General features: G+C 33.4%; 4 protein-coding genes across 7 annotated transcripts in view; all 4 read right to left on the minus strand.

Moving 5' to 3' along the window:
* The window catches only part of LOC110101637 (endo-1,3;1,4-beta-D-glucanase-like), an 11,720-nt gene extending 3,772 nt beyond the window's left edge, over window positions 1–7,948 (minus strand). Inside the window, exons 1-5 of the mRNA XM_020829620.2 lie at window positions 7,727–7,948; window positions 5,375–5,396; window positions 4,823–4,943; window positions 2,852–2,942; window positions 2,141–2,230 (exon numbers count right to left, since the gene is read on the minus strand). Coding sequence (XP_020685279.1) covers window positions 2,141–2,230; window positions 2,852–2,942; window positions 4,823–4,943; window positions 5,375–5,396; window positions 7,727–7,877 — 475 coding nt within the window. The 5' untranslated portion in view covers window positions 7,878–7,948. The remainder of the gene's footprint in view (window positions 1–2,140; window positions 2,231–2,851; window positions 2,943–4,822; window positions 4,944–5,374; window positions 5,397–7,726) is intronic.
* Window positions 7,949–16,779: 8,831 nt separating this feature from the next.
* On the minus strand, window positions 16,780–82,322 carry LOC110101626 (structural maintenance of chromosomes protein 5). The gene is made up of 28 exons (XM_028697611.1): window positions 81,816–82,322; window positions 79,910–80,063; window positions 79,669–79,742; window positions 69,282–69,431; window positions 69,014–69,118; window positions 60,943–61,088; window positions 58,478–58,589; window positions 58,250–58,405; window positions 50,075–50,196; window positions 49,855–49,999; window positions 49,701–49,766; window positions 39,390–39,518; window positions 39,198–39,296; window positions 38,911–39,076; window positions 38,650–38,795; window positions 38,478–38,541; window positions 38,272–38,396; window positions 38,055–38,132; window positions 34,739–34,882; window positions 30,886–31,002; window positions 30,705–30,782; window positions 26,535–26,634; window positions 26,402–26,456; window positions 18,492–18,540; window positions 18,331–18,418; window positions 18,154–18,226; window positions 17,824–17,927; window positions 16,780–17,245 (listed from the first exon to the last, which is right to left on the minus strand). The coding sequence occupies exons 1-28, from the start codon at window positions 82,047–82,049 to the stop codon at window positions 17,199–17,201; spliced, it is 3,126 nt and encodes a 1,041-aa protein (XP_028553444.1). The 5' UTR covers window positions 82,050–82,322; the 3' UTR covers window positions 16,780–17,198.
* An 8,656-nt stretch (window positions 82,323–90,978) lies between these two features.
* On the minus strand, window positions 90,979–117,983 carry LOC110101624 (mitochondrial Rho GTPase 1). 3 transcript variants are annotated; one of them, XM_020829598.2, is made up of 15 exons: window positions 117,596–117,983; window positions 117,392–117,524; window positions 117,170–117,316; window positions 116,326–116,502; window positions 115,982–116,233; window positions 114,179–114,247; window positions 110,830–110,885; window positions 106,298–106,379; window positions 102,374–102,585; window positions 102,197–102,266; window positions 98,801–98,913; window positions 94,947–95,097; window positions 92,760–92,946; window positions 91,567–91,643; window positions 90,979–91,302 (listed from the first exon to the last, which is right to left on the minus strand). In XM_020829598.2, the coding sequence occupies exons 1-14, from the start codon at window positions 117,808–117,810 to the stop codon at window positions 91,570–91,572; spliced, it is 1,938 nt and encodes a 645-aa protein (XP_020685257.1). In that variant the 5' UTR covers window positions 117,811–117,983; the 3' UTR covers window positions 90,979–91,302; window positions 91,567–91,569. The 3 variants fall into 3 exon arrangements, with proteins under 3 accessions (XP_020685257.1, XP_020685256.1, XP_020685255.1); XM_020829597.2 differs by having other exon boundaries at window positions 90,979–91,311; XM_020829596.2 differs by having other exon boundaries at window positions 90,979–91,643.
* A 3,323-nt stretch (window positions 117,984–121,306) lies between these two features.
* LOC110101625 lies at window positions 121,307–139,814 on the minus strand. Of its 2 annotated transcripts, none has more exons than XM_020829600.2 (10): window positions 139,118–139,814; window positions 138,759–138,830; window positions 135,075–135,303; window positions 134,912–134,967; window positions 129,896–130,363; window positions 129,758–129,814; window positions 128,568–128,723; window positions 123,427–123,637; window positions 122,978–123,322; window positions 121,307–121,880 (listed from the first exon to the last, which is right to left on the minus strand). In XM_020829600.2, the coding sequence occupies exons 1-10, from the start codon at window positions 139,688–139,690 to the stop codon at window positions 121,765–121,767; spliced, it is 2,283 nt and encodes a 760-aa protein (XP_020685259.1). In that variant the 5' UTR covers window positions 139,691–139,814; the 3' UTR covers window positions 121,307–121,764. The 2 variants fall into 2 exon arrangements, with proteins under 2 accessions (XP_020685259.1, XP_020685258.1); XM_020829599.2 differs by having other exon boundaries at window positions 134,912–134,962; window positions 135,052–135,303.
* Window positions 139,815–144,179: the final 4,365 nt, after the last annotated feature.

The following is a 144,179-nucleotide window of genomic DNA, read 5'->3' on the forward strand; positions in this document are numbered from 1 at the left end:
TGTTGATAAGCAATTCTATCCACAATTGCATGACTTCAAAATAGAAAAACACCACATAAAACCTACATTGTCCTAGCCTTGAAACCTATCATACTCACGAAATCCTATGATAGTGAATGTGTATCCATTTTCAAAACAGCATTAAAAATTTGTATAATTGTGGTTTAAAATCACAAGAACCTGATTTATTCTGTCTTATTGCTCATTTTGATTCACAACTGTACAAATATTTGCCTACGTCATTAAAATTTATTGCTAGACAACTGCTTTAAGGCCTCAACTTATTTTTTTTCATACAAAACATTCATCAATTCATCAGGCTCCTGACTACGTTAAGCATCGTTTAGAGAAAAGTGATCACTTGCACCATATTCTATGATAATATCATGCCTCCAAAATTTGTGCCACTAGATCAATTCAAATACATTTGGGAAATTGTAGAAGATTAGCTAACTACAATTGGAAACTTAACAATAAGAAATAATGATAAATTTTAATATCCAAAAACATGGAGGACATGAAGAATCAATTTCAACTCTTAAAAATTATAAATTAAGCCCCACTTGCTACACACGTGCATTAAAACTTACGTTCTTGCTATTGATACTAATAGTGATGAAAATATTGAAAGAAGACTACTAGTGCAAAGACACCAACCTAAAACTGATTATTTAATACCCAAAAATATCAAACAATAATATTAAAAATTCATCCAAAATTTTATACCCCATTTTTTGTACATCTTAAAAATGACCAAAATTATTTTATAAAATTCTACATTTTATTCCGATCCTTTCGATATATATAAGTATATATACATATATAAGTATTGTTGCCTTCATAAAATTTATTTAATAATTTAATTATATTAATATCTTTAATAATATATTCATCTTATGATAATTTTAATGTTTACCAAACTATTGTCCTATAGCAATTTGGCAATTCCACTTTAACCGACATGCCAAACACAAAAATAACAATAAAAAAATCCTAAAACCAACTCTTCTCTTCCTCACTCTCTCCCTCTAGACCAAACCGCACTTGCCCCCTCTCCTAGACCATCACACAAGATCTCTCCCTCTCCTCTCGCTCTCCATTTCCCTCTTACCTCTCAGTCGAACACACACGACGACGCTCGCCTCTTCCGACACAGCACTGTCTAGTCAGCCGCCATCTCTAATCTCCAACTGCCACTGCTGTCGAGCCCTCTTCACCTCTTTTCCTTCAACCTCTAGCCATAATTTTTTACATGTACATTACGTGTACTGAAAAAAGACGTAGATTAGTTATTAATGGTGATATTATTATGAATGTCATTTCCATTCATACACTCACTAAGACTAACCATAAGCTTGAGTCACATCCTAATCTCTTACTACTAGATGGGTTAACAACACCCTATTGCCTATAACTACTGCATGCTTAATTCCCATCGAGTTTGATAGTTATAAAGATAAGATATAATGTGAGGTCCTACCCATGGACATTAATAATATTCTCTTATGCATCATAGTTCTATGACATATATGTAATACACTATGATTGAGATAACAACTATATTTTCAAACAGGACGAGAAGACCATAAGCTATTGGAAAAATATCCCAAATCTATAAGATATGCCAAGCCAAACGAAAACTGTAAAACTGTAACTCATTGTGATTGGTAGCTGCCTTTGACATCCCATCTGCCAAGTCTACCTTGCCCATCTTCTAACTATAGGATTCACACTGAATAGATTTGATTTATAGGAATTAAAAAAAAAAAAGATTTTTCTGATAACGTTTCAAAATAATAGTTGAAAATTTTTATTGAGTTCTTATCTTTTTCCACTTAAATATTTAAACTAACTAAAGGATTTTGCACCCTTCTAAAACAATTGTTTCAGGTAATCCATGCATTTAACTACTTTATTAATATATAATTTTTTTATATGTTGATGATACGCATCATCAATTTTATAACATAGAATGAAATAAGACATTTCAGCTACAAAGATGGGATTACGTTTATATATTTCGGCGTATACAATAGTTATTATTATGATAAAATTGCTTTGACATGCCGACATCTAAAAGGTTTCAATTTATGCGCATTTAAAATAAAGGAGTAAGTGGAATTTGGAACATGTCCAATACCTTTGGTATCATCTACCGTAACTAATGATGGATGTAGCATCACTGCAGCTTTAATCTCATCGGCCTTGGCTAGTTCTGCAACTACCTTAGCTGCACCATGCATCAAGCTCACCATTAGTAAGTTCAAGCAACTATCCGAAAAAGTGGGTTGTATAAACAAACAAAAATCGATAGATATTCAATGACAAAGGTACAAAGGAAATGTTAAAGCTAGGCCTATGTAGGTTTGATCTTCAACATAATATAAGATCAAATTTTATCAGATTAGACATCAATAAAATGAGTTTTTATGTTGGTTACTGGTTTTAAGAATATGAAATCTAGGCTAAAAAGTTGTTGGATTAGTTAAATCATTTTTAGGTTGGATATTTCTTAATATATTTATGGTTGATGAAATCACATTTTTTTAATATCATATATTGAAAAGTTTTAATGATCACAACTGTCCATCCTGATTAGTTGTTTAAGCAACTAATGTCTGCTGGATCAATTAAAAAAATTACATATTAAAAAGTCCAGTGGTAAAGTTATGTAGATACTCTAAAGTAGCAAGAATCACAGGAGAAAGGATAATCAGAATCACATGAACAAATATCTGATCATGAGTTCGTTTCTTTTTTTTGGGAGAAAAAATCAGGGCTGGCTGACCCAGAAGTGATCCTTTTACGATTAGGTATGAAAATAATCTTCAAATCCAAGTAATAGCCATACCTCCCCAGCAAAATCCAGCAGCCCCAACTGCAGAGAAACCTTTGCTTTTCAAAGCTGCAATTACAGGCTTAGCGTCCTCAAACCCTTTGTCCTACAAAAGTATATTGTATTGTAGGCTTACTATGAAAAAAATAAAAATAAATAAATAAAAGTAGCGACACAAAATAGTGGATTGTATACATGGTATATTAAAATACTTACAAGGCATTCTTAAATCAAAATTACAACGAGGAGAAGCCTGTTTACGTTTTCAATGCAAATTGCCAACTAGAAAGAGAATGACGTTAACTTCTAAAACTTGCTAATCAGCATAAAACATATTTTAGGGATCTATACGAAAATTGAGGGGCATGAACATCCTATCTTATATGAGAAATCGCATACAGCGTGATGCAAACATGTGGCAATGCATCGCTGTTCTTGTCTTCTCAGGGCAAATAAAGTTCAAGATTTGATTTCCAATAATGGCCCCTCTGTCCAACACATCTACCAACTTCATATCTCAAATTGATATCACTAGGTTGTATGAACCCACTTAAGTAAAAAGAAGTTGGCTCTTAAACATTGAGTTGCATTTTGATATAATGATTAGAATTTAATTAAGAAACTCCAATGTTAAGCATGCTCATGCGAGAGCAATCCTAGGATGGGTGACCTTCTGAGAAGTTACACCAACGGGATAAAACCGTGAGGCCATTAGGGCAATATCTTGAAAGTTAAGAGTTTAGGTTGTTACAAATAATATCAAAGTGATACACCAGCCAAAAGATAGGAATTAAATGTCATACAAGACAAAATGTTATGCCATGAAACTAACTCTTGAATGTAATATGAGACAAAGTACTACATGGCGGCAGACACCACTTGAATCTGTGGGGGCCGCCTATAGAATTCTATCTGCTTGTTGGATGATTTTGAGAAAAAAATATTGAGAAAAATCTCAGTTACTTAAGTGGGGGAGATTATGAAACCCTTAAGAAGAAATAATTTAAACTCTTAAATATCGAGGTGCCTTTTTGTGTAATGGTTGAAATTTCATTAAGAAACTTCAAAGTTGAGCGTGCTCATATGGAAGAAATTCTGAGATGAGTGACCTCCTGAGAAGTTACACTAATGGGATAAACCCATGAGGCCATGAAGCTAAAGCGGACAATATTTCGATAGTTAAAATTTAAGAGTTTGGGCCATTGCAGGTTGGGTGCTTATTGTTAAAATTGAAAAAAAAAAATGAATCAGCCACTATCAACTCAGAAATCTAACAAGTTTTTCCAGAAGATGCAACCTTTCAACTTATCCCCAATTCCACATACAAGACAACCCGAGAATTTTACTTCTGGCCCAAGAATTTGACACTATTATTTGAGTTTTGATGAAAGTGATAAAGCTAGGTCAGGAGGTGATTTGTAAACTTGAAAAAATGTGATTGGACACCATCCACTATGGAATATAGCAAGTTATTAAAGAAGATGTGAACTTCGGCTTAGCCCGTAAAAGTCCAACAGAGAATTTCACTTCTAACAACCAAAAGTGAAACTTTTTATAAAAACCTTTTTATAAAAACCCCAACGCCCTATGTGTAAATATTGCCTCATTAAGCACCACAAGTGTCATCTAATATTCCATAAATACAAATTTTAGCGTAGGAAAAAATAAAATTAGAAAAGTAATCTATATTTGTTGAGTGTTGAAAGTTTATTTAGCTATTTCTTAGAATATTATACCCCTTCATTTCATCTTATTATAACAGAGAAGCACTCTAGTGAATAAGATAAAAAGAACTTTCCTCTCCAACAACAATAAACTAAAATCTCAAGTTTGTCTACGAACGATTGTATACACTAGCACAAAAAAGATTTTTAAAGCAAATAAAAATGCATTTAAGTGGTGTTGAACAGATTACAGGTCAACAATTGACAACTGGCCAAAGCAATTATAGGTTACAAATTAGTATAGAGGAGAAGAAAAGCATACCGTGCCATGACTTCCTATCCAGGTTGTTATAGGTAACTTTTCTGGAAGATATGGATCCCCATAAAAAAAATCAGGTACCACCACAAAGAATCCAGCAGCTGCAGTTTTATCCGCAAGCTTCCTTGGACATTTAAAAAGATAATAACAAGGTGTGAGGAAATATATATATATATATATATATATATATATATATATATACACTGTTCTTCCGTTTTTGTACCAAACACATGGAAACATTTAATAATTTTACACACAAACTTTTTAATAATTTGAAGAATTGCATGTTTATGACTTATTGAATGGTATTTCTCAGTTTTATTGTGCCAGCAACATCAAAAACAGAAGCAGATTTCCAAAATATAGAAAGCAAGCAAATAAGGGTGACATAATAATAATATAATAAAAAAAATAATAATAATTATGATTATAATTATAATAATTATTATTATTTACAGTCTTCATAATTGGAAGGGATGTTGATTGTCATGAAGTTTCCGCTGAGCTAAATTGCTGTATACTAGAATATAAAAACATTCAAGTGGTCCACCATACCGCAAGTTCGGGGCTTCATATCCTGAAAGAAAAATTATAGCAATATAAGAACCAGGCAAGGAAGATCATGCCTTAGAATAAAGATTTAAATGATAATTTTCCTACGAGCAGCCCAAAAATGATCAACATGAAATAGAAAAGATCAGAGCCAAGTATTGGAAAGAACAATAAGAACTAATCCACATGGAGTTTAAAGGATTAAAGGCGCAGCCTTCCAAGCAAAGAAGCACTCAAACTAATATCTCAAAGGAGCAAAGACATGATTGATCACAGAAAAAGTAAAACACCTACCGCGTGCCAAGTGTCCCAGAAATACCCCACCAACACCAAGAATCTTAGTCCATTAAAAAAAAAAAAAAAAAACTGGATAAAGAGCTGCAGAGCTCGCGAAAAATACCCGAGATGACAAGAATTGCATCGTTGGAATCCCAGGAGCCAACAATGCAGGGCTAAAGGGTTAAAGAAACAGAGTTAATGAACAAAATTAATTAACTACCCAGCATGAGTCAAAAAAGTAAGTGTCTCAAAATGGATTTTCAGTTCCAACCTGAAAATAACCTGCTATCATTTGATCCCGACTGAAACCCAACCCAATTAAGGAAGCACGTTACAAACCCAGATCCGAACCTCACCCGATTCAAACTAGAGTCTACCCGACACGACCCTCTGATATGGTTGGAGCACACACAACAAGCAGAACAGCGGACGATCACTCGCAGGGGCGGGGGAGCAAGAGAGCACTAGCAAGGTGGATGAGCAAGCGCAAGCAGGAGTAGATGATTGAGCGCGTGCAGAGGCGAGCATGAGCTAGAGGCGACTGCAAGGCGACCCACACGCAAGACCAGGTCGATTCCGGGTTGCTTTTGGATTTTCGGGTTGACCCGAACCTGATCCAAAATAGCAATCGGGTCATAATATGGAACCCGACCTATTTTTCAAACGGGTTGACCTGAACACATAATTCTCAGACCAGGTTCGAGTCAAGTTTTTGGGTCATGTCAAATATTGATACCCCTAAAAAAGTGCTAAAGCTCCTTCTAATGGAGTATTGTTGGGAAAAAATTGAGTTAGTATATTATAATCAAAGTTTTTATGAGAATAAGTATCAAAATTATTAAATTTAAGATAAACAATAATACAAAAAAAGTAATAAATATTTATATTATATTCATCATAAAATAAATCCATAATTTTGAGACAAGGATCAAAATTTATTAGAATATCATATCAAAATTTAATATTACTCTTAAGATAAAAATTAGTAATTTTTTCTTACTATTATTCAGATCAAATCAAAATCTTTAATAGAAGCCATCCTAATTGGTTCTAAAAATTTGGTTCAATTAATATTATAATTTTGATTTTCTTTGTTTTTAATTATTTATTTAATTTTTATCTTTTAAAACTTGATCAAATATATATTATACATATAATATTTACTAATTAAATACCGTTTCATTATTATTAACAGTGGTGTTCTGTTGCAAACTTGCTTGGGCTGTAACTGCGATTCTCACTGGCCATAATAAAATATACGCATGAATTTGTTATGTAATTGCAGCAAATTGATTTAGACCATTTAGATAAAAAAATATTTTGATTTCAGTTCGATCAAACAATAGTTCAATTTTGTTTGATTTGCCTTAGAAATAAGTTTGTTGGTTCACTTTCTGATTTTAGAATCAAATCCAAATGATTAAGCTATTCTGTAAATTGAACCGATTAACGGACTTCTACAGCTCCTGGCGAACGAACAATAACTCAAGGTTGAAGATTTTTGTGCTCATTTTGTTTTGAATTGTACTTTTGTATGAAAAGATACACATAGTGACATTCTTCCTTCTCATTTTTAATTATGTTTGTAATTTTATTTTATTTTGATATAATTATACAAAATGAAAGTTTCAAAGAACAAACAAGCAATCAAACGAACTTTTAGGGGAGTACTAAAATTTATTTGACTTGATAATTATTAAGTTCCATAAAACTCTGAGAAATTGCTTAGCTTTTCATACCAGAATTTAGAGATATAAAACATTTAAATTCAGATACAGCAAATCTCTTAAATCCGTTAAATTGTCCTACATCCAGAATTTAACAAAACCTGCGAAATCCTAAACAGGGCATAAAGATGGATTAAGAAGCTGTAGTGCTTAGATAACAGAAAAAAAAAAGAAGTATTTGACAAATTATAGCTAAAATTTTGATTAATTCTATTCGAAACTGCATACCAAATCACCACTTCAAAAGAGCCAGTCCGAGAAAAACAAAACACAAACTGCATGCGAGGTATTCGACAAAATACCCCAAAGAGACCCGAAGCAATCCTGGGCAAAAAGCTACAGGACTCACCAAAAACATCTGAGATTAGAAGGACCGCAGCCTTAGAATCAGAGGAACCGGCTATGTAGGTCTTGAGGCCTCCGAAGCTGTCCAGCACATTGCCATCGCCGGAAGAGGAGCTCAAAGCCGGCGGATTTTCGCAGCACTGTGAACCAGCCATATCGCTTTCAAAAAGCTTTATCCCCAGAAGACTACCGGTACCGATTAATGGAATGAGAAAGATTGAAGTAGACTAGGGATTTATAAAATTTAGTGACGGATGCACCTTCCCAAGAAAATGGGAAAATTTGGATTTAGTGAAAGGGCAGTTTTGTTTCTTGAAAAAATACTGAATGAATTAGTTAAGAGGTTGTCTAGGTGTAAAATAAATGTAAGATGCTTTTTTTTATGCTTGATTTTAACTAAAATGAATCTAATGTAGGCTTCGTTTCGGATGATTTTTTTATTATTTCTTAAAATTATTTTTTGTTAAAAAAATTGTACTAAAAAGTTACTTTAATAAACAATAAAAAAGCCGTCTTAAATGAAACTTTAGTAGTAGTTGTTTATGATACATCTAGCAGGGATGTGCAGTGCGCCTATGATTGACAGTTGCAGGTGGCGGGCAATGATCGGTGGCTATCGATGGCATCCAACAATAATAATGACGGGTGAGGGACGACAACGGCAACAAGATTATACCATTAAATTAAAGGTTTAATTTTAAATATATCAACATTTTATAATGCATCTCTTTTTCATTCAACCAAAGTACAAAATTTTTACAAGCAAACTAAAGAGAAATAGATGGAGAAATGGACAAAAGAAATTAGTAAATCCTATCACTATGGATTTAGTAAATCCTGCTAAAGTTAAATTTCCAGTTGATATGATCATTGGTAGCATAAGCGAATAAAAAACTGCCGTGTAGTTTTGGAGCTTTCCAGGAATTCTAATATTGAATTTGTATGTTAATTTTAATTACTTCTAAATTAATTATATTTTTTATTTTTTATATAATCTCTTACCCCTCTTAAAAAAAAAGAAGAAATTAGTCATAATATTTTTATTAAATTTTTAATTATGATGGATATGTTTTAAAATAGATGTAATATAAATTTTTGATATATATTGTACTTATTTTATTTCATAGTAGATAAAAGTGCTTTTGAGTTATTCTAACCAATTTTTCTATCAACATACCATAATATAATTTTTTACAAAGAAAAGCAAATAAAAATAATATATATAATATTTGCAAGAAATTTAATAAATATTGGGATATTTCTTGTCATGCAAATTTTGTTGACACTAATCTTAAAACACTCTAATTTTTATTATGCTATTTTAGATCATTTTAATATTATATCCAAATCACATACACAAAGAAAAGAAAAGTTGAGAGGACCTCATAGTAGAACATGGAATCCTGAGAAAAAATAGAATCACAAAATCAGACATAATTAAAATGATTCCACTAATGCTTATTATAAGTACAGAAAAAGCGTTTCCTTGTAGTTAGAGGTGTACTTGATACAAATTGTAGAAGATGGCTTCCAATATGAAAGCAAAATTCCGAGTTGGAGGTACTTTAAGAGATCCATTTGTAGTATGCTCGTTCATTCTCCTTACAAGCTAGAGGGAAGGCCAATGATTAGTAGATGAGCTTAAGCCGTGGTGTTAACATCAAGCATTGTGGTTGATGGTGATGATGAATGACGACCATGTTAGTGACATCAAGCATCGGAGCTGATGTCGACATTAATACTAGCCTTAATGTTGATGGCATATATCAACTTTGATGGTGATTACAAGCTTCAACATTGTTGGTGACAATAGGATAATGACCATTTTGGTGTCGATCGACATCAAAGTTGATAGAAAATGGTGTTGGTGTAAACGGTGTGCATTAGCCGTATGTGGCCATTGATGTTATTGGTGATGGTGGATAAAGAAGTTGGTAGGTGTCAATGTTAATGTTAATGACATGTATCGACCTTATTGACGATAATGTGTATATCAACTTGCATCTGCTTTGTTTCCAATGATAAGCATCGATGTTGTTGAATTCGTGATAGTGGTAGGCAAAACCAACATGCATTATTATTGGTGTTGATGGCAGCCATCGACCTTATTAGTGATGGTGAGTATCAACGTTGTCAGCGAAGATGGGTGATAAAATTGGCGGGCATTATAGTTTGCATTGATCGTGTAATGCTCCAAGATCAAAATTTGAAAAAATTATCAAATTTAAAATTTTAATTAATCTACAAAACCTACTAATCTCATTTCAGTTAATAGAAACCAGCACAAGAACCTATAAATTATTTTTTTAAAGTTGCAAATTTCATTTATTTCTCAAAATTCATATACAATTGTCAGATGTTTAATCAGTACAACATTTTATTTTTACATACTCATAACTACAAAAGAAAAAAAAACACTGAAAATAAAATAAACCTGAAAATCTTGATTTACCTCATTCCACTAGATCCTAACCTACTCCTGAAAACATATAAAATTACTGAGTGAGCAAATGGCTCAGTAGGTTTTCAGAATATATGACTGCAATCAATGTACGATAACAAAAAATAACATGGATGTAATCATTCAATCCATATCAGTATAGACGTGTACCTATAAGATCATGGAGCAGTCAATATAAATAATGTCATTTCATATGAACAATAAAAATGATTTAATGAACAACCCAAAATTTAAAACTTAGTCAATTTTTTTTTTTTTTTTTTTAAATATGAAATATTTAACATCTAAATAAAGCTTAGGTGGCTGTTATTAATTTTTTAATATTTAAATTTATTAAATAAAATAAATTATTTTAAAAAATATTAATTTTTATTCTAGTCGGCTCGACTCCTCCATTCAATCGTGACGTAATCGGAAAGGAAAGGCAGAAAAGGGGAGAGGAAGAGGAAAGAGAGGAAGCTCTGCAAGGCCTTTCTATTTGTCACTTTTATTGTAAAGATTGTTCTAATCGTTATAAGTAACTATCCTCTTACTTATGTATTCAATGGTTTTGATTATGTGGATTTTATCTCTCATAAATCTATCAAATATATTATCTTCTAATTTCGTAAGCTTTCATCGTGTAACTTTTGATATGTTATAGATTTAATCATTATAAATTATATGACATGATTTTATTACATTTTCATTGGTTAACTTTGTTTATATAAATATTTCTATGGAAATAAAAGGAAAAAGTATATCCTCTTTTGAATATCTGAATACTGTTATCGATACTTTGACTATATTGACACTGGTCACTATTACTGATGATTTCTGATATGTTTATTAATACTGATAGACTGTATTGATATTGTGATTAACACTAATATTATTTTCTATTACTGATAGTGTAACTGATGGTATAATATACTAAGATAAATTGATAAAGATAACTAGTACATTTAATGGATAATGATGTAATATATATTTTCTTATGTTGATTTAAAGCATAATGTTTCTCTTTTATTTTGCATTGATTTTAGTTGTATAATTTTAGTTATTTGTTAGGCTATTCACTCATTAGATTGTTTTACATGATTTCATGTAAAGATAAGTAACTTGTTAATTGAGGCTTTACTATAATGTGTTTTAGTTTTCTTTTGACTATTCTAGTATATGCATATTCTTTTTTATCTTATGAAGTTATTGTATATATTATTTTGGACTCTACTAACATCATGTAAATATGAGCTATAGTTATATGAATTATGATTTTTTGTTATTTATTAGTTTTCTTTATTGCCTCTGATCAACTTTGAATGTTTATTAATTTGGGTTATAAATGAATAGAATGAGATTGAAAAGATAATGGTACGAAAAGGAAAAAGCATAAAAGAAATTCTTTCACTTTAGATCCCGGAGCATAACATTTAAAGTAATGTAATTTAAACTCAATGATTAGAAACCATATAAAGGATCAATAAATTTTATCATTCCTATATACATGAGTTTCAAAATAGTTTATATAAGTCTTTATATGTATGCCATAAATAGTCTATACATGTATATGTTCCTATCATATGCAATATTTCAGGTATCAATCTTATCAATATTATTAGCCTTATTTGTAATGTCGTTATGTATGTTTGTCATATATAATGAGCATCATGTATGTCATATAGTTCATCTAAATCATTTGTCATTATATTGAACTTATCAGTCATATCACGTGTTTGTATCAATCATGTCCTGTATCGTATACATGACATATCATATCATATAACTTATGTAATGTATTATATATATTAATGCAACATGCATATATAAATAATATAAATAAGATATGACATCCAACTACATATGGTGTTTTCCTTGTATCCAGTACTGTAGGCCAACCCTATAAAAATCAATCTTAATCATATTAGTCATGTTATCAGAAATTAATCTTATTTCACATATCACAAGTCAGGTAGCTTTCATGTAAGAAGTTGCCAGTTCTTGTATGTTAGCAAATCATATCAGTCAATCTTCTTATGTCTACCTATTCAAATCACTTAGGATTACACAACAAATTTTATTTAAAAGAAAGTTTATCGACCCGCCCTCTTATACGGGACAATATGTCTCTCAGCCAATCTAAATCAATCAATTATTTTCAACCAGCCTTTTTTGCATTTACACACATTTCATATTATATAGATCATAATAACAAATATTATATACATCCAATCTAATTATCATTATCCTCATTAAGATGGTTGTAATATGCCGAACAATATATGTTTGACTAAATGAACAATAAAAGTATGCATATCATGTATTGAATGTCCAAATGCAATATACTAACTCCTGATTATTTTAGTCTTGATATTATACAACTCATTTCAATTAAAATGTCATATAAACAAAAACATCCAATGAAATTTTAATATTAATAAGTTAAAATACTCAAGATAGTTATATCTATCGCATACCAAAAGTTATATGACAGAAAATCACTAAAATAAGATATATTATATTTTCATTAATTTTAGGAGGGAGAAAAATAAGAAATCATACAAATAGAGATAGGTTTAACATTATCTACAACGATCAAAACACTATTCTCAAAAAATGAAAGGCATGCATATATGATTTCAGTGACGGTAGACGATAAAAATGGTGAGAGTTGATATACAAGTTAATCACATGCATCAACCTTATTAGCGATGACAGAAGTTAACATTTGTGTCGATGGAAAAAAATCATTGAGTCAAGGTGGTATTAGGGAGTGCACCAGTCAAAGGTTTGTTAAGAGGGAGGGAGGTGAAATACAAAATCCTTAATAAATACTCGATGAGGAAGTAGGGATAAATCAATTTATGAGAAATAGTGAGAAAGAGAGGACATAAAATTTTTTAGAGCACTTTGGTTAGGTGATGGTTGACCTCATTTTCAGTTGAGGTCATTCAAACCTTAAATCTCTGAACATATCATCTTGCCTTTGGTTTAATGACTAGCCTAGATGCCTTAGATCTAGTCATTGAACTCCAAACTCTCCAAATTCAAACACTTTTCAATCATTTCAAAACTCTGATTTATATTCAATTTGCCTAGTGGACTGCACTTTGCATCTGTTAAATATAAAATTGTATACTATTTATTGTGTTAAAATTTAATGAAAATGCGATGTTTTAATAATGTTTGTGCAAAAAATATTTAGGAGAATGTAAACATTTATAAGTATTAAATGAGTATTGCACCACCCACAAACTCAGTGTCGTTACATTTCAATTAACAATGCCCCAACGCCTAATTCGAACATTGCAGTGCCGATTGCTCTGGAATTTTAAGGAGATCAATGCCCGCGGCAAAGCCAAGGTTAGCATTGTAGTGCATCACAATGCCGATGTTTCAGAAATCAACATGCCAACACTGAAGCTAGGGCTAAAGGCCATATAGCCTTAAGGACATGGTGTTTGTAAGATCTTTTATCAATTTGAAGATTATTCACTCAAAATCAATTGAATTTAACTTTTGTTTTTGACTCGATATAGATATTCATCTATGATATCTCCTGTAAGCTGATTAAAATTTTATTTTTTATTTGGCAGAGACTTCTCTAATAATAGCCAATCACATGATTATTATTATTTATTATCATTTTTTTCTATGTGGAAAAATCCGGCTGCATGCTACACATCACCCATAAATAGTACAGGAAACTACCGGAGTTAAGGATTTATATGGGACGACAATAGTTTTTTATAAAGCTGATTGTAAATTGCCGTGGAGTTATTAACACTTATAAAAGATGTTGTAAAAAATAATTTTCTAGTATAAATTTTTTTTGAAAGCGGTGAAAAAATAATGGCAAAAAAAAAATTGTAATCATCATTTGAAAAGAAAAGTAATAAATTTTTCCAAATGAAATCTAAATCTTTCAAAAATTGGCTAAGAATATTTTGACCAATTCTTTTATTTAAACAAGTCTTAAAGATAAAATATTAATTTTTATTAATTTTGATGTGTTATTTTATTCTAAAAATAAAGCTAACAATTTTAAAACTCATCTCGACATAAATAGATCATTTAATTTATTTGAAGAATAGGAAATATTAATCAGCAAATGAAATAATGTTAAGCAAAATGACAAATCTTCAAATTTTGACTTCGTTTAGGATAGTTTCCTTCCGGTCTTCTAAAATAATTTTTTAGTATAAAAAATTTTTGAATAATTTTTTTATATTAAAAAACTATTTTTAAAAATCATTAAAAAAACTATCCCAAACCAAACTTTCATTTCAATCAAAATTTTTAAAATTTTACTAAACCAATTAGCTTAAATATGTACAACTAAGGCTTCGTTTGGAACAATTTTCTTATTGCTTATTAAAGCTGCTTTTCAGAACAAAAAATTTAAATTTTGTATTAAAAAAATATTTTAAAAAACAGTAAAAAAGCCGCTCCAAAAGAAGCCTAAATTACTTATTAGTGAGGATGGCATAAGGTGAACAACTAGCAGTGGTGAAGTTAGGTCAATTGTATTTTGAGGTCTTAAATTTGAGTCATGGAAGCAGCATCTCCACAAGTATGTAATTTAATTCTCATCACTACATATACAATCATTGCCATCATCATCAATGTTTTCTCCTATATCACTGAATCTATACCCTTCAATTAGTTTTGCCTGCCAAAAGGCATATCAATAGAAAGAGACTTTGTCACCTTCATTATGAATGACAATTCACACACAATCTAAAAAGTAAAATAATTAGGCATGATACATAATTTTTTATGTTAAAAATCTTTAAAAAATAATAATTTAACCCAATTAAATAGCATTGGAAGGTTGCGAAAGACATTAAGGCTTCGTTTGGGACAGCAATCTTACTACTTATAACAAGAGATTATTCTGTGCGGAGTCCGAACACGTTTAAAGGTGAATTCAGACACGCTACATCACCCAATACACTATATACATTGGGTTACATGGTACATCAAAAATTATTCTCCAGACGCATCCGGATATCGCATGTAATAATTTTTCCATTATAACACTATAACTTAAAATTTTAAAAGTTATATAAGGACAATATTAATTAAATAAATATGAAATGAATTCATATCATTATAAATTTATTTCAGTTACTGATAGGATAAAAAAGTTAGAAAAAAGTGATATGATATTATTGGCTATTACATCGTAGTAGAATGTTTACCTTAAATTGTTTTTTTTTTTTAAGAACTCATTAGGATGGTTGGGATCATCCTCCTTTTAGATATGAAGACAACATGAGCTTAGGGACATTAGATGTATCATTACTAAGATTTCTTTTGGGACGGCTTTCTTACTGTTTCTTAAAACAACTTTCTAATAAAAAAATTAAAATTTTTGTATTAGAAATGAGAAAACCATCTCAAATGAAGCAATATATGTTCATAGAGGCCTTTAATGATACTGTCATAGAGCATATACAATAGAACTCCAAACGCTTGAATGCCGTCGCCTCGGAACTCCAGCCGAACGATAAAACATCCGCTATTTTCTTTCGGGTGAACAATGGGACGCCAATATTGGCCTTGCACTGTGCATCATCACTATTTTTCTGCCTTTATCGAACTTACCAAGGAACGCACGAAAGAAGAGAAAGACCGATACCTTCGCAAAATGGAGTTAGAGTGGAGATGAATCACGACACTTTTAAGTTTCACGGCATTTTGGAGTGAAAAATGCAATTTTCCGTTAGAGATTGTCTTAACAAGTGAAAGCAACACATCCTAAAAAAAAGTGAATGAAAAAGAATAAGAAGAACGTGGAGGGTCATCAAGGGTAACATAGATGATCCTCCTCCTGGGAATGAAAGAAATTACACCTTTAGGGTGATAATTAAGGCCCAGTTGAAAGGTCATTGAGGTAATTAAGCATAGCAACATATATCCTCATATTGTAGGTGAATTCGATATAATCTTAGAGCAACAAACAAAGCATCACCCAAAGATCATGGAGGCCATCAAGAATAGTTGGATTAATCTTTCTCATAGGGTTTAAGGCAATATGACCTTGAGGTGAAAGCATGACATAAGTATGAATAAATGAAATACATGCTAAGAACTTCATGTGGCAATGAGAACACTAAAACTCTCCTATAATCCTATTTAAATGATTTAGACATTGAGAGAATATTTTGTTCCTTATCAAAAAAATAAATTGTATTATTGTTTATTTCAATTAATAATAAATACACTAGATCATTCCCAATCTCGATTGTGGCGTAATCGAGATGATCATAGTAATCTAGTCATAGCCATAATTGGTCTATATTTAGATTTCATTTGGAACAACTTTTTTATTGCTTGTTAAGGTAACTTTCTAGTAAAAAAATAAAAGCTACTTTAAAAACCAGTAAGAAAGTCATCCAAAACGAATCCTTAATTGATAAACCAACAATACCATCATGCAAATATAACACCACAAATTCAACAGAGCTAACAAATAAAAATTCTAATGATCAAATCAATGAACAAGTTCCAAGAAAAATTCTTGGATCGAATTTAAGACCGTTGAATATAATTATAGAAAAAGCTGAACTCCAATAAAATTCAAAATTTTATCAAACAATCGAACACCTAAATGGAGAACATAGTTGAAATAATTAGATAACAAATGGGTATAATAATCTACTCTATAGACTTTATACAGTCTATCCAAGTAATTAATCTATTTTATGATACAATTGCGTTCAGCTTTATACAATGGAAAAAAGACTCAAACTGACTTCAAAATATTCCATAAAATTAGCAAGAGCAACTGCATTATAAATGCAATGCAAGAGCCATAATCATCATATAACTAACATAATTAACAAGATTAGAGATCTATTAAGACTAGCATATCTTTATATCAAGATCAAGAGGCATAGATTAGAAAAAAATAATAATTATGTGTACTGGTTGCTGAAAACATACATTATTCAGGCTAGAAATTGTGTCAGGATTTTATAACCTGCTTCGCTTGGCCATCATTAACTTCCAAGCTATCAAAATCTGCATCTTATACCGAGCCTACAACCTTTCTCCAGCATTCACCGCCGCTCCAAACTGCAAATTATGCGAATGTAAAACGTGATTAACATTTGAAACGAAAGAAGGGAAAATCAGTTTCTATTACTGTGCGAAATATTGATTTGGATATATAAAGTACTCTTTAATTGGAGAGATTATTCTGTGCGGACGCCGAACGCAGTTTATTGTTCGGACACCAATCAGAATGCACCACGTTAGTGGTACCGAGCAGTATCGAGCTGGGTACTGAGCAGGGGGCGATGTGGCGCATTCTGGTAGGTCTCTGAACGGCATTTGGCATCTGAATAGAATAATTTCACCTTTAATGGAGCCACATAAACTGTGGTTACGGGGATCAATAAAAAACCCCAGAAATTTGCCTTTTGGGAGAATTAAATGCAGACCACCAAAAATACGTCTATTCAAAAAAATACCACCTAAACAAAAGCTGAGTCAGTAAACTAATGTATTTGCAAAACATTGAGCATTTGATCAAATCTTGCGCATGAAATTTGGTAGTTTTATTCTGAATTTTGAATTTGGGTGGTAATTTCGTAAATAGAAACAGTTGGGTCGCATGAAATTTCTTTTTCGGATACTACAATATAAATTACCTTCAGATGGCCTCTCAATCCAAGGACCATTCATGATGTTCAGAATGCTGCAGGCATCACTGTACTCAAGATCAGGAAGCAATTTTGGTGTCAACAAGAAGCACCTGACAATGCAATACCAGAGTTTATCCCAAGGATACCGGAACTAAGGCTTCATTTGGGACGGCTTTCTTGTTGCTTCTTAAAGTGGTTTTTTAGTATAATAATTAAAATTTTTGTACTAGAAAGCTGCTTTAGAAAGCAGCAAGAAAGCCGTCTTAAACGAAGCCTAAATTTATTGGAATTAAAATATCTCATAGAGATGCTCGGTATCCAAAATGTATTTCTTACTGGGGTGTATTATGTAGACTGGCAGCTCTCACAAGTTGCTGAAACATTTTCCTTTCGTTTATAGGGTCCATTCCTTATTACAATTTAGTAGTAAATCATATTACATAGTGAATCCATTAGGCAGATGAAACAAAAGGAGCAACTTTTATTATTTTTTTATTAACATGAGAAAAATACCTTGATTAATTTCATCAACAACACGGAAAGGACAGTTTGTGATATCTTGTAGAGAAACAAGATAGAGAATAGTTGAAACCGAGCGTTCCTAGATATATCGAAAACTGGATCAAGTTACAGTTATATATGTTATCATGCCCAAAAAAAAAACTAAGGCTTACCCCTCCAGATTGATGATGTGCGCTCAAAACCTGGAGCTGCCCTGTTTGCCTGAGAAGAAACGCAGGTCCTAACTGAGTTTATTAAAGTAAGTCACAGGTCAAATAAAACGTTTCACAAAGAAGATCAACATGCTACAGCAGAAAAACAAACTAGAAAATAAAACTAAATTATAAGCAAACATTTAGCAGAAGGAACCTTCAAGTAAAATATAGTTTATTCTGATAAGCGTAGAAGTATAATGGAAGCAAACGCCGTATAATATTATAAATCCCCTTCATTATGGATTGGTTTAGGGAGTTTCATCAATTACAAAAGAGTTACAGCTTCCTTTATAGTGATACTAAATGGCTTGTTGAAGTTGGTATCCTTTAAAACATGGAATTACCACAATGAACAATCTAATGTCGGGTCGGATGGAAGAGTAGCAAAATATGATGGTATAGCCTATTAAATTTAAAATAAGATGAATACAACAAAACATGTCCTAAGAAGTATACTTATAATGATACTAAAATGCAATACATGACACATTATCGATATTTGTCCAACATCAATTTGGTTGGAGGAAGAATTTGAAAGTCTTCGTGGCGCCAAGATAGCGAAACACATCCCAAGATAGAAGAGAAGAAAATGCCATTATCCTATAAAGAAAGATGAAAGGGACAAACAACACCATCAATAGCACATCCGTGAAAGAATCCATTCAAAGAACCTCTTTAAACAATCAAGCATATCTGAAAAAAGGATCTTTATTCCAAATTAATCAAGTAAATGATATTATCTTTGGGCAATTTATTCTTGAAGTAGACTAGTTCTATTGGGTAAATCAAAGGTGATCCATATACCTTTGTCTATTTTTTGTATTTTCCTTCTCAAGACTAATGGCTAGGATTAAGAGTTAAGGGCCAGAGCTTTATAAGTATGTTTGATTTCGTAGTTAGGGTTTAATTCATCACAGAGTGGGTGAATAATGTCTAAGAATTTTCTTAGAGAAATTTGACTTTATACACATCATCATATTCAAAATTTGATCAAATATTGCTGGGGACATCAGATCTTGGAAGGTTTATCAGAGACGTGGCCGCCGATCTACGACCACAATTGAGTCATTGTATTTTTGATTTGTTTTATGTATTTTCTTATTCATTATGTCGTATTGTATTTGTTTTATTTAGTTTCCCGTTGTACCCTTTTATTAAGGGATGTCGTATGTAAGCCCTAGGAGCATTGTTGTCTTTTATGTTTTTGTCATTGTATGAGGCTATTTATAGCTCCCTTATTCTTCTTTGCAAGTTAATGATTGATTGATTAAAATATTTCTTCCCCTTGCATGAGTTCTTGTGAGAGCTTAAGAGATCGGAGAGAGATCCTGTTAGGCCGGTCCAGTTGGCCCAACCGGTCTGGGTCTTCTCCAGGCGGAAGCGGAACAGGGAGCCGGCGGAAGAAAGGAAGGGGCTTGGGGTGGGGTCCACTTGTAATTCAAATAAAGTTTAAGTATTTTTGGAGGGAGAATGAAGGGTAGAGATGTCCTTTTGCTTTAGTTTTGAATTAGATTGTATTAAGAGGGAGTTAACCTAGGTTTTAGTTTTTATCTTGATTTTGAATGTGATTTGGGAGATCTAGGTTTTCTTTTGGGCTCTAGGCTACGGCTAGAGATTTGGAGAGTTTTTCCTTCCTCTCGAATCGAAGGAAACTTGTATCTTTCTTGTCTTTTGCATCGACTAGTGAAATTCAATCGTTTGCTATTGTTTTTCCTATTTTTTCCTACGATTTCTCTCAGATTTTTCCACTGTTTGTGTTTGGTGGCTGTTTTCCCATAGAAAACAGCGGAATAGTTGCGATTTGGCTTAGATCCTATAGGAATCACTTGAAATACTCAAGTGGTACCTATCAGATCCCTAGGAGAGGGAGAAGTGCGCATCACCCACCAACCTAGACGAGTCGGGTTCGTGGTTTTAGCTTCTATCTTTTCTTCTTCCCTTCCCTACCTCCACCGTCCTTACCCCTCCATCATCGTTGCCCGACTTACACCACTACCCGAACCCCTCCTTTCCCCCCCACCACATTCCCTAAGCCACCCCCACCTAGCCGCCGACTCCCTTACCCGAACCCCAAGCAAGCCGCCGGCCACCCTCTAGCCTTACCCTCTCGTGGATTTATTTTCTATTCTAGATTGCCATAATTTTGGTTAGATTTTGAATTCAAATTCACCTAATTTGAAATTTAAAATATTTTCTAAAATTATAAAATCTATTTTATGAAAGTTTCCAAAATTAAATCCTTTTGAATTTCAAATTTGATTGGGATTTAATTAAACCTTTACTAATTCCTAAACCCAAATTAAGAAACCTCAAATCTCTCCCCTAAATCCCTCCTAGACTCCTGATGCCGCCAGCCACATAAATAAATCCCTTGGGATTTATTTCCAAATCTCCTAAGCCCACTCTTGGAAACCTTTCCTTATTCCTATTCACCTATTTGGCCGAATTTTCCTAAAGTCCACAACCCCTAATTTATTTCCAAAACCAAATATTTGATTTAGGAAATAAATCCCCCTCCCCATCTCTCTCATGCTGCCGCCTCCCTCTCTCTACCCGTCTCCTCTTTCTCTCTCCACTCCCTCTCTCTCACATTAATTCCCCTCCTCACTCTAGGGAAATTAATTCCCCCCTCCTAATTGTCTTCTCTCTTAATTTCAAAATCTGAAATTTATTTCAGATTTTTGAATTTAAACATCTCCTCCAACCAAAACCCTAACCCACGTGTGGCTCTCCCCTTTGGCCGGCCACACCTCTTCACACCACTTCAAGATAAAGGGAAACTTCTTTCTCTTCGACGGAGTTCAAGGTTCCTAGTAATCTTTGAAAGCAATCGTCATCTAGCATTCATGAATGGCCGATCCCGCTACTGACTACGGACTTGACTACGACGAGCACGGCTTTGTGCACATTCTCCATTCAACCTTCTTCGACGTCAACCCGAGGATCGACCATACGATTGAGGACTACATTGAGCGCATCTTGGATACCTTGGTTGAAGCTATTGAAGAACAACTTGAGATCGTCGAGTGGAGGATTGCCGCCGATCCTTGAGGGAGATTTTCTAATTTTCCCTTTTCTCGTATTTCTTAAGTCTAATCATTTCTTCTGATTTGATTGTAGTCACGAAGGACGCGCTCGCCCGATCCTGCTAAGCTTAATAAACGTAGGGATTTGAGTGCATTCATTTGTTTTATAATCTTATTGTTAGACTAGGGATTTTCGTTGAAAGCTACTACTTTGATATGATGTTATTTTCCTACGTTATTTTGATGATTCAAATATTTTGATGTGCAACTTAGCCTAAACGAAAGTGACTACTCTTACGTTTCGATTCGTCGTTTTATTTGCTAATAGGTTTCTTTGTTATTTCTCTAATCAATAAGTTGTGCAAGCTCTTAATAAATCATTTGCAAGCATCGTAGTCCTACATCAAATATGCTCGATTTTTGTTTTCTTAGAGAAATACATTTGAAAGTTTATTTCATACCAAAATATCCCTCATTAATTGGAGACTATTTATTTGAGGTTCGTTGCGAATGAAATTAGATTGAACTTATTTGTAATCGAACCTTAATTTGAGCCAGGTTCAAACTTCTTTGTACTTGAACCTTAGCTCCAATAAAAATTGATGTTTGAACAAGGTTCAAATATTGTTTGAATCATATTCAAATAATGTTTGAACAAGGTGTTTGAATCATACTCATGTGTTGACAAGCCATCCTAGGGACTTTTAGTAAGGACCTTTTCCGACACTAAATGCCCTCCAAGACTCGTACATAGGTGGTCCCACTAGTGACATTCAAATAAGCAGAGACCTTATCCACTCTCTTATAAAAAAAAAGCTCATACAATAATAAGCCTTCTTGAGAACTTTTAGTGAGAACCATGTCCAACAATAATAACCCTTTGGAAACTTCTGCATAGGTGAAAAGCTTGTTTGCTCACAAGCCATCCCAAGGGACGCTCTTCAAGAATTGCTTTTGGGAAATTTTAGTAAGAAACTTGTTCAATGCTAGATTAACTCTAGGGCTCAGTCATTGGTTAACCCTCCAAGAACTTTTGAATAGGTGGAGACCTTACATGTTCATCTGCCCTCTGGGGTTCGCGCTTTGGGAATGCTCTTAAGGACTTATGAAGAGCCAAAAAGCTTGTTTACTCGACCTCCTGAGCCTCCTCGGGAGTCACTCTTAGGAATTTTTTATAAGGACCTTGTCTAAGAAATGATGGGCCTCACATCTGAGGAGCCACTCCTAGAGCCTTTTGATGAGGGGCCTTGAGTGGGCGATGATGCCAAATATTATAGTTATTAGTCAATGAGAGAGGGAAAGGTTTACCTCAAATGATACTAAAGTATTGCACGTTAGAAGTCCTGTAGGAAAAAAAGAATTTTGATTGCCTTAGCTATGAATGATAATCTACACACAATCAAAGAATAAATAAAATGAGAAGGATATAGAAGAGCTTTACATGAAAAATTAAAAAAAGAAAAAAAATATGGGGCCTTACTGAATGATAGCTTCCACTAGTAGTAGTATGAGTTAACAAGAGTTTCCTCCATAAACTTTGTAACGAGGTTAATACAAAGCAGATGAGGTTAGGTTATTGCTAGTATCCTTGATGTTGGAGACATGGTAAAAATACATACCCAAACAATCCAACCTTGGGAGGCAAAGGTAGCATGATTTGAACGGATATATGAGTCAGCACTAAAAGGTCGAGGTAACAACTAAGGATGGCTGAGTCATTCAACTTTTAGAGGGGAAGGTGGCATGACCTAATGGCTGACAAAAAGGTACAAAAAAAGTTATGAAGGTGATTGATGACAGTCAATATAGTTCATATAATACCCAAAATTTTCAAAACAAATGTAAACATGAATTTTCTCTAAAAGTTAAATATGTTTTCATGAAATCATATTTTCAATTTTGGGCATTTTAAGATATACAAGTAATAGCCAAAACGAATTAGATTAATTGATCTTATCAATTAATTTTACTGTAGCTGTAAACAGTCAATTAACTACTATGCTTAATTAAATAGGCCACTACACTTAATTAACCCTACAGCTAACTAAATATAATTAATTAAATATTTAATGTAGCCTTTTGTTCCTCACTAGAGTTCCCACTAATCACGGCATGCATAGGTCTGATTGAGACCAACGGATGGGAGCAGCTGGGGAGGGTCAGTGGAGTGTTGTGGAGGATAAATTCAAGAAAGCTGTTAAGTGTGGAAATCAGTAAGGACAAAAGATAAAGGTTTTTGTATGGTTGAAATTTGTATTGCACTGAAATCATAGTGTGCTGAATTTAATTTCTAGAATTCAGAACATGTGCGGATTTGATTGCTGAAATCAGTGTAGTTATTGCTGAAATCATGGTTTGTGTGCTGAAATCAGTGAAGGAAGAGATCAAGGTTGCTGTTAAATTGCTGAAAACAGCAGCTAAAAACAGTAAGGAGAACAAATTCAGTTGGTTGTTGCTGAATTCGGGAAGGAGAAAAAAAAAATAGAGAAAAGAAGAGAAGGGAAGCAAGGGAAAGAAGTTAGGAGAGGAAAAGGAAAATTTGGGGTTGAATGAAAAAGAGTGTAACTGAGGTAATTTGTAAGATGTTTAATGCCTATTTTATTTTATTTAAAAGCATGTATAAATGACAAAATTTATAATTTAGGTTGTATACAAGAAGAAAAGAAGTCGGGGTACTTTAGGTGAACTAGTTTACCCGATTGTCCTGGAGAACGAGGTGAGATATTTAAACTATGGTATAGAAAATAATAACACTTATTATACTTGCAACCTCATATTTTATATGATTGTGAGCATTAATTCCAGTTTCATTGCACAAGTAAATGTGAAAGACTTGACAAGGTAAGCCCTAATATCTCAATTCTAAAAGTTGAGATTTCGGATCCAACCTTGAATGAGAAGCTGCCCTCAATTCTAAAAGTTGAGAATATGGACCCAACCTTAAATGAGGTAGTAAGTGTGCAAAAACCTATAGTCATCATATGACTTGCATAAACATATGAACAATAAACAGAACATAAAATGCTGTTTTGTACAGTTTATGCTTATTTCCCATTTTATTTCCAATTGATTACAAACATGTTACTTCTTATATATTGTTTGTATATTTCATTGAGCTCTAGCTCTTTAGTAGTTGTACTGCAAGAAAGAAAAATGAGTTAGTGGGTCATTAGGTAGGAAGGTTGATTGTCTTTTTTGTGTACATACATTTTGAGTGTACATAAAGATCAGAGTAGAATTTGTACATACATTTTTTAGTATGTAAATATTATTTGAAAGTTTAGTAAAACTTTGTATTTCTTTGATAAGGTGCATATGCTTCCAAGTGAAAAAATTGGTTGATGAATTGGTTAAATTGGAAAGTGCATCGTAATGGAATAGTATGAATAAGTTATTTCCTACTTACTTGATTTTGATAGGAGTATTTCAGAAAGAGTGTTAATAAGAAAAATGACTCTCTAGCTTCTCAATCTATGTTACACTCTAGGTTGATTGTAAGGGAAGTCAAAATGGGGTGTGACAGTTCACCCTTTAAGGGGTGAAGGTTACACCTTAAGATGATGGATGCCTCAATGCAGGAAATCCATGAATGTGACTGAGGAGTTGAGTGACCCTCCTTCGAGAGAAGGAGATGGAATGATTTGAAGGCAATAAGCAAACTAACACATGATGATTCTGGTGACCAGTAAAGATGGTCATGCAAGTACTCCCCTTGAAGGTGAAGGCATCGCCATATGGAGAAGGTAGATGAAGTGCAACTATAAGGTTGTAGAGGTTAATGAGGATGCTAGATCTTGAGGTAGGTGATCGCTTGAGTATTTCCCTGAGTCCCAAGCTCTCTTGGGCTTGAAAACTCTTACAGTTCCTTGACATCAGCTGTTCATAAGATTTTCTTTTAGCTCTCTGAACTTGTATGAGCTTGGAAAAAATCCAATAATTCTTTGACAACAACTCGTAAGATTTTCTTCTAGCTTTATGCTCTCACGGACTTGGAAAATCCTACAATTCATCAACAATGATTGTTCATTGATTTTCTCTTGGCCTCGGGCTCCCTTGTTTAGAAAAATCCTACAACATTGAATGCCCTAAATGAGCAAAATTAAGATCTCATTATGTATATTTTGAGAGAGTTATTTTGATCCTCATCTACATTATACCAAAATATAAATATTCCTAAATCTTATCAACAATAGACAAATCAAATCGTGCCCTAGCTTGGTTGAGAAGTGGTCGTAAAATCCTACCTTGTGGTTGCTTCTATCATGCTTAAGAACAACAAAAATCTACCAAGCAATAAAATAATTTGCATAAAAGCATAAGCTTAAGCCATAAGAGAGAGATTTATAATGAAATTTGGTTAAAAAGGATAAATGGCTCAAACTGAAGTAAACTGACCAACACAAACAATGACGCTTAGCATCATCATAGTCACAATCAGCATGTTCCAAACTTCTGGTGTTGAAATTTTCAAATTCATTGGTATGGTAAATTGTTGTCCTATAAGGATATTTCAATTCTAGAAACAAGCATTTTAAAACTTAAAAAAATATATAGTATGATATCCATTTCATTTCAAGTCCAAGAAGAATAGTTTATTTCAAGCAATATTTACATTAAATAAATAGTAAAGAACAACTCAAGCTAACTGCATGTTTAACTGCTAAAAACAAATTCAAACATCAGAAAATAATTTTTAGTCCTTCCAATACTATTTGCAGTCCTACAAAATTTATAGTTTAGAAGTATCACAAAGTAAAAACAGCCAAACAATTTCAACCATGTTTATAAAAATCTTAGTTAAAAATATCAACTGATCATCGTCTCTTCAGGTTGATAAGTTACCTGAATTTGACTTTAATAAGTATGCCGTACTTATCATAATCCACATCATGCTCATCTGTAACACCGCAAGGGAAGAAAGTATTACACTTCTTTAGTAAGCAAATTTCAAAGACAAGAGACTTCAATATTATACCCAAACAAACTTCTCCAGCAACTGCCATCTCTCGAAAATTGCGACTGAAAGTCTCATTAATCTTCCCAACAAGGTTTCGCAATGTTGGCAGCCACTGATCCTACATGATGCAGTATGTTAAGAGTATAGTAAAATAAAATAAACCTCCAACTGCGCCGCCCCCCTATAATGAAGTTTGGCTTTGTTCAGTTAATTTTTATGAATCTTTTGCTATCACTTTTTGAAGTGATGTAGGACTACATGTAATAGCAAATGTAAGCACTTGAAAATTTACACAAACAGGAATAGAGCTTTGCAATTAATCAACTTATTGTGTTTCTTAACAAAGTTTAAGCCAACGAGTTGGTGATTAAGCTCAAGCAATTAATTACACAGGAAAAAATTAGAACCATAAAAAAATCATAGCAAGTTATATCATGTGAATGTAGGGTTTTTCAAAAGGAATCCCTTATTTAACAAGGTGAATAGTCACTATGGGAATCCACTCACTTAAACTCTTATTTTGGGTTATGCAGATAGATCTTCATGATCAAATGATGCCAAGATTGATGGAGGATTAAAAGGTGCGAGGAAGGGAGAGAGTTTACCCAAAAAATAGGAGATAATGAGATAACAACGACGATGTGTGATCGCTTCTTAATGAAGGGCAGTAGTGCGAAGTCTTTTCTCGAATTCAAACAACAATATGGCACCTCCAGAGAGTTTGAGCAGCACTCTAATGTTTGGAGAAATTATGGAGGAATTTGAGGTGAAAGATGACTCAAGGAAGGAGGAAGTTATCTCCAACTTGGGGGTGAATAGTTATGGGGGAATAATTGGAAAACAAGAGAGGAAATAAGAGAAGGGAGAGGGCGGCTAGCATTGAATGAGGGGGATTTGATTTAGGAAATTTAGGAACTTGCCGAATGCAAATTATAAAATCATTTGACTTTGGGTCCTTGCTTGAGTGATGCGGCATATTTTTGGGAGCCCCGATATTTTTGAAGAGATAATAGAATGAGAAATCATTCATTTTTTTTTTTCAAGTGCTCATTCTTTGACTCTACAGAATCATTCATAAAATCATTTGACTTTGCATGGTTAATGCCGTAATTGGGGCCTTCTACTGTTAGTAGGTCAACAAGTTCCTTATAGAAGCTTGCATAAACTTGCGGTTGCCAGAAGTCTTCGATATCTATGTAAGGATAATAAGATGAAACATCTTTTCAACTGATCATACTTTAACTCTACAGAATCATTCAATTCTGCATATTTTATGACACAATCGAGGTATTTCTTTGATGATGTATCAGCGGGTTTTCTTCATACATCAAGTTACCTCTATGCCCTACCTTCACTATCGCAGTGTTTTGGAATTATCAATTGAAGGATTTAATTGTAATTGATCAACAAAACTACTAGCTCTGATAGAGTGAACACACTTTAATTCTTATAGGGGATCTTCCATACTTGCAGCACCTCAATCATCATTGCTAGAGGTATTGTATGTGTTTATGTCCACAGGAGATTCTCTGTACTTGCAACATCTCAATCATCGCTGCTTATAGGGATTGTATGTATTTGTCCACAGGGGATCTGTCGTACTCACTATGTACCAACTGTTATTATCCACAAATATGTTATCAACCGTCATTGCTTGTAGACAAATCAACGCACTTGATCATCTGCTCATTGTTGTTGACTACAAAAGCAGCCTGACGTTTGCTACATGTTGCATGTCATTATCCGTAGATAGGTCACTGTAACTTGATGAGCTTTCTAAAACTGTTTGCAGGTGTGTACATTCATAGCAGACTATTGGCACCAGTTTGCATATGAATCATCACTTCATAGGTTCCATGCTTGCATATTTATTACAATCATGCTAAATATACTTGCAGGAGAGCCACTGTACTTGCATCATATCGACCTTCATCATTCACGGGTGGTACTTGCATACTTGTTGGCAGTGGCAAGTTGAATGCAAACTGTTGGCATTGACTGCGAGGTATTGTCATATTCAGTGCCTGTCATCTTTCTGTGAGCTGTTGTATATGTTACAGGTCTTCTATTGTAGCTTGCAGGTGTCACCGCTTCAACCTGCAAGCTAATTATTGCTTGCATCGAGGTCTTCATCGATGCAAGTAGGAGACACCAATATATTCCACAGTCGGTTGTTGTCACTTGCAAGTACAGTGCATTTAATTGAGTAGGAACTGTTGTAGGAGTTTATTGCATCTATTGGCATCAATTGTTGTGTACCATATATTCAAGTGTGAATGATAGATCTTTGTTTTTTCTTCCACGTACATGATAGGCCTCTTGTTATTGCTCGCAGGCATCACTATTTCAAGTTGCAAGTTGACTGTTGCTTATATAGCAAATTCTTCATTGTTGCAAGTAAGTGTAAACTCTTTGGAACAGATTGGCGTTATTTGGACTTGATTGAATATCATCATTTATATGCATAAAAAGGAATTGTTGCATTCATATATTGGTTATCAGGTCATTGCATTCATCAACATCATTCATTGTGTATCTTGTCTTACATATTCACAGGTTCTGATGATTGACATTCATTTGTAATTATTGTAAACTGATCATCATTCACTGTTTATATGCATCGAGGCCCTGTTCGTCACGAGTCCCTTGCTTATGGTTTGATATTTATTTGAATAATCAAAATTATTATGTCATTTGTATCTTGATTATTATTGTGCATATTAGAATTTAGGTTTCTGTTCTCTGCATTCAATTCAAATCCCCTGGAACTAGGCCTTCCTAACACGCTAAGAACAACGTATATGATAGGTATCCGTAGACACCGCGGCCATCGTCTTCAATCCCGCCATGCTAAGAAAATCGTGTATGGGCATTCAGAGGTACCTATTTAAAAATGCACAATTGTTTCCTCGCTAACACTATGGCGCGTATGTGTATTAAAGTTATCCCCATCACACTAAGAAAAACGCGTATAGGTGGTTGACCAGCGCGTCACGCACACCGATGACAGGATTTCAAGTTCACAATATTATACATTGGCAGTCGACGAGGTGACGGTATCGACGATGTCGAGTACATAACGGTCTAGGCATATGTACATGTCGAATTTATAATTAATTACAAATTAATTATAATTAATTATATTCAACTTATAATTAAGTACTTTAAATTCATAAATAATTATAAATTGTACTTTTTTCCTTAAAAAAAGCTCTTAAACCGCTCCGTCCGAAGCCCGCGCCCGCGCCCATCCCGCCTGGTTCCGTCGCGTGAACACTCGGACCGGTCCAGGGTTGACCGGTCCAGCCGGTTCAAGTGCCGGCTTAACATTTAACTCTTTGTTTCAAGGGATTTGGCAGAAGAAGCACGCGGAAGGGAGGGAGACAGGTACCTTCGATCGAGCAAGCTCCTGATCGTTGTTGCTTCCGATCCAATAGGAGGGGACGTTGAAGGAGGTGAGATGTCGGCTAGGGCTTCAGCTAGGTTGAAGAAATCGATGCTTGCATGGGTTGGCAGGCACGGCTAGAGAAAAGGAGGTTGCGGCTGTTGGAGGTTTGACCGTGAGGTTGGAACTAGGGTTGTGGGTTGAGGGAAGGGAAGGAGTTGTTGAAGGAGGAGAGGAAGCTTGTGATCGAGTGCGGGAAGGAAGAAGAATGCTAGGGTTCATTTGTCGTTTTAACGACGCAAGCAAGAGATCGTGGGTGTATGACGGACAATCAAAGCGAGAACAACATCGACGTGCGTAGGGCATCTGAATCGTGAGATCAGCATGATTTGGGCGACATCCAAACAGGCATGCACGATTTCCTCTTTTTTTTTCTTTTGGTTATCATTTACGGGTCAAGAGTAAATCAAACCATAATTGAAGATTTATTCATTATTTCAATTAACAAATAGCAAATTATTACAATGAAGTGCTTTCTTTGGTTTAAGGAATGGGCAGGGGGGATTATGAGTAACTCTTAAAGATATAAAATCATAGGTGCTGCTAAAATTACTCAAAAGAAACCAGCAAGAAAAGGTGGAATGCAGTGAAACAACCAAATCGTACCAGGCAAACAAAGAATATCAAGTAGAAGTGCAATACTTTCATATTAGAAGATGAAAGTTCGATTTACACCACAAAGCTTCACTTAAATCTACCACTAAGAACAAAACAAATTCCAAATAGCTATAAGAAACCCTCACCCTTATAACACTTATTTCAGAGACACAACTGCTTAGGGCTTCTTCATCTGTTTCAAGTTTTGTTGCTATGCTATTTATCTGCATGAAAAATCAAAATTGTTTAAGCAAAACAGCCCTTGAAAAATCAAAATTGTTTAAGCAAAACAGCCCTCAACGTATGTAGAGTAAACATTCAATTTACCTTTTGTTGACGACTTTCATACTCCTGAAGAATGTTTTGGTTAAGGAATAAGATAGAATTTGCTTCAGAAATTCCATCTTGAATCGCAGCTTCCAGTTCCTCTACCGTAGCAGGCATCTAACAAAAACATGCATGACATGACACATAGTTTAGATCTAGTTCAAATAGTGTGATCATTTGTACGAATGTAAGGTTCCATCTTACCAAAAGAAATGCAGAATAAAAAATCATCACAATGAGATAAAAAAAAGTGGAAAACTTGCAATCATATAAGAAAAGAAAACTTCAATATGCAATATACAGTTAACTTCCATTTACACAAGCTGTTGGTAATATCTGTTTAGTGGATAGATGCAAACCACAGAATCATAACTCACATCCACAGTTGCCTTGTACTTCTTCAAACTTCTCAAATTAGTTTAATAGAGTATTACACACGGGAAAAAACCTTTGCCAAACTTTTCTTCCATAAAGATTTCACAATTCAATTCCTTCATCATTTTGCTAAAAGGAAAATTAACAAAAAAAAAAAAAAATCAATAAGGCAGTCATCCTAGTTCGTAAGAATTCCACAGCTTGTACTCCATCCCATCAGTTACGCAAAAGTCTCGTCTCGTCCATAAAAATCTATACAAAAAAAGACCTAAATATAAATCCTATGGCACTCAACGCCACTCCTGTCTCGGTCTCACAAGCCCGTCTCCATAACCCTTATGAACTCCTCTCTTCTCCATGCCTAGAAGATCACTCGACCAAGTCTCACAAACGCATGTGACCCCTGTCTCCCACATCTCAGTCTCACATCCAAGCACAGTCCTAGCTCCCTCAAGTGTTAACCCCACTTTCTTGCACAACCTGCCAACTAACATGAGAAGCATGATTCAGAGTGCACTTTTAACAAGCATGATAGGAAATATATATAACATCAACAACAACAACAACATCAAGCCTTTATCCCACTACATGGGGTCAGCTACACGAATCATTTTTCTTCATTGTGTCCTATTAAGAGTCAAATTCTAATTTAAATCTAATAAAGAATGGTCATTTCTAATATTTTCTAACCAAATCTTTTAAGTTCTACCTCTAACTTTCTTAATATAGGTCAAATCTAATACATCTATTTTTCTAATCGAGTCATCAGAATGCCACCATTTTATGTGACCAAATCATCTATGGAGACTTTCTCTAATCTTATCTTCCTCTGGAGCTACCTCCAACATTTTCACGTATATGCTCATTTCGTATCCTATTTCTAAGAGTAAAGCCACTCATCCACCTAAGCATGCTCATCTTTGCAACACTTAACTTGATATTATGTTTCTCTTTTAATCAAGGTTTAAAATTGCGTAAATAAGCCTCGAGAAATTTTTTGTCCGTGAGGCGAGGCGTAAGCCTCGAGGCGGTGTGAGGCGTAAGCCTCACGGACGCAGAATTGCGTAAATAAGAATTTAAGGGTTTTAGCAGGTAAATAATAGCAAGATTTTATCATACAATAAAAATATCTAAATGACATGTGAAATTAGTGAAAAGTAAAGAAAATAGATGCAATAAAATCATGTCCCAAAGTACAAAACCACAAAATATTAGTCTATCAAAACTCCCAAAGTACAAAGTACATATAAAATCCAATCATGTCCCATCACTAAATATGTCTTCAAGATAATCTTCTTATCCAATTATATCTATGAATGTCATATCTTCATCATCTTCAATGTGACTCACTTTTCTCTGCCATGTTCAATAAGAATGATCATTATGAGTGTTGAAAGCCGATTTCTTCTCTTTGTTTGCACTTGACTATATGTACTTCAGTTTCGCTCACACATAGAAGAAGAACAAGTGAGGCCCAAAACTCTAACAACAAAACTCTGTAACTCAGGGGTGGAATCACCGAATTGGATCCACCATTCAACTATTTTCAAGAAGAAAAATGATAATCAAAATATATTAAAGTGTTATACATTTACAAAAATAAGTATACCTGGAGACTGTTTGACAATAGTTGATTTTGCTGCTTGTAGATCAAAAAATCCCTCCTTATTCTGAAATAAAACAAGTTGTAAATATGAAAGCTCCCTAACGGTCTGGTCCGGTATTAGTCATTCCATGCAGTGATACAAGCCAAGCTTCACCTTCGGGTTTGAGGATTTCCTCTCTGAATATTGAAATTGAGGATTGAGATAATATGCCGCTGCATGTAGATGACGACGTAAGTGGACCTCCCACCAAGCATCAATGATATCTCAAATCTCTCTATAACTTGCCTCATCTCCTCCTAAGTAATGTGCAATCAACTCCTTCGCCTCATCCATAGCATTATAAATAAAACCCATAGCTGGTTTCTTCTTGGCATCCACTAAACGTAGAACTTGTACCAAGGATCTCGTGCTCAATATGGCATAGGTCACAGTAGCCAAAATTTATAGTGGAGGAAGAGCCCTTTCCTCATTCATGTTATCCGGAACATTCGCACAAGGTGCTACATTTTTATGTGAGCCAGATAAGTGTTCCTTCATGCGAGTTACTCCTCCCTCCACCACCTTATCACAAAATTGCTTAGGCAATGAGGTGATTTCGCCCAGAATTGCGCAGAGGCGCGCCTCTGATTGCCAATTTTAAACTATGCTTTTAATTAACCAAATTTGAAACTTATTGATTAATTGATCCCTAACTGTTGTTATAGCCTCGAGTTACTTATATTCTTTTAGCGCACATTAAATTTTCTGCCCAAACTAATGTTATTAGTCCTTTCTTACACCGATTATAATATGATGGCATACTTCTTGGGCATTGTAGCTCGCAAGATTATCATGCTGACAATTTTACAGGAAAGGGGAAGGACAAGGTTGAGCCTGATTAGTTCCAAGTTCACTTGTGTTTGAAGTTTACTTTTTCCTTTATAAGAAAGGCTTGGATAGAGGTCAGTGGCCATTAATAGAAAATGCTGTCTTTATCTGTAGCTGTTCTGTACATAGAAAATTTTTGGAAATAAAAATTTGGATCGCTTCCACCTTTACTTGATGTTTCAGAGTATGATGTCTTTTATAATACTTCACTTTGATGATCAGGAACTGTTTCGAAGTGTAATGGAAGAGTAAAAGTTTTCCTGTAGCCTCTATTGCAGCCTATATCGCCGGGTTGGAGTAGGATCAACTTGGGGTGGTGTGGGTGTCATAATTTAAAACCTAAGCACATATGGCATTGATATCATCATCAGCAATAAATGCAAATGCATGAAGAAAATCTGCAATGGAGGCATCAATCAAAGAAGTCACCAAAGCATGAGATAACAAAGGAGAAGCACCAACCAATCGGCTTTGATATAATAACCCAAGAGGCAAGAAGAAACAACCAACAAGAAGGGGCTTGCTGAACACAAACAGAAATCATTGAGAGTGCACATGACAACAGTTACGAGAAGGGATAAAGGATGCAAGGAAGATATCCGTCCAGGGAAAGATCAAGAGAAGCCAAAAAAACTTGAATGAGGAGATGGACCAGACAAATGCTTCATCCAACACGATGGCGTACTTATATTACATAAGTATGCTTGATAAAACAAGCTTTTGTTTCCTTATAACGCTAATCCTCATCATCATTACAACCATCTTATATTGTCTAAACAATATTCGTTGATCATTTATACTATGGATACATGATCTACCAATAGCACCTCAACTAAACAACATGAGAAGAAAAACCAAACAACATAGTCTAACTTACAGGTAAACTAGCATCCCTCAGCAAAACAATAATAATTTCAAATGAATATTCATGCAAGGTCGAACTCAGTTCTTTTAGGGTTGGAGGAACGAGGGGGGCATTTTCTTAGGAGTTACTGAAAACTTACATCATTAAATTCCTTTGCAAGATCAGGAGTGATGATGGCTATTGATTCTGCAAGGTGCTTTGCATCAAGAAGATCCTTTCTACAACGTTCAGTTCCTTCCTTACCTAACCAAAAATAATAGAAACCAGCGTGATTGTCAAATAACTAATCTTTTTTGTAGCGGGCAAAGTATATAAAGCAACTCTTCAAATGGGAATTATTAAGCAGGTATCTACTTTATGTATATATCAAAGATTTTTTTAGCAATAACTCATTTTAATTCAGATATGAAAAAACCACACAGCCATGAAGATATCTATATATATATATATATATATATATATATATGGACTTGATGATTATAAAGGTTGCTGGCCCTATGAAAATACTAGAAAGTGAAATGATTATTAATAAATAAGATGAAATTGACATGCACAAAAGTATGGGCTAAACTCCAAAGTGCCAATTTCTTGAAAGAACTTAGAGTAACTTCACACATAAAGAAAATTCACAGGCCTTTGTTTATTTCAACTTATAAACAAGAGTGAAACAAAGATGTTTAAAACACATCGAAAGAATTAAAACTTATAATTCAATAGCAATATAAGAGTTTAGATATCTTTCAGCTATGTCTTCGAACCTTTGCAAGTTGCAAGAATAGACAACCATCCTTTTCACATTGTGTATACTTACAAGTTTTCGTAGTGAATGAGCACTTGAATGCAAAACTTCTCGATGCTTCTTGACATCATACTTCCATTTCCCTGTATTATGGACATGATAATAAAAACGGAATTCAATTGAAACTAATTTAAAAAAAAATAAAACAATTTAATCATTATTGTACAAAAACAAAAATTTACATGCACTAAATAATTAAGAGAAAATTCTAGCGATCCTAAGCCCAAAGGATGACATATAATATAATGGTTTAAGACAAATGAATGATGACATAAACAACATAAACAATGAAAGACTCTCACAGGCTCCTTTCTTATAGTTTATAGTGATTATGAAGAAATATCTGGCGTACACAGAAAAAACTTAGCCCTAGAAGTTTACACATCGCATCCAAACAACATATCATTTTTAGAAACTAAAAAAGACCAAAACACTACATAACATCTAACTATAGATATTGATGGGGAAATCAGAGCATGAATCAAGGCGTGGCCATCGATCTACGGCAGACGATCGTGTCGTTGTTTTTTTTATTTAGATCATTTTCATAGTATTTGTCGTTTATTAATGTATTTGTCTTTATTATTTATGTTTTAATATTCCCCCGTTTTACCCTTTATTTTAACGGAGGTCGTATGTAAGGCTAAGGGCATTGTCGTCCTTCTTAATTTTGCAGTCCATTTTTGTAAGAGGCTTATGCCCCGAATGTGCTCTTCCATGGATTAATAATGATTAAGAAAAATTTTCTACGCTTGTGCTTGAGAGCTCTTGAGGAGAACTTGGAGAGATCCCTAGGAGAGGGAGAACGTATCACTTACCAACCTTGGAGACGGCCGGGTTCGTGGTTTTCACTTTGTCTTTCATCGTCTCTCGTCACTTTCCCTTAGTCGCCTTCGTTGTCTCCACCCACCACTTGACCCCTTTCCCCCTTCACATCATCCACGGTTTCCCCACCTAAACCGCCGGCCTCATTGCTTCCCTTTGGGATTTTTCCCCCCAAACGCCACCACCTCTTAATTCCTTTCCATAGATAATTCTTCTTACTTTGGGAAGATTTAATTTCAAATTTGAAAACAAAAATTAAATTTGAAATTTCTTTCCTAATTTAAGAAACTTATTTTAGGAAAGTTTCCAAATTTAAATCCTATTTGAATTTCAAATTCAAGAGGAGTGAATTAATATCTTTCCTATTTCTTTTGGTTAAATTAAGAAACTCTTAAACCCTCTTCATTAATGCTCCCTTAACCATCTATGCCGCCGGCCCCCTTAGTGGTTGGATTAGGAATTCTTTCCTTAAACCCAACTCATCTCTTTGGAAATATTTTCCTTCTCTTGCCAGTCGAAATTTTCAAAGCCTAAAGCCTTTAATTACTTTCCAAAACTGAGAGTGAAATTAGGAAATAACTCCCTAATTCCCCTCTACATCCCGTCGGCTCCCCTTACTGAATTTTTCTTTTCCTAAAGTCTACCCAGATTCCATTGTTTCTCTTTGGGGAAAAGTTTGGGAATTCAACCTGCTGCTGGCCGAATTTTCCAAAGCCTCTCTCATTAATTCTCTTCCACTAAATCCTCTCGAAACTCCACCCAACATTGAGTCCTCTTCTTCCTAAAACTGCAGCCAGAAATTTCAGTCGTTGCCCATGCAAGCCCAACCATTGCAAGCCTCACAACTGATGTTTGGAAGATCAAAACTGCTGTCCATCAGTTTCCACTGAATTCTTTTTCGCTGTAGGAACATCGGAGAAGTCTCTCCTTGTCATCCAACCCTTCCCAAAGTCAAAACAGCGACTTCTCGCATGGATGGCCGACCTGGACACAGAATAAGACCTCTCCTACGACAAACTTCTTCAACATAACGACTACTTGTTTCCAGACTTTGACTAAGGTGAACTTCTCCCCCTCTTCAATTAACTTTCTAATCCCCTAATCTTGTAGGTGATGACGAATCCCAAGGAGCCGAGTTTCACCTTTTGCCTAAGCTTAGTAAACGTAGGGTTTTATCTTGCCTTTGCCAAAGCCTAGTAAACGTAGGATTGAGTGCACTTTTATTTGCTTCTAATCTTATTGTTAGATTAGAGATTTCTATTGAAAGCTATTTTATTTGCATGACTTGATTTTCTATGTTGATTCGATAATCCAAGTGCTTAGGGTGCAACTTAGCCTAAGCGGAAGTGACCGCTCTTATGTTTTATTTGATCGTTTGGATTTGCTAGTAGTTCTAATCTTAATTGCTTTTATCAAGAAATTAAGCAAATTCTTATTTCATTCATTCAAAGCATTTAGTCCTACATCATATACGGAGCCAAATATAGATATGTTACTAACAATAAATGTTCAGGACTTGAGCTAGGATAAAAACTGAACACTAAAACATTAAAAAAAAAAGGTCATCAAATTGAAGGAAAAAATAACAGCAGAAGCAGCTTAAAAGTTATTTCATGAGCTTGATCATCATAACCAATAATAATTGAGGACAGTCTTCTAGCGGAGACAATGGCTAGCTGATGCTACAGTATACAAGATATATGAGAAATGTAAAACCAATCATGCTAAGCTATATGAATATTTTAATAAAATAACTGAAACACCACAAAAAATATTCCAAAATATAGTGTTAAAAGTGGAATATATTATAGGATTAAGAATAAGAACGAACCTTAGCATCAAGTTCAATGTAAGTCATTTGTTTCTCCGCCAAGCTCCGTCTTAAAGCAATGGCTTCAACAAGAAAATCCTGGATCAAAACAGTAAAATTATGATAGCAAATACAGATGAGAAACAAAATCAAAATCCATATTTCAAGCAAAAAATCTCTAAGTTCAGCAATCCCGTCCAACAATCAAAATGTCAGCCAGTGTCTGGACAAACTTGACCTTGATCTCATTAGCCAGTCCAAACCTCTTTTCGTCAAGTTGAAAAGCCTGATCAACAAGCTTCCTAACATTAGACTCTACATCTTCCTCTTTACTTAGAGATTCCAATTTCCTTCTCTTTTGATCTGCGAATTAAACAAGAACATCAAAGTGTATAAATAAAGAAGAGTACAATGAAAAACTCTAACTGAACATGGCTGACATACCCACGCAATTTTCCATTTCACGGAATTTCTTTTTCTCAAGATTTACATTATGAATAATCTCCTCCTGTAAGGAATTATAGATGTATTGTCACCATAATTGGTGCTTTTTCTTTCATAAGTGTAGAATGCTCAAAGATAGAAAAAGATTGCATCAATTTTAAAAAGAGCAAACCCGTTGACGATGTAATTTAGCAGCTTCATCCTCCAGCTGTCTCTGCTCAGCTTGAAGAACTTTAAGGCTTTCCTCAATACTAATAATGTCAGATTCAATTTCGAATTTTTGGGACTTTAGACTTTCCATGTCACCGGTATCCACACCTGCAGATAGGCAGATCAAAAGAGGTAAGAAAATGGTGACAGGAAAAAAATGTCTATATGCTTCAAATAAAATATACTTTCCAATTAATCGAAATATGCTGCAAGTAAAATATACTTTGCATAAAAAGGCGAGCAGAGCGGACTGGCTCCACAATAGCTGAAACATGGCCACCATATCTGGAAACAGACCATCGATAATGACTTTCTGGGGTCCAGAGATCAGATATTTTTAACCTTGATACTTCATCAGCTCTCTTATCAGTTTCATGGTCACCAATGTACTGAAGGAATTCAAAAAATTGGTCAAACAAATAACAGATCACAACATCTGATCTAATATTGGATAATTGGCACAGTGGCAGCATACTCATTAAGAAATGAAAATTGTCAAATTTAACATACCGAATGGTCTAATGCAGCTTGGCTGATCAAGACATCCTTTACAGCATGAGGAGAGCTAAAAACTTGATCAAGACGGGAACAAATGCCAAGCTCTCTCATCTAGGAAAGAAAGCTATATCACCAATTACAGAATATAAAGCCACAAGGGCCACCGTGCTTTCAAAAAATAGCAGGTATTTAAGTCATGATTACCTCCCGGGTTATTTGAAACTGTGATCTGTTAGCATCTCTTCCACCAACATAATTTAAAATGGGGACATCGTACTGTTTCAGGTTATGAACCAAGAAATCTCTATCAGAGGAATCCTGCGTAACAAAAGACTACAATAGAAACATAACCACATATTAGCCTCGCATAAAGAGTGAAGCAACAAAAACACCAAGCCACAAACACATAGAACGAATAATTAACACTGCTAACAAACAAACAAAAAATGTAATTAGAATAAGTGAATAAGATATGCAGGAACAAGCATTGTTCCTTTATTGGGTTCCACAACTTCCACCATAGTAGGAAATTTTGAATTCATGCAAGAAAGATCAGAAAAGGCTGAAAGATGTTATCAAGTACTCAAAGTAGAAAGAAGACTAAACAAATAACTTTTGTAGAAGTAAACCAATAACTTTTGTCCTAGGTTAAGAAAAATAGAAGTAAACCTAAAAAGACATGGTTAAAAAGTATTAGTAATGATTTTTTTATTAGATTTAAATGAGAAATTGACAATTATTAGGACACAAAGGAGAAAAATGATTCAAGTAGCTGACCCCACGTAGTGTATAAAGGATTGATGTTATTGTTGTCTTTGTGTGCCTATATATATATAGACACACAATAACAACAACATTTTAACGACCAAATTAGACCAACCAAATAAAATCAATTCAGTTTGATTTTTTAATTTTATCCAAATAATGTACACCCCTACGTGGAAGGCTCTGGTTACATCAGAATAAAATTTATTACCTTATTTATATGGAGATGCCAAAATATATATGCTCATAATAAAAGATTGGAAGGTATGCTCTAATTTTAACTCCGAGATGAGAATGAATACGAGTAAACACTGAACTAATAAAGGATTGGAAGGTGTCACCAGCAGTATTAAAGTTGAAGTTAATTAATCTGAATTTGAGAATTTAATTAGATTGCTAATCATGATTACAAGATTTAACCATGATTATAAATTTATTTAAATCTTTATTAATGTTAAATAAACATTGTTATTAATATCATTATCATGAGTGCATGAACAGTTGTTTAAGGAGATATATGGCATAGGGTGACATGCAATTTAAAGAGATGATGGCTTAGTGTTTTGAAAATAGATATGTGGGGAGAGAGTTTGGAGATGAGCTTATCACAGTTCGGGATAACGAAAATTTTAGGAGTTTGATAGGAAATACTTGATTCCAAGTATTTCCTAATCACTTTAGCCAAAGATCTCACAGCAAACTGCTGTCCACAGCAGGAAATCAGCCAAAACAGTGGGAAAACACGAGAAAAACGATAGAAACACGAAGTAAGAACTTGTATTTTACTAGAAGAAGAATAAAATAGCAAGATACAATTGATCCTCAATTTGAGAGGAGGATCGTTCTCTCCCAAATCTCTGGCAACGCCAAGAGCCCAAAGAAAACCTAAATCTACGAGATCTCAAATTTCAGCCAAATTCAAGATGCCCAAACCCTAGCAAAAATCAACTATTTAATGCATACAAATCAAAAGGAATTCCCTAAACAATCCCTACATTCAAATTTCTCTCTTAAACCCCAAAAAAATCCTTCCTAAAACGCTCCCGTGGAGCTTGCGTCTCGCACGGTTTCCGCCCAGGCGGAAGTTTTCTCCGCTCATCTTGCGATTTTACCCGTGAACCGGTCCCACCTGGACCGGCTAGACCGGTCCAGTAGACCGGTCTAACAGAGTTTTCTAGGAAGAACAAAAGGCTAGGAAATATTTAAAGGTTTTGGAAGGGATTCGACAATGGTTTTCTTTTTTTTTTATGCAAAAAAACCTTTGCCCAAACCTAAGAAGCAATGATTTTTTTTTCTATTGCATGAGTTATTGATTTGAATACTCTTTTATAATATGGAAATGTTCAATAAAATGATGGTTATACGATAATAACTACACTTCTTAAGGCAATTGAGTGCTCCACAAATTCCTTAAGTGGGGCACAACAGCACAAGATCACATGCACTTTCCACTGCTCATTAAGGTTAGCCAATAATTAATCTTTTCAAGTATAAATTGTAGTAATTGTAATACCCCAAAATTTACAGGTAATAAAAATTTAATAGTCAATTCTTATAAAATTAATCTTTTTAGCTATAATAAACTTTTAATTAAATTATTAATTATTTAACAGTCAATAACGGTTAACTGAATTTAGCATAGTGCAGAAATCACTGTGGATATGTTCGGTACAGTGACTAGAAGAATTGTGAAAACAGGGAACAAATGGCATATTTCGGTGAGAGCATAGTGCAGAAATCACTGTGGATATGTTCGGTACAGTGACTAGAAGAATTGTGAGAATTCGCTGAAGATCCTGTAACAGAATTTGGAGAATTTGGCTATGCTGGGAGAAGAGATTGAAAAAGTATTTAGAAATGAATTCATTAGTGCAGAAATTTCAGGTAAAGATAGTAAGAATTAAGGGAAAGTATTTGGTTTCTGTTATCAGATTTCTAAATGTAATTAATATAGGATTTTGTGATGGTTTAAAGTGATTGCAAGTGTACAAACCAAGTAAAGTGAAGGAAGGTTCCGAGGAAGATTTGGAATTACCTGAATATACATGCAAAGAGAAGATTTCATAGTGACTTACAATCGTAGAAGGGTGCGAAATAGAGAATTGGAAGAGACGATTCGTCAAGGAGGTATGTTATGTAAAGTTAATTACTGATTTTTATATTTATTATGTCTTTTCAATGGTTTGAGTGATTCAATGCATTATGAATACTTGCATAGCAACCATAATAGATTTCATTGAAGTGTTCATGTATAAACAAATGTACTTTATGTGGAAAGTGAAATGATATTTGATCAAATATGTTATTTCAATCGCTCTGATGATATGTTAAAGAAAGAAGTTTGCAATTGTTAGATAATGCATGTCAAACTTTTCTTACAACACTTGTAAGGCTATATAAATGATAACAGAGATGAATTATGAAATTGAGAGTTATTGAATATTTATTTAATAAAGATTGGCTGTTATGCTATGATATCTACATGGTCAGGTGGGCAAAAGGGACCCGATATGAAACCTGAATTGTAGATGGGGCAAAAAGGACACCAAGGAAATGGATACCTGCATAGCAGGTGGGGCAAAAGGGACACCTAAAGAGGCAAAAGGGACCTCTATGAAATTCAATGGTGATAATGCCAGATTTACCTGGACTCTATTGAATATGTTAAAGTATAGCCAATTCTTTTAAAAAATTAAATATTCAGTATCTATCTCGAATGACATAAAAGATGAAGTTCAATATGATGTTTTCGATGCTTTACAAATAATGATAAGTTGATGCAATGATTAGCTCAATATTGTATTTCATTTTATCAATTCATTTTTTATTGTTATTTAATTTTGCATAGCTTATTTGAGCCTCATATCTCACAAGTATTTTATTACTCGTTGTTGTTACAGGTAAAGGAAAACAAAAAGTGGGAGAAGATTAGTTTGCAAGTAATTACATTAATGTTAATGTTTAATGTATGTTTGAAGTCGACTATTGAGGTTAGTAAGTAGTTTAAATGTAACATTACTTTGAAATTGTTTGGATTTCCTTGGTAGCTCTGTATTAAGTCAGTGATGAAACTTGGGAATTATTAGATGCTTCATTTGTTGTATTAAATGATGTATGATCTTTTATATAAATCTGAAATGAAATGAACTGAATAAGATGTTTAGTGATGGAAATGTTATGGTTATTCTTGTTACACTCTACAGTACTGTTAAAGAGTACTGTGGGATGCTACAAAAGTGGTATCAGAGCAAATGTTCAAGGTTATGAGGATTCAATTAAGGAAGCATAAGCAAAGTCAATTATTTAAGAGGATAAGATTGGATGTGATGGAATTATTATAGAGCCTAAGAGAGTGTAGTAACTCTATGTCATAAAAAGTCTAATTTCATTTTATTTTTAAGTAATCATATTTAATTTTCACTCTGACTAACATGCCAGTGTATGAAAGTAACGTCTAGATAGGAATACATGATTATATAAATGCATAACTATTAATGTGATGCATTGCAAATTTAATGGCTGAAAGAGAGGAGGGTCAGTCATCTCAGTCTATTAGAATCTCTGAATATCCTGAAAATGTGGCACCAATAGGAGGTAGTGCACCTACTGTAAATCCTGTACCGGTAGGAATGGATGCTATGAATGCAATGTCAGGGAATATGATACAACTGCAGATGATGAATATGATGATGCAAATGATGGAAAAGATGCAGTCTATGGTGGAATCTGCAACACCTAGTGTTCCACCTATAGTTACACCAGTTACTCCTACCACTCCTGATAGTAGTACAAATGTGGAGGCAGGTGATCCTATTAGTGCAGAAGTGGATAAGCATTTAAAGCTCTTCAAAGCCTAAAACCTCCTTTGTTTAAAGGAGGAGTTGATGCCAGAAGTGATGAGGACTGGATAATCAAAATAGAGAAAGTTTTAAATGGAATGAGATGTCCTGAGAATAGAAGAGTAGCCTTAGCAATCTTTAGAAAGATGGAGGGGACAACAACCGGAGAAATTCAGAGGTAAATCTGAAGAACAAATTATGTGGGAAGAATTTATACAAGTTTTCAGAGAATAGTATGTTCCTCCATCAGCAAGGCAGGCAATGCAAGAAAGTTTTGTAAACCTGAAGCAAGGATCTAAGACTGTCATTCCATATGAAGCAAAATTTACAGCACTTTCAAGGTATGCTCCACAACTCATCAGTACTCCAGATGAAAAATGCTACAGATTTTTGAAGGGTCTGAGGGATTCTTTAAGACAACCTTTAATCCCTCTTCGCATAAAGGAATTTTCTGAACTGGTTGAAAGTGCAAGTTTATTGGAGAATGACATAGAAGTGGTTAAGCAAAAATGGGAGAATAATGATAGAAAGAGACAAGGTGATCACAAGGGAGGACCCACAAAAAGACAGAAATTTCAACAATGTCAACATCAGCAATCACTGAGATTACTTGCAATACCAGTTTGTATAACCTGTGGAAAATCTCACCCAGGAAGATGCATGATAAATTCAGGAAAGTGTTATTTGTGTGGAGAATCAGGTCATATCAAGAGGAATTGTCCAAAGAATGTTCAAAGAGACACAGAAGTTAGAGGCAGTCATATGATGGATCAGTTCAGAGGTGCCAGACAACATATACATCAACCTGCTTTGAAGATAAAAGGAGAAACCTCAAGTGAAGCAATCAGATTGGTACCAGCTAGAGTTTTTGCTTTATCTTCCCAGGAGGCCAAAGACTCTTCTGTGGTGGTGATAGGTACTAAAAATATTTCAAATCTACCTGCTAAAGTACTTTTTGATTATGGTGCGTCGCATTCCTTCATAGCTGAGATATTTTTTAAGAAAGTGCATATGGAACCTGTCTCTTTTACTCCTGGATTGAATGTTAGATTACCTGCGAGTAATTATTTGAATGCCAGTACAACATTTTCAGTTGATTTTATGATAGATAGTAGGAAATTTTACGCAGATCTGATACTACTTCCATTGGTTGAATTTGATTTAGTTATGGGAATGGATTGGTTAGTCAAACATTTTGCCACTATTGAATGTTGGAAGAAGAAGGTCAGATTCGATTTGCCTGAAGAAGAAGAATTTTATTTTCAATGTAAAAGAGTAGTTTCTTCCTTGATTACTTCTAGCCATGTGCTTAAAAATCTTAGAATGGGTGATTTAGTTTTCTTAGCAAAGTTGAAAGTGACAATAGAAAAGAGTGATAATTTACATTTCATTCCTATAGTGAATGAATTTGTAAGGTGTCATTATTACATTTATGAGCTAAAACATAAGAAGAGGCTCATTAATGAGCTGGCTCAAGCAGAACTTACAAAATTTTCAACTCAACTTGTTTTGACCCCCCCCCCCTTTGCCTACATCACCATTCTATAAGGTGCTTTTACAATTGGATTCGTACTAGGCTACAAAGTTATTAAAAATTTCACTTCTATTTCTGGAGGTAAATCCTTCTTCTCAAGGCAAAGCAAGTTTAGGTGTTTAAGGTGTCTTTATTTTCTAAGTTTGCAAGCGTCGTTTGTAAGGTGTCATTTTATGATATAAAGTGGAGTTTGTGTTTTGTTTTGAAGTCATAAATTGTCTAATTTGTATTCTTTTCATGAGTTCATGTAAGTTTTTATTATCTAGAAAGAGTTTTCTTTTGTGATCAAAAATTTGGGAACCCTTCCCAAATTTTTGATTACATCAAGTTATTATGGAATATGTGATGAATTGTGGTTTAAGATAAGTGTGCAAACAAATTGAGTAATCAGTGAAGAAAGATTTAGAGAGGAAATTTTAAAGATTGGAAGAAAAGTAAGAATTATAATATTCTTCCTTGTCTTTTATATTATTTAAGGTATTAAAGTTCTTAAAGATGTTATATTTATTGTATCATAAATTGGTCTGATCTTATGCAAAGAGAAAGCTTCACGTGACTTACAATCGTAGAAGACTTCGAAGTAGAGAATTGGAGACACCTCGACAAGAAGGTAAGAAATGGCATTATATTCAAATATAAGAACTTTCATTTATAGGCATGAAGGTTGATTTTGAATGCATTAAAGAAAAAAGTTATTAAATTTGTTTAATGTATAGAAAGGATTTTTAATTCATGTTTTCAGGTATAAACAACCAGATACATAATGACATCAGGTAAGGGTAAAACAAGGTTTAGTATACAACAACAACAACAACATCAAGCCTTTGTCCCACTACGTGGGGTCGGCTACATTAATCCTTTTACGTCATTGTGTCCGGTTAAAAGTTAATTTCTCATTTAAATCTAATAAGGAAAGATAATTTCTAATATTTTCTAACCAAGTCTTTTTAGGTCTACCTCTACCTTTCTTAACAAAAGTCAAATCTAATACCACAACTTTCCTAACAGGGTCATCAGAAGGCCTCCGATTAATGTGACTAAACTATCTAAGGCGACTCTCTCTAATCTTATCTTCCAATGGAGCCACTCCAACCTTTTCACGTATATGCTCATTTCGTATCCTATCTCTAAGGGTCAAGCCAATCATCCACCTAAGCATCCTCATCTCTGCAACACTTAACTTAGTATTATGCTTATCTTTTAATGGCCAACATTCGACACCATAAAGCATTGTAGGTCTCACCACCATCTTATAGAATTTTCCCTTAAGTTGAGGGGTACATTTCTATCACATAACAAACCCGATGCATTCCTCCACTTCAACCATCCAACTTGAATTCGACTGATAATATCTCCATCTATTTCACAATCACTCTGAACAATTGATCCACAATATCTAAAACGTGTACTTTTATTAATGACTTGATCGCCCAAAGTCACAATCCCCTCACTAGGTCTATTGCTACTAAAATTACACTCCATATATTCTGTTTTAGATATACTCAAGCAAAAACCTTTAGACTCTAAAATTGACCTCCATAATATGTAGGAATGGATAAAATTATGTGTATAGATTTAAATAGAGTAACTTGAGAGAAAGTTTCTTCATAACTAATTCCCTCTTTTTAAGTGTATCCATTTTCCACTAGCCTGACATTGAAAGTCTAAATTTTTCATTAGCACTTCTTTTTCTCTTACAAATCCCTTTACATCCTATAGGTCTTACCTCACTAGAAAGGTCCACAAGTTCCCAAATAAAAGTAAAATACATTTAATCTATTTCATATTTCATGACTTCTAGCCATTTTTCTTTATTAGAATCATCTAATTCTTGTCTATATGTCAATGGATAATCATTGTCATCATCAGATGTAACAATACATGCTTCTCCTTCAATTTTATAATTAGGGAGTAATCTAATAATTTTCCCACAATGATGAGGTATTAAAGGTGCTTGATTTGGAGTGGTGGTTTTTTTTAATGGCTTTCAATAATGATTTTTGTTTCATTTGTGATTTTGAGTTGTGGCACATTTAGTTTTTTCTTGAGCAACACCTTACTTTGAGGTTTAAAATCTTTTATGTTTTCATGTTCAAGAAAAGTAGCATTTGTCGATGCAAATACTTTCTTTTCTTGAGGACTATAAAATAAATCTTCTCTAAAACCTTTAGGATATCCAAAAAAATATATATTTGTGAACATGATTCTAACTTATTTATTTTTTCATTCAATATATGTGTTAAATATCCATATGTATAGATGTGTCGTAAACTAGGCTTACACCCACTTCATAACTCTAAAGGTGTCTTATGCATTGATTTTAAAGGTTTAATGCTCAAAATATAAATAAAAGTTTTTATTGCATATCACCAAAATGAATTTGGTGAGGAGTGACTTAACATAGACCTAACCAAATTGACCAATGTTTGATTTCTTCTTTCAACAACACCATTTTTTGTGAAGTTATAGGTGTAGTGAGTTGCAATACAATTCCATTCTTTTTTAAGTAATCTATAAATTTTGTATCTAAGTACTCATCTCCCTGATTTGTTTGAAGTATTTTTAATGACTTGCCAAATTAAATTTTAAATTTAACATGAAATTCTTTAAAATTTCTAAAAGATTCAGATTTTCTTATCATTAAATAAATATAATCATATATTGAATAACAATTTATGAAAATGACAAAATATTCAGAACAACCTCTTTCTTGTATATTAAATAGACCACAAACAATCAAATGTACAAGTTCGAGGATTTCTTTTGCTCATTCATCAATTCCATAAAAAGTTCTCTTGGTTATTTGTCCTTTTAAAAAAGACTCACAAATTAGTAGAGTTTCGATTGCAGTTCTCTTAAAGGATCATCCTTTACTAATCTTTTAATCATATTTAAGTAAATATAACAAAGTCTAAGATGTAATAGATATGTGTTATCTTGATATAAAATCTTTTTACCCTTTTTGTCTAGGTTTTTTAACTATGAACATTTCAGTGTTAAACATTGTATTTCTAGTGGGCTTTAACATAAAAAGTCTATTTTTAAATAGAGAGCTCTATATACATACCACTTTATTTCATGTTATTTACATATCTACACCTAAAACTTTAATAATATTACATTTCTACTACTCATATAAAATTTTAATATCAAATATTTCACTCATATAAACTATTAATCTCCTTAGCTTTCTCTCCAACCCATTTAGTTTCCTGAATGCACAGAAAATTTATCTTTCTATGAATCATAATATATATTAATTCCATTAATTTTCCTGTAAGGGAGCCTATATTCCAAGTTCCTATCATAATATTAATTTCATGGACTAGCTTCTTTGCCCACATCCGTCCTTGATGTGGGAACCCTTGCCTATTTAACATTGCACCCGGGTGTCGGTGCAGTGGCCCTTGCACACTTGTCACTGTATTCAAGTCATACAGCGCGTCGCTTCCAGGGGACGCCCTAGCATTAACACAATTTTTTAAAGGATTCATGTCACGATTATTCGACAAGTTTTACACTGGCTATCGACTACCTAAATATTTTCCTATTTGATACTATTTTGGAAAGATGTCAGTTTACTTGCATATGGTGTGCATTTTAATTGTATACCGGTGATTACAACAATGATGATGAAAGAATGCAACAACATCAGTATGACTTATAAATACTGAAAGCTTTGTGAATATGGATTGAAAAGTAAAGTTTGGCTACAAATGATGTATAACTATAATTACAGATGGGGTAAAAGGGACCGCATATAATATACTTGTATTACAGGAGGGGCAAAAGGGACCCCACAGAATATGATACCTGCATAGCAGATGGGGCAAAAGAGAACCCTAAAGAGGCAAAATGGACCTCTATGTAATTCAATGGCAATGATGCCAGATTTACTTGGGCTCCATTGAATAATGTTATGAAGTGTAGCCAAATTTTTTATGGATAAAATTGATATTCATGGTGGAATTCAGAAGAAGTAAAGATTAAAGTTAATTATGAATTTATAATGATTTCAATGTCTGATTATTTCCACTGCTTATACTTAAAATATTAATTAATTTGCAAAGTTTACTGAATCTCATAGCTCACCAGTGTTTTGTTACTGGCTGTTGTTACAGGAAAGAACATATTATTAGCCTAACACTAACCTTATATATTTCAAGAAACAAATGCATGATTGCACTCATATGCCTAACACTAACCTTATATATTAAAAACATATGTTACAGGAAAGGGCATATTATTACAAATGTCCTCATAAAGCAAACATATTATTAGCCTAACACTAACCTTATATATTTCAAGAAACAAATGCATGATTGCACTCATATGCACACATATCTATCAAGAAACAATATGCAGATACCAGCTTACCTTCCAAATATAATTAGGTACATGATTCTCTAAATAGGTAGCATGAACTCCATTGGAAACTTTAACCTAAAAATTTAGCCACAGAACATGGTCATCAGTCTCCACATTTTACTACATAAATAAGAAGAGAAATGTGAAAACTAACTCCGCATACCTCCAAAAGGACAGGACCATATACCTCTTTCTTCAACTGATGACGATTTTCTTGCAGCCAATTATAAGCCTCAAATATTTTATCAACACCAGAATTTTTTAATGCTTGAAGAAGTTTGGTGCTTTCATTGTCCATCTCCTTCAACCTAAATTAACACCATTAATTAGGGTACAATAACTAAAAAGGGACTTGTGCAACAAGATAAGAACGTAAACATTACCTGTCCGTGCACTTCTTCAAGGACATTTTCTTCTGATTAAGAAAATTTCCCTTCTCGGTCCGTTGCAATTTAATTTGATTTGCATTCATTTCCAGCTCCAATATTTGATAACCAAGCTTTTCCTATTCTCACAAAAACAAGAGCTTTCTTAAAAGACTAAACCACAGCAAAAGGGTAGAATCTTCACAAGCAGCGATCTCACATTTGAAACTAGCAATCTTCTCAGAACATAAATTAAATATTAAAATTTCAAATGAAATCAATGTAAGATATCCTCTACCAACAAGGAAGACAAAAATTTTAACATGTTAAGTTAGCAGAAATCCACATCATCATCAGCCGGGGAAGCAAAGGCATGCCGCATACAGCTATAAAAATTAATTCAAAGCCACCTTTTTGAATTCCGGTTCAACATTCATTTCCATTCAGAACTGGGCTATACTTAGAAAAAGGGTGCAACTCTAGTAAGATTTAATAAATCATGTAAATCCAGATTTATTTAATTTCCAGAGAATTAAACCTGTAAAATGGTTGAGCATGCTTTGGTTTGATGTTAGGCTCTTCTTTCACCCATCATGAATTTACTGTAGTAATGATTTAGGTCATTAGGAGGGATTTTTATGGAGTTACCTAAGGAGGCTATCTCTCTCTTCAAGAAGTCTCAGACATGAAACTTTGGGTTGGTTGAGTGGTTGTGAAATCAAGTGCAAAAAAATAACAATTGTCATCAATCCAAGGCATTCCTTATGACAATCTTGGCCATAAAACCCTTGATTTTTAGAAAAATTAACATCTCAAGAGATGAAGAATCCTTTGGCATTGAGATGAAAACACTACCATTACTAAATCGAGGAGTATCCAATGAAGATGCACCTAATGGCTCTTGGATCTAATTGTGTATTGATGGCATTGACAGATATATGCAACACAATCATGGAATAAAAAGGCAGACGAGGAGTCCGCAATGAGGCGCGCCTCAAGTCGAGGCAGAAGAAATACGAGTCGAGGCTTACGCATCTAAGGTTCGGACGGAGCGTACGCTTTTTTCGCACGAGGCGTACGCCTCAGATCGTAAAGCCTCGAGGCGTAACGAGGCACCGCCTCGGTTTATTCATTAAACACGACCGGGCGGTACTCATTGGAGTCGTATAAGGGGTCGTGTATAGGATTAGGGCTTCGTGCGAGAACTGAGAGGCGAAAACGAAACTCCACCGCATTCAACAACCAACTTCGGTCAAGTTCGAAGTACATAGAGGCGAAGGTAAGGTTCCATTCCCATTTCGAACCTTTGTCTTTCTTCCCATTCCCGTCTTTGCTTCATCTTTTATTGATTTTCTCGCATTCCCGTCATTTTCTACATCTGCAGACGCGAGGGGCTTTGAAATGCCGACTTCAGCAACCACAAACTTTTGACTTCCACAAGCCTCTCCCGAAGGTAACGAGTTTTACGCACTTTCTGCGGGATGTCGTGCCGGTTGAACCTCCTCAGTACGCTATCCTTGTTACATATGAGAGGATTAATCCTCTTTTCTGCTCTTGACCCGCTTAGAAGTTGACCGTGGATTATTTGACGTCAATAAGAAGCTCATACAAAATTGAATATCCTTTCTGGGGATTATTAGTTACATTTTCAAATTGCTTATATTGGTTCAATTTTGCATTGCGACTTATGTCCAATCTCTATTATAAATTCAAGTTTATATTTTATGTGATGCAGACATCCGACGGTGGACATTAATCAAAAGAAAGAGACGAAGATCGACGGCTTAGATCACTCCTTTTTTTCTTAGATTATTAATTGTATTTTAATTTAATTTTGCATTTCTCGTTTTTAGTCTTATTTAAGAGTATTGTCTTATGTAAGCCCAAGGGAAAAAGTTGTCTTTTAATTTCTTTTAAAGCCTATATATAGAGGCTCTTGCTCTTGTATTAGATGAATGATGGAATTATAATAAAATTTTGTGTTTGCAAAAAAAACCATCTTTCCTTATTTAAGTTGTCATTAATTTGAAAAAAATTTAAATTCAAATGAATATAATTTGAATTTCAAATCCATCCTCATTAATTACCTTATTTTTGGTAACATCTTTCATTCAATTAATTAATCAATTCCGAAATTGATTGATTAATTAATCCCTTAATTCCAATTTCATTTCACTATCATTACTTTCCTAAATTATCTCCTAACTTATTTGGAAAGTTTTAGAATTCAAATTCAAATGAATTTGATTTTTAAATTTTTTTCTAAATAACATACAATTATTTTAGGAAATCCTTCAATCATATTAAATCTGAAATTATTTCAGATTTAACTCTTCAATCTCCCATTAATGCACGGATCCACATACATTGTATGTGGACACCTTTCCTTTCCCTCTTCATTAGGCTGGCCCCTCTCTCCCTCTATCCTAATTATTTCTTTCATAATTAAAGGCCCCAATTAAGGAGATAATTAATTCCTCTCTTCCCTCCCTCTTTTTTGTATTTGAATTTCAAATTCAAATCCATTAATTAAGGAAAATATGATATTGAATTTTATCTCTTTAATTTTTTTTAATTACCTCCCTCCTGTTCTATATAAGTTTGGTATCAGAGCATGGTTACCCGGGGTACAGACTCGACGGAGTCGAGCTCTTTTCCACCCCGGGAGAATGATGCAAACATCCGACGGTGGACATTAATCAAAAGAAAGAGACGAAGATCGACGGCTTAGATCACTCCTTTTTATCTTAGATTATTAATTGTATTTTGATTTAATTTTGCATTTCTCGTTTTTACCCTTATTTAAGAGTATTATCTTATGTAAGCCCAATGGGTAAAGTTGTCTTTTAATTTCTTTTAAAGCCTATATATAGAGGTTCTTGCTCTTGTATTAGATGAATGATGGAATTATAATAAAATTTTGTATTTGCACTTGTGTTCTTTGGGAAGAACCTTGGGTGAGATTTCTATGGGAGGAATTCGTAGCTTCCACAAGCTGCAGGATGTGTCCGGACTCGTGGCTTGAAATCCCTTGGAGTAGGGCAACATATTACCCGTCAGCTGCAGGATGTGTCCGGGCTCGCGATTGTATCTTTCTTTCCCTAAATCCTTTTCTCCTCCTCCCTTGACCGCCGGCCATAATCCCCCACTTTCCACCGGCCGATTCTCCCATAAACATCTCCTCTTCCACAAAACTGCCGGCCACCTCATTCCCTAGCCCCAGCTCCGTCAAAAAAAAAAAAACCATCTTTCCTTATTTAAGTTGTTATTAATTTGAAAAAAATTTAAATTCGAATGAATCTAATTTGAATTTCAAATCCATCATCATTAATTACCTTATTTTTGGTAACCTCTTTCATTCAATTAATTAATCAATTCTGAAATTGATTGATTAATTAATCCCTTATATCCAATTTCATTTCACTATTATTACTTTCCTAAATTAGCTCCTAACTTATTTGGAAAGTTTTAGAATTCAAATTCAAATGAATTTGAATTTTAAATTCTTTCCTAAATAACAAACAATTATTTTAGAAAATCCTTCAATCATATTAAATATGAAATTATTTCATATTTAACTCTTCAATCTCCCATTAATGCATGGATGCACATACATTGTATGTGGACACCTTTCCTTTCCCTCTTCATTAGGCTGGCTCCTCTCTCCCTCTATCCTAATTATTTCCTTCATAATTAAAGGCCCCAATTAAAGAGATAATTAATTCCTCTTTTCCCTCCCTCTTTTTTGTATTTGAATTTCAAATTCAAATCCATTAATTAAGGAAAATATGAGATTGAATTTTATCTCTTTAATTTTTTTTAATTACCTCCCTCCCGTTCTACATCATTATGTTTATGATTTCATGCTCATTTTTACTTTCAAACTTCATTTTGATTCTTGTTCATGTATAAATTTTGAGGATGAACATGACCTAATATATGTGAATATTTAGATTCATATCATTAGATGTGATTCATATTATAATCACAAAATATTTTATGAATCTGGAACGTCCTTCAACATATATTGATTATATTCATAAAAATTTTGTTTCTTCGATAGTATCATATTGAATCATATATGAGCATTGCATTGAAATATTTTTTAAAATTATAGTGCTTTTATTTTCAAATGAAATATTCATATATCACATCAGAAATTAGTCATATAACTTGTGTTTGGTTTGTTGCCTTATTTGCATGCAACTTGGAGTTGGGTATATTGCTGCTGGCAATTACCTTCTTTGATTTGGCTTCGCTACTGTAGTAAGAATCAGGATTCAAGGACTATAGCATATGCCTAATGGTAGTTATATTTGATGTCATGGTTTGAAACTTGTTATTCTTGTTGGAATTTAAGAGTGCTGATTTGAAACTCGTAAAATTAGGCAAGAAATTGGCAGATTTTGAGAATTTAAAGTGAGAGTATAAAATATATTTATCACACGTTTTATAATTTGTTATATACCAGTAATGGTGGTAGTTGTTTATAATTTGTATTTGATGTTAATTGTTCTTTTCTATCTATTATTAATATGACTAGTGGCGCGAGAAAGAAAGATTCTGCATGGAAATATGACACTCAAGTTGAAGTGTCAGGCGAAGGTGCGAAGAAGGGATATGTTTACATGAAATGTAATTTCTGTGAGAAGCACATTACGGGTGGTGTCAAGAGGCTGAAGAATCACCTAGCTTGCACTCATGTCAATGTGGGACCGTGTGCAAAAGTACCTGATGAAGTGAAAAAAGAATGTATAGATTACTTAAAGAAGTTTGCCACAACGAAGGAGGCCACAAAAAGAAATATGGAAGAGATGACAGGAAACTCTTCTTACTATGGATCACAACATGAAGGTTCCAGTAGTGTAAGCCATCTAGTTTCTTCTGACCGAGGTAGTTGGGGGCCCATGGATAAATTTATGATAAATATTGATGATGAGGAAAACATAAATACTCAGAATATTCAGCCTCTTACTGCTACAAAAGAACTCAGGAACAGAGTTTGTTTGGATATCGTCAGATTCATCTATGAAAATGGAATTTCATTTAATATTGTTAGGATTCCATCATAGATCAATATGTTACGATCTGTTGGAAGCTATGGAAGAGGACTATAACTTCCAAGATGTATGAGCTGAGGACTTGGATGCTAAATGAGGAGGTCAAGACAATTTAAAAAATGGTGGATGATGTTAAGAAGACTTGGATTGAGACAGGAGTAATAATAATGTCAGATGGTTGGTCAGATATTCGACATATAAGTATTATTAATTTCATGGTCAATAATCTATATGGAACAGTTTTTCTCAAATCAGTAGATGCTTCAAGTTTTGTAAAGAATGCACGATTATTGTTTGAAATGTTGGATGGAGTTGTGGAGGAAGTGGGAGATGCCTTAGTAGTACATGTTATTACAGATAATGCAAGTGCATACAAAGCTGCAGAGAGAATGTTAATGGAGAAGAGGCCTCACCTTTATTGGACTCCTTGTGCCGCACATTGTATTAACTTAATGCTTGAGAGGTTGGGACAGTTGCCTCAACATAAATCAGCCCTATTGAAGGCCAAATTCGTTAGTAAGTTCATATACAATCATTCCTAGATACTCAGCTTGATGAGAAAACTCACTGACAAGGAAATTATTAGACCTACTGTTATGAGATTTGCTACTGCATATTTAACATTGCAGAGATTCAAGAAGTTAAGACAACCTTTGAAAGCTATGTTTGCTTCTGAATATTGGGATAAAAGTTTATGGGCCAAAAAATAAGAAGGAAAACAAGTTAAAATAGATTGTTATAAAAGACGATTCATTTTGGCGCAGTACAAATTATGCTTTGAAGATAACATGACCATTAGTTAAGGTGCTTAGAATGGTTGATGATGAGAGGGCCCCGATTATGAGATTTATTTATGAATCAATGAATAGGGCTAAAGAAGACATTGCAAAAGATTTGGGAAGTCAAGAAAGTGCCTACAAAGAAATATGAGATATTATAGATGAAAAGTGAGATTGTCAATTACACCAACACTTACATGCTGATGCGTACTATTTAAACCTCCAATTCTATTATGATAAGGATTTTCATATTGATAAAGAGGTGAAAACTAATTTGTATGTATGTATGGACATACTCATTTCTGAAAAAAAACTACCTCAAAGTGAATGATCAACTTGAGAATTTTGATTTAAAGAAGAGAATGTTTGGATTTAGAGCAGCACAAGCATGCTACAAAACACGATCTTCTGGTATGTTTATAGTTTGTATATTTCTAATTTTAATGTTAATATTTATATTCAAGTCTTCTGCTTCAACCAATATTCATAAAATACTATTCATTTTCATGTAGAACGTTGGTGGGCTTAGTTTGGAGATGATGTTCCTGAATTGAAAGCTTTTGCAATTAAAGTTCTTAGCCTAACGTGTTCGGCTTCTGCATGCGAGCGTAATTGGAGCATCTTCAATCAAATTCATACTAAGAGAAGAAATCGATTGGCGGAAGATCGAATGAACAAACTAATTTATGTTATGTTTAACAAAAAACTAAAAGATAGACATCTCAAATTGCAGAATCAAGAAAATGTTGAGAATGAAATTGACCCTTTGCTTGTTGATAAGTTACAATCTGATAATGAATGGGTTACTCCTAAGAATGCTTATATTTTTGAAATTAAAGCAGAAGGAAAAACTCATGTCAATGAAGACAATGAAGCAACTACCCAAGTATATAAAAGAAAGAAATAAAGTAAGATTGGAGCATCGAAAAAATTCAAAGGTATTATCAAATATAATGAATTATTTTTTATGTTATTATTGTTTCATTCTAGAGCTAATAAAATATTAACTGATATAGGGGATAAAGGAAAAAAAATTATAGATGAAGAAGAGTTTGAGGATGACTTTGACATTAATTATGAAGATTCTTCTGAAGACAATCAAAGTGATGATGAGCCTGCATTGGGTCTTAATCATAAGGGGATGTTTTATTTTAAATCTTGTATTCCAGTAATATTATCTTAGAACAAATCTTTAAATTCATAATTGACATAATATTTTGTTATTTTTTGTCCATATTTATAATTTTAAATTATCTTATTTTAATCGTTTTGAGGCTTACGTCTCACCTCGCTTAGAAAAAACGCCTCGATTCCCGATTACGCCTCAATCTGCCTCAAAACATCTACTTTCCTAACCAGGTCATCAGAAGCCCGCCGTTTTATATGAACAAACCATCTAAGATGACTCTCTCTAATCTTATCTTCCACTAGAATTACTCCAACCTTTTCACATATATGCTCATTTCATATCTTGTCTCTAAGAGTAAAGCCACTCATCCACCTGAGCATCCTCATCTCTACAACACTACTTAATATTATGCTTCTCTTTTAATGGCCAACATTCTGCACCATAAAACATTGTAGGTCTAACCACCATTTTATAGAATTTTCCCTTAAGTTTGAATGAGACTTCTATCACACAACAAGCCCGATGCATTCCTACACTTCAACCATTCAACATGAATTCTACTAAAAATATCACAATCGCATATATAAAAAATTAAGTTCAAGATGAATGTTCACACATTTGATCTCAAAATATCTGTGTTAAAAAATAATTAAAGTCAAGGTATTTGCACTCAAAAAACTCCTACTGTTCCAAATACATCTGTCTACCAATAAAGATTAAGCTTCATTTTGATTGCATTTACACTTCAGTGTGCCTGGGAAGACTTCCCGCTATTCTAAATTATTTTCCACAGAGAAACTAAATAGCTCTTTTAAAGGTTATACGTATAATCCCTTTCTTTCGGTTGGTGTGTGAGACTTTCATATTGAGAAGTCAATAATAGTCTCAATATGCTATTCACTTCGAGATGAGGCCATCTGTGGATAGAAGAAATGGAGTTAAGATGCCCATCATGTCGCAGCTTGTAGCGGCAAGGCTGCAGGATGACTCATTTAATGTGTCAAGCAAGAACAATGTTACCATGCAGGCACTGTGCCATCAGAGCCTTGCGCCATTTCCTCTTTTTCTATTCCTACAATTATATTTAGTGTGCTCATGTGCTCAATCTTGCTGCAAAACTTCTTCATTCATTAAGTAGTTTAAGATGAATGATCAATCCTTCTAAAATGACAGCAGTCAACTATATATATATATATATATATATATATATAAAAGGGAAGCATACCAGCTCTTCTTTAGGAGGATTGTAGGCTGGAAGTTCAGCAAGTTGCCTTTGAGCAGCTGCAAAATCTTCCTTGGCTTTCAGAATCCTATGCTGATGGGATTTCTCCTGTTTTTTTAAATCTTCTACTTCTTCATATTTGGCTCGCACTTGGGCCCCCTATCAAGATACATATGTTTACCATTCTGTAATCCTAACTGTAATTTTGTAGAAACTCCAAGTATAGCATACCATTCTGCTCTCCATCTCTATTGAATCCATCCTTTTCTTTGAATTCCTGGTTATTTGATCATTAATTTTCTTGACAATTGATTCTTGCGCTGCTTTTTCCATCTTATGTTTCCTACAAGAATAACAGTTCACATCGATACACTATGGTAGTTAATCCTTTGAAAACCACAATAAATAACTCACTAGGTCTAATAAGACCTAATGCAATAAGGCCAGAAAAGACCTAAATGTGGCAACTTGCTAAATGATACCTCCAAAAGGAACTCAGAAGCATAAATTTTTCATATTCAAAACTAGTTGCGGTGTTTACCATAGAATTCTGTAAGTGATGAAAATTGAAGAAAAAGAAAATTAAACAAACAGTGACCAAGTGACAGGCATTACCCATTAGCCCAAAACACCTAAATATTGAAATCAATACAGCCAATTATCTACCAGAGCATTCATCAACTTTAGCATCTTCAAAAAGAAGAAGAAATTACGGAAAGTAAGTAGTAGTCACTGCCATCCTTCATAAAAATTAATCATAGATCTTGGTGCTTTTTTTACTGCAACCATCTGTCAGTTGAATGCATGGAAATACTATATCCCAATATTAAAAAAAAAATTCCATCATTCGTAGACAGTTAAAAGCATAAAACTACTATATATGAATATTAATGAAATTTTTCCATTAATGCGTAACTAATAAAAATGTCCTAAATTTCATTTGATTAATATCACGGTGAGTGGCGACTACCCAAAAAAAAAGTATAAAGAGCCCACAATACCAATACTCATACTAAGAGAACAATCAAACAAACATCACAGTCCAAAGAAGATTTAACTTTTTAACTGCCAAACCAATTTTCCGAATAAAGAAATTGAACAGATATCACTGGGGTAAATAATTTCATCATCTGCTTATAATAGTAGCTTAAGATGACATTATGTTAACACCTGGATGGACTAAAACTTTGCATAATAGTAACACTAGCTATTTAGGATTCTGTGTTTAAGAAAACAAAAGAATAATAAACGACAGAGGAGCTACACAATGAACACAAATGCCTTGAGTCACTGCAGTGACATAGTAACCACAACGGATGCATTAGGTAACAATAAGATACTACGATAAAATAACAAGTTACTATTTCCCTTGTCACATTGTTTCATTCTTAATCATTCTCCTGACAATTATGTCCTTACCTTAATGCTGAGGTATGTCTTAAGCAACTCATGAAATCTCAGATTCGTTAGCCTCGGCACCTTTTAAACCTTATTAAGTGCAGGTTCATCCATAAGAATCCTCGTAAAGGGCAACTTCAAGAATAGCATCTTGGTATAAAAGACTTTCAAACAACAATAAGCCAAACATAAATAAAAATTTTGTGTGAGCACTTCCAAGCTACGTTAAATAAAGAACATCATTGGCATGAATTGTGTCAACTACAATGTCACCTCCAAGGTCACTTCAACCAAGCCAGAAAAGAAACCAGCTACAATCATTACTTTTTCAAACAAATAACCCGCCTTGAAAACCAGCCTTCCCACCCCAAAAACTAGGCCTTAATAAAACAGAAGGACCAAAATAAGGGTGATCAGATCATATCTTGATATATGAATTGATCATAGGATTATTATTAATCAAATGGTCTAAATAAGGACAAAAAAAACCACAAAACTCATGAAAACTAATCAGTTGCCATTGTGGTTAAACTAATAAGAAACTTAGAATACCATTTATTCCTGGCTTAAACATATGCATACCATGAAACTGACTTTACAACCATAAGGATATCAACTTAGCATCATCTTCATAATACACACAACAAACATGCACTTCCACAAAGACTAATAATCAACTAACAAGTTGACTATATGAAATAAAATAATAAGTGCATATAATGTCAATCTTCCTATAATAAACTTTATGATAATAATTATCCACAATAATCACTGCCAAAATATCATACTACTAAGAAGGAATCCAAACATAGTTTGCATCATCAATCTCAAATCCACAACCAAAGTTAGAGTCTTCCAATGTTATTGTCAAAAATAAAAGCTCTAGAGATCTAACGAATTTGAAACCAGAAATCAAAACAATGGTTACTCCTGAAAAGATGAAAGATATGCTGTAAAATGACCCCTACCTCTAGTACAAAACTAAGATGGAATTTAAAGTCGGAAAATAAAGTTAATAAGAATACACCGGAATGTCTCAGTTAAATTATTCTTCACAAGAGTTACTCTAATCTTAACTTAAACATAACTCCTGAGGAACTTGCCACGTACTTCACTAAACCTAGTTCAAATACAAAGGTATTTGATAAACATAAATCTTTGTACCCACTACCAGAAATTACATGATTCAATGACATTCTAGCAGAAAAAATATAAATAATATGGATGTTGTTCCAACCAAATGATGAATTCTCAATAGAACAACCGAAAATAATTCTTATGATTGGTTAGTAACATACTCAATGGGTTTCTTAAGTTCATTCATCATTTTAGCAGCTTCGTCCAGTTTTCTCTTTGCTTCTGCCTCTTGATTCTGTGCATGCTTGTAGACCGCCTTTCTCATATCATACTTAAGCCAAGGCAATTTCTTTTTCAGAGTTTCAACCTGCAAGTTTGAATTCAATAACGCTAAATAGGCCATGCTAGTGCAACACTGGAATGCACAAATATAAAAAATCAATAAATCTTAAATTGTAGAATATAGGACTGTTAAAAGTTATGACGGGTAAATATTAACTTCCTCGCTTTTGGACCATTTGATCACCTACCCTCTTCCATAGTGAGTTCGACATTCATTTTATATTGATCCACTAAAAAAGTATTAACCTCAGATTGTGATCTTAAAAATGTGTTTCAGGATGAATATTGACATTGTACTATTATAGATGCCATAAAATAGATCAAGGCCTCTCAACTTAAGGAAGAAAAAAAAAAATCAATGATGACAAATCAAATACTAGCCTTTCCCCGTTGACCTGCTGCATCTTTCTGGTTTATCCCTAATAATCCCATTTGTGAGTTGTGAGTGATCCAAAGGCCCTAGCTATAATGCCCAAAATTTTGAAAGGTAAATTTTTAAAAATCTTAAAAGTTTTATACCCATTTTTTGCACTCCATGAAAATGATTATAAGTATATTTATAAAATCCAATATTTTGTCATGATTATATATGTATGAGTACATTAGTATATCATAATACCCAAAATTGCCAAAATGTTCACAAGAGCTCTAAAGGCCGTGAGGGTTGTGGGCTGCCACGGCTGATTTTAGAAAATCAGGTAAGGGTGGAGATCGGGTAAGGAAAATAAGAAAAGGGAGGAAGAGGAAAGAGAGGTAAGGGAAGTGTTGAGTGAGGAGAAACTTACTTGAGGTTGTATACAAGAGGAAAAGAAGCCGGGGTGTTTCAGTGAACAAATTTACTCGAATACCCTAGAGAACGAGATGAGATACTCAATTTATGATAAATAAAATAAGAGCAATTTTATACAACATTTTTATATAATTGTGGTAGCAATTAGTTTTTTTAATCCAGCATGCTAACTGGTTCCATTGAGTTCAACACCTGTTTAGCCGATTTACTGGATATACAATGATATTTTATGAAAATGTGAAACCTAATGAAAGGTAAATGATAAAAAATAAAATTATGGGGGATAGACCCGCACAAGTAAAAGTGAAAAACCTAACGAGGTAAGCCTTAGGGACCGTACAGATGGTACTTGTCTCTCTCACTTCTAAAAGTTAAAAATTTAGATCCAACCTTAAATGAGAGAGCTGTACTCTCACTTCTAAAAGTTGGGAATTCATACCCAACATTGAATGAGAGAGTTATAAGTGTGCAAAAGTCTATAGTCATCATATATTTGTCTAAAAATACTAAAAAATAAACATAACATGAAAGATTCAAAGTTAAATATGCATTGATTTTTTAAACAACTTATGATTCTTATAAAACCCCAGTATTATTTGCAATTGACTGCAAATTTAATGTTTCTTATTTCTTTATATTATACTTGTGTGATATTGAGTTTTAGCTCATTAGCAGTGGTTGCAAAGCAGAAAAAAGTAAGGAGCCACAAGGCTCTTAGGAGAAGGGATAAGGCATTTTGTGTACATATATTTTTGGGTTACGCATAGAAGCCAGAGTTAAAAGCTGTACAATCAGACTATTGGGTATGTAAATTTTATTTGACAAGTTTAGTAAGCTCTATATTTTATTTGATGAGCTATGAATATGCTTACAAATATGAAGTGTAAATAAATTGTTAAAATTGAAAAATGCATTGTATTAGGATAGTCAAAATAGATCATTTCCTACACACCCGTTTCTGATATAAGTAATTTAGGATGGGTGTTAGTAAGAGATATATTTATTTAGATTATCCTTCTCCATTACACTCCAGGTTGATTGAGGGGGGGGGGGTGGGGGGGGGGGGGGTGTTAAATAGAGTGTGACATATATTTTAATTAATTCAATAATAACTTCTTTCCAAAGTTTAATTAAAAATATTATTCATAGTAGTTATTTAACTATATAGGAATCATTGTGATGTAGCACTTATATAGTTAAACCAACTTTCCACTCTACTTCACATGCATCAAATGATGATATAATGGATGGTTGAGATGGATTTTGAAATATATAATCATTCATATGCTAACACATTGGTTATTTCCTTATAATATATATATGTAACACGTGATTAAGACTAGTTATTATAAGCTAAATGTTTAGCAAATAGTAGTAGAAGTTTAGTGTATATTGAGAAATTTACCATCAAAAAACTTAGGGCAAGTGGTGGGGAAAAGATGACAAACACGATCAAGATCCCATAGTTTAGTTATCTCGATTTATCATGGACCTCGGTCTACTTAGTCAAATAAGATAGTCAACCAATCCTAACTAAAGGCACCTTTTCGACAGCCATGAGTTGTTTCATCCAAAGGAGTCTTGTAAACCTTAGGTGGATATTTATCTAAGAGGATACATTTAAGTCAATTTTAGGTTAACAAAGGGCATCTCAAACCAAGTGTGCCCCATGATTTATTACTCAATGAATTTTTTAGCCATCGGAGAACTTGCAAATTCTAGCCATGACTATAATTTAATGAAGTCCTTTTGCGACAAAACTACACAGTCGAATGGCCCTAATTATAAATGTTTACATATGAAGTTATTTCATTCTAAGAGCACCGATTAGAAAATGACATATGCTTACTGGCAAGATATTATTTGAGAATGAAGCATAGCAATGCGCTCGATAAGATAGGCTTTTCGTAAGCTTTGATTACACTTAAATTTATCATCATCAATAAATGATTGCGGATGATGAATGATTATTGCTTTTAAGTTAATAAGGGATAAATTTCGCTTAAATATTTTATATATATTTTACAAAATTGTTAAGGTTTTTTAATGTTGATGAAATTTAAACCAAAAGTAATTTATTATATGATTTGGAGGCTTTTCAATGCATTAACACAAGTGTATTCATGCACCTTTTAATATATGTGTTCTTTTATTTGCTTATACAATGAACCTGCAAACTTTTTAATACATTTACACAATATATTTGCACACATATCAATGTGTTCTTGTTTTATGATGTGTCTACATAATGTATTTGCATGTTTTTTAGTACATTTGAATAGTATATTTATATGATTTTCAATGTGTTACACATTTTTTGGTGCACCTACATAATGCACTTACAATTTTTTCAGTGCATTTGCATAATGTATTCACACGATTTTCAATATAATTAGTGCATTGTGTGCTTTTAGAGCGATGGCATGCTTCTCAAAATCATGACACACTATTTGACATAGTCGCACACTTCTCATGGTAGCCACATGCTTCTCAAGACGATTGTACACTTCTGAAGACAATAGCACACTTCTTTGGATGGCTACATGTTCCTCAAGACAATGACACTTCTTGTTGCATCACACATAATTCAATAATTATGTTTTGATGAGCACTTAACTTCTATCAAAATTTTGATAGTTCGTGCAAACATTTACCATTAAAATGCACAGTCTCAATTTGAAATTTAAAAGGACGACCTTCCACCTTCTGTTCACTTGCATGTATGAGTTGCAGATCCCGCGACATAGAAAGCAAATAGAAATCTCATCATATGTTTCACCTTAACTTTTTATTGTTTTTACCTGCTTGGATTTTGGTATGGTGAATTCCACAGTGAATCATATTTTAGGTATACATTGGAAGGCATAGATCTATTCATTTTATGTCGTTCAAGTTTTCATTTAGGCACAAATCTTATGGATTTTTTTGTGTTTGGCTGGAGTCAGGTGGTAATCTTCTTGCCAGTACATGAGTTATTGAGTTCTATGTTCAATACATGTCATGTTTAAATTCAAATCCTATTTTTGGTTAATCACAATGCAGGTTGCATTTTAAGTATTCAAATTGTTCTAGTTGCGAGTTTGTACTTAACTTTTCAATTTTTAATTGCATTTTTTGTTCTTAAATTTATTCTCATATGTTTTTTTGAGTCACCTACCAGTATATGTTTCAATAATCTCCCAACATCTCCCTCGTGTATGGGGCATTTTCGTAGGTGCTAGGCATTCCCACCATGCTTAAAAAAACATGCATGATTAGTTTCACATGGCCAGGATTCTTTTAACTCACATAGCTTAAAAACAAGCACTCTAATCTTCGTCACCTGACGAACTACAACATAAAATTTTTGTGTCATGTGCAAACAACACGCATAAACAATTTTTTACAATTTTTTCCACCGAGTTTGAATAGCACGCACAGGTACTTAATTTTGACACTTTGAATTATACCTTGTGTACGAGAATATATATATATATACCTCTCTAATTTTTTTAGAGACAGAGAAAGGGAAGTTGAGAGAGAAAGAGAGGGGGCATAATGTAATGATCATTTCATAGCAATTAAACTACACGCGCTAACTTGATTTGGATCTGGTAAGACTTGCATGTTTATTTAGTATCTATTAAATTTCCATGAATTTTTAGAATTATTTTTATGCCCAGTTTAGTTACCAAAATTTCATGGTTTGATTTTGAGAGAAATTAGATAAGTTGAAAGTCTACCTTAGTCCATTCAATTTATTTTTTTGGACACATTTTACATCTAACATGCAAAACAGCTTCACCATAGTGTAGAGCACTTAACAGTATATTTTAGATATATTTTTATCAATTTTTATGGCCCTCGTGGATATGAAAATAAGAGGTTTGTTATTAGATCTGTCTTCCATAAGAAATTAGCACATCTTCCACAAAGTGGGTTTTCTAGGACCATTTGGTATCTGATTTACTAATCATTTTCACCAAAGTATTCTAAGCATATTATAATATTTATTAATTATTTTTTCATAATTTTTGGCGCTCCGAATTTTATGTTAAAAAGAAATTTATATGAAATTTACAAATTACACTAAACAATTTTTATAATTATCAATAAACCCTTATAATATTTTTTCTATATATAAAATGAAAATCAATTTCCCGGATCCCATTTAAGCTCCATTTTCCTCTCGTGGTTGTGAGCTCATTCAGGAAATTAAAGAAGAGAGAGAGAGAGAGGAGAGAGAAACCTTAAGAATAAAGGTCTTAGAGCTGATTTTGTCCATCAAACTAGTTGGGAAAATTATCGAGCTCAAGATACGCCACTATTACCCTACTTCAAATTTTAATTTTTATCTCTCAAGTGAATTTTGGTATTTTATTTGATCAAATTTTACACAAACTAAAATCTATAGAGATTGAAATTTTTTTTTTACAGTGTAACTTCCAGTATGTTGTAGAATAAAATATTCTGGACATATTAACAAGTATAATTTAATTTTTCACTGTGGTATTTTTTATTGTAAGATGTTTTAAGCATTTCAGCGAATATATTGACACCAATAGAAATTGTTATAGATCGATAAAATCTTCAAAATGATGATGTCAATATTGCATATGAATGGGTTTATAATTTATAATTGTTAAATTGTGTATATAAATTTACCCCCGTAAACACTACTATTTTTTCATACATGCTAATTTTTATATTTATTTGTAATATGTTAGATGCTATTCATACATATTCTAAGTACTAATATTTCTATGCTCATGTATCTAAAATGTGTGAAAAGAAGAAAATATAGGTTGCTTGTCTTTTATATTTTATGTGCATTCAAGTGAATGAATAACGGTCTATGCACTATAAATAAATGCTTATACTGCAGGAGAAATAGCAAAATGCTCTAAAATGAAACGTTTTTTTTTTTTTGTCATGTTATTTTATTTCTGACATCGTATTCAAAATAAATGTTTACTTTGCTATTTTTTGTGTATACCTGCAATCGACACTAGTTTCATACCGACACTAATTTGATATTTGCAACAGGATATAAATATCATGATAGTTATAATAAGCATGTTCTACTGTTAATATGATATTATACTGGCATGCAAGTTATCTCTTATATATTCAACTTTTTTCTACTAATTTTAAATCCTCTATCTTCTAAACATTTTTCCTCTTTTGTTGATATATTCAGCTTTAACTCCTATCCTTCACATCTCATTTTTAATACACCAAACTTAATCAAATTTTCTAGATTATATATATATATATATATATTATTTTTTCTTCTTTTAACTTCTTCGATCTCCTATAAGCCTAGCTACGAAGGATATTATATAAATCATTAAAAATTATAGTATTTGTTTTTTAAGAATTCTAGCTTTTCCTCGTAATCATAGAAATACTTTCTACCATTTTTAAAATTATGTTTCAATACATTGATAAACTTTTATGATACTCTATCATCATATTTACTTAGTTTTGTATGATCTTTTTTTAGACCTTAAATTTCTAGCAAGAAAACACTAATTCATACTATAAGATATTATAATTTGTTAACAAATACACTATAATATACATTATTTTAAAAATCAGACCGGGCCAACCAATTCAATTGGTTGAACAGGGAATCAGTCAAGTGTTCAAACCCAAAAACTAGTTTAGCATTGGACCAATCAAAACTAGATTAAACTGTCGGTTCAACCAAGTAACCGACGAACTGGTCCCAGTTTCCAAAAATTGCCCAAGTCAATTGAAGCATTTAAATAATTTATATAAATATTAAATAAATTCTTAAACTTAATAATTTAATATAAATTATATATATATATATGTTTATTTATTAGTGATAAATGATCTAATACAAGTGATATATAGATCCAAATTTATAATGTGAAATTAATATAGAATTTAAGGTGCAAATTACATCTAAATATATTATATAAATTAGTAATAATTTGTATTAAATTTATAAGTTTATATGTGAATTAAATTTATACTAAATATAAATTAAATTTAAAATTGAAGGAATCTAAAATTTAAAATAATTGATTATTATTTGTGTATAAATTATATTTATTTTTTAATCATAAATTTGTATTATTAGATGATTATTACATTATTATTATTTCATTTAGATATTATTTTAAAATTTTGATATTTATTATGTCATCTAGTTTAACCCCAGTCGAACCATTGAACATTGAATCTCTCTTTTTTTTTCAGTTCTATATCTGATCCAATTTTCACAACCTTGATAATATATTACATAATAAATCATATCATGTGCATATAATGAAAGTGTAAGCGTGTAACATATGTGGGTATCATTTTGACAAAAAGTAAGAGTATCATAGTTATAATCACTTCTTATTCACTTGGAGCATCCGGACACAAAAAAGCAAATAGTAAACAATCCCATGTATCACTTCGTGGGGGAAATTCATTTACCCCGTTAACCAAACCACCAAAGCATATGCTTCGTACTTGCTTTTAACCAAACAAGGCCATAGTTTTGACCAAATATTTTTTAACAATATTTGAGGTACCTTTACTGCAATTTAAAATACAAATTTACATGACACTACACACTAGTTCCTCTTTCACTGGGAGTTGAATAATTGGGTGTGATATTTGAAACGTAAACTTTAAACTCACAGCACTATTAATTAAAATTTTAATAGTTGTGAAGATATAGAAGCAAAAACAATTTACCATTTCGAGATGTAATTAAATTTATGAAATGTCTCCTTCTATGTCTCAAAGTATAGATTCTTAATATTTGATGAAAGTGTTTATGAAGAAATTCATTTCAGATGTTTTAAAATTAACTCTAGAACACATCACACCAAATAATGCCTACATTTTTGTACATTTTTTTGTCTGCCTTAATAAAGATGCAAGCATTTTGTATTTCATCGTATCTGTTCAATACCAGAAAGTTCTTATTTATATTCTTTTAAACCAAGAAAATGCAACAGAAGTGCATGCTTCACATTGGATTCATGCTTTCTAAAATATTGAGTTGAAATTAAAGCCATACTGAAGGAATTTATCTAAGACACCACAGACTTCTAAAAGAATTGTCATATTCACCATATATGTCAGGATCCAAAAGACTGAAATAAGTATAATATTGCAACAGGTAAAATAAAATTTCAAAATAATATACTTGCCTTGGACAAAATTTTTTCTCTTTGACGGACACGCTCCACGTCCTTTTCTTGCTGCGCATTAAGGGCTTTCAGCTGATTCAACGTGTCCTTATTTCTGGCAACACTCTACAACATATAAGTGCATCACAAAAGCTTTAGCAGAATTTTGTCCACAACAATTACAACAATTATCCACAGGTAGTAGATATTCGTCCCAAAGAATAGGGTATTTGTACTCAAAACTTATATTTTATGATTGCATGATGGCCCAAAACGTTAAGAAACATACCACTTCAAGATCCTTCAATTCTCTCCTTTTATCAATAAGTTTCTGATGTTGAACTGGTAATTGAGGATCACCGACAGCTTTTTCAGTTTCTTGCAGCAGTTGTATAGGAGTTAACTTAGCAAACTCGCATACTCGATCTTGAGGTAAGAACTGGGCCAGATTCAAATGCATGTCATGAAGAATAATAGTACCCATGACTCGAATAACATGAGGATCAACCATAGCACAATTGATAACGATCAACAACATGGCAAACAAAAGAAATCAAAACTACTTCTCAGACATAATTGAATTGACCATGTGTACAAAGGGGAGGGTTCTAATAAAAGAATGTAAGATAATAGAGTAATATTTTAATATCCTGGTTGATTCAGCATGTTGAACTCTATGTACTTATTTCATCAGTCAACTCAGGCGATATGACAAAAATAGCAGACGACGGATGCAAAGTCGCATAATTTCAATTTAAAATGCAATGCTAACATCAGAATATTCAAACGTCAACCATACCGCGAGAATAGACTCTGTCGAAGCATTCATAGCATCGAGGTTATAAGGTAGAAACCCTACAACTAAGTCGATAAAAAAACGAAAACAATGTTTAATTAATGTGATGTTGTGCAACTCAAACTCAAGATGCATCTACTACAAAAGTCACCCAATCATAACGCGATTATTATAACAGATTGCATCGACGCATCTGAAATAATGGAAATACCTAGAAAAGTGTATTGCATCATCAAATCATTGTATAAAAGAAAAACATGAAATTTGCCTACACATGTGAGACAAGGTGAGGCTATGAGATGAAATATACCGTACTTGAGCAACGAAGATTTACAAAAAAGAAAATCTATTTTTTATTACAAATTAGATTAAATTAAAAATTATAACTATAATTATTGCAATTAACATTATTATCTAATTACATATGCATAATATTTTAATCAATTTTAGAATAAAATTATATTAAAATTAAAACTAAAAATTACTACGATACTTTAAAAAATCATTATTCTAAGAAAAATACATATTATTTTTAATTAATCAAAATTGATATATAAATATATACACACACATACATATACATATATGTATTCATCTTGTTGTTTACCATTAATTAAGGGGTTATTTAGTTGGCTAAAAAAAATGCAGTTTAAAAAAATGCAATTTAAAAGAAATATAAAGTGAAAGGAATACTTTCGAATTGTTTGGATGAGTATAAAGTATATGCATGTGATTTTTTTTAAATAAAATGAATGTAGTGTAAAGTCCAAAGATGTTGACAGTGATCAAGCAAACTTGTTTGCAGTGTAAACAGTTCTCGCTAAAAACTAGATGAGTTTAGTTTCCTCAAAAATGAACCATTTACACTATATTTACTTTACTCTACAATAATTTTTCATCCAACCAAATACCAATATTTAAAAAAACCCTGCATTTGAAATACTTTACACCCACTTCCAACAAAACAGCCCCAGCCCCTAAGAAAAAAAAAAGAAAAATTTGCATACATCCTATCCCTGGAATTGAGATATTAACTCTCAAAAATGATACAATGGAGAAAAAGGATTCATGTAGTTGACCCCATGTAGTGGGATAAAGGTTTGATGTCGTTGTTATTGTTGTCCTATCCCTTGAATCTCATACTCCTCATAACATGCAATGATGCCAAATAATCATTTAGAGTTTAATTTATAAAACAAAATTTTAAAAATAAATATATAAACCTAGCCTAATCTTACCGATTCCCAACTCGTGCATGCATCACAACCTCAAGTGAGCCTCGGAATCTACTCCTCCCCCCCCCCCCCCCCCCCCCCCCCCCCCCCCCCTCTCCTAAAAGGACTATAAGCTCATCTCTTCTCTCCCTCACAAATGGGGCTAAGCTTTCCCTTCCTCTTCAAAATGTAAAAACCTCACTTTAATCTCAACTTCTATTGACATTAGCTTGCCTTCACACATCAACCAAAACCACGGGGGATCCTAGTCTGTCCAAAATTAGGGTTTCTCTTAAGACCATGGTAAGGGCAATACAGGGAGCAGGGATGGAATTCATGGTGGAGCGCCAGAGCCTCAAGGGAGAGGGAAGCATAGAGAAAGAAGAGGATGTTCCAAAGATAGTCCAGATACTTCTGTAACAATTTAATGAGGTGTTCCAGTTGCCTCAAGGTCTACCCCCCAAGAGAGCATGAGCATGCCATCATCCTGAAGGAGAGGGTATCCCCTATTAGTGTTCAACCCTATCGGTACCCATAGGGTTCAAAAGGATGAAATTGAGAGACTGGTCAAGGAGATGTTGGAGGCCCATATCATTTGTCCCAGTGTTAGTCCCTTCTCCAATCCTATGTTGCTGGTGAAGAAGAAGAATGGTAGTTGGAGATTTTGTGTTGATTATTAGGCTCTGAATAAATAAACGGTGTTGATAAGTTTCATATACTAGTCATTGATGAGTTGCTAAATGAGTTATATGAAGCGGAGATGTTCTCCAAGATTGATTGAAATTGAGATACCATCAGATCAAAATGCGGACAGCTGACATCCACAAGACTTCTTATAGGACTCCTGAAGGCCACCATGAGTTCTTAGTGATGCCTTTGGGGCTTATCAACACCCCAGCTACCTTCCAGTCGCTTATGAACAAGTTATTCAAGCCCTACTTCCGCAAGTTTGTATTGGTTTTCTTCGATGACATCTTGGTGTATAGCCGGTCTAAGGCTGAGCATGTGGAACACTTGAGGTTCGTGTTACTGACATTGAAAGAGCATCAATTGAATTACAATTCGAAGACATGTTCATTTACACAGTATAGGGTGGTGTATTTGGGACATGTGGTGTCCAAATCAAGAGCAGCTGCAAATCTTTTCAAAATAGAGGCTAAGTTGGAGTGTCCCATACCCAAAACCTTGAAGGGGTTTAGGGGTTCTTGGAACACAAGGTACTACATAAAGTTTGTGAGGGGATACAGCTCTATGGCATAGTCGTTGACAGAGCAACTCAAGAAGATAGTTTCAAATGGGGGCAACCACCCAGGCATTTGAGCAGCTGAAGAAAACCATGATGATTACCCCTATGTTAGCACTAATAGATTTTAGCCAGTCATTTGTAGTGGAGACTCTGATGCATCAGGTTATGGGTGAGAGCAATTCTCATGTAGAGTCTGAGACCTATAGCTTATTTCAGCCAGGTGATGATTGATAGGGCCAAGCTAAAATTAGTATATGAAAGGGAGTTGATGGCAATAGTGTTGACAATACAAAAGTGGCAACCTTACTTGTTGGGGCGACACTTCATAGTCAAGACCGACCAGAGGAGCTTGAAGTTATTATTATAACAGTGGATGGTGACAGAGGAGCATCAACGGTGGCTTTCAAAGTTGTTGGGTTATGATTTTGAGATCCAGTACAAGCCCGGGTTGGAAAATAAAAATGGAGATACTCTCTTCAGGCATAGTAAAGACTCTCAAGTTATGGCTCTATATGTTCCCATCGTGGTGGATTGGAAGGCCGTAAAGCGTGAGAGCGAGCAGGATGAGAAGCTGAGTAAGATTAGAGGAGACTTACAGCAGGACAATGATAGCCATCTTGGTTACTCTTCAATGGGCAAAAGCTGCTATACCAAGGCCGATATGTGCCTTCGAGGACATTGCCACACATCCCTCACTTGTTACAGAAGTTTCATGGCATAGCTATTGGGGGACATTCAGGAGTTCAAAAGACATATCATAGATTGACAGTGGAGCTATACTGGGTGGGCATACAAAAGGATTTAGATAAGTTGGTGGCCAGTTGTGATGTGTGTTAAAGACACAAATACCTGACTATGGCTTCAGGTGGTCTTCTATAGCCTTTAGTATTACCCGAGAAGGTGTGGGAAGGGGTGACTATGGACTTCATTGAGAGACTACTTAGATCAGATGGGTTCACTGTGATTCTATTGGTGGTGGAAAAATTGTGCAAATATGCTCATTTCATTCCCTTACGCCACCCATACACTGCAATGTCGATGGCAGCCACATTCATTAGAGAGGTGGTCTATTTGCATGGTATACACAAGGCCATTGTGTTCGATCAGGACAAGGCCTTTCTGAGCCACTTCTGGAGATCAGAGTTATTCAAGATGCATGGGACTATCCTGAAGCAGAGTATAGCTTACCACCCACAGACGAAGGGCTAGACGAAGGTGGTGAATCACAGTGTAGAGACTAATCTTCATTGCTTTGTATTAGATGCACCAAAGATGTGGTCCAAGTGGTTATCCTTGGCGAAATATTGGTAACAACACTTCACATCATACAGCTGCTCAAACAATATCATTTAAAATCCTATATGGAGAGATCCACCTCATTTAATATATTATGGTCACGGCAACACACCAGCGCCATTAGTGGAGCAGTACTTAGGAGAAAAAGACTATATTTTAACATATTGAAGGAACATCTACGAAGAGCATAGCAAATCATGAAGAAGCAAGCGGATGAACACAAAAGAGACGTGCAATTTAAGGTTGGGGATAGGGTTTATCTAAAGATCCAACCTTACGTACAAAGGACTTTGGCTCGACAAATGAATAAGAAGCTCTCCCCTGCTACTTTGGGCTATATGAGGTAGTGGAGCGCATTGTCGCAGTAGCATATCGCTTACAGTTGCCATCGACCTCAATCATCCATCCTGTATTTCATGTATCGCAACTGAGATGATCCATTGGAAACCACACACCCTCGCCCGCACTACCAACCACACTATCAAAGAATGTGGAGATGATATTAGAATCATTTGATGTAAAAGATGTGCGTCAAGGAGACAAGTGGATCAGGGAGATGCTGATAAAGTAGAAGGATTTACCAGAGTATGAGGCGACATGGCATCCAGAAACAATTCCCCTCTTTCCATCTTGAGGACAATGTGACTTTTGGGGAGAAGAGTATTGATACGGCTGGTGGCAGCCCACCTGCCTAGGCGAGCAGCAGCCCAAGTGGGGCCTAGGACCTCATTTATCACCTATAAGAGAAGAGGCTTTGGGGTAAAACTCTTTGGGAAAGATGTAAGAGGCATTCATTAGGGGGCTTAGGTTATTTAAGGGGGGAGATTGTAGACGATTAGGGTTTATGTTAAGTTTTGTTTGTTGCAACAGTTTTTGTTGGGTATTTGGATTATTAGTGGCTGCTAGGAATTGTGGGAGAGTTGATTCACCTCTCAAACAGTGAATCAACTTGTATCTCGTCTTTTTTTGCTTGGAGATTAGTAAATACATCCCACTTGGTGTAATTTATGTATCCATTTAAAGCAAGTTATTATTTTATTTATTGTTTTGTGTTGTTTTAATGATCAAATCCTATCACAAGGTCACCAAATTAATTGATTTGGTTATAAATTGAATGAGATTGGATAAAAATACTCAACTTATGACAAAGAATTTTATGCTCTCGTTCAAATTATATGATACAAGTGACATTATTTACTGATAAAGAAATTTGTTATCATTTCTAATAATCAAACATTGAGATCCATAAATGCTATGGTTGTCAGTCCTAGACCCAATATGAAAACTTGGCTTAAATCCAACATGAAAAATATAGGTTTGGGCCAACCCATGTAAGATTTGAATTAAGTTCAAGTTAGCTAAAGTGACTTGAAAAATAAAACAAATCAAAGTCAAGTCAATTTGAAAATAATGAACCCGCCGTTTTTATTCTTTTTCTAATGAAAAACTCATGAAATTGTAATTTATTGTTGTTTATCTCAGTTGTCAAGAATCAAATAATTGTATTTATTTTTGGTAAGTTGACACAAACTCATCATAACTTGAAAAAAATTATGTCGTGTCGATCAGGTTTGAATTTAGCTGAGCCATGTTCGAGTTTCTTTTTTATCCTTATAATAAATGAGTTGGGTTTGAATTCACCATATTCATGTTGGGTCGTTTTCAGGTCACAAACACAAACCTGACCCATGAACCCAAAGTGATGCCCATAATAAATACTCAGAAGAACTTGAGTAATATATATGCCAAGTAGGTTAAGTACCTTTAGAACTACACTTTACCTTGAAACATTCTATAAATGCATTTTCGTAAGTTTTGCATATTCATGTACCTAACTTTGACTGAACATGGGAAAAGTATTCAACAAGCCATGAATTTTACTTAATGTATTGAGATCATAAGAATATGCCATACATTCCTTCTGCTTCCTTAATGGTTTAAGCTTAAATCTTTACAAAAGTAGTAGTTTTTGCATTCTTATGCATCTTATCATGACCATACTTAGTGGGGAAATACATGCTAGCCGTATCATGTCTTGTTGGTCAAGAAAAAGTCATACATTTACTAGAATGTGTTTAACTAACATTCATTATGATAAAACGCAACTAAGAGTCAATGGGATTCATGCCAAATTGGTGAACTATTAAAAACGTACTGTCTTGTATAATTATCTTTTTGCCCTTTGACTTCCTATGTTGATATGCGCATGGATATTCTAGTAGGATTATCCCATATTAATAGAGGTCATGATAGTGTACTAGTGGTGGAAGATAGTTTTCTAAAATGGCATATTCATTCCATGCTTAAAATCCACTTATGCATCTTCCGTATCAATACTTTTCTTTACGGCAATAGTTAGATTGCAAGGGTTACCATTGACAACAATATTTAAAAGAGATGTTAATTTTGTTTCTTATTTTTTAAAGAACTTTTGAAAATAATGGGTGCTACCTAAGTTTTCATCAATCTTCTACCCTCAAATTGATGGCCAAACTGAGAAAATAGAAGCCTATAAAATATGAGAAATGTGGTCGAAATAGTCCAAGTAATTAGGATATGCATCATCCTGCCATAATTTTACATATGATAAAAGTATATATAAAACTATGAGCATAACACCATTTGAAATTATTAGGGATGGAACCCAAAAAAGTTTATAGATCTGATTACTTTACCACTGCATGTATATTATAATTCTATTGCATCATTTGCACAACATATATATAATTTATATGATGATGTTACAAAGCAAAGTGAATTGCATGATACAAAATATTATGATGTTTTGAATGTAAATAGAAGTTCCCGGAAGTATAATGAAGTTGACTTTATAATGATTTGTGTACTTCTTGAATGTTTTAGGCAAACTAGTTCTAGGAAATTGCATTCAATGACTTGCAACCCTTTCAAAATAAATAGGAAAATTTATTCTAATGCTTATGTTTTAGATTTACATCCTAATATGTTCATGAGACTTGTTTAAAATTGCGCAATATGAGGCTCGCCTTGAGGCCCGCCTTTGCGCAATTGCAGTAAAAAACGCCTTGATGCTTACGCCTTGAGTTTTTTTTATGAGGGTTGCGCCTCAACTTGGTTGAGACCCGCCTTGAGGCCCGCTTCGCCTCACGCTATATATATTAAAACTTACATAAATCTTGAAGTAAATGTCCGACATTGGACTCTATAGGAGAGGAGGAAAGGGAGAGAGCAGTTCACCATAATGATGATTCAAATGAAGAACCCTTTAGTGATGACAGTGCTGATGACTTATGAGTTCTTATGTGATATGTCATTGCTATTTATTTTTGGAAATTGGAATTATATGTTAATGAAAAGAATACAAGGATTTGGGAAAGATAGAATTTTGAGTTGAACTATATTTCATGTTGTCTTATTATTGAGATATTTTGATTTCCACTTCATCTCTTATGTTTTTTTATGTTTTATATTATTCACTCATTAGTATATAAAAAATTTATCATTTTATGTTTACGCAATCTTTTGATTTTGAGGCTTACGCCTCAAAACACCTTGAGACTTACGCCTCGCCTCACGAATGAAAAACGCCTCAATACCCGAATACGCAATTTTAAACATTGATGTAAACAAGTCAAGTCAAGCTCAAGTCAAGGCTAACTCAAGCTCAAATCGTCTACTCAATGGCAAGCTCAAACTTGAGTCGAGCTCATACAACGAATTTGAGCTTCGCTCGTCAGAATAACAACATGCTCGCGCTTAATTGGTGTGTTCGAGCCAAAGCAAGAGAATATGGGATTGTAAGACCTTGTTGGAGATCCGATGTAAATCACTGGGGAATGCATTGACAGGACTATGATACTGTAGAATTGCATTGGGAGCACATTGAAAAGTCACAATGGGAACTTCTCAAAAAATGCATGAGCAGTGTTGAGTGTGATTGCAATGGAGCTCGTTAAAGAAGGCATTTAGAGGAGACAAAACCGGCAAGATCACGAGACAACGTGATAGGAGCTAGCTAGAAAAGGCATCGTGAGACTAGTACTATCACTTATGGAAGAAAAAAAGTTCATGTGAAAGGAACTCATGAGAGGTTGCATCAACAGGATAAATGGCGAATTGAGAAATAAAAGGAATTTAAGATAGCAGTGGCTCGCAAGCTCTCCATGAGCTCAAACTCGAGCTCATAGTTCTAATATAAGCTCATAACTCAATAAGCTTGACTCACTAACAAGCAGAATTTGAGCTTGCTCGACTCACTTACACCCATAGTTATAAGTTAGGTAGAAAGATAAACTACACTAAAATGATACTGAGAGATGACAAAGAATGAACTGCAAAAACAAGCAACTAATCTCTTGGATGAGTATATGAATATTAACTCTAAAAAAAAAGAGTTATTTGTACCCATGAAAGTTGATGCAGAACATACCACTATTCAATCCAAACAAGCTTGCAAAAACCCAATTGGCCATAAATCAACTACAAGTAATCAAATTAGCCCACAATAAAAACCAAGCCATAATGGAACCGAATTGGGCCTATTTTCAATTGATAGATTATTTGACTAATTAATAAAAATTATTATGTGAAGTCAATCAAATGTTCTCCATCTCTGAGTTGTCTGAGTGGATCGATCCAAATTTGAGATGCTTAGTTCCTCCCTCTCCCACCTCCGTCAATACAGGACGGAATATGTATTATCTCTCATTTTAACTATGCAATAACTTTGACAAATGAAAACCATGCGCAAGACATGCCCAATGAACGGGCCAAGGTCAAGAATAGTTATAACCATGGTTTTGAAAACCAGAAGGATCGGTTCGCCCGGTTCAACCGTGAACATTCATATGGCCGATTTGGTCCTCATGAAAAAATGACCCGGCATCAAACTAGTTTGAACCGGCGGTTCAACCAGCAAACCGTTGAAGCGGTTCCGATTTTAAGAATCGACCGATTCAATTCATAATCTATTTAAATAATTTAATTTAATATAAAATATTTTATTAAATATTAAATTAATTTAAATATAACACATTTTATTTAATAATGGCCAAAAATTTTATAATGATTATATATCAATTAAGCACTAACAAATCGTACCCACGTGGTCCCACCACCCCATGTGAGTCTTTAACCCATGAAAACAAGAAGAGCTATATAAACAAAATTTATACGTTTATATATAAACTAAATTTATTTTTAATCACAAATTTATATCATTATATAATTATTATATTTTTTATTTTTTATTTAAATAATTATAATATTTATTATGTCATCCAGTTCAACCCCTATCGAACCATTGAACCTTGAACCTCTCATATTTCAGGTTCGACGTCCGATCTGATTTTCACAACCTTGGCTATAACTTGAGGGATACAATGGTATAGACTTCACACTAGTTATAAAAGCTAACTTTAGACATCACTCCTTCTGTGATCCCTCATCTTAGCCTTTTTTGCACCAATTCTATCTCATTTCCTTTGTAGCACTTTCTTGATATGCATAAGCCGATATAAATGCAATCTAATTTGTACAAAATTTAGAGCATACAAATTTCTTTCGTCAGATCACATCAATTAATAATATTAATTTTGCCGCAAAACTATCTTCTATTCTTATTTGCATTCTTTCAGCATTAGTCTACAACAACAACAACAACAACATCAAGCCTTTGTCCCACTACGTGGGGTCGGCTACATGAATCCTTTTTCGCCATCTTTCAGCAATAGTCTACTAGATTAAAAACCTATTATTTCTGAACTATTGTATTACGATTTAGATGATTTATTTTCAATTTCTGGATTACGCACCTTGTATTGTCCCCCTGAATTTTTTCAAGTTCAATTTGCATCATGCCAGCCAATGATCATATGCAAATCCAAATTCATAAATGCCCAATACAGTGGTCAGCATGCCAATGATGTTACTAACAAAGGAAGAACCTCTTGGAATATATGTTCAACTACCAATGAAATGCCAAGTTATTAAAACAAAACTAAAAATCCACCTATTTGATAGGAAGATAATGTATTTCATGCTAGTGAATATATATATATATATATATATAGAGAGAGAGAGAGAGAGAGAGAGAGAGAGAGAGAGATTTCCATATCAACCATGAGGTATGAGTTTAGGAGCTCACTTGAGTCAAATTATTGACTTGAATATTGAACTTTTGAATAACCTCAATAACATTTTTTTTGGGCACCACAGCACCTGCAATACAGAAGTTGATAAAAGCATTCATTGACATGCAGAAGCATCATAAGATATAAATATTTCCAAAATCCTACAAGGAACAAGACCCATTAATGAAAAATTGCTACAACCATATAACCTGCGGGGACAAAAACTTAACAGGCAAATATTCGATATGATAATACCATTGAGAGTCCACTCAGACTTGTTGTTAATATCAATCTTCCTCAAAATTGTAATATTTTCCTCCAAGGTAAAGCCCCTCAAAGCAATCTTTATATAACCGGATTCCTCACCCCGCTTCACAAAAGCCCCTACACTCGAAGCCCTTCCAAGAAGCTGCAGTAAACATGTCAATGAGCTAGAAAAGATGTTGTGAAAAATTATTACAAGAATCCAACATTTGGTTGAATGGAGTTTAAAAACAATATCATATTTAAATAAACTATAAAAACACCACAAAATCTCTTACAATTGTTGGTTTTATTCACATACAACATGAGTAAAAATTAAACTATTGCTTTCAAAAACAGAGGTTTTAAAACTCTGCTTCAATTCCAACATGAAAGTTTTAGTTTTGCTTCTTGTGATAATTTTGTCGATTTACAGATTCAATTTTATTTGGGTTTCTGCTGCTTTTTAAATTATATGTACAACAAAAAAAAGAATGTGTGATTGGGTTAAGTTACAACACATGAAATTTGGTATATAACCACTTAAAATTATGATGCAAGTACACAGTATTAAGAATTTTCTAGTTCTCTAACGATCTATCAATCAATTCAAAGTATCTCAGACATATTTTCACACTCTAGATGACTTTTTCTCTCCCATTTGGTTGCTTTCTTGCTGTGGACAGCAAGCTATCTGCTGTTTTCCTTCTTTGAATTGATGTAAACAGCAATAAGAATTGGTTTTCCCATCCCTCTAGGTTGCGGATTGCCCAGACAGCAGACCCCTTCCACTGATTTTGATCTATGAGCTGTATTCTACTTTTATTTTGCTGTAAACTGTTTTCCCTCCTCCCTGTAGATCTTGGCCAGACCTGGTGGGTGGCGGCAGCAACCAGGAAAACCTTCAGTGACTGCAGGTGGCCAACAATAGCAGCCGAAAGGTGGCCAACAATAGCAGCCGAAAGGTGGCCAGCAGCTGCACAGAGCACTTGGTGCCCTTTAGACCTGCTGGAAAAGACCAACAGCTGGAGGAGAGATGGGAGAGAAGATTGAGATAAAATCAGTTGATTTTTATCACAAGAATTAAGCCCATTTGAAGGCAGTTGCAGTAGAAAAATAATTCAATTATATAATCCAATTCTAACCCTCTCCCAACCCCCAAAAAATGAGACAAACTCCATAATTTAAGAAAACCTATCTTGAAATAAAAATTCACATAGAAAAGTCTAGTTGTCCCCTAATTTTCATTAGTGGCAATCAAATCCTCATCATCATCATATCAACCTATGCTACTAGCACTTGCCTAAGGTGCATTTGTTATTGTATTCATGAGAGAAAAAATGGAGTAAGTAGCTTGAGTCACTAGATTTTTGAGTCACTAGTTCTTGCCTCTTTGATCATTAGGTGACTGAACAATGATGTGCTTCGCCTTTGGATACTTGTTGACTTGATCTTCAATCTTGATGATGCAATATGAGAATCACAGCCATTGGCATTCTCTATTGAGAGAATGGACCGTTTATATTTCAAAAATCCTGATCCCTTTGATTTTTCCATGTTCTGATGTCCAAAGTGATAATAGAAGGTCTGATTGATCATCTACTACATCTTATCCCATATCATAGTAAGGCCTCAGTAATTGCATTATAATATAATTTTGGCAACCAAGAGTTTCAGCAGAGTTTTTCTCATAAGCCCCAAGTTTCTTCAAACTTCACTAAACCTATAGATTTTCAGCCTAAAATTCTGAAAATCAGCCAAAACCAAAAACATTAATGAATATTCATTCGTTTTCAATTAAAACGACCAAAAGTTTAAATCATAACTAAAGCATGGTCTCTATTTGCAAGCAACCAAATGAGCAAACATAAACATAAATTCACAAAGAAAAATATTAACAAAATCTCCAAGGCAAGACCTGCGGCTCTCCGGCAAGACCCAAAGCAACGGCGCACACTAGAGAGCTCTTCCCAGATCCGTTAGGGCCAATTACGAGGTTGAGACGGGATCCAGGCTTGCATACAAGGTGATCATACGTCATGAAGTTGTGTATCACGATCTCCGTTATGTTGCCAGGCAAATAATCGTCTTCCCCTCTCGTATCGCACGGTTCGGGTGGTAGTTTGAGTCGCTTGGCAGGGCGTCCCGACATGGTGAAGGAAAGAGAAGAAGAATAGAAGACGAAGATAGCTTCTGTTTCTCCCTCTCCTTCACCGCGAGATCCCCCTGGTTTTTACCAACGGTTATGGTTTACTAAGCGGGAAATGCTATATGTAAAAACCCTAACGCTCGGACTTAGAAGCCGAATGGTGCCGAGTATACTCGATCGAGAGAGAGAGAGAGAGAGAGCACTTCGGACCGGACGGACCAACTGGAAGATTGATATAGAGGAAGAGGAAGAGAGAAGAAGAGCTCTAGGGCCTGAACTAATGAACTATCACAGTACACTTAACATATGAGACGATTTTTTTTACAGTTTCTTAAAATAAAATTTAAGTACAAAAATTTATTTTAAGGAATAATATTTTTTATTAAAATTTTATTTTAAGAAACAATAAAGAATGTCCCAAATAAAATCTAAATAGTAAATAGTGCCGTTAAATGTGTGAAGCTTCAATAAAGTGCATAATATTATCAAAATAACAAGTTGAACCTAGTCTAACATAGTGGTTCTTATTTATTTAAAGTTATAAATAAAAATTATTGAATATTATTTGGTAAATGAAATTTTTATCTTAATAATAAATTCTGACATAATTTAATTAAGTCAATATAGTTGAGAGGGTCACCTCAATTAAAATCATCTAAATAGAGAATGGATTTTAGGGAGTGGAAAATATATTTGAATAATTAAATCATTTCATTAGCATTCACGTATTTTTATTTAATTTAAAATAATTTAAATAGCTCCTTTCCCATTATCTCACATTATTCTCTTAATCAATTTCTCTTACCTCTCCTCCATAGCTTATCCCAATTAGAAAAAAATTGCCTCAGTGTATCCTAATTGAATTACTTATCATGGTGAATTCAAAATCATGGAATTTATTTTGCAATTAGTGCAATACATAAAAACTTTGTATTACACTTATCTCATAGCAATATCATGATTCTAAATCACATATTACTAAAATTTTATCAAAATATCCTAACCCAAATTTTTTTTTTCATCTCCCCCCCCCCCTTTTTTTTCCCCCCCCCCCCCCCCCCCCAATGTGCCTCTCTCTAGCAATAGGATAATCAAAAGTATTAGATGATAGAAAGGGTTTAACAACCAGAATTTAATTTAGAAATATTGTAGTTGAGTGCAGTATATCCATCACTAGGAGCAAGTTGAAGATCATAAGCTAGAGAATTTCATTTTATATTTTTACTTAATTATGTGTGTGAAAACTTCATAAGGTATTATAATTGTATGTGTGTGTGACTCGATATGTGTAAGGTGGATTTTTATATGTTAAATTGCTAATGTAATGCACAATTGATTTAATTAAGCAGCTCATGCATAGAGCGAGTGTTGGTCAAGCAAAGAGTTGGGGAGGAGTTTAATGGCAAGACAAACATGATACTAGTGACTAGTTATGATGATTACTAGTATGGGCAACCCCTTTAAAGGTGGTTATTAGTGTGGACCTCCCCTTCCCTTTTCCCTCTTCTTTTCAACATTAATTTTCCCATGTTGTAAATTATATTTAAATATCATTTGCTATGGAATGAGGTGCTTAGACAATTTTGTGACTAAAGTTGGAGTGATTTCCAAGTGACAGCTTGCCTTGATGGTCGGCCATAGGATAAGGGTTTGATAAACTCTCTCACCCACCCAATCATTTTTTATGAGTCAATATATTTTATTATTCTATATTTTGCAGTAATATTTTGTTGTTGTTTTGCATGGTTAAATCTCAACTTAGTTCTAAATATGTTTTATCAAAATAATTTCCGAAAAATTCCCACTTAGATTCACTTATAGAAAATAGTCAAATATGGGCTGAAATATAACCAAGTGTTGTTCCAATTTGGATTTTAATGACCCGAAAAAATTCTAAAAATTATGAGAATCCTAAGAACACATCTTAAGATATCCCACTATCATTAATCGTTAATTTCACCATTTTTTCATCAGTCTAAGCCCCGCCACTAAAATTTTAAACCATAACTAGTCTAATTGGCGAGACATTAAGAACCTAGCCACTTCTAAAATAAATAAATAAATGTTTGGATTCCTCCAAAATTTTGAAAACTTTTATATTACAACTTGATCTTATAATGTAACTTCTTCAAGTGATTTTATGGGTTTTTTTATCAATATTTTTGGAGATCTAATCAATTGAAGTCAGCCAAGTGTTATTTAAAATTTCATGCCCAAACCCAAGGCTGACTCTTATTACACTCCCAACTTGAATTCCACCAACAAATTCACTCCGCCAATTTATTTAACACTTATATAAGACACTTTTGAAGGGTTGAAACGTAATTTAACACTCACCAAGTGTGAGACCTCTAGATTCAGAGTTTTAATCAGACCCAATTGACCTGATTTAGAAAAGGTAATTATTTGAAATTTTATATTATGATCATTTGAATGTGTTTGGGAGTGTATTGGTGCATAAAAAATACTACATATGTTCTAGGATGAATCCCAAAGGCTTGGAGTAAATTTTGAAAAAAAAAATTATTGAAAATTTCACTTTTAGAGTGCCCCAATATTGGTGTCTAAGCGCACTAGCGATGCAATACCAGACGCCAAATAGTGCAATTATAGCGCAATAGTCTCAAATTTCAAATTTTTTGAATTAGCGCTACAGCGCTAAGTGGTAGCGCCAAGGCACTAGGCCACTATTCCATTCTTTTTGATCCAATGAAGTCGACATTGATGAGAGAAAAGAAGGGTTTCTAATGAGAGAAACTTTATTTTGAGCAGCTTCTGGCCCTTTTTAACTGTCAGGATAATTGGAAAAGTTATTCGTCTCGAGGTATGTAACATTTTGTTTATCTCAGTTTTTAATAATTCAATGATTTTGGGATTTTTTTTAATTAATATTTTTGTTACCCGAAAACAAGGATCACTTTGTATTGGTTTAATTTTCATATTGTAACTTTGTATATGCTATAGAGTTTGTGATTATAAATATTTTGAATGTTGTCTAGAACTTTTTTTTATGAGTATTCTGTAATTTGTGTTGTTTTTTATTAAATAAAAAATAATCTATACTTTAAAAATGTTGTCCTAGTATGATTGAAATCTTAAAATAATATTTTATAAATTCTATGATCATTTGGTTATATTATGAAGTGGTGAATTTTGCTTAGTAGTGTTTTTGTTTTCTATCAATAAAACATTTTGGTAATTTCTGAATTGAGTTCAATTATACTTTAATTAATGAAATGCATTAAAAATGTGTATAATGGTGAAAGAAATGCATGAAAATTTGATGTGATGTGATGTTATGTTGAACCAGTGGGCGACTAAGGTGGAATTTTGTTATACTGATGCTAGTGAACAACTGAGGTGGGATTATGTTATGTCTGCGCCAGTGGGCGATTAACTCGAGATTTTGTTATGCCGGCATTAGTGGGTGACTAAGGTGAGATTCTATTATGCTGGAGTCAGTGGGCGACCGAGGTGAAAATTTGATATACTAATGCTAGTGGGAGATCAAGGTAAAATTTTGTTATTCCAGGGCTAGTTGGTGGTCGAGGTGGTATTCTATTAATAAAGATATATGAAATTTGGGCTTGAAAGTCATTATGAAATATTTAATTATAATTCAAAGTTTCTTAAGTTATTTAAAATGCTTTTAAATACTTAAATAAAGTTCAATTTTAGCTTATGTTTCAGTTTTAGCTTTTTATATAATACTTTAGTTTATAGTTACAACATAGTATTTTTCAGTCATTTGGTTTCAGCTATTAATTTTTGTTTAAAGCTATGATTGCATACTGAGCCATGTTAGCTCATGCTTACTTCTACTTCCATTTTTAGGCCAAGGGAAGCATAAGGAGCAAGCTGAATAGTTTTGGATAATAGACCCTAATCTGTGTTGTGGGCATATTTTGGTTAGTTTTAATTTTTTAAGGCTTAATTTTTATTTTGTTATATTGTATGTTGTCAAGCGCTCTTTTAGATATTTCAAATTATATATATATATATATATATATATATTTATATATTTATATTCAATAGTTTTTATCTTTATTTGTATTCAGTAGTGGCTCTGTGATGTATTTAAATTAGAAGTTTTTTTAGTACTTCTCCAATTGGTTCTTGGGGTTTGAGTCTTGCCACAATCGGCCACGGTATGACAAATGTGATATCAGGTCATATCAGCCCAGGTATTGACACCAAGTGGCCTCTCCAACAAGCCACGCCACCATTACTACCCTTTAATATCCAAGTCATGCAACACCTTAAAACACAATGTACTCAATCACCCCCTTCCTCCTTTGAATGTCAAGGATAGATCAATTTTGAAGTACATTTTAGTAAAAACCTTCCCTAACATTTATCCCCTCTAACATCTAATTTAAGTTCCATCATCATTGATCGCATCATCATCAAGCTTGTTGCATCCACTAATTTAAGTTCTCAACAAACTAGTATGGAGGGTGAATGTGTTGGATTATGAAATAGATATTGAGATCAAAAGGTATATATTAAAGTTATTTTTACTTAGTGAATTTATTGTATTAAGAGATAAATGAGATCTCAAAAACTCTTACATTACTTTTGCTTCCTAATATTAAGAGAATCCTTTCATCATATCTTTGTTGTGGATGTTGGTCTATACAATTGAATCACTTAAATATTTTTGTATTTATGTTGTGCTTAGTTTTTATTGTTCACTTATATTTATTAATCTACCAAATTAATAGAGATCATATATTATAATTTATACTTGTCCTCTTATTATCTAAACCCTCAAATTGTGACAAAATTTATATTATTTATGGCAAGGACATATCTCAAAATCTCCCAAAGACAATAATTAAATTTCAGCATATCATTTATAAAATCATCATTCAAAAAATAAATAAATAAATAAATAGAAACACTTTTGATGTCAACAATCATTTTTTTATGAGCAGATCTTGATCAAAATAGATTGCTAGTTATGATGTAATGATACTTATGTAATTTTGCTAGATATACTTCAAATTGTTATAAAACTTTTTTATCCTCATCATTAACATTCATTTCATGAACGCCAAATTATCCTCTACTTGAGAGGCAAACACTTGACTTTATCTTCTTCTTTAAGAAAATCCTAAGAACCATGAGAATTAATTAACCTCCAACCCCCATTTCATATGTCAATTACTCTAAATTCAACTTCAAGTTGTTCTCTTAACCATATTAAGAAGTGTAAGGAATTTATTTGCTAATGTAGAAATACGCCTTCTTATGCAAAAGCCCCACAAAATCCAAGAACATAATATTTGGTTCAAACTTATAAATTGTGATAATAAGAAGGCTCGCATTAAGTTTAAAAGGTATATTAAGATTATAAACTCCTATTTCATTTAGAGAGACCAAGATAAGAAGTGCACGTGAACATAATCACATCCTTGCTCTTGCTTTGTCTTTTGTAAAATCTATTTTTGATGGGTAGTGATGTGAACCTTCCTACATCTATTCTATCACAGGACATCAATTCCATCTCCTTCATTATAAGGCTTCAATGAAACCTTACGATCTTTATAACTGTTTGGTGTTCCTTGTATTGCTCCTTTTGCTATAGGACTTCCACTTTCCTAGCATTTGACTTTGCCATACTTTTGGTAAGGGTTTTTAGTTCTATAGGACTATAGCTATATGATCACTTTAAAAAATATCATATCATTAATAATGTGGCACATGCACGTCAACTCTATGATTTGCCTCAAAATGACATAATTATATTGTAATTAAAGCTAAAGCCCAAATGGTCCCCAATAACTTAGCCAATGAGTTCTGAACAATAAGATAAATCTAATATGACACAAAGCATTATGTTAGATAATGTCAACTAAAACTTGACTCCTTCTGCAAGTATCCATCCCAAGTCTAGTCATATTATGCCTTAAGAAATTGATATATGTCAGTATAAGTGGGGATTTTATGATCGTTAGGTGTTCGTCTTGCAAATCGATTTCACCATAGTATTTTAAATAAAATGTGTTATTTTATTAATATATTTTTTATAATAATTTTTAAAGTCCCAAATAAATTTATGTGAATTTTCTATTATAACTTAGTTCCTACTATAACGTGTATATGATTAGCCAAATATGAAAAGAGAAACATTCCCCAACATGGTCATAAAAAATTTGTGGGCTTTGAATTTTATCTAAATTTTCCTGAGAATGCATGTTTTTTGGTCAAATTTTTAAAAGATAGATTTGACGCAGATAAACCAATACCCATATATTTTGTTGTGAGGACTTTAAAATTTAGTTTTAAATATATCATAGGCACAAATTCCTATAGGTAATAACTTCTAATAATAAGAGAACACTACAATTGAGGCAATTTGATATATATTAAATACTTAACTTATAATAGTAATTTGGGTTTATGATAAAAGAAAAAATTTATCTCCTTTAACATAAAGCGATTGTGGAGAAAATGCTTTCAAACCCAATCAATATCTCATGATTTCGTCATATGAAGTTGTCACAAACTTTAATTTATTTTATTAATGGAGGTAGTTAACCAAACCTAGCCGAAATATCCTTGTTGGTAATTACGAGTTACTTTATCCACGAGAATATTCTAGGTTTGGGATTGATTTTTTCCTAAGGAGAAAATTTAACGCAATGTTAGCTGATAAAATATTTTGTGCTCTATCAAGTGCATCCTACAATTCACACCTCAAAGGACAGAGCCATTGTGGAACATCCTGACTTAGAGCATAATCATAATGTAGTATTATTATTTTACAATAAAAATATCATGCCATAAGTCTTGTATCATAATCATACCTTGGTAGTGTTGTTTTATGCGACTTGATAAGAAAACACATGTTATATCCTTATTAGCATGAGATCTTTTGAGAGTGATTATAACAATAAGCATGATATGATATTGGCTCTTTGTATGTTGAGATTTTTTTTATTATTATTACCATCATCAAACAATTTTCATAAGGTGGGTGAATCATTGCTCTAAGTTTAAGGGTGATAGATCTTATTTGAATTATTTTATAATTTTTTTTTATTTTCTTTAAATTTGAGCTCAAAATTATTTGTTTTTGGATATGCAACCATCTTGAAAATAATATTATTGTTTAAGTGAGATTTATTATCAATATGATAATCATCATGGTAAGACTGTTTGCATTATTTGTATTTAAAATTTGAAAATTTGATTTTAAAATGGACCCCTCTAATTATAATGTGTAATAACCATGCACATCATAGGGATACTTTAATTTAAAAAGATTCATTGCTTGAATTTCATACTATGTCCATATGCCTGTAGAGGATCGAGCTCTTAATTTACATACGATTTGAGTTTATTACAGCTTTGCCCTTTAAACAAAACGACCAACTTGAGAGCTTACATAACTCGATGAGTTTAACTTTTTAAAACGGACTTGAAATTTTTAAAACAATTGCGAGCCTTATAAAATATTTGCACGCTTATCAAAGTGAAGGAAATTTCCATTCAAGTCATTTTCAACTTGCACCAAATTCTTTAAATAAATCATTTAGCATGTTTATTAAAGCATTAAATCAATCATTTAGCATGTTTATTAAAGCACACGCGACTATGTTCAATTTTAAAGAGTTGAACACTTATCAAAGCACATACATGTCTTTTGAGGCATCATATTTGATTTGGAGATTTGCCTCACAAAGCACATGCAAGATGGAATTCTCCAAATTTGTTTGTTCATGTAAATGCCTTATCGTTAGCAAGTGCACAATAAAGAAAAATTTAAAATAACCCCCAAAGTATTCATGCTTGATAAATTTAGTTACAATATCATATTTCCTCAAATTAGTCCCTCATGTTATAATTTTGATGTGAAATTGACCTCAATTTAACCTTAAAATGATTATTTTGAATCAATTTTGTATCATCAAATGACTAAATTTGAGCAAATTTTTAATCAATTTAGTCTTAAAGGCATTTCATCATGAATATAGATAAACAATTTTATCTACAAAAGATAATTTTTTTGTCACCCTAAAACAACAATTTAAAAAAAAAAAAAAAACTAATGCTTCATTTAGGATGGCATTTTTAATATTTTCTAAATTAAAAATTTTGTATTAAAAAACTACATCAGAAAATAGCTAAACAGCTATATAAGTGTTAGCTTAAAACATTTTAACTAAACCTTAAATTATTATAAAAAACAGAAAGAAAACTATCCCAGAGGAGACTATACTTCTCAAATTTAATAGAATTTTGCACATTATCAATGTGAATGGGCACACGTCCTATCTATAGCCTATATATTTAAAAAAAAAAATCATAGAATAAAAAACACCCATGATATATACATATATATAAACTTATCCAAGAAGTATAACTTTCTAATGCATTTTCAAGAGTTTAAAGAGGTGCAAGATGAATGATTAAAACGATAAGGCATTTCATTCCAAACATAGAGCAACAATTTTATCTTCAAAAAATAAATTTTAAACGTCACCATTAAAAAAAAAAAAGACTTAGGTTTCATTTAAACGACTTTTTTATATTTTTAAAACAATTTTTTTAATTAAAAATTATATAAAAAAAATCTGCTTCAAAAAAACAATCAGCCAACTATCCCAAACAAAACCAGAGAGAGAGAGAAAGAGACAATCTCTTATTTTGACCATTTATCTGTCAAAAGCATAGCAACAGCACCACACAATATCTTTAATCTCCCGGATTAGGTCATGCCTAGCAAAGAGGTCAATGAAAGATTTCTCCAACTACATGATGTCAACAATAGCTAATATAAAATAATTTTGATATTTCCAACATATGCGCTTCCTTGCTACTTCATAGATAAAGCTTCAAAGTTCAGTTATAAGGTTCTTCCTATTTTTCCTTTAATTACAGCATCTTCCATTTTACAAGAAAAATAAGCATTTCACCAATGTGATGAGAGAGAACCATGGCAGAATCATAAAATTCTTCTAGAAATAGTAACAGCAAATGGTTAATTTCAAGGTCAAGACAAAATTAAAAAACAAATTTAGAAGTACTTACAATAATAAAGAGGTGAGAGGCCTTGTGTGGGTACTCAACAGGAAAAAGGCAGGGCATAAAGGCATCAAATAAGCTCGTAAAATGGAATTACAAAAAGAAAAAAAAAAAAAAAACCCAGAAACCCTCAACAAAACTGGAGTCCACCAAACACATACCTCTTTGGCTTGCAATCTCTTCCTCCCCTGTTCCTCCAAATCCCGGCCCTTCAATCCAAATTCTGTAAGATCTAAAACTGGATTCAGTTGCTTGAAATCTGACCAAATTTGTGGTATTGTGGCTAAATAACACAAATTTATCAAATAAATAAAACCTAGACCTCCAAGAAAGATCAAATAGCAATCTGGATCAGCACAAGGCAATGAACACTATAGTACTACATTTAAAGTATCAACTGAAAATCTTATAGATGGATCCCTAATCCCTATACATAAAAGACAGCCTAAGGAAAGAAGGGAAGCTGAATCATCACTAACGATAATACCATTTAGCTTGATGAATTTTTCCTTGAAGCGTAGACTCTGTAGGCAGCGAGTCCTACGACTGCAACAGCAGCGCCAACTGCATTGTAGAATGGAATAAAACATATATTTTCAAATACAAATGTTGGGTATTTATGTAAAAAAAAAGTCATTAAATAGAAAATATGATTTACAATGACAATAATAATGATCTCTTTAAATCTGAATGCAATTACTTTAAAAAAATATTAAAAATACAATTAATTTTATCATACTACGAGTGACCACTTTTTTTGCTCCATCTTTCAAACTTCCAAATTTTAAAATTCCAAAGAGGGGAAATATCTCAACTAAAGATTTCAGATTTAGAAAGCCTCATATGAGATACTACGTTCACTCTCCCAAAATTTTAAATCTGCACATTATAAGAGAACCGCATTCTAAAAATAAGCTTCCCACAATCTCACTTTTTATTCTCTCCTAAAATTTCCTCACTAAGGCAATGTAAAGCCGAGTTTGAGCAAATTAGAAGCTCCCTTGCAATCCATGCATTTTTTAATATAATGCCTACCAATAAATGCATAGATATATAGATTGCATTAGATTATTTCTTATTTTAAAATTAATTCTAAACTCCTCCCCTTCACCCCAACATTAATTTTGAGTGAGCCATTTTTGAATCTAAGCAAAGCTATTTAGATTTTAATTCAGTTAAACCTTGGTCAATTTTCACACAATTTTTAATTTCCAATATAATTATCAGCTACATAAAAATACATAGATATATAGCATTAGATTATTTTATTATTTAAAATTAATTCTAAAATATGTTTAAAACATATAATAGTTAAAGAGTGAAATTTTTTAATATATATGAATTTAAAAAATGCAACTATTGTAAGGCATAATATGCCAATAATATTAGGCTAGACAATAAATGTATTAAATGTAATTGATTTGATACATATAAGTATATAACAACTTTTGATTTTTCTCATTTCTGATTCTTTCTTTCCCATGTACTAATAGGAAATTTTTTTAAGAAAATATAGAAAAAAAAAAGTAACCTTTTGAAATGGAGCCTCCTCATGCCTTCTAATTTTTTTACTTTATTCTCCATCCTCCCGTTTCCCTTACTATATTCCATTTAGATATATTGACCTTAAGAAAAAACTATAGTTAAAAACTATAGTTCTATGAAATTTTGGCATCATACCTGAAACAAACATGAGTGAACGATTCACCAACCGTCGATATTGTTTTCGATGTCTTCCAACTTCAGTCTCAGGAATGCTAAGATGGGGATGCTGTGCGGCAGTAACAATCCTGCTAAATACATTATTCAAGTCCCTTAACTTCAAACTGACTGGTATGGGAGTTTCAATTCCCATATCCTGGCTTACCTGCAAAAGGTTGAACAGAAAATCCACTTAATCAAATGGCATCTCAAGTCTTAAATGCATAAAGCAAAATTGCAATAATCAAAGCCCAGCTCACGCTCAAATCAGCAGCATCTAACATTTTTCTTAGGCGGCAACTTAACCAAGAAATTATCTTAGTCTCCTTCACAAGGGAAGAACTTAACCAAGATAAGAAATGATATCTGATAACAACTAGTTGGCGATAAAATGAGAAGGAATTCCTTTTTGTGATCCAACTGCATCACTCTGAAGTATAACTGATTGTTGCTACACAAGAGAGAGAAATTTGGTGGGGAACAAAGAGAGAGAGTGAAAAATGCATGAGAGAGAGAGAGAGAGAGAGAGAGAGAGCGAGATGGAAAGGACAGTAACCAAGCGAACAATCAAGAGAACCGGGGAGAGAGGAAGAGGGTGTAGAGTAATATCACAATGCAAAACTTTAAAAAAATATGTGATTATACATGATAAATTACATATAACATACAGCTGAATATTAGAATCAAACTAAAGGTTAATTAAAGCACTAAAATGTAAACCATCATTAGTAGCTGTCAAATGAAACCAATTCAATTGAGGTAAAAACGAAGTGAAAAATATACATTTTTTGGAAGTTGAAAATAGTCATCTCATTCAAGGAGAGCCACTCATGCAAAGTGCCAAACCAAGTTTGTGCACACGACATAAACTTCACCCAGTTCCATGAGCTCAATGACACAGAAACTAATGCTTACCACTCTGGAATGGAGAATAAATAATGTGCCTGAAAAGGCGCAGTCGTTGATCACTCATAAAAAACCAACTACCTTGCATCAAGTGATGTGAAACGTAAATGCCATGTACTTGACTAGGTGGCAAGATTAATTAAATCCCAAATTAATTTGGGGAGAGAGAATAGAAATCTGAAATTAAATTTCAGATTCAGTGGAATTGGTGGGATGAATTTGAATTTAAATTCAAATTTAATGGGGAGAATTAAATTGGATGAGAGGGAATTGTGGGAGGTAATTATAGAGGCTTAATGAGGGGGGCTATTAATGAGATAGGAGAGAGATTATGCCCAATGAGGGGGCCGGCCACATAGAGAGAGGGAGGAGATTATTTGTCATAAGTAGAGTGGGGCCCACATTACTAATCAAAGATTTAATAAAATCTGAATTAAAATTCAGATTTTGAACTCAAGAACTCACAAAGAGATCTTGGGAATCTCGGAACTCACAAAGAGATCCTTCTCCTCTAATGAACTCACGAAGAGATCAAACAAGTAGAATAAAATTTCATTAACAATTCATCATTGATCTAATACAAGAGCAAGGGCCTCTATATATAGGTCTTAAAAGAAACTAAAAGACAAATTTGCCCCTTGGGCTTACACAAGACAAGTTCCTTAAGGGTAAAAACAGAAAATGCATAATTAAATAAAAGTTACAATTAATAAACTAAGATAAAATGGAGGGATCTCGGTTGTCGATCTTCGTCTCTTCCTTTGATTAACGTCCACCGTCGGATGTCCGCATCATCAAACATGCTCCATATGATGGGAAACCAATAGTTTTCTTATATGACGAAAATAACAACATCAAGCCTTTATCCCACTACGTGAGATCGGCTACATGAATCATTTTTCTCTATTGTGTCTTGTTGACTCAATAGTTTGTCTTATAATAAATTAAATTTCTTTTAACTAGAGTTCTCTTGATGTTATATTGGGATTTACTTAAATATGAAGTGGAAACTTTCTAGTGTACAAACCCTCATTTTTAATTATTCCTCCCACAAATGCGAGAGAACTCTTGATTAAGGAGATTGTATAAGCTCAAATTTTAGACTCAAGGTTCAATATTCAGGTTTAAAGTAAATTGATGAAGAATGGCTATAGGAAATTAAAGAAAAAGTGACAAACACGATCAAAATCCCTCGATTCCATCAAATCAGAATTATTTACAACATATTAATATAAAAGTAGAGCAACTAAAACAACATACCCTCGTTGTATCCTGTATGGCCAGTGGATAGGGATCAAGATCATCTTTAGAAGAAATAATGAGGCACGGCACCTCAAAACCGCTATTTTCACCATGAGTTGCTACTTGAATAAGCAATTCGGTTGCCTTGTTAAAAGAGCTGGCATCAGAACTGTGAAAGTGGGAAAATTAATAATTTGAAAACTCAAAAAGATATGATACAGCAACCAAAACTATGGGGAATCATATAAAGTTAAATAAGGAATCAAATGCATTCCTAAAAGGAAAAAAATTGCAGGAATAACCATTGCCTATAATTCATTGTTTAAGATAAAACCAAAGTAGTTTTACCAACAGCCATCAGACAATATAAGGATTTCTTTTCTTTTCAAGCTTGGGTTGAACTTGATACAGAACGTAGATGATTCAATCAGGCCATGAAATAATTAAACTGCATCTACAATACAATCTTGATGAGGACTAGTTATCATGGCAATCATAGATAACAAGAAAAAAAAAGCCCAACATTCTAATAATAATTTAGTAAAAGTAAAAGACATGCCCAAAATGTATCACACCTATACGTTTACCTACTGGATCCAAAAAGAAAATGAAATTCTTGATAAAAAAATTAAAGAATTTTAAAAAATATAAGAAACACCCGCACTGCAATAAGGTTAGTTTTCTAATCTTATATTTAACCCTTTCTGTAGTAAAAGGCATTACCTAAATTACATTACACAGTAGTGCATTTAATGTCGGAGTAATGAAAAGTATGGAATAACAATGCTGAAAAAAAAAAAGATTTGCAAAAATTAAAACAAAGCTTTTCATAAAAAAAAAACAAATATGCTCAACAACAACAATAATATCAAGCCTTTATCCCCATATATGGGGCCGGCTACATGAATCCTTTTTCTCCATTGTGTCCTGTTAAGAGTCAAATTCTCCTTTAAATCTAATAAAAAATGTCATTCTAATATTTTCTAATCAAATCATTTTAGGTCTACCAAAAAACAAGTATGCTCCTAATCATAAAATTTAATGGAAATGAGCACATCAACAACTATAACTTAAAAAATAATAAATGACATTGCAGGCAAAGGAAACTGAAAACATGATCCAGAACCTAATTATCGAAGTGATTTAATGAAAATTTTGTCCCTGCCGAAATTCAGTTGGCATACTTTGATTCTTACAAGAAAAGTATCAAAATATATGGAGCAAATTATTGGAAGGAAAACTATTCAGTTAACTTATATATACACAGAGATGTTTCACCCAAATCATAACTAGAGTATTTTTCTTCTTTGGGCAAGAAAATTTCACTTAAATATAGACCTACCCCAGATCATAATCAACTCCAATATTGGGCTTAGACAGCTGAATTTATCAATTATAATTAAACAAATACCATAGATCAATTTTGCAATCTGAAATTATAATAATGAACCACTTCATGATGCGTAGAGTCCCTTTTCCACATCTTAACAAGCATTCACCATGCAAACTATAGCCATGTTCTGTTTAAATTCAACTTCATATTTATTTAAAAAACAAATACTAATGTTGATAAAATCATTTTTGTTTATTTTTGGAAAATAAGATAGAATGCTTTCAGAATTTATGAAGACACAAATTGTTTCCAAAATAGAATTTCCCAAATTCCTTTGATCGAGATTGCTCAATCACTAAACTCTTAACCATCAAGCCTCACCTCAAATCCCTTGGTTCGTTGCCTCATTGCAAATCTCTCGGATCGACACCTTGATTCGTTGTAGATTACTCTCAACAGCTAAGCCTAGCCATAAATCCATCTCCTCACTTGAGACTTGAGGTAGATTGCTCAAAACTGCCGAGACCTAAAGTCGTTGCAGCATCTATACTGCAAGAATACTGCAAGTCTCCTAACTCTCTATCCCAGCTTTCCTCCAATTCTTTTGGGGTTTTTTTCTTTTTTTCTTCTATGCTTTTGATCTGAAAGCAGACATCATTACTGTATGGTTTTGCAACTGCATTGACATGAGCTCTCACTAAAAAACTTCTGAATGCATAAAACTAAAAAGCATTCCACTTTAATTTTCTACAACAACAACAATAACAACATCAAGCCCTTATCCCACCATGTGGGGTCGGCTACATGAATCCTTTTTCTCCATTGTGTCATATTAAAGGTCAAATTCTCGTTTAAATCTAATAAAGAAAGGTCATTCCTAATATTTTCTAACCAAGTCTTTTTAGATCTACCTCTACCTTTCTTAACATAAGTCAAATCTAATAACTCCTTATTTTTTCTATATTTCTCCATCAAACCTCTTAATAAATGTATGGCTTCCATAGTTGACCTGCCCGGCATGAATCCAAATTGATTTTGAGAAACATTAGTATCACGCCGCAACCTATGCTCCATAACTCGCTCCCATAGTTTTAAAGTATGACACATTAACTTAATTTCTCTATAATTCACACAATCTTGTGAATCACCTTTATTCTTAAAAATGGGAATTAACACACACATTGTCTACTCATCTGGTATATTTTTAGTTTTCAAAATATATACATATATCTTTCTCCCTCCTTAGTATATAATCTATTATATAAATCACTAAAAACTAAGGTCTTTGCATTGCATATTGCTTTTTTAGATTCCTTACGAGCCTCTTTATATCTTTCCCAATTATCAGGATTTTTAAAATTAAACAAATTTTTATAACAAATTTTCTTATTCTTAATCTTTTCTTGCACATTTGGATTCCACTTTAATTTTCTAATCTAAATTTTTTTATTGTGCCCAGGATCTCGCAATCTGACTTTTTAGTTTAAAAGAGGTAATCATAGCCTATTCATCATCAAATAGAAATTGGGATTAGATTTGTTCTAATATATGTCAAATCTATTTTTTTATATAATTAGTATTGTGAGTGTAATTTCATGATCTACAAAATAGGATTACAAAATACAAATAATTACCTTGATGTGTATTTTCTAGTTGATTTGTTATTATTAGATGTTGCACTAGAAATTTTTATGCATTGCTGTAGGACGCAAGAAATCATTTTATACATATAGTTAACTTTTTTTAATTAGAAAATTTTAAAAATTAATAAAATTAGTGGATGAAAAAAATGACTTGTGTTGTTTTGCATTTGAGAGTGACTAAGATGCAGTTTAGATGAGTGGATATATAACATAATAAGATAAGAATGAATAACAAATTAGTCAGCTTATAGAAATAGGGTCATTAAGGAAGATAGAAAAACAACTATCAGCATTGCATCATGGACGTGCACTATGAGTAGACTTGAAGCAGCCATAACAGAAAGCATAAGGTGTCTTTGGTTTATAATTTCTTTCATTTATATAAGATTAATATCATAGAATCAAACACCAGTTTAATGATAATATATAGGTGCATAAAATGCGACCATGTTTAGCAAGAAAGGATGTCCAATGAATGAATGTTATCTCATATTTTTTGGTGACACAAATGTCACAAAAATTTTCAACAATCAACTTCAAAAGCTCCAGATACACAGAAGAGAGTCTAGAAAATCAGTTAAGCCAAAAGAAAAAGCTAGAGGAGATTTAGAGGAATGACGTAATTTCAGTTGGAAGAGTATTTAGATCAAATAACCCTTTAAACGAACAAAGAAACAAAGCATTTCAAATAGTACTGCTAGTATTCTACAGGTCTTGAGTGAGCTAAAAAAACATTGTAAAAAATGGAATATATGACTTTCCTTAAATAATCTGGATGTTACATTCCTTTATTTATCCACATTCTTCAACTAGTTAGTCCAATACACGATAAAAATTTTGAAACATATCACAACAATAAAAAATAAAAGGAAAAAAAAACCATGCCCTAAAATTACCTGTCGTGGACAAAAACAGCAATGTCGCAAGCTGCTAATGACTCCTTATTTGAAAGTAGCTTCTTCACTGAATCTTCAGGAATTTCTCTCATTACAAGAGTCTTCTTAATTCCCTTTTTTAAGAAACAAGTAATTAAAAAAGAAGAAAGAATATTTAAAACAAAATAAATAATTATTTAATTAAGAGAAAATTATCATGATGCTCGAAAACAGCTCAGTGATAACGCATCATCAAGTGATGTCAAGCAATGCTTTCAATAATACATTATAACTGCATGCATTTCCTCCAATATATCACATATGAATTCGTTACAACAAACATTAGAATAACCAGTAAGGCAATTAATATGAGTATATTGTTCAAAAGAAGCAAAAATAAAATGCTACTGCAATATCAATATCTTTGGCTTCGTAGTTAGGTGTATAATGAGCTATTTTTTAATCTTTAATATCTGCATTAAATCGACCTCTTGCTTAGTCTATGTATGTTCCTTCTATAACTAATGAATTAAGAATTCTCAGAGCTAAATGATACAAACTAAGCATTAATGAAAACTTTGGCCAAAATCTTTTCAATTCAAAAAGTAAATTCAGCTAAACCATTAGCATCAACTAATCAATAATGACATGAACTAAGCAGTCCATAGAACAGCAGAAAAATGATAAAGTGAAATATTCAAGTTTTCAGATTGATAAAATAAAGCTTTCCAAATCAAAATGTTCACAAAAACAGGACTGTATCTTTACCAAGAGAACGGTATGACAAATTCAAGTAGCTGACTTTAGTGAAATAACTTATACAAGGACCTGGATGCTAGATGTTGATGAGCAAAAACAGATAAAATAAAAACTAGAAAGCAAGCCAAAGCATGCGAAATATGTCCGAGTTAATAAGCTAATGACGCATATAAAAGACCAAGTTAGTTTCAAATATAAGGATCCATTAATCGTTCTTCTATTTTTTACACAAGAATGTCCTATGTGACATATTTCATAGGAATAATAACTGGTAGATATTTTTTATGATTGCATTGGTTTACCTGGTGAGATAGACCAAATCCAGCCAGGTTAGTCTCAAACACAACAAGCAGGTTGGTTAGGAAAAACTAGGCCAGCAAGGTTTCATTTGAACTGAGAACCCAAATGATGAGGACATCGTCAGTGATTTCGACACGTGTACCATCGGAGACACCGGAGATCGACGGCCACGATCAGGAGTTTATATTTTGAGTCATTTTATGTAATAGTTTATTTTATTTTTCAGTTTATACTATTTTACCCTTATGGATGGTCATTTGATATTGTAGCCCCGAGGGCATTTATGTCTTTTAGTTTTTGTTTCATTTTGGCCTATTTATAGGAGGCCTCAAGCATTGTATGAGACAATGATGTTTTTAATGAATGAAATTTTCTCTTTGATCTCTTTGTGAGTTTGTGGATTTTCCAAGATCTCTTTGTGAGTTCTTGAGGAAGTGGTGCTTGTGGATCTCGTTGTTAGTTCCATTTGAGAAGGTGCTTGAGGTTTGATTGCTCCGGATCTTCCCGATCCTCAAAACCCCTCTTCCCCTTCTCTCCCTAGCCGAATTTCTTCTCCCCCAAAAATTTCCCCCACCGGCCCTCTTAAGCCCACCGCCGGCCACTCCGGCCGATCCCGCCACTGGCGGCTCCGCCAGCCTCCCCGGCCGCTGTCATCCGCCAGCTCCAGGCAGCCGGATCCAGGCCACCAACCTTGCCGCCGGCCCCTTGGATCCTCCCTCTTGTTTGAATTTCATATTTCTCTTGAGTAATTCACTTTCCTAATTAGCTTCTCTCCAATTAAGAAAGTCAATTAAGAGGATTAAAGCCTATTTTGAAATTCAAATTTTGTTTCCCTCTCATATTAAACCTATTTGAGAAGTTACTTAAAATATAATCAAATCTGAAATTAAATTTCAGATTTGATTAGGTTTTTATTTACTTAACCTTGGACCCCACTTACTTAACTCAGCTTCTCTCCCCTCCCCAATATGGCCGGCCCCTTTAATGGGCTCTTCTCTCTCCCAAATTACATTAAAAGCTCCACCAAATCAGCCTCTAATTATCTCCACCATTAACACCCCTAGCCATTATTGACTTAATTTGAAATTTCAAATTAATCTCCCTCCAAAACCACTTGAAGCTGAAATTATTTTCAGTTTTCTAAATCCCTCCCTCTCCCTCTAGCTCACGGCCAACCCCCTCTCTTCCCAAACCGCCACTTCCTCCTCCCCTTTCCCTCCCTCTTCTCTTCTCCATTTATTACGAACATGAATGGCGGATCTGGAATTTGATCACGGATTTGCGTATGACTTTCAAGGAGATATCGCGTCGTCCACTCTCCATTCTTTGACGTTGGGTTCGGCTTTGACCACACCGTCGAGGATTACTTGAACCGTATTCTTCCCACCCTCGTGGACGTCATCGACGAACGACTTCCGGCCGACGATTGGATCATCAACAGGCGTCCACCATCTTCCCCAAATTCGGCTTCTTCCCCGGCGACTAGTCTTCTCGGCGTCACTTGTGTGATAGTGGCATCGTTGAGTTTGTGCGCCATCCTCTTCCGCTAACCGAGTGAATCCAAGAGTGAAGTGAAGGATTTCAAAGTGAAGGATCTATATCTTAAGCCTTGGATTTTTGTTAAGAGTCATTTGCTTTATTACTTATCCATTGGATTAATTTTGTTGGTTTCATGTTGCTTCTAAGGTAATTGGCTGACATTGCTTAGTTCTTCCATGGAAATTTCTTACGATCTTTCTTGGAACGCATTTGTTTTAAATTAGCAACGCAAGTTCACAAGTTATTAATTTCTAACTAGCAATTCTTGTCTATCGCATTTAGTTTCACATCACCAAAAGGTCATAGCCTTATATAGGCTGAATATATAGAATGTAGAGGCAAGATGGGGATCAAACTAGACCCTAAGTTTTTATCATCACGCTTTAATTACTATAACAAGAAACACATCTCTAATAATGCCTCCACGATTATATTAACATGCACAAAGCCAAACCTTCTACAATTGTATATTATCAAAACTTTGTAATACTGAAAATTGAAACAATATTTAGATTCTAACAATGATATGATAAAAAGAACAGATAGAGGAAAGTTAATTTCAAGAAGTTTATAGCTAAAAAAAGAATGCTGGGTCATTGTGAAGAGATTTCTCAATGTCTTCGAGAAATTTTCAATTTAAATTCCAATAATTCCAGCAAATAATGAAAATATAAAATGCATGGCTGAAATCATATATTTCATTGTCAATTTGCCAAAATGCAATGTCACGAATATGGGCAGTGTTCTTAAAATCAAAGTACAGAAATGATGTCAGTTTGGACAATATACACATAACAAAATATTAGAAAATCAACTTACTCCGGGAAGCTCAACTACATTTGCAGCGAACCGCTCACTGGTTGTTGGGGTATACTTCTCAGAAAAGGCCCTAATCAAAGCAAACATTAGCAAAAAAATTTAAAATAAAGTATAAAAAAACACTAAATGTGACCTTTTCTAGAAAAAGATGAGGGGAATAAAAATATCCTTGCCCACCTTCCTATTAATGAACCTAGCAATGCAGATTTTCCAGCGTTCTTTGGCCCAAAAACAAAGCACTGTAGAACATTGCGCTGAGACTGCTGTTTTTTGCGATCTTGACGCCTCCGTCTGGTTATATGAAATGCTAAAGCAGGATCACTTGTGTATCCAATGTATATGAGGTTAGCCAAACTAGCAACTGGGTCAAGAAGCGTCATCAATGCCCACTGCAAAAACAAACAAATACTAATGATGCTTCTTTCTTAATGAAATCATCATCAGACTGCCTTTGGTGTTATTTGATTAGTAAAATAAACACAAGTTACAAAAGATTAGTGTATCACACGCTAGGTTAGTGTATAAATAACTAAGATCTAACCACATAAATAAATTTTAGAACACAAAAAACAGGATCAATTAGAAAGTATCAATCAGAGAATAATTAGGAAAATGATAAATTTTATAATTGAAATGTTGAAGAATAACCGCTAAAATTGTAAAAAGAATTTTAAAAGAAAACTTTTGACCAAATAAAAAAATTATGTAAAGATTATTATGCTTAACCTTGAAAGTTCATGAATTGATTCAGTACGCAACATTGATGGAAAGATAAAAGCGATTGTACAAACAAAAATAAGGTGATTATCTAGAAAATTTCACCTCCTCAAAATAAGCAATACAAATAGCCTGATTATTACCTTTTACCAAAATTTTAAAAACAATGCCATGTAATCATCATAACCCTCAAAATTACATTCCTACATTCAATGGTAGGTTTAACCTTGAGAAACTTTCAAAATGAATTGATAATTTGGAAGACATTCTTTAACATTATAATCTACTTAATTATGAAAGAATGGAAATTGCTAACATGCATTAATGGGAATTGTTCAAGCTTCAGAATTTTTAGAGTAGACCGATAACTAAGAAAGCATTCATTAACAATCTCATTTATTTGATTCAGAAATAGTGAAAATTGCTAACCCATAATAAGTGGGGAATGCTCAACCCTATTGTCTTTTTTTTTTTTTATGGAAAAAAAAAGGCAAGAGGGTTGAGCATTCCCCACTTATTATGCTCAACCCTATTGTCATAGCATTGCAAGTCAAACAAATTAGCATATGTTAACATGAAACATAAAGAGCATTTTGTCATTTAAAGAATATGGTGACCAAATGCATGATCAATTTATAATTTATAAACAAATGTTTCTTGCAAGGTTGATTATTAAGATAGATTTATCAATCTTGTAACAAAGAATCAGTTACCCTAGGTCTATTATGTTACCACTATATATTTTATTAAAGGCCATAGATAAGAGATTAGGAATGAATTAAGTACAACCCTCCAAAACATTACGTGAAGATTCATCTAGAATTCTACACCTTCAAATAATAAATATCAAGACACATTACGACCATTTTATAATGATTACTGCACATGCAATTCAAATCCCTAACGTAACTCATAATTATCACCTCTAAAACCTATCAAGCATAAACCGTAAAAACAACATGCATAGTAAACTCTAATCTTATAAAAATAGTAATTCATGAATATTCTTATGAGCATGTTTCAAACATAACAGATGATTTGATGTTACAATATTAATCTAAATTTGATGATGTTGAATAAAAATCTACACTACGTTTGAATAGGAGTTGAGAGTTACAATCCACATTTTACCATAGAAACAAAATTGGAAACTGAAAATGAGCCTACAATTATACCCGAACTTAAATTACAATTAGAATTTAAATCTAATACAGAAGATATGAATGTTGAATGAAAATTATATCCACTCTTGAATATAAACCTAAATTTCAAGACAAAATTGTATATATCCTCAAATATAAAAGTTAGCAAACCATATATATTGCAATTGATGAATCAAGTAAAGAAGTTGATTTAACTATTAATGATGCTCCTAATAAGATTAATTCTAAAAAACAAACTATAACTGATTTATTATTGTTTGTTGAATGTATATATCCCATAAATAAATATCTTATAAAAAGAATAAAGTTATGTTAACATTTCAATGAGTTAGTTAATAATTAATATATTCAAAGAAACCTGATAAATCTAGTCAAAACTAAATGTGTACAATTCATCACAACATATCTTTAACCCAATTGATTTAATTTTCTTTAAAGAATATGTTTATTCATATAGGCATAACATAAATGTATGATTTTCTTGCTTCAAATTTTCTTTTATCTTTCCCTCGAGAAACTAAGTATGGGTCTTTTGGCATCCCTAATTATGCATATTAATATTTTGATATTTCATTGCTTGTTTTATATCATTTGCATGATTTCCATAAAATATTCACTGAAAATTGACTATTGATTATGAAAATTACAAAGTCATTGTTGATAAGCATAAGAGAATTGAAATTCAAATCAATAATAAGGTAGTGATATGTCTAGATTTTAAAAAGTTTCTAACACGAAGAATTAACAAATTAATTGCAAGAAAGACGAGGGAAAAAACGCACAATGCATTGAGATGAATGCTTATAAATTAAAAATCTAAAGAGTTTTAGTATTAATCCAAATTTTGATGTGTTAGTTACTACTCATGTGTTTCCGTATCAACCCCCTATGGTAAATGTATAGTCGAAAGATACATCATTTTATGAATTTTCCTGCACTACTGTTAGGGGTGGCTCCGAACTAGAACCATAGCTACGGCAGATCTTCTCATTCTCTTTGATTGTTAATTCCTTATTTTTTGAAGTTAAATATCTTACTACTATAGATAGAATCAAAGATTGCTTTGTTTTCCTTATATATATGTGTATGTGTGAATTTTAATCATTGGGTGGCCTTGTTTTGCTCTCATATCTTGAAAATTTTAAAATTTTAATCATCTCTAAATTATTTTTGAAGCAATGAGTTTTCTAATTTTACATCAAAGAGAGGAAGTTTTTGTCGATGAAGTGTTCATGGACCACAAATTTTGATACTTGCCATGCTTCTTGTGCAACTCATCCAATGTTTACGTTGAAAAAACTCTCAAGTCCTAGCATTTCATACTTCAAATAGTTAAATGAATTAAGAATACACAATAGTCAAAGCTTTAGATTTTAAGATTAAATATTTTCCTTACTTATAATACAAATAAAACTATTTAAAATAAAAAAAAAACAAACCTAAATTGCATGCTAGTTTGCATACCGCCAAAAGAAAAAGGAAAACAACCATGATAGAAGAATCAATGAAGGATAGATAGAATATTCATATATTAATAATTTCAACTACAAAGCCAATAAAATTTTGCAACTGAGGGGATTGTCAACACTTTTTAAAAGCATAAAATAGTATTATCAAAGCTGTCAGATTTACAAAAAATAATCAAAACTTCAGACCTCTCTTCAGCATGTCGCCAACAAAAAAAGATATCTACGATCCAGTTAAATGCCGCCTTTGCATTTGACAAATGCTGGCAACCGAACAAGTGGCGCAAGAAACTTCATGAATAATCCTTCATAACAAGCTGTAACTCTTCCTTCCTCAAAATTTGCAATCATTATATTGTTCACACCAACCAATTAAAATAATAGTATATATTTGATTTTCAGCTTGAAGTAAAAGACTCACAAACACTTGGGTTACTGCAAGCCTTATTGTTTAGTATATAAATTCAAAAAAAATACAAAATTAAAGGATTTAACAATCAGCCAAAGAGCTTGAAATAATAGAAAAGCTTTCTTAAACAACTAGCACATAGGGTAGGAAGCCGCCAAGCCATTTTTGCAGAAATAAGACCTTTCAGCACACTAGCAAAAAAAAAGTGCAAATGATTAAAAGAATCAAACAAATACCAAAAGTTGCAGAAAACTTTTCAGGGTATCCAAACTTATACTCAAATAACTAGTACTAGGCGTGCATTCTGTCAAACATTTAGAGAGAGAGTGAGAGAGGTTATACATACTTGAGAGATAAACCCTTCAAAAGACAAACCACCCAGTACATTCCTTTCAGCAGCATCCTTGTAGGGATATTCAGACCAGGGGCTTTATCCAGGAAAAAAAAAGAAACAAAGAATTAGGATCATTGACAGGTTCAAAATTTTAGTCGGCAAAAAAAATTCTAAGGAATGTCAGGCCCATCAAAAAGAAACTGGCCCGATTTAGAAAGAAGGAACATGATTCTATTCAGTTTACCACCCAACCCTCACGCATTGTGCCCAAAAGCAAATACAAACATAAATAAGAATAAGATAGAAGCACCAAATACAAGTTATGCACTTTTGTATGTGTGGATTATGCAGGTGGTGTTGACCAAGTACGGGAGAAGTAAATTCATGCATACATTATAGACTAGTTTGATGTGGTCAACCGTCTAATCTTGAAGCAGGGAAACAAAGTTGTTCGCCCAGGAAAGAAAATGTTGTGCTACGGCACAAACCCTGCTTTCACAAACTTAAGGTCACATTTTCCCTGAGGTAGATTGGAATTTAAATGAACCAGATTTCCACATCAGGGTTTATTTAGTTATGAGGTTCCACTATGAGCGCAAGCCCTCATAGTTAATTACCCCTCCTAACATGTATAAGAGAACTCTTGAGTAAGGATGATTGATTTTTAGATGCGCAAAAGATTTAAATTTTGGTTGTGGGGGGATGGAGATAAACCCGATCAAAATCTCATGGTTCTGTTGTCACGAGTATACCTTAAATTTCAATCTACCAACATTAACAACCGTTGATTGTAATGTCTAGGGAATCTGATTAGCAATCATGGGTTGTCTCCTCTCATGGATCTCCAGTAAACTGAAGTGGAAGGATGTAAGTTGATTTAATTTGAGTTGAGATTGGCGGCTCCACTTGGGGATTGCACGTAGTTTAGATTTAGGTTGAGTCTTACAGCCTCGTTTCGAAGTTGCCGGTAGTTTAGAATTAGGTTAGGTTTTATGGCTTCGTTTAGGAGTTGCCTATAATTTAGCCTTAGGTTAGGTCTTATGGCCGCGTTTAAGAGTTGCATGTAGTTTAGACTTAGTTCAAGTCTTGTGGCCGCATTTAAAAGTTGTCTATAGTTTAGATTTGGGTCAGGACTTACGGTTTTCATTAAAAGTGGCCAGTATAGTGGGTCATACAGCTTCTATTAAAAATAATCTATATAGTGTTTGGTTGGTATAACTTATTGCTTGGGTTTAAGAGCTTTCGGGTTCTTCATTTAGAAGTGCCTCGAATAATGGGTCGCACTGCCTCTATTAGATGTGCCTTATTGTTTGGGTTTATTACTCCCCTTGGGAGGGTTTATAACTCCCCTTATGAGGTTGTGTGCATTAGCGTAACTAAAATTTATCCTATTTTAGCTAGTAGTTGCCTGTTAAGCTAGCTTTAAAGTAGTTACATACCCCACCACCCGACACTAGTGCTTTCTACCTTAGCCCTCAGTAGCGTACTGTGGTTTTGTTCATAGTAGTGCTCGTAGCCTTCCTACTTTAGCAGAAACTTTACTTGTTTGTTTCAGCAATAGTCTGTTTTAGTACCTGTTTGTTCTCTTAGTACTAGTTTTCTTCTACCAATACCAGTTCTACTTTACTAGTATCAATTCTATTTTTTTCCAACACAAGTTTTTTTTATTTACACTGTGCTGACTTTCATCTACTTGTTTGTAAGTGCTCGTAGCTTGTAGTTACAGGAGTTGAAGCTTGCTAGAAGTTGGAGGGGTTTAATTTAAGATTTTTGGAGCTTTTTTTTATTTATAATTTGGTTAGTTTTTTAGGAGTCCGGGTTTTAGCTTGAGTTGTACATTGTCTGATCGTGTGAACATTGTTCTTTATTTTATTTACTACATTTTATTTTATGTTAAATAATTCCATTACTAATTAGGTTAATTAATTAAAATTTAATTTTACTTTAATTAATTAAAAGATTTAAATTTTGTTTTACATTAACTATTCAGCTCGTTAATTTATTTAAATGTATTTTAAAATTATTTAATTATTAATTAAATTGTTTTCTCAATTAATTTCATCAATTTAAAAGATTTAAATTGATTAGTTAAATGATTTATTAATTAAAAAAATTTAAATTTAAATTGGTTAATTTTAATTCAATACAATTTACATATTTTTATTGATTTTTTTAAAATTAATCAATCATTCATTTAATTAATTAAACATAAGAATTTTAAAGATTTAATTATGTTTTGATTTTAAAGTTCCAACTTATTCAATTAAATAAATCTTATTTTAAATTTAGATTTTACTGATTTTAAAATTATCTAATCAGTTATTAAATTAAGTTAATTGATTGAAAAAGAAAATTTAATTAATTATTAAAGATTGATTTTTAAAGTAATTAATTGACTATTAATTAAATGAAAGCTCTCAAAATATTATCCAAGATTATAGTAGCTTTTTGGGCGATTTTGGCAAGTCCCCATAAAGGGAGGTCAGGAGGGGACTTGCCCTTTCTAGTCCGCCCAGCCAGCTAGAGTTCAATGGCCAAGGGTTTTGGGACGTTGCTTGTTCCGAAATTAGTCTTCGAGTTCTTCTGAATGAGATCGTGACGCCTCCTTTATTTTATTATTATTATTATTATATGCAAATGGCCCTTCCTCTTCCTTGTTTGAACAAGAAAGCAAGATTATGAATTCAGACATAGCAAATCGAGTAGGAGCCGTTCGAGTGTAGAGGAGGCCGAAGATCTGATCAGCTGGGCTGGTTTAACCGCGAGAAGGATTATAAGTAGATGAATCAGACAGGGAGGTGGGCTCAGAGGCTTACAATTCATGGGGTTATTACGTTCAGCCACAGACGGATTAAAAGATTTGCGAGCAAGATGGGTCGTTGGTCCCACGTACAGATGGAGGAGGCCCGATTGTGTAGGATCGATGCTATTGGAGGTTGGGTTGGGTTGAATTCGGAGAGGAGGAACAGACAAAGGTCAGAGGTTTCGCAAGCGGGAGTTCAGCTTAGGTATGTAGCAGCACGGGTTGGGTGTGGAGCAGAGTAGGAGCCGCGACAGGGCAACAATTGTGGCCTAGTCCAGCTTGTGAGGTGCGGTTGAGTTGTTTGTGGTGTCAGGGCTGGACAATTGAAGAAGGGAAATCGCACGGGCATCGCCAGTTTGTGCGTAGTGTGCTCGAGCTCAGATCCGAAAGCAGAGAGAGCAGGCGGATTGCAATTCTACAGATTGATTTAGGATCAGAGACGGGCAGGAGGTGCCGAATAGCCAGAGAACCAAAACTTTAATTGAAGATTGAACACAAATGAGCATAACCCCTCTGTTGTTACTTTGTCCTCCTTTACATGAGTTGAGGTAGCTGTTATTTCAAGGGTGTGGGGAGGGAGGCTACGTGCATGAGCACGGAGTGGCTTTCCCACCCCTTTTTTTAAATTTAATTTTGATTTAGAAATTTTATTAAACTTCAACAAAAGTATGACCCTTTTAATTGAAACAAGTCACCTTCATAAATAGGAGACATCTTGTCTTGAAGAGGGTTTAGAGCAACGAAAAACACATGACTTGTTATGCACATAACAAATCATCCACATTTGATAGTGTGGCATTGTGGGCAGGGAAAAAGCTCTAACCAAATTTTAGCGAGCGGCGGTGTGAGTACCCAATAATTAAATGATGCAAACCAAGATTACTACACCAACAAAAAAATCAGCTCCCAAAGTCCAACGGCTTATGCTTCTCTCACAAGAAACAAAGATGCCGCACCAAGAACATTGGGAAATTTCAATTTCCCACTTCTCCAGTGATTGTGGAGGAAAGGGAAGGGCAAAGACCCACTCTCCTATTCACAACAAAAAAATATCTTAGCTTATTTTTTTCTCCTTTTTTTTTTATTTTACTGCTGGTATGGTAGCCCGATCACAATCAGGTGAGGTCTACGGATTAAAAAGAAAAAAAAAACATCAAATTGAAGAGTGAGGGAAGATATCAAATATCGCCCATCACTAGCCTCCTCCCCTGGGTAACATGCGAATGTTGTGCAGCAATTTGCTAAAAATAGCATCCACTGACATTTAGAGATGACAAATAGTTTGGGTTTGGAATAATCCTAATGATGACAATGGTACTGAATAAGGTGCCAACTATGACAAAAATCTACAAGAAAAAAATAAGGGTACAGACAAAAATTAGTGAATAAGGCAGCTGCCGTTGCCACAGCAGATCATAAAGATTAAATAGCTACCACAAGTATGACTATGTCGACTATCAAGTAAATACAAAGAATATCATTAAGTCAAAACAATTAATCAACAAGAATAAAATAAAATAAAATAAAATTTTTTTTCCAGTTCAAACCAAGAAAAGAAAGGTAGAGGATTGGAGTTAGGTTGTTGCCAACCACTAAAAAATAATGCCAAAACTCATGAAGCCATCAACCAAACTTAAATAATTGGGACAAGAACAAAGATGTTGAAAAGATGAAAAACGCTTCATACATCAAATGGAAATATCACTACAATATTTTATTAAAAAAAAGGGAAGAAAATCACCTGTCAGGGGCAGTAGAAAACAGATCATCAATATCAGCAGGTTGCAAAGCCCCATCCTGATAGTAATTTTATCAGATGTAGTTACACAAGGAACGCAGAAAATAACCATTAATTTACCAATAATGTTCAAGTTAGTTTTTGATCCGTATGGAGAAAAATTTTTAGGATGATAATGCATTCAGACACATTGACGATCTTTGAATTCAGACATAGTAGGAACAAATTCAAAGGAGATAAAAATATTAAGTTAAACACGCATAAGAACAAAATTATTCCTAGATTTAACATGATGCGAAGCACAGGTTCAAGTTTTGAGTTCAAGCAATCCTTCTTTTAGTCAACCTTATTCAAATGAAGTAGTACAACTTCTTGGCATATAAAATGAAAGCTTGGCCGCAATCTAGAAGGCTTCAGCTTTTAGAAAACTGCTTAAAACAAGCACTATTGATCCCAAGTGCGGAAGAGAAAAATCAAATTTTGATATTAACTATACATATAATATTGAAAGTTGAAACACATGCTAAATTTTCTGAAATAAATCATAATCTAACGTTTGTTGCTACTATGTAGGGAGAGGACTTCATAAATAGGAAGAGTAGATAATAAGTCAACACATTCATTAGATAGAAATAAAAACCTTGCAAGAAATCAAATAATAAGGGAAAAAATATAAAATAAAGATCATGAGTTATTGTAAATTGAAAATTTTAACAAATGGGAAGAAACATGGAGAGTGGTGAGATAGGGGTGTAATCAAGTCGATTTCAAGTTACAACCAACTCAAGCACAACTCAAAATTTTTTTCATGACTTGAACTCAAAAAGCTTGAGCTCAAACTCGACTCATCAGGAAAAAAGCAAGCTGCTACTGCTTCTTCTCCTCATAGAAAACCATGACATGTTTCCTAAAAGTAGCTCTCGAAGAAACTTTAAATGGAGACATTGACTTCAAAACCAAAATGTAGAGTTCTTCTCCTCATAGACAACCATGACATATTTCCTAAAAATAGTCCTTGAATATGATTTAAAGGATGGAGACATAGTCAAAAACAAACCAAATCAAACACTTCCACTATTGAAAAGGGTTCCTCGTTGAATGAAACATAATGCGCAATCCATTCTCCAACTCATGCTTTCTTCGGATGGGCAGGAAGAATGACTTTTTTTAAATCCATTCAGAAAATACAAATAGTTTCTTCCTTTTCCTTCTATCCATTGGAATTTAGTCTCCTCATCTTTAGCATTCCCCTCTTATATCATCTCAAGATCATCATCGTTAATAGGATTGAGTGTTTCTTGCTAAGTAGCAATATCATGATCCATAATTGTAGGGTTGATTAGCCTTATATCTATAGGCATTCCAAATGCATGCTCAACCTATTCAGGCAAAGACAAGCTAAGGACTAAGTAAAATGTATTTTTTTCTTTTATCTTACAAAACTCCAAACACAAACAAAATGAAGTTGTAAAAACACAACAAGCATAACAAAAGAAAATACTCATCATATATCATAGAAAAAAAAAGCATTTTTCATCAATAAAAAATTATGATCTTACAGTAAGATGATAACTTGAAGGCTTAAACAATGTCAACAATAATCGATTCGTGAGCATTTTATCGAATGGTTTCCACTTGAGCTTTAGGGCTTTGTAATTTTTATGGAGCATGAACATTAGAAAGAAGTAAGAATTTATTCACGAGAAGGATATGTAAAAGAAGATAATAGATTACAAGAGCAGAGGAAAATAAAATCTTTACACTAGTGGTTTGATTTCATAACCCTCCTTAGCAAGAAGAATCAAAGATGAGGAACATTGACAGGAGGAATTTGGCATTCAGAAAGAGTCGGGAAGCCTAGAAGAGTCAATCGAGATGATGAGTTTGAAATTACAAAGATGAAGCCCAAGAATGGAAAGACATCCTATACTGAGAAGGGAACAAGATTGTCCATTGCAACAAGTGACAAAGGGAACTGGATGAGGTCCAACAAGGACAAAGCCAAAGATTCAAGACTTCAATCATTAATCATAACTGAGAAAAAACTTTAAAGAAGTATCTCGAGGGTTATTAAGGGTCTATGTCTTTTTGTTTTAGGGCTTTTGCCGATAAAATAAAGAGAAGTTACAATGGCTAATCTCACACCCTTAACAAGCTGGAGAACTTGTACCTGAATGAAAACCAACAACTAAGTGTACATTAGCGTTCCTTAACAAACTCGCTCAATGAGTTATCAAATTGAAACAGATAAAACTTGAACTTAAGCTCATCATTAAAAGAAATTTATACCGATCTCAATTTCAAACTCAAAGCTCATCAAGTTCAATTCATGAGGTAATAAATAAATAAAATTCAAGTCATATCACAAGCCGGCTTAACTCAATTACATCCCTAGTACTGAATAAAAAAGTTATAAATTTATGAGGGTAAAGCATCATGATAAGGTGTTTGCTATTAAGTGATAAATGCTCGATGTAATTATTGTTTAAGCACTAATCGATGACAATAACTAAAAAAGTGAAATTTTTAAAGTAAAAAAAAAAGGTTTGACAACCATGACGTGGAAATTTTGAGTTTTTTTTTTAAGAATGGATGCTCTGGTTTAAGAGGGTTCACAACAAGAATGGAATAGAAAATAAAAATATGATGAGAAAAGTTACTTGATTAGTAATAGTATATGATGTAGCAACAATGAAAGCATACAATAAGGAATAAAAAATTACTTAATTACTTTCAATAATGGAGTACATAAAGGCTACTTTTAGTCTTTTATTGAAGAAAATAAATAAATCCCTCTTGTAAAGAATATAAGGTGAGTCCACAAGAAAGTTTAGCAACAGTTACAGAACATAAACCAAATGTTAGAATAAGTTGGTAGACTTTGTAAGGACAAAAGTTCATAATCATCCAATATATGATGCTAAAGAGGTGAATTGGAAATTTAAAAATGAGCAAAACTTGAAGTGCGATAGAATATCTAGTTATATTTAAAAAAAAAACAGAAAATTTCTTGGAGATACTCAAAAGTAGGTCATACGCAACATTTCTAAGAGGACACGTGCTTTCTAAACTATTGAGAAATTACCAACAAAGCAAAAGTTTCACAATTATCCATATGTACGTAGGTCATCCAAATACTTTGTTCTCTGATAAAGCCCATAAATAGGAAAATATCAACAAGGTCTATCTTTTATTTAGCACATACTTGAAAGAGTGACATAAATAGAAAACAACTTATATAGAATATGAAAAAAAAAACTACACTCAAGTAGAATAACATTTAGCATTAAGATGAATAAAACACATTAAACCACCTAAAACAACCAGCAAGAACAAAGAAAGAAGACCATACATTGTCTGAGTCAAACATCAAGAAGATTCCTTTCAAGAACTCTATCGCTTCATTTGCTAGTTCGACACTCTGAAACAATAAGATAGATAAATTAGATAAATGATTACTTTATGAAACTCAAAAGAAATTAATTGAAAGAAAAGATCATTTGCCAAACTCAAGCTAAGATGTGTAAGAATATAGACAATCAATTCATGTTAAAGCATACAAAAACGAAGCCCAATAAAACATTCAACAAAAAAAAATAGACAAATAACAATGACTTCATAAGTACGTGAAGGCAGTTTATATTATCTTAGATAGTCTGAGTGAAATTTAAGTTCGTCAAAACAGTTTAGAAGTGAGCTTTTACAGCGAAGTTTTGTTATAACAATAAAGAGAAGAAGCATATCTCATCAATCATCCAGACTAAAGGACAATCCCAATACCTGCATTGACGGACTTAGACAAGTTGGTTTAAATCAGTACTTGCGACAAAATTATACTTTATAGTATGTCCAATATTCAGCTCTTCAACATGTGATAACTGCAGCTTAATTCCCACGCTTTCAAAACATAAATAATTAACTCGAATACTAAGCCTCCAAAAAAGAAATAAATGAGAGTGTATAATCCATAAAACTTTTGAAGGTTTCAAATTTAACCTGATAATTTATAATTTGTCCTGCAACGTGATAAGTTCAATGGGGAGACAATTAAGATTATCCATTCAAGTTTTTTTTCTATTTAAGAAAAAAAAAAGGGTAATTTCCGAGACCATTTTTCAATACTTAATAGATGGGTAGAGAAAGACTGTAAAAACCTTAAAAAAATAATATTTTAAACAGAGATGAGGATGGAATAAAATCGTCTTTGTTTACAGTTATCAGCACATAAGAAGTAAAATTTATCAAGAACAAAAAATTTTATGAAGATTATTCACTTAGCTAGTCTTTAAAAAATTTCTACCATATTGCTTTCCTTACAATCACATGCACTTATCTGTTTAGTGCATATTCTAAAACTTAAATGTGGAAAATGCAACAGCCAACATGAACTCAAAATGGCATTAAATCAAACATGATTTTCGCCCAACTTTAGCACCACTCTCCATCTTGCATACCAACATTACAAAGGATAAGGCAGCAAGTGATATCAGCTTGACATATGAAAGAAAAACCATCAATAATATTACGAACTTTAGAACATAGCCATATTATCTTTCATAAAACTCCAAACACTAATAATTTTTGCTTCTAGTTACAACTTATGAGCAACTAATTAGGCCCAACACCTTTGTAAGAGAACTAGTGATGTAACATGATGTTCGTCGTCCCCGGCGACGGTACACATGGCGAAATCTGATGCCCTCATCAACTAGAGTTTTAGAGCAAATTGATAATTGACGATCATTATCTCATGAACTTACCAGAAGAATAAGCATATGCATTTCATAAACTGTTTAGTTAAAAAAAGTACACTAATTTAATGGTAAAAACATCTAATGATCAGCACCAATGGAGTACAGGCGATGTTAATGCCCCTATGTTTCAGTGCCAAGGTTCAATTTAGCACTTCAATTACAAGAAGATTAAATTGTTAACCACTAGGTCAAGTATGGAAATAGTGTACTTTATGATAAATAATTTGTTTATTTACAGCCAACTTTAACGCTAACAAAATATCGTGAGCAGAATCAATAAAGGCACATGGAAACAATTAGATTAATATACACTTGTTTTCAAAAAAAAAAGGATGGAGTAACTAGAATGATAAAAGCACATGGAAATAATTAAATTACAAGAAAGCTGCATGCAACAAAACCTGATCAGGGGCGCGTTTAAATACTGGCGGAAGGAGATCATCCCTTAGTTTAAGATCATTATCATATCCAAATTTTCTCAAAACTGTCCAAGTAGTTTCAAGACGGCCCTTTTCAATAAAAAGGGCATGAAGAAAAAGAAATCCGGTCAAGGTAAGGCCATGTTCGTTGACACCTTCAGGCATTTTCTCCTGTACAACCTTTTGGACACCCACAATTTCAGAAGGTTGGAGAGGAGCATTAAAACATCTAACCTGATGAGAAAAGCAACAGAGTGATGTCAAGATTAACGTGATTGTTTAATGAAACAGATAAAATTGGGACAATATATGAAAGATAAGAAAACCTGAAAATCGTTCAATTCTGCATCACTCAGGGCACCATCTCTGTCATGGTCGCATAAAATAAAGATCCGTTTTAAAGCCCTCACACATCTAGGCTTCAAAGATTGTGTTTCTTGGTCAAAAAGCGGGGAAGTTGGATGCAAAACTGCCTTTTGAGCATAGTAGAAGACCTCAGGAACCTAGATGAAAGCATGGGAGCATAAGACTTGTCAGGATATTAAAGAAAACCTTCAAAACAAAAACAACAAGGACAAAATGGCTTCTCTAGATGAGATGCAGCAAAAAGCACGCATACACACTCAAATACTCATACTCACATAGAAAATGCAAGATGCAATAATAGCATACATAGCTATTCTTCTTTTCTCAAAAATGAATCTATTTAATATGCTTTGATGATACCAAAATATAATGCCATATAAATGAGAAAATTATCTACACAAACTAGATCAAGTTAATTTACTGTAAAGAGTGGAGGACAAGAAACTATGAACACTTTTAATGAAATATGCTTGCAACCATAAAGATCCTCAGTCACTGACTGATGTTGGAAGCATGCAAAATAAAGACCAGTATCAAACATGGTGACGCTAGCAGATCAACCGGATCTGTCCATAATGATCTCACTGCTTACAAACAGGCCTATGAATCAACAGCAACAGCAACATTCACGAGACATATCCTAAATATCCTCAGTCTTTTAAATTGGCATATTCAAGAACAAAAACCATCATCAAACAAGTTGATAGAAACAGATTGGTGATCCGCCCATATTGCCCTAACTGCTAACAAACATGTCAATGAAGTAACGACAATAACCGTAAGTCCGTAAAAAAACATTAATACCTGGATCTGCCTGAGAGAAGAACACTCTATACAAGTCTCAATCTCCCGAAACTGCTGCATAATCGGCGACATTACCTGATCAAGGCTAGACTGTTGCTCATCCCTCAAATCCAACTTACATCCTACCACAATCACCGGCACTTTCACCTAAAAATCAAGCGCAAAATATAGAACAATCACATCCAACAAAAATATAATATATCATTCATCCAATAACCGAACCTCCAAGCGTCGAAGCTCCGGAAGCCAGTACGAACTCAACCGATCAAGCGATGCCGGCCTGTCACAAGCGTACGTAAGCACAATCACATCTGCCGCCTGGCATTCCGCTACAAGAGTCGCCTTACTCGCCGGACTGGAAAACAAAAAAGAAAACCATCAAACAAAAGATACGAAAGCTGAAACCTAGGGTTCCCATATGCCAACCTGGAAGAAGTATCGATGATGGTGAGAGGCACTCGATCGGGGTAGTAATCGGCGGGGAGACGAGTGGGGGGCAAAACATCGGGAACGTTTTCCGGAAAGGACTCAGTGGCAACAGCGATGATGAGGCTTGACTTGCCGGTGCCTTGGTCGCCTACTACGACGATGCGGACGCCGGAGCGGCCGACGAAGCTCGGCGGAGTAGTAGAGGCCGACATGGATCTGATAGCAAAGGTTATGGAGAAGATGCGACGATGGACGAGCTCCGAGTTTTGCAGCGGCGGCTGGATTTATTGGTGGTGGAAAAGGATTGCGAGCGATCTTGCGGGGGAAGGCAGGGGTGGGTTTGGGCCCGTTGGAATAGGAGGCTGGAGGGGTAGAAAAGGGCGCATGTATATGGACCGGCCAAGTATCAAGCTTTAAATAGGCCTTGTAGTTTTAGCTCTAAGATGGATAATTGAACATTTGGACTTGGCCTAACTTGGAATATCATGAGAGAGAGAGAGATCAATTTTAAATTTAGGCTTCTTTGAGACGGCTTTCTTACTGCTTCTTAAAGCAGCTTTCTAGTTCAAAAATTTTAAATTTTGAACTAAAAAATTGCTTTAAGAAGCAATAAGAAAGCCGTCTCAAACGAAGTCTTAGTCATTATTTGAGACACCTTTCTTAATGTTTCTTAAAGCATTGATCTAGTTGAAATATTTTAGTTTTTATACTAAAATTTTTTTAAGAAGCAATAAGAAAGTGAGACTGTGAGGCAGCTTTCTTATTGCTTCAAAAAGAAGTTTTCTAGTGCAAAATTTTTTATTTTTTATACTAGAAACCTACTTTAAGAAGCAATAAGAAAGTCGTCTCAAACAAAATCGGCTTTATTTGAGATGGCTATCTTATTGCTTCTTAAAGCAGTTTTTTAATACAAAAATTTTATTTTTTTTAACTAGAAAGTTGTTTAATGCAGCAAGAAAGCTGTCCCAAATGAAACCTTTGTCTTCATAAGAAACGGCTTTCTTACTACTTTCTAAAATGACTTTCAGTACAAAAATTTCTAATTTAAGAAAAGTTTATATTAGAAAGTTAGATTTAGAAAGTAACAAAAAATTGTCCCAAATAAAACCTTGGATTCATTTATTTATTGTTCAAATTAAAGATAGTGAGCACATATGGCTAGAATTGTCATTAAGCAATGATATAGAGTCTATCTTAGATTGAAATTATATCATTAAAGTTTTAATTGTGAACCATTAAAGAATTTTTAGGAGAAATAGAGAAATGAGAATAGAAGTGATTTTTCAAAATTGTGTTTGTCATTCTAGTATTTATAACTAGTAAGAATGCATGTAGCATTAAATTTTACTATATATATTATAAATACAAATTGTTGGTATTGTGAACTTTTCAATTAATTATGAATTTTAACACAAATTTAGAATATCAAATCATTCAAGAAGCTCAAATAGTAACTTGAAAAAAAAAATTATTTCAAGGATTAAATGGAATATAAACTGCATAAATTGATGATAAATATGATTTTGTCTAGTTGTGATATCTACAATACATGAATTTAGAGTAAAATTAAGGAAAGTGAGAGCTAAATCACAAATAATCAAACCAGCTCGAACATTTTTGGAGGACTAAATCGTCCGACATCCACATTCCTCGAACAGGTTGTATGCAAGTCATGCTTGCGTGCACCAAAGATGCGATGGTGCCAGCTGCCACCACTCTCTACCTATCAAGGGGTTTGACAATTGACCCAAGCATCTTCACTTGAGCAACATTTTTGTGGTCTCTATCATCTCATGTTACACCTATTTTTGTGTAGATTGTATGTCCATCTAGTCTTCCCTCAGGTTAAGTAACCTCTACTTAACATTGATCGACAAACCCTTTTTAATGTTGACTTGCTCTAGATTAATTGAAATTTTGAAGACAAAAAATAATAATATCATCATTGTTTTTCGTCAAATATAAGTTTGATTTATGAACTTTCTCAAAATTCTATCCATCCCGTCAATTCAATAATCAAATTTATTATTTGTTAACTTTGTTACATTGAAATTGTTAAAATCTTAGAAACGACATATTACGTCCATCATTAAGAGAGATCATTGGTAGCAACCATCGTTGGCATTGATCATCCTTAAAACAAACAAATCCATCGAGCAAGCCTAAGGTTAGATCATTCAATTTCTTTCTAATCAAGAAGAGCATAATCCGAACCATTGAACTTGGCGCGAATATGAAATATTTTAATAGAAATAACTAAACACTCATATTGAAATATATAAATATATCATTATTCTATACATTATAAATATAAAATATATCTAAAACCAAAGTGAAATCCTCATATTGTAGAGAAATTCAAGGCTACAAGCCATGCTTTGAGTATCATCCAATTGTTGATGTTCTTGAAGCAATCTCTCTCTTATTTGTCTTCAAACCACTTAATTTCCTTTATTTCTGAAAGAAGAATGGTTGTAATTATCTCCAATTGCTCATCAACTTTAGTTAAAAAAGAAAAAAAAAACTTTGATACAATCCTTAAAACCTCATTAGATTTTGCACAAACTTAAAATCAATTCAGAATTTTAAAACACTCAAATTAGAGCAAAAAAAACTATTACAAAGCATCCAAAGTGTCAAATGAACTCAAATTTCAATGCATTTGCAATCAAAATGAAAGATTTTTCAAAAACATATTAATTGTTAGGGCGCTAAAATATTCAAATATGAATGCAAAATTATTATAATAGATTTCACAATAATGACAAAAACTTTATAATTATTCTTTTTTTTTAGACATTCAACAATAAGATTTTAGTATTTGAAGACGATTGAGATTTACAGAGAATTTTAAAACTCTAACCGTCATTGCTCGATAATGGTCATCAATTTACATTGACATTCATTGTCATCTAACGCCACCGGTCCACCAAAATATTTATAATCATCTAATTCCAATCGTTGATAATATTAAGCATGAGATGCATGGGCTTATACAAAATTATTTAAAGATTAATGTATTTTTTTGAAATAAGTTGAAAGAACTTTTTCTGCTATAATAATTATAAAAAAAACTATATTTTAAAATTAGAGATTAATTTATGAATTATATTTCAATCACTTATATTTAAAAATATATATTTAATTGTATTGACAAAAAATTCATTCAAAAATTTCATAATATAAAAAATATGCATTATAAATTATAAGTTTTAATTATCTTACACTTTATCATTTTAAAATAATAAGTTTAAATAAAACATTTTTAAAGGTATTAATGCTGATCTCAAACATGAATAAAAAAACTTATAAAAATATTTTTAAAATCTAATTTATACCCCCACTAAAAAACTTTTAAGCTCCCCATCGTACAAGTATCTTTAATAATTTTTTATTTTTATTAAAAAAACCACTATTTTTTTTTTTTAATTTTAAAAAAGTTGCATGCATATTAAACATATTTATATGCACAAATACATGACAAGCATAATTGTAGAAGCAGTCGAATAGAAGGTTTTATTTTCTTGCCGCTTTCTGAAGTAATTTTTTAGTCCAAAATTTTTAAATGAAAAAAAAAAAATAAACTAAAAATGTTCCGAATGAAAACCAAAGTCTTCAACATCAAATCTTATAATGATTAAGGATTGGTATAGATAAATCAAATAGAAATAATACAAAAAGTATTGCTTATTTGGAATAGTTTCAGAATAGAATAAATATGTTACAAAAAAATTCAATTGAAGAATAAATAATAAATAATCACAACTACAATTTACCAGAACATCCATTTATTCGACCAGTAAAAGCATAGTAACATCCCATGCAAAAGAATAATGAAGTCCAGATATTACAATAAGGAAAAAAAGGTGCAATAAGATGGCAAACATTACAATGAAACCATTGGTATTCAAAGACAAAAATAACTCGAAGATCACCTGTAGAAATATGCCAAGCATCATCTGAACTTCCCAGAATGAATCCTGATCCTTGAAGCATTGATGAACATTTTTCAAAATTCCATCAAAATAACACATAGTCGAGCTTTAGAACTTTGAGAATACTTTAAGATTTCGTTGGGACAATTTTTTTATTGCTTTCTAAAGAAACTTTTTAGTATATTAAGAAGCAGTAAAAAAATCGTACCAAACAAAATCTTAAATAATAGATCATTTGCAGAGTATTATGGAAGGCAGCTCAGGCGGAACGGGCGATATCCGGTTGGCCCAGAAATTAGCAATCTTGGCGATGTAACAATCCCCATTCCAAAAAACTGTCTTAATGCCTGATTATTGAATACAAAGGATTAGGATATGTTATGAAGAACTGGTGGCAAAGAAATTTCTAATTGAATATAGCATGAATTGCACGGAAATGGGAACTCATGCAGACCTTATTTAAGAAAATCCTTCAGTTGAATTACACTAAGGTGGGTGCTTATGTTTAGGTGGCTGGCAATAGTGCGGTAAAAAAAACTTGCTGACCACATTTAGCAAAATAATTAGCTGTTGTTCAAGTATTTTTAGAAGCCTGTTTATTTAACAAGCTCAACTTGGTCTGTTGGTTGGGAGCTTAAGCTATCAACTAAGATGTCTTGGGTTCGAATCTTATGTATGTGATGTGTGTGTGAGTATTAAAAAAGGGAGATTTACATACATACCAACCTATATACTATACTATTTACATATTTAACACATAAAAATTTAATATTACATACATACCACCCATAGTTCATTTACATATCAAATATGAGTGATAGAAATGAAATTAATGAGTGGTATGAAAGAAATATGAGTAGTATATTTGGTATTAAAATAATATAGGGTGCTATGTATGTAAAATTAAAGTTTTGGATGTTAGATATGTAAATATGATGGTATAAAATAGTATGCATGTAAATTTTCCAAAAATTAAAAAAAGGCTTGTTTGATCCTGTTCAACTTTATAGTAGCTTGACTATATATATATGACTTTTAAGCATATTTCATAATCGTAAATAGCTAATGCTCAGTTCAATAAACTAATGAGCTGAACACATAAAAAATATTGACCCGTTTGCATAATGACTTGAGCCCAGGTGTTACTCAAGATTGGCATGTTTACACCTTAGTTGGCATGAAAAACTTGCTAATGAGCTTGCCCGTATTCAAGCTTATAAAGAAGAGTTGGTTTGTGCTCAACCTTGCAGGCAAAAAACAAGAAACCTCGCAGGAATAAAACTGATAGAAAAGCTAAATAATCAACTTGTGCATTAAAAAAGCTGTACAAAATAAAGTTTTTCTAATATAAATAAATATATATATATACACACACACACGCTAGCGTAAAATGACAAAACCTGAGGAACCCCATAAAATTTACACTTGCATATATTGATAATACCTGGTAGCTTGTCAAGTGGTAGCAAAGAGAATCTGCAAAACCCATTCTTCCAGTGAATCGCAGTGTCCTGACATGTTTGTTCATTGATTTTGTCAATAAGATTGATGGATTCCAGTAATAGCTTTGCTAAGCCCTTATCATCAAGATCCATGTTGCTGGAGATGCTTTGAAGAGCTTCTTCCAAACCAGAATTAATCCATTCCTCGTTTCCCTTCTCCAAGCAAGTAATTATCTCATTTGAATCTTCCAGATTAAACAGCAACCAAGGCATGTAAAACCTCACAGTGGCATGCAGAATTCTGGATACTCTGTAAACTTCTCCAAGGGCAAGGAAGTACTTATTTCCTGTGAAAGACGACATTAGAAACAATCTTTTCAAGCATATCAGACTGTAACTTGTGAGTGCAAGGCAGAAATAAGAGGGTAAAAATCAATAAACAGTTATTTACCTTGGGTAAAGATTTCCTTGGAAATGTTGCAATCAAGTGACTCTGTCCAGATTTTAGAACCAAGTTGTAATTCCTTTGCACAAGCTGAAGCTAACTTAGACCATGCATTAATATAAAATAGCTGCTGCTCTCTGGAAGCCAATCTCAAAATTTGTAAAACTGAGGAGGAATGTTCAAAAAGATCCACTGCGGCATTCAAGTGTTTTTCTGCCTGTAAGAATAAAGAAATTAGCCACTTTGCCTGATAAAATTAAATAACATGAAGACAGAACGTCTAAAGGGGTTTTCTCCTTGGATGAAAGCCAAACCGACTGAAATCTTAATAAAGAAGATAAAAGAATTATAAAATTTTTTCAAAACAAAGAATTCCAAAAATTGGAAGCTCATATAATGCATTTGCCAGCTGAAACATATAGAGAAATTGCTAAGTAACATGCAGTCATAGTGATTGGTGACAGCATGTTGCAGCAGCAGAAGCAACAACAACAACAAGCCTTTATCCCACTACGTGGGGTCGGCTACATGAATCATTTTTTTCCAATTTATTATATTAAAGGTCAAATATTCATTTAAATATAATTAAAAAAAATATTTTTAATACTTTTTAACCAAGTCTTTTTAGGTCTATCTCTACCTTTCTTAACATAGACCGGATCTAATACATTTACTCTCCTAATAGGTCATCAAACAGCAGACATTTTACATGAACTATCCATCTAAGGAAACTCTCTCTAATTATATCTGCCACTGGAGCTCTTCAACCTTTTCAAGTGTATACTCATTTCGCACTCTCTAAGGAGCTATTTGATTGATTAAAAAAAGGAATGCAGTATAAAAGGAATACAATATAAAAGGAATACTTTGAAGTTGTTTAGATTAGTGTAAATGCAAGTGAATGCTTTTTTTGTTTAGTTTGAAGTAAAATGAATGTGGTGTATAGTCCAAAGTTAGTGGCGACAAGCGGATGGAGGCGACATCGACGGTGGCTGGTGATGGTCTGCAGCGGGTGGTGGCTAAGGTCAAGGTAGGATGGTGGCAATGGTGTCCTGTGGCACATGGGGGAAGCCGGCAGTAGGTAGTGGCCGATAAGTGGTGGCCAGCGAGTGGTGATACCGATGGTGGGTGATGGCCGATAACATATAGTAGTGATGGTGGCTCGCAATGGGTGGAGACAGAGCCAGCTGCGGTCGGTGAAGGTGGTGGCGGCCGACAGTGGACAGTGGTAGTGGTGGCAGTCGGCAGGTCGCAACAGTCAACAATCAAGCGAGATTGCTTGAGGTGTAAACGGTTCTTGCCCAAAACTAGGCGAATTTAGTTTAGCTCAAAAAATAACTAAAATGATTTACATAACATTTACTTTACTTTGTATTTCTTTTTTCATCCAATCAAACACCAATATTTTTCCCTGCATTTGAAATACTTTACATCAATTTTACTTCCACCAAACAACCACTAAGTATAAAGTCACTCATCCACCATAGTATCCTCATCTTTGCAACACTTAATTTTATGCTTCTCTTTTAATCACATATATTATGCGCCATAAAGTATTGCAAGTCTCACCACCATCTTATATAATTTTCCTTCAAGATTTTAATGTACTTTTCCATCACACAATAAGCCTGATACATTTCTCCACTTCAACCATCCAACTTGAATTCTACTATTAAAATCCCAATATATTTCACCATTGCTTTCAACAATAGACCCTTAATATCTAAAATATGCACTATTTTTTATGACTTGATAACACAATATCACAATCTCACTACTAGATCTATTACTACAAAAATGATACTTCATATATACAATTTTAGGTCTACTCAAATGAAAATATTTAGACTCTAAGGTCAACCTCCATAATTCAAGTTTTACATCAACTTCCTCTCTAGCTTCATCAACAAGAAGAATATATTAGCAAAAAGCATACACCAAAGTATATCCTCTTGCAAATGTCCAGTAAAAACATGCATGATTAAAGCAAAAAGATGTGGGTTTAAGGTTGATCCTTGATGTAATCCAACAGAAATAGAAAAATACTTGGCCCAACTACCTTGCATTTGAACACAAGTAACAACTCCTATCTACATGTCCTTAATGACTTGAATAAAAACATTATTAACTCTTTTCTTTTCAAGAACTCTCCAGAGCACTTTTCTTAGAACTTTATCATGTACTTTCTATAAATCAATAAGCATCATATGTAAATCCTCCTTACTCTCTCTATACTTCTCCATCAAACCTCTCAACAAATTTATAGCTTAAATGGTAGACCTACCCAGCATAAATACAAATAGAAAAACATTAGTATCATGTTATAACCTATGCTTAATTACTCTCCCATAATTTTAATGTATGACACATTAACTTAGATCCTTTATAATTCACACACTCTTGTGCATCATCTTTATTCTTAAAATTAGGAATCAACACACTCCTTCACCACTCATCTAGCATCTTTTTAGTCTTCAAAATAATATTAAAAATTTTAACAAGCCAAAATCTTTGATCTCATAAGCAATTTCACACTTCTATTGGAATATGATTAGGTTCTACTTCTTTTCCACACTTCATTTTCTTTGACGTGAGTGAAGACAACATGCAACGGAAGAAAATAGCCATCATCATTTTAATCAACATTGTCATATCAAACTACTTGGTTTTGTGTTATGAATACCTCTTTGCCATTCACTAAATAAGTGTTTCCTGTGTAACTGTCTTGTTAACTCTAATTTACATAAAGTTTTTTTGCACGATATTCAGCCAAGTCACCTTCGGTCTACACTCTACACGTATCCTTTTCTATTCTTTCACATTAATTCTACCTTCCTACATCACTAGAGCATTGCACGACTCTCTCTAATACATGCCAAACCAACTAAATCCTCCTTCAATAACCTTAACCTAAATAAGTCCTAATCCTCCTTCAAATATACAATTATTTTGTACTTGATCCTTCCTAGTTTTGCTTCTACCACAAAACCATTTTTGCAATCTCATTTTTTTCCTATAATCTTGTATAATTAGTAGCTTCTTCATTGCCTAACAATTGGATACATAAAATGTGGTCTCTCCGTTTTTATTAATTGCAGACAACCTTTTGGTCGAGGCTTCTAATAAAAGCCTTTTTATTCCATTTAAAGGAAATATTGGAACTTTGAATCAAGTTGTATATGAAAAGGGTTTACCTAATACATAAGGCCTCCTCCAATGCTCCTCCTCCTAGGTAGAATGGGGGTTGAAATACAAAGCTTTATCTTGTATTGTAGAAAGACTTCTCCCCATGATTTAAGCCCATGATCGCAAGTCACAGTACATGCAACCTAATAGTTTCTATGAAGCCCTCCCTCAAATTTTATACGTCTATAAAAGTTAAATTAATCTAATGAATAATTTTACTTTGGACTCACAAATGATCCCCTTGCTGAAATAAAAATGAGGGCATTCTTAAGGATTAAATAGAAAATAAATGGATGTGGATGATAGAATTACACCGCTAATCATTTGGATGGATGGTACTGCATAAAAATCACAAAATAATCCTCAGATTATTTGTATGTGGTCAATTTAATCTCAGAGTATCACGTTACTCAAAATTAGTCGTTCGACTACACAAAATTGATACAAAATGGTCTCTAATATTATAATTGAGATATAAAATTAATCGCAATTTAGTCCCTCGACAATACAAAATTGATCCCAAATTAGCCTAAAATAGATCATTTTGGATCAATTTTGTATAACCGCGAGACTACATTGAACCAACGTGATACTTTAGGACTAAATTGTTTATGTACAAATAGTCAAGGGAACATTTTGAAGTTAACCGGGTGGTATTGTCTGACCTTCAAAGTGAAGGCCACAAGCATGAATCTCCGAAAAAAAAAAAATTATAATAACATAAGACTTTCTAGGATTCTAACTGTGATGCACATACATGAATAATTTCAAAACATGCATTGTTTGACATATAAAAAATATGTCACACACACCTAACACATGTTTGACCTATGTTAAACATACTATAAACACATCCTATAAGGATAAGTTGGGCGTGTCAGGGGGGGGGGAGGGGGGTGATTAACAAAAACCTAGGAATAAAAAAAAAAACATTTTTTCAATTTTTATTTGGATATAGGCACGATTTCCACTCAATGATGAAAGAAACCATATGTTTGGAGTACTTTTTTTTTTTAAGTTATATCATTGACCATTTTCAAAATCCTTAACAAGTTAGGAAAGTAAAAAAATTAGGAGTAAAAAAAAAAACATTACTTCGAATTTCATTTGGCAATAGACAATTTACACTCAATGATGATAAGAAACCTTATTTTTGTTTTTTTTTAAATAAATCATTCACGTTATTTTAAAAATCAGTAGCAAGTTAGACATTTTAAAAAACCAGGAACAAAAAAAAAACATCTACTTCAACTTTCATTGGGATATAGAATATAAGAAAACTACGAACAACTTTTATTGATAAGAAACCTTATATTTGGAGATTATTATTTTTAATTAAATCAATCAACTCAGTAAGAAGTTCGAGTTGCCAATTAAATTTCAACGGATTTGAACAACTTCTTCTAGAATAAAATATATAACATGTAAAGATACTTTTTGGACCATATATTACTTAACATTTTAATAATGCTTGATTGAAGAACAAAGAATTGTAGAATAAATAAATAGTGGTATTTACTTGGTTTCATTGATGGAGATAAATACCAATATTTTTATTTTAATTTGAGGACTAAATAATGAAAAAAAAATCTTAAACAAATGGAAGGAAAAGGACCTTTTGTCCATTTACACCGCCATAGTGACTTCTTAGAAACATTTAAATGATTGATTAAAATTTATTTTTATCTAGCAACTAGTTTAGGCTACATTTTGGGACAACTTTTGAACACTGCTTTTTTGTTGCTTTCAAGATATTTTTTACTAAAAAACAGTAATAAAGTCATCCCAAACAAAGCCTTACACAGAATATGAATTTGATAAACTTTTTATTTATACAAATTGATGAAAAAAACTTCAAAAGTTACACGCACATGTGCATGCAAGTGCGCGCACACAGTGCACTGAAATTGCAATTTTCCTTAAACATATAAAACATAAAAAAAAATTTAAGGGGTACATACTGCAAGTAATCTTTCTGACAAGTGGAATTCTTGCTCAGCTACTTTAAAATTTGATGTCCTTGTCTCATTTAGCAGTTCATTAATGCGGCTTGCTCTTTGCTTGCCGGTGCAAGCATCACCAGAAGCAATCATTTCTTGCAGATTTCCATAAGCTTTCTGGTTTTGAAAAAAAAAAAACTTAGGTTAATAAAAATTAGTTTAATATATGAAGACGAAAGGTTAGACGCGTAAGCAGAATGTGTAGTAGAGCATAAATTATGGAACCATATAACAGGAAATATCACTAAGACACAAAACAATACATAGGTTATGCTACGGAACTTTCAAATAAGAATATCACAAACCACCCAGTTATATCAATAATCTGATTAATTATATTTATTTAAATGATTAATATCATGTAAATATTATGGGATGATTTCATATTAGCGTGCATTAATTAGGAGAGGTTATCTAGATATTTTGGTTGTAGTTATATAATAATAATCGCTTTTATGCCACTACTACAACAACAAGTTTTTATCCCAATACGTGGGGTAGGCATAAAAACTGCATAACCAAGTGCCAAAATTTTTACTACATAACGACGATGCCAGATGATTAGTTCCTTATTTAGACTACATAACACTGATAAAAGAGCATCATTTGAAATGATTATAACAGAAACATGTCCGGGAATCTTTAATGCATTTGAAAACTAATGCAAGATAAGTTCTAATTTTCAACTTAACTTTTATATTTCATGAATCTTTAAAAAACATTATCTTACAAATTGCTATAACCAAAAAAAAAAAAAAATCTTCCATAATCACATCAAATCTGAGTTCATAGAATTACTGTATTGAAGATGGTGGATTAAAGCAAGTTAACTAACTGCCATATTTATGCGCATAAAGAAAACAATAAACATTAAGATTCTAACCATTCTTACAATCTTGTCCGATCAGTGAGGGGGTAGACTTAACAAGACAACAGAAGTCAATTACACAATTACTTTTATAACCTGAAAATACAAGTCAAACTAAACAATATCGCTCTTAAATGTCATTTATGATTATTGCGCGTTGGAGGCAAGAGCAATTTGTCAACCAATAGCTTATTGTATTAGATCACAGCCTAAATACTGACAAATGCTTCCAAAAATATAATTGTGTGGTCATATTTACTGTATGGTATGATATGTAACACACCTGAATTTCCTCATTGATCTTCTTTACTTCAGGCGTTGCTCCAGGAAGAGCAGGAACCTAACAGAATCTCTAACATCAAATCATCTAATTAACACAAAATGAAACAAAATCTAAGGTTCTCATCATAAGTATACTGACCTTTAGCACGGTAAGATGATGTACTATCAAAGAGAGAGATTCTTCTTTCACTCTACAATAAAGGTCAGTTAAAGTGTAGGAAGTTGATTCACTGGATAGACTTTGACCTGATTCATAGGCAACAATCTTTTCAGCATTGCCAGTCTCCGCAGTATTTTGAGATCCCCATTCAATCTGATTGAAATCAATGTCACCATTAACATGAGCAAAAGATTTCCCAAGTTGGTCTATTTCCTGTCCATTGCCAATGGAATTTTGGGAAGGAACAGTAGCACGAGGACTGTCGGTTTTCTCATGCGGAGCCTGTATGATGCTAGTAAGAGCAACAGGCGAATAATCCAACTTTCCGGCTCCTATATTATGCTCAATATGATCCTCAGAACTTCCATAAAGATTTTTCTTACCATTAGCAGAAGAGATGTTCAGGTCATCAAAGTTCCACATGTTCCATTCTACCTCTTTTGTATCCTGGAAATATGCATCCATCATATAAAAATGAAAAGATCAAATCAAATTACCATCAAGAAGAAATGAGAAGCAAGCCAGTTGACAGTCACTCTGTAAAAGGTTATTTGTATTAAATTCCGTTTGCAGAGATTCTTAAAACACTAGGGAGAAATTTAAAATTATTAAGAAAGAATAGATGAAGCGACTACAGCTCAACTCAATAAAAATGAAGATAGAGCTCTCAAAATTTAGAATATTGTTAAGCTCTGATGCACCGACACTTCGTTTTAAGAGGGTATGCAGAGTCGGACACGTGTCGGACACGGACACGCGTCCGACACGGCGAGGACACATGTCGGACACGTCACTAGTGTGTCCCATTTTAAAAAAAAAATTAAAACGGACACGCGTGTCCGGCTATTATATAATTAAATAAATAAATAAACCAAATCTTGCTATTTCATATTAGCCGGTTCACGCCCGAGTCTTCATCTTCTCCGGTTCTCCTTAACTCCGTATTCCTATTCGTATTCGTGGTCTTCCCGAGCGATTGAGGCGAGCAGTGGTCGGCTGGAGATCGCACACTTGGTCTTCCCTTACGACCGTAAGCAGCAAGCCATCCTCCTTAGTTTCTAGGCGCAGCTAAGGGAAGCCGACGACAAACCGCATAAAATTTTTCAAACATGTAAGTTGATTTCATCATTTTTTTCTCCATTCGCCATTTCTCTTCATTTATCAATGATTATGTATATTTTTTATCAGAAGAGCATATTTTTTTTAAGTATTTTATTTGTTTTGGATTAAAATTATTCTCACGATAAATATTTATTTATTTAATGCGCTTTAACTGCGCTTTTGTTGCGCTTTAAGTGCACTTTCACTGCGTTTTTACTCTTACAATAAAAATTTTAATTATTTTTTAGTCAGATAGTCATAACGCATGATGCAATAGTTCTTTAATTATTTTTTTAACTTTGTTTGGCAATTTTTAATTGTTTTACAATAAGTCTTTATTTCTTCTATTTCACTAGTTATTTTAAAAGCAAAATGAGCACTAGTGCTGGTGGAAGTGGTTCAAAAGAGCCATCTGTAGAAATTGATAAGCCATTATAGATTCATGTTACGAAGTTAGGAAAAACATTTGAAGGAGGGAATGTGCCATTTAAATGCAATTATTGTGATGACACCTATAAAGGATCTTATTCTAGGGTGAAAGCACATCTTCTTAAGATTTCTGGCCATGGAATTAAAATGTGTCCTAAGATTACTACGTCACAGTTGATTGAATTGAATAGACAAGTTGATGAAGCTGAATCTAAGATCAAAAGGGCACTTCCTAAAGAGATATATTTGTCATCTACCCATGGTTCATCCCACACTCCTTCCTCATCTGTTAGAGTTGATCATTCATTATCATATAGAAATGAATGATATGATTCAAAGAAAAGAAAAAGAGTTGCCAGTAGTGCTTTAGAGAAGGCTTTTAACATGCAGTTGCAAGAAGAATTGGATGGTGAAATTGCAAGGATGTTTTTTTCAGCTAGACTTCCTTTCAACCTTGCAAGAAATCCTCATTACAAAAATGCATTCACTTTTGCATGTAATAACAACCTTGCAGGTTATGTTCCACCTGGTTACAATGCATTAAGATTAAAATTATTAGAAAGGGAAAGAGCACATATTGAAACATTGCTTGAACCAACAAAAGGTGTGTGAAAAAAAAAGGAGTTACTTTGATGTGTAATGGTTGGACTGATCCTCAAAGAAGGCCACTCATTAATTTCATGTCCGTTATAGAGAATTTTCCAATGTTTATTAAAGCTGTGAATTGTGAAGGAAAATACAAGGATAAATATTTCATTGTCAAAATGATTAAAGAGGTGATAGTCATTATTGAGCTGTCAAATGTTGTGCAGGTTATAACAGATAATGCACTGGTGTGTAAAGTTGCAGGATTGTTGGTGGAGCAAACTTATTGTCATATATTCTTGACTCCATGTGCTGTGCACACTTTAAATCTTGCTCTAAAAAATATTTGTGCAACAAAAAATACAGAGACAAATGAAATCATTTATGCTGAATGTCATTGGATAACAGTGGTTGCAGATGATGCTGTTTTGATCAGAAATTTCATTATGAACCACTCAATGAGACTTTCAATGTTTAATGATTTCTCACATTTGAGAATGTTAGCTGTTGTTGAAACTCATTTTGCATCTATAATAATTATGTTGAGAAGATTCAAATAAATAAAAAATGTCCTTCAATCTATGGTGATTAGTGAGAAGTGGTTTTGCTATCGAGAAGATGATGTTGAGAAGGCAAGATATGTGAAAGAAAATGTCTTAGATGATTTGTGGTGGGATGATGTAGATTACATATTGGCTTTCATTGATCCGATTGATAACATGTTGAGAGAGGCTGACACAGATAAATCATGCCTACATTTGATTTATGAGATGTGGGACTCTATGTTGACAAAAGTGAAAGAAATTATATACAGACATGAAAGAAAGTCACACAATGAAGACTCAAGTTTTTAGAGTATTGTCTATACCATTCTTGAGGAAATGTGGACCAAAAGTAACACACCTCTGCATTGTTTGACCCACTCATTAAATCCAAGGTATATTTGTATTCATCTTTTGAATTAATTTTAAATTTCTTGATAAATAATTAAATAATTTTATATGATTTGTATTATTTGAAGGTATTCAAGTAAAGAATGGCTTCAAGAAGACCCTCAATGTGTCTCACCACAAAAAAATTTAGAAGTGTCAAATATGAGAAATATATGCTTGAAACGATATTTCCCAAATGAGGAGGTGAGAAGAAAAATTAATATAGAACTTGCAAAGTTCTTTGGATATTTAGAGGATTTTGGTGATCAAGAATCTTTGGTTGATAGATGGATGATGGATCCAAAATTATGGTAGTTGATTCATGGAGCTTCAGCACCGCTTCTTCAAACCATAGCAATAAAACTTCTCGGTCAAGTATCATCATCTTCTTATTGTGAGAGAAATTGGAGCACATACTCATTTATTCAATCAATGAAGATGAATAAAATAACTCCATAACGAGCTGAAGATTTAGTTTATGTGCATACAAATATTCATCTTCTATCAAGGAAAACCCCACTTTATATGACAGATGATAACAAGATGTGGGATGTTGTTGGAGATGGGTTCGAGTGCCTTGATGATATGGGGTTATTAGAAGTTGAAAATCTTTCTCTAGATGAACCAGAGTTGGAAGCAATGATATTCAATGATGATGATATTGAAGGCCAAAGACCAACCTCTGAATATAATTCTATCAGTCCCTCTATTGAGTAGTTGGACCTTCATGTTGTACTAAATAATTTTTTGCTTATATTTTTGTTATTGTACTAAACATCTTTATGTTATAAGCTAAACAAGTTATCATGACTTTGATTTAATATTGCTTGCCATTTTTAATACAATATTACCTTAATTTCTATATATTATATTAAAAAATTATTATGCCATGTCTACGCTGCACCCGTGTCCTGTATTTTGAAAAAAATGCCGTGTCCCGTGTCCGTGTCGTGTCCGTGTCGTGTTCGTGTTCGTGTTCGTGTTCGTGTTCGTGTTCGTGTTCGTGTCGGTGCATCATAGTTGTTAAGCATCATATATCCAATGACCCATACATGCTTATAAACATCATATATTTGCATCTGCATTTCAAGACAGTCCAATTAAGTGCACTTAATAAATAGTTATGGTCCAATAAAACAAGAAAGCATTGATGAAAACATGTGCTTTTATGAGGAAATAGAAGAACATTATTTGCTAGCAGGAGTACTCTAGCAAACAATGAACGTCGACTTTGAACAAACCAAAAAGCTTAATAATGTATAGTGTTATGTTCCTAACCGATATAAATGACACAAAAGGTTGAACAAAAAAATCCTATGAAATTTAAAACTCCATCTAGACATAAAACATCTTTAACAATCTAAAGATTTTCCAAGTTGTAAGAATTTCTGAGGATATTTAATACTTAAAAATGCAATAAGATTTTACTTGAACAATTGTAGATCTGAGTATAAGCAATATGTACTTGCACCTAGCCTACAAAATCTTTAGATTGAGTTTTCGTAAGGAAGCTTCCTCTTGCAATTTCCTTACAATTAATTTTACAGGTTTCCACTTTCCTCTCCTCTTATCTGCTCCCTGTTTCCTCCCACCTTTCACCTTCTATGCCATAATCTTAAAAAATATGCAACAATAAGAAGTATGGTTCAATTGGAAAAAAAATCAAGTGTAGTTTGAAAACATAATTATAGATATGCATTGTGCATGGAATATTTTATATGTGCATCCATCTATGCAAAGATGGACTCCCCAACGCTTTCATAAACCTTTACATGTTCAAAGTGTTAAACTGGAAGGTTTTCCAGTTTTATCTGCTTTTTCACTTCAAATTCATTTTTGATGCTTTGCATGGGCTCCCGCTGAAATGGCCTGCTTATCCATCTCATACTCTGAGTCTACCTATATCCTTGAGCACAACAACTAAATGCATAGAAGAGTAATATCTAACCTCTTGGTTTTCAGGAGCGTGTAGTAGGTCTGCTTGATCGTATTGAATCTTCTGTTCTTCACATAATACAAATAGATGTGTATCAGGCTTCAAATTTTAGCATATTAATAAAATATCAACTGACAGAAGAAGAGGCAAACCTCCGTAAATCCATTTATAATACCATTTTCTGGGAAGTCAATCTTGAATTCATTTCTGCTACTGCCTGAAGACCCATTTCCAAAACTGGGTAGCATCTCATGCAGGACCTCGTCTGTTACAGAATGATTATGACCAAGTGGCATGCTTGTGAGTTTCTCAGACGCAGAAAAAATATCAAGCAGTCCTCCTTCACCATCCATGTTAATTTGTTCCATACCTTTCCAACCATTTTCTAACCTGTTAACAAGAACCTTTATAGTAGAATTATCAGATCCACGGGATAAAATACATATAGGTCCGCGCAAAGAGTTTGAAGGGCCTATATTAAATAGATCAATGTATAATTCAATTAAAAGGTAGGTTGAGAATATTCAGGTTAACTTCTATGTCAAGCCACTTACAGGCGTTTCAAGTATAGTAGTAAATCCAGCTTATTTTCATCATAGAATGAAGAAAATAAAAGTATAATAAAAAATGTGAGAACCATTATATATCATGTTCCTGCATCAAATGATTTTCTAGAAAAAGGAATACAAGATCACCCAATCAACAAGTCATTCATAAGAAACCAAATAAAAGGAACTTAAACTTCTTCCAGTGGAAAAGCACCTTCTTTTAATGCTATCGTAAGAGTTTATTCAGCGGTTATTGACCATATTGCTTCAAAAGATTGTAAGTTGAGAGCATGGTACACTAACGGCATTCAAGGAGTGCCTAGTAAGCAAAAACCATATGTTTGCCTTGACTACCTCCCAAGATAATTTATAAGCTGGAAAGATATTATATCATAACTGCAGAAACAATAACAAATTACTCATAGAATAGAAGGCAAGCCACTTTATCTATAAGAAGCAGCATTAGAGATCTTCAGACTGCTAAATATGAACATGGAATCAGAACTTCATTTTGTTGTTAACTGTTCAACATATATTTGCTGAAAAATGGACTGTTTATAGATGTTTCTATATCTTCTATATATTAGTAATTGGTCTGATCAAATTTTCTTTCCCAAACAAGTAATTCAGATAGGATGGTCGTTATGTATGCCAAATTTAAATGCAAATATATTTATGTATGCAAAGGAAGGGACATGGATGTAAGCCATGCCTGCATACCTACCATATGTATCATTCTCCCAATATACATGACCAGACAAGGGAACATGCAGTTGCCTGGAAAAAAGGTGGTAGAAGCCTAGCGAGATGGTGTAGTCATAACAGAGACCATACAGCATCTATGGAGGTACTATTTTAGCAAGAAGTCTGTCGAATTGAAGTATTAAAGGGCCAAAGGAAAATAGGGAACTTTTTTGCTGTTCAACACTTTCAAGCATAGACCTGCGTTACAACTACAAAGTCCAAGGGACTAAATCTTTAGTTTTTCAAGTTAAAGGAAATTAGCATAATTTTCGTTAAAATATCTAAGAATTGCAAAACCCAACATTTATCAACCTTTTAGGTCCACTTCAAACAGCGATTAACATACCTAGTGCTACTAGATGCCTAGGACTACTAATGTAAGGTACATGAGACAAAAATTCACAAGAAAGGTGTGACGGACAAGAGCATTACAAGTCCAGTAGCCAAATTTCAATGTCCCAAAGAATAACAAAATTGTAAAAAAATTGTTGTACTCCCATACTAGTCAATATTTTTAAGTACTGGTCCATAAGATAAAGGAAAACCAAGGATGCTTGTACTAATAGAACAATGTTGTTATCTTCCTAATAAATTTCCTCAAATATTCAATAATTACGTGCCATGGTTTTGACTCAAGTGGTATAAGTCATAAGCTCGAGACTTGGCAACTACGGCATGAAGAACTTCTATTGTCACTTGCATTGGTTTAAATCTTAAATTAGTGATGCTATCAACAAATTATGTACTTTTTATTTATATTTGGACAATAGTATATTTTGTTTTCTTTTCTTTTTTAGCTATCCAATGATGGGAAAGCATCCAATGATCATGGTAGGTAGTGCATATGGCTTGGTAGACCTTTGGTTTGCTGGCTCGATTGGTCCCTGGCTGCTGGTGGTTCACGGGTTGGCTGTTTTGGAGCATTCGGTATTGAGCTTGTTCTCTAAGTTGCTTGAGCTGAAGTTTAGTAGCTCTTTAATTCTCAAAAGGTACCTCATTATGAAGCTTACTTTTGAAGTGGCCTTGTCCCTTCCCCTTCCCCTTTCTTCTTGTCTCTTGGGAATCCGTGGCTTATATTTATTGGGAGATGACTTCTATGCATAAGAATTTATGTTGGGATGTTTTACCACTTGGGATCTCACGGCTAAGCTCCTTCTTCCGTGATCGTCCCTCGTTTCCCGTGGCCGTGGCTCTTTGGTCCGTGCGGTTCCTTCGTCTCCCGTGGCTGTCTCCTTGGTTCCTGGTTTGGGTGTTTTTCCGTGAGCTTGGGGGGAAGATTCCTATGCTTAATGCTTTGGTTCTAATAAAAAAATTAAAGTCTTATGGCTATTGGCATTCCTCTCTCTTGCCTATAAATATGAGAAAATGTTGTGAAGAGAGGGAGTTGACATTTGTGAGCATATTTGCTATTAACCTGCGGGTTTATTCGGAAATCCTGCGGGCTCTTTCCACCCTTTCTTCTCGGGCTTCTAACCTCTTCGTCTCTCCGCAAGTGTCACTCCATCTGTATCCTTCTTCTCAAAGTAAAGCAACTTTAGGGTGTCGTATCAGAGTTGATTTGAAGCATCTATTGAAGAAATTGGACAATCTTGCATTGGTGGACCATCGGTTTGCTAGTTCTATGCACTTTACTTATTTAACCTACAAATTCAATGCATGTGAGGAACCCGCTCTGACGGTTATCTGAGGATAGCGTCTTTTTAAATTTCTTTATTTCTTTAAAATCTCCTAGCATCTTTTGTTGTGTTTGTCAAGTTTTGGGTCGTTTGTTTTTATTTAATAAAGTTTGTTTTAAGTTCTACTCATTGTGCCAGTTTTCTTCTTGTGTGTCTAGATCAATTAGCCTTGTACCCATAAAATGTGTAAATGGTCATGTGCCCACATTATAATTGTTAAGAATATTTATTCTAAAGTTTTGATCCGTACAACGCACTATGTCCTCATTCACATGATTTCAACATATATCAAGAAACACAACTTAGTATATATAACATTACTTTTAGAATATTCTGAGAGCTTCAAATAAATGACCCTATCAATGATTCTGAAGTCATTCTTCATTTGGCCATTCAATATCGAACATTAGTGTGGACTACTCTTTCATCTATTAAGTATGATAAATTAGTATTAAAAATATAAGAGATGAGAAATACGCCTCACCCTAGCTATCAGAAGGAAGGATATAGAAGCCTATTTCTCAATATGTTTCATTAGTGGCATTCAGTACTCCATAAAGTGGTTAATACCATGCCATGTTAAACAAATGAGCACTCAAGGCATAAGGTCAATATAAATCTCAGGAGCTTCAATAAATAGCTATGTGTTCGACTCATTTATGTTCATGAACAATATCAATTAAAGCTTATGAACAAGCTTGATAAGAAGCTCATTAAGAAGCTTGATTAAATCTTTCTTTTGTATATTTTCACATAACTCTTAATTTTATTTATTAAAATCTGCACGCCATCTAATAATAGACTAGAGCATGAGGTTAGATTTATCACACAATATAGCCAGAACAAACTCTAAAACAAGAGCAGAGGATGGGGGAAACAGCAAGTGCTCACCTGACTCCTTCCATTTTCATTTGCAGCCATTACCATTTCCAACCCAAAGACAGTGCCACCTCCCTCGTCCATCTGCGTAAACACAAAAAGCGGCAATCATGTTCAATTAACCCACTAAAATGTTCGAGTTTTTAACAAGCAATTTACAGGACCAGTGGCTTATTAGTACAAAATGAACCGGTAAGACTAATAGGTAAAATTTATGAGTAAAAAAGTTAGCATGGACAGAACTTGTTCAAACTTACTTGAGAAAAAAAAAGTTTAACACTCAGACTGAACTCAAAAGTAACAAAGGAAACAATATGGATTCATAAAAAACGCCCCCAAATAGCCGATATGACACTTATGAAGCTGCTTACCTTAGTTCTAGCATCGGCTGAAAAGGCATCCTTGAATTCCCAACTTCCATCATCAAAGTCATCCCCGTCTTCCTTCCCACCTACATCAATCTGTCCATATAGCTTCTCAATCAGATCATTCAACTTCCCAGACGTCGCTGGTCTTGAAGACGAGTGAGTCGCGAAAGAATAAGAGCCAAATCCATTCTCAAAACCCCCACTACCCTCAAGCGTCACCGGATCCGCCGCCTCTGCTTCTTCCTCGCCAAATATCGACAGCGGAATCGCCCCATTCGGTTTCACCCACGCCTTACTGCTCGGCGGCGATGAATCGAACGGAAGGGGAAAAGGCGAAGAGGATTGAGGCTGCAAAGAGTGGGATCCGAGCTCGCTGGCAACGAAATCACCCCAATCTTCGTCGTTGGCGGCGCTGGTGGAGAGAACAGTTGGGTTGGTATAGGGGAAGAACGAGGGTGTGTGAGAAGAAGAAGACGGGGAGGAGAACACGAAATCGCCGAAATCTTCGTCGTCTCCGTTTATGTTATTGGTGCCGCCGCCGAGAGGAGGGAACAAAGCCGGTGAGCTCGCCGGCATAGGGTCGGATTTGGGATTTGGGGATCTCAAAGCAATGGATCAATCTGCCGATCGAGGTGGAAAGCGCGGCTGCGGGATGTTAATGGCGGCATAAAGAGTAAAGACTAAAGACTCTCCATTTCTATGGATCTATTGGGCTATAAAGGTTTATGGGTACAAAACTTAGTTATATATTAAAAATACCAAAATTTAAGATAATATATCATTAAATTTTTAAAACTTTTATCATCACTCATTTTTATATGGGGGTTTATGTTCGTGCGTTTCTCTAGAAAATTTAATTTTATATGCCTAATAATATTAAAATTAGATAAATTTATAAGTTATTTTGGCTTATTTAAGATTAAATTATCTTTCTTTTGTAATATGGATTTTGATTATTGAAATTAATTCCAAAAAAAATATTCGAATATATTAAAATTTAAACATTGATTTGAATGTGATTTGAATGGGTTCAAAATTATTTTGAACTTAAGTTAACATAAGAATTTGTGGTTATAACTCATTGGGGCCTCAAGAATAGGATAGGTGATAGTGGTCATGGATGGATTGATAAATCTTAGGTTTTGATGGGGTTCTTGGTTGACAAAGGAAAGAAACGACAAAGTTAAGGGCTTGCAAAAGAATCCAAAGAAAATGGGGTTTCCTGAGGGCTTGCACTCAAGAGCCTCAGAAAATAACAAAGATTGGGGCATGTAAGCTGGATTAGTTAGTTCATATAAATGATTTCACGATGGGAGGATTTGTCAATGGGATAGGTGGCATGTGAGGAAATAATATTTTATAATGATGTCACAGTGGGGAAGGCAATGACGAGATTGTTGACTTGCATAGGCTAGCAGTGAAGGACGTTGTGGATAATGTGTCACAACCCAACCCAATAAGACTCATTGATGGGACATGTCCTATCGTATTGAGTTGCGATAGGCGAATTCCAATATATATAGTTGAATAAATTGTTTTAAAGAAATATAAACAATGAAAAATATAATTCACACTACTGTAGTAGTCAATATTTATTTCTATGATTCAAAATAATACATACAATAGTCTTCTTAGGTTATAAAAAAATACACATAAATCAAAGAAACTAAAATAAAACTAAACTAGCAGTGCTGAAAAGAACATAATGAGGAAATAATCTAACAACTAATTAAAATCAATGCAATAAAAAGAGAAATAGCATGCTTAAAATCACGTAATATTTGCTAATTGTACCATTTATTTATATCAATTTATCATTCTATAACACATCTTACCTCAATTTATTACATCATTAGTTATAATATTAGTACCACTAAACAATATCAATGTTAGTCATAATATCCAAAATCAGTAGCAATAATCAATATTACTGTGAGTCATAGTAACAAATATTAGTGTTAGTAAAGTTAGTAATCATATTAGTGACAATCATCCACCCCTTATGAGTCTCAATTAGTATACTCCTTATAACTCCCCTTTAATCATGTGAATCAATCACTCCGACTTCTTATAACTCCTAATCAATCTCCAACTTCTTATGACTCTCATGATCCCATCCAGTGTATTGCCCCATTGTAGAGTGTCGCATGTAAAAACATAGCATTTCAATACATATTACCTTATAGTCTTATCATGCCAAATCGTGGTACAATAAATTTCAACCCATTTTCGATCTGCCTTTTTCCCTACTCATTTTTCATAGAAATTCTAATACACATATTAAACTGGTGAAAATATAATAAAAATATATTTAATTATCCAAGATGGTCAAATATATAACATATCAAAAGTTACACTATGAAAGATTACAAAAATAGGATATAGTATAGTTTTAGTAGATTTATGGGGGACAAATTCGTAGAAATTGAAATTATCAAAAATAGAAGTAAGATGATAGTTACTTACAATAAATAGAATAATTTTTGTAAAATGAATGGTGGATAAAATGACCAAAAATGGGCTTTCCCTATCCCCCTCTCTCTTCTCCCACTCCCTTCTCTCCCTCTTCATCTCCCAATTCTTCCCGGCCAAACAATGAAATGAGGGAGGCAGTGGGGTGATGGCATGGATGTTTGAAATAAAGAATATATAAAAATATTATTAGTGAACTAACACATCAACGCTTAGTCACAGAGATGTAGCGCTTAAACCCCACACTGAAGTGATGCATGTATAATTCAAAATTATTATAGAAATAATGACCTAAACACTGTAACGACAGTTTTTTAGCGTTGTTGTGCTCTCAAGCTTAGTGCCACAATGCTGATAAGCATATCATCGAAGCGATTTAGTTTAAACATAAATTTAATTTTTTAAATTCTTTTTGTATTTCCATTTTATTATAATTTATGCACCTAAAAAATATCGTCATCAATATTTTTATAACAATCTGAGAGAAGGAATAGAAGCTCAAAATAATATTTTGAAGTTGAATTGGTGAATCGGCATACAAATAACAATAATAAAAAAGCAGGTTAAAATTAATTCAAATTCACCTAAAAACTAAACTTGTAAATTAAAAAATAACACAAAAATCATACCTGTCATATATACATACACTTATGGAACCTCTTTCACTAATTCCAACTGTCAACATTCAGCCTGAGCATATCCTTGTCCATGTCTCGACAATAGACATTCTACAATCCTATGCCCATAATCATCACACCTAAAATATTATCCGGTCACCCCATATATAATAGGACCCTACATGTCTCCTTCCATACCACATACACTATAGAGTGATATGTGCTTTAACAATTTTAACAATCATTTTCTTACTAGTTTCCCCCCCATCTTTTTATAACTCTGCCCATATTATTTCGTCAATCAATCACTCATAATATGAGTAATCATATCGGCAAACCTTTCAATATTTCTTGAAGTTACTAAAAACGCCTTAGCGTTAGGTTCAAATTTATTTATTGGTTCATTTACCTGATCAATAAACAAACCATAAATTTAAAATGAATCCTTCAAAACACAGATACAAAATAATTTATTTAAAATAAAATAAATATATAAACATACTTAAAAAAATGCAAATCAATAGAAGCTAGTCATGATTATACAAAAGCTTGTCATGTCCATGTAAAAGTCAACAAGAGAAGTACATATATATATAGACTCAGACCAGGTCTTGAACTGCTAATCAACATGCTTCTTCACTTTCTCAGACCCTAAAATAAAATGCAAAATCCAGTTAGCTAAAATAGCTCAGCATCGATCTAAGTTCCAAATATTTCTTTTATTAAATATTTTATGGAATATTTAAAAGTAATGTAATAAATTTCTATGCCAAGCAATGTAATAAGATCACAACAGTTATCCAAATATTTAAATAATAATATATGGTAGTTAAATTTATTAAACTTTATATCACATAACATAACATAATAGATTTTCTCGGTCCCATACAATATCTCAAAGGATTCAGGCTCCTTATGACACTCAATATGCTTATAACATCAAATATGCTTTTAGGTATCGAAATATGATTTTTTAACAACCAGAACTTCCGTTTAAGTCAACAGAACATCTTACTTTTTTCTCAATAATTTCATCATAACTTCTTAATTCAACCAATAAAAGACATAAATTTAATCACATTAACACATATTTTAGTATATTATAAACACATATCTCATCACGTTGTAGCAGTTAAAATATAATTGAGCTCATATTAGAATTGCATAATTTTCTATAACAATGAAAAGCGTAAATTCCTAGTGAGCAGAAATTCACAATTTTAAAACACAACCAAATTATTGAATATTGTGTAAAACCATATTTTAAGATTTTAATTGTACTACGATTCTATTTTTTATAGTATGGATTATTTTCTGAGAAAATGGTGAGCCAAGCTCAACGAAGAAGATGAACAGTCGTAAGATGAGGAAAATAATTTCATTGTATTACTGTAGCAACGGTACATTCGAAATTAAATACACTAATGAGCATAAAGTAAGGATTTAGGATTTGACTATATTGCCCTTAGACAATTACATAAAGTGTAAAGTATTGTGTGGCAGAGGGAGCAGCTGAGGCAGAAGGAAGTGGCGTTAGCTGCTCCTGATCGGCGGCGGAGTCATCAGTTTATCACCGTCCCTCAAGGTGATGGGAGGTACGACCATCAGCTTGCTACGAAGAGTCTGAAAAAGTGGCGCGGGCAAAGATTTGGTAAACACGTCGGCGAGTTGATCGGAGCTAGGAACGTGATGGATAGAGACCTGTTTCAACTGGATGATATCCCAAACAAAATGATGGTCAATTTCGACGTGTTTCGTCCGCGCATGAAAGACAGGGTTACCCGCGATGGAAATCGCAGAGACATTGTCGCAGAATAGTGGTGTTTGACCGAGAGAGATGTGGAAATCTTGGCAGAGACGGCGGATCCAGATGAGTTCGGCTACAGCGCAGGCCAAAGCTCGATACTCTGCCTCCGTGGAAGATCGGGCAACAGTTGTTTGCTTTTTGACGGACCAGGCAATTAGAGCTGTGCCGA

The sequence above is a fragment of the Dendrobium catenatum genome, unplaced genomic scaffold (genome assembly GCF_001605985.2).
Source record: "Dendrobium catenatum unplaced genomic scaffold, ASM160598v2 fragScaff_scaffold_976, whole genome shotgun sequence".
NCBI lineage: Eukaryota > Viridiplantae > Streptophyta > Magnoliopsida > Asparagales > Orchidaceae > Dendrobium > Dendrobium catenatum.

Coding starts and splice junctions, on each gene's coding strand:
- LOC110101624 (XM_020829598.2), bottom strand. CDS start 117,810: ATGTCGGCCTCTACTACTCCGCCGAGCTTCGTCGGCCGCTCCGGCGTC. Junction 117,525..117,595: donor ATCATCGATACTTCTTCCAG/GTTGGCATATGG, acceptor TTTGTTTTCCAG/TCCGGCGAGTAAGGCGACTC. Junction 92,947..94,946: donor CCATACAGGATACAACGAGG/GTATGTTGTTTT, acceptor AACCTTTTGCAG/GTAAGCCAGGATATGGGAAT.
- LOC110101625 (XM_020829599.2), bottom strand. CDS start 139,690: ATGCCGGCGAGCTCACCGGCTTTGTTCCCTCCTCTCGGCGGCGGCACC. Junction 134,963..135,051: donor TTATAAATGGATTTACGGAG/GTTTGCCTCTTC, acceptor TGTGAAGAACAG/AAGATTCAATACGATCAAGC. Junction 121,881..122,977: donor ACCACTTGACAAGCTACCAG/GTATTATCAATA, acceptor TTCAATAATCAG/GCATTAAGACAGTTTTTTGG.
- LOC110101626 (XM_028697611.1), bottom strand. CDS start 82,049: ATGTCGGGACGCCCTGCCAAGCGACTCAAACTACCACCCGAACCGTGC. Junction 61,089..69,013: donor GAGAAAAAATTTTGTCCAAG/GCAAGTATATTA, acceptor TCAAACTTGCAG/GTTGAAACTCTGAAAAAGAA. Junction 58,590..60,942: donor GAACTTAAGAAACCCATTGA/GTATGTTACTAA, acceptor TTATTCTTGTAG/GAAACATAAGATGGAAAAAG.